Genomic DNA, 144,179 nt, shown 5'->3' on the forward strand with positions numbered 1-144,179 from the left:
AACTACCCTCCAAACCCATCTTATAGACGGTATGGGAGCTCTATCAGATAGAATGGTAGCAATTGAAACTAGTATAAGAACCCTCCCAGGAAAGAGCGCAGAGGCGCCACACAATAATGGAAGGACCCTGCAGGAATGTATGTTTAATACACTCATTAATTTAACAACTATAGATGGCGTGCCCAAAGTTCATTATAATAAATCTTTGGCGCAGGATATGGGTGGAGAGGCGGAACAACGGAAGTGTATGAAGGAACAAAAGGTACCTATAGACAACAATACAGCCACACGTAGGACTCAAGAAAACTATACTAGAGGGCAACCTAGTCTTAATTTACCCCCGGCAGTCGACCCCTATGTGGTCATACTAGCAAATGTGCCAGAGTTGTCCCAACCTGACCAGGAATCCTGAAGGAACTACGTAGTAAGTCGCTGCACTGGCTGGGAAACCGGATCGGCCTGTGTGACCCTTTATTTAAGCACTTTAAAATGGCTAGACGTACTACATGGGTTAGGAATGGCAGAAAAGAACTTAAGGGGGACTGTATAGTTTTGACCTTTAGCGATCCAAGATTGATAAGGGAGATCCTATATAGGGCAGGGATTAACCGCCAGGAACACTCGGAAATTGTTATTTTACCCCTAGGATATTTTTACCCACTAGTTAAGACAGGACTGAATAGAGTAATGACTATTGATAACAACGTCCCCACGGGGAGAAGAGTTACTAGTGATCCCATTATTAATTGGCTACATCCTAACCGTTATGAACCTTTGACAAGGTTGGATGACCAGGATTGACAGTTTGAAATCCTGGAGAGAAAAATAGAAACTAATGCTAGTTATGTGAACTATATATGGGGGGAGATTGGCAGTGCAACAAGGGATCAGTTCATTGGTAATACCCATGTTATTGAAGGGACACCAATGGAGCCAGTCAGTATTTACTGTGATAATGTGGGCATAGATTATCATTCAGCCTTGACTAATAACATAGCTAACACTGACCAGATAGCAATATCTCAAATAGTCTCAAATAAGGAAAATCTGAGACAGATGGAAGAAGTAAGAACTTGTAATATTTTGAGTTGAAACGTAGCAGGCTTACAATCGAAAATAGACGACACCGACTGGTTACTCTTTATTGAAAAGAATGACATTATATGTATAGCTGGAGAGGGAAGTTCATATCCAGGATTATAGCACGTTTCACACTCCAGCAGTCGTCACTAATTCTGGTCGTAACAAGGGGGGGCTGTGTACCTATATTTCAGTTGAGGTAGGGGCAACTAACGTGAAGTTCAGGCATTATTCCGAGTTTTATCAGGTTCTGACTCTGAGGCTAAAATGTGACAAAGAGGTGGTCCTAGTGAATTTTTATAATAATGTCCCAACCGATCGCCAAGAGTTTGTTTTTAGGGAATTAAGTAATATATTAAAAAACATAAATGATAGCATGCTAGGGGACATGCTCCTAATATGGGTTGGGGATTTTAATTGCTCTCTCTGTGCCCACAATGAATCAATCATCTGTGGCCTGGGGGCAGACAAAGAGGACTTCCCCTCGCATTTTCTGCATAATAAAAGTGGGGAAATGTTTAATGAGATATTATTTCAATTTGATTTAGGTTTTGCAAATGAGATATGTTCTAATCCCATACCCTTCTGTGCAACTTTTAATGGGAGAGGTTGTACCTCAACGATTGACTTTGTCGTGCTTTCTAAGCGATATCCCTCTATCATCCTGGACTGCACCACGGAGGAAATTTTTATGAGTGACCATTATCCCATTATTCTAAGGTTGTATGTTCAGACAAACTCCACAAAAAATAAGACTCAGGCACAACATGATCATGGGGTGCGTCTGGCGACAAAAAATGGGTATACCCTAAAATGGGATAGTATAGAACCTGATGCTTTTCTGCACAGCCTAATAACTAAAACTCACGCCGAATGGGACATATGCCTCGCACAGGGGACGCCCGCCACAGACGTCTACTTTGCCTTTTTAAAGATATCTGAAGCAGCCCACAGTCTCCTTAGGAGGGAAAACAATCGAGAGAGAAGAAAAGTAAAGAGCTGGTTCGATGCTGACTGCACCAGAGCTCATACCCACCTTAAAAAGATCTTACATACAGCACCTAAATGTAAAGAGAATATAAGAAAGGCAAGGAATGCTTATCAACTAGCCCGGAAAAAGCGTAAAAGCCGGCTAAAGATAGAAGCCTGGGAAGCATTACATCAGGCTAGTTTAAGAAAGGACAACATTAGCTTCTGGAAGGCCGTAAACGCTCCGTTCTACCAAGACAGAGAGGAAGATGTTATGGACGTGGCAATTTCAGGTGTAAGGTGGGTGGAATACTTTAGAGCCTCTTTTAAATCTTCGGGAGCAGTCCTGGATAACCGTGCTGCTGACACTAATGATGTTTTTCCTCTGGGTCTGAATTTTACACTGAAGGAGGTGATAAGAGCAATTAAGGAGAGTGCGGCAGGGAAGGCCCCAGGCCCGGATGGGGTCCCTGTGGATGTCTACAGATCAAATATTGACCTGTGGGCCCCATTGTTAACGAGGGTTTTGAATAGTCGTTCTAGTTTTAAACTTATTCCCACGTGGTCAGAAGCGATAGTGGTCCCCATTTTCAAGAAGGGCAACAGAAATGAGCCTAGTTGTTATCGGCCCATTTCACTCTTGGATGCCCTACTGAAAATTGCTGGGAGAATAATTCTTAATAGACTCCAAACCTGGGTGATTGAGGCAGGTTTTTTAACAAAAATACAATATGGCTTCCGCTCATGCATGGGAACCATCGAACAGGGATTAAACATAGCTCTGATCATAGATAAATATACTAAAGCAAAGAGGGGGAAACTTTTTCTTACCTTCGTAGACCTGAGTTCAGCTTTCGATGGGGTTGATCATGGCATGCTGTGGAACACTTTGGAAGATCTTAAAGTAGACAGGGTTTTAATATTGTTCATAAAAGAAATGTATAGGAACGCGGGGGCAAGAGTCCGCTACGGAAAAAAGGGGGAGTGTTCGGAAAAATTTCTGATTGAAAAGGGGGTCAGACAGGGGTGTATTCTGGCCCCTTTTCTTTTTACACTCTATATCAATAGTCTTGGACAACACCTTAACAGAGAACAAAACGATTACCCGACTATTGGGGGCAACTCTGTCCCCGCCCTACTCTATGCCGACGACGCGGTGATTATGTCAAGAACACAACTAGGCCTCCAAAGAGCAGTAAACAGCTTTGTTATATACATGAGAGAGAGGGGATTAAGAGTGAATACTACAAAGACATACACCATGGTCTGTGGTTGTAGTAGAGCCACAACATGTAATATTTTTTATCGATGACAGAAAAGTAGAAAATATAGCTTCCTTTTGTTACCTAGGTATAAGCTTTGACAAAAAGGGAACATGGAAATCAGCCATCAAAGCTAGGAAATTGAATTTTAGCAGAGCTCTGGGGGCAGTTATGAACTTTGCTAAAAAAATTGGAGGAAGACCTGTCCCAGAACTCTTGAAAGTCTTTAAGGCCAAATGTGTGTCCACGGGGTTGTACGGGGCTGGATTATGGGGTATAGAAGACCCAGACATTATACAAACGTGCGAAAATGGTTTTATCCGCTATCTTTTGGGAGTACCCATTTCTACTGCCATGTATAGTTGCCATCAGGAATTGGGACTCTCTTATATATCTGATACTATCAAGATAGCGCCACTATTATTGTGGCATAAGGTGTGGGTCACAGATGAAACAGTTTTTAATAGAGAAATAATCCTGGATTGCCTTAAACTGGAGAGAGTCAAAGATATGGCATGGCTTAATTATATAAAAATGACTACTCTGGCTATGGGGCATCCTGCATATTATATAGACCCTAGTACCTTGGTGGATATTTCCAGGAAAGATTTTAAGTCATTATGCCTCAAATATTTTGAAGATCAAAGATGGGCTAAAGAGAGTGTTAAGCACTCTGTTATGGCAAACCACTTGATCTTGAACGGCACGGGTCTTCAACGATATTTGCTGCTAGTACAAGATAGTTTTAGCAGCATGCTCTTGGCCCGCTTTCGACTTGGCTCCTTTTACAGAATGGTTTTATTTCCAGTGACAAATGTCTGGACATCCCAAGTTTCTGTATGTCCCTGTGATGACGTGTCACTACAATCAACAATGCACTGCACTTTATTCTTTAAATACTTTTCTATACCCAGGCAGCGATATCTTAGACCGATCCTTAAAAATTGGAATATTAGATACTGTAGGGTAGCGTTTTTGAGATTACAGATGATGGAAACACCGGACACAATTATCGCGGTTAAAACCTATTTGAAAGCGATTATTAGGTCACGAGCTATAATGTAATTTTGGTAACCGCCTTTTTAACATTTTGTATATTTTAATATTTTATAACTTTTTTAGCGGATATCTGTGAACAGAATATTGCTATGAATTGTTTCCCTTTTTGTAACATATTTTTATGTACTTGATTACTGTGGATATGTTTATGAATATACTGCTATTGTGAACTTTTATGATTTCCATGCGATGAAATCGAATAAAGCGATTGATTGATTGATTATATGCTGAAAATCTCCTCTCCCGATGACCTCATTACCCTCAACACGATCCTACAGAATACTCAGACCTGGCTTATGCTAAACTACCTCAAACTTAATACCACCAAAACTGAATTCCTCCTCGTTACCCCATTCAAACACAATCTAAAGATTGATCAATGGATGAAACATTTAACTGCCCTCAACTGAACTCCTCACTTTGTAGACTCTGCGAAATCTCTGGGAATTATTCTAGACAAACACCTGCACATGCAGAAACATATCAGCAATGCCACCAAGGGAGCGAATTAAGGAAACTGAAACCCTTCCTCCCCCAGAAAGATCTTAAATCGACGGTACAAGCACTAGTCCGCCCGAGGCTGGACTACGGAAGAGCCACACTCAGAGGCCTTCCCCCATTACAAGCTGGCCCCCCTATGGGCCGCCCTTAAGGCGGCGGCCAGACTCGTCACCGAAAAAAAAAGAAATAATCACATCTCCCCTGACCTGAAATCATTAAACTGGCTTCCGTATGAAGCACAAATTCATCTAAAAATCGCTTGCATGACCCACAAAGCTTTACTTTTCAAAACTCCAAGCTACCTTGCTCAAAAATTGGAACCATCGGGCGGCTGTAGGACATCTCGTAGCAACAGCTCCATGCTGCTGAAACCACAGATATTCCGCAAGAAAAAAACTTGCTATAGGGCTTTCTCTGGCATCGCACCGAAAATCTGAAATTCTCTGCCGAAGGAATTCCGTCTGTTCCACTCTTTTGCCTCCTTCAAATCAGAAGTGAAATAATTCCTAATGTCTAAGTGGTTAGACTAAAAGCCGTCTCCACACGAGCTATTGACTGAACTTACTTGTTGAACTCTCCTTTTGCTGTTCACGACCTCCCCGTCTGGTTGCTGAAAGAGTTTAGCGATCCAGATTTGATACTCTCCTATGTTTATTTCTTATGTTCTTAAATGCACTTTATTACTGCCTTTCACCGATATGTCCTCTCCTTCCCTCTCCCCCTTGTAAAGGGCTCTGATACGCTCATGGCTCTAGTTCGCGCTTTAAAAAAACTTTAAAAATAAATATAGGTACAACAATAATGTGTGGAAATCTACTTTCAACAAATATTCATCATTTGCACATAACCAGGTAAAGTATGCTGATATGTTTGGATTCTAAAAAAATCTTTGTTTCCATCTCACTTCAAAATTACAGAAAAGTGTTTTCTCAAATAGGGAAATATATTTAGAAGCGATTTAAATGTTGTGTGCCCAACACAGTTGTCAAAGAGCTAAAGAATGATGATGGATTCAACCCAGATCTGTGACTGTTGGTGAGTGTCTGAAACGTTTCAGCGCTGCGTCCATTATCTATTTGTGTTTGGTTTGTCAGCACAGTTGAAAGACACTTCACCTTATAATATCCTATAAAACAACGCTGCAGAGAAAGAAAAGTACACACCAGTCTCCAGGATAAAATGAGCAGCTATTTGCAAGAAGACATTTGATCTGTATCTTTAGACATGCTTAAAATGTGACAAGATAAAAACAAGATGAAAAGCAATCTTTATAGCCCTTTCACTTTCTAAAGAACGGAACACAATTTCTCTGCCAAATCACCATACAAGGCAAGTAGACCCTAAAAACAGCTCAACCTGATCAAATCTGACTCGCCATAGTGAGTGGGCGAGTAGATTTGTTGAGGCATGATAATGGACATTCTCCAATCAGGAACATTATGAAACGTCTTTGGTACTTACTAATCACTTAACCATCAACCAACACCAACATCCCAAATAACCAACAAATGGAGTTTTGTACAGCCAAAGTCCTTAAATTGACGCTGCGTAAATCAACCAAAGAAGAATCATAATAATGAAAGTGGATAAACCCACAGGATTCTTCACTCGTCGTAGGTGTTCCATCTGAAAATTGAGAAGTAATAAAATCAAGGAATTCTTACCAGAACCTGGAGCAACACTAAAATAGGAGGTTGATCAACTGTAATATTACATTAATAATCTACATCATTCGATGCTCATGTAATAACATCTACGTGAGCTGCACAATCGAACCACTACAGCCCCGGATACAGGCTCACTATTGAAACACACATAAACCTGATGTAGGTCACCCACTTACAGAACACTTTCAAAAAAATCACCCAAAGAGTAAAAACTTTACCGACTTTGGACTAGAACAAACCAAGTCAAACTCACGAGGAGGAAACCGGGAACTAAAAATGAGGAGAGGAGAATGTGAACTGATCATGATGCAGGGCACAACCAAAACCAGGATAAACAAAGATTCACAAAAGCACTACTGGCTAGAGGACCTTTATATAGTCCTTTTTGACACCTCTTCCCCAGTCACTTCGCCAAAACCCAAGCTGTGAACAATGACTGCCATCCTATACTGTCCTTTTAATATGGCTCACCATATGCAACACGAGCCATGCTTGCCAGTGGGATGGTTAAACTGAACAGACAATATGTGAACACAAATATGTACAATTGACAACATATCTATCTTTAGCAAATGTCTTTACTTAATAATCCTTCGCTTCTATCATTGTATGGTTTAAACAGAAACCTTTGTAATTTGGGACTAATGACCAAACTGTAAAAATTGACTGATTTGATTAATGTGTGCCTAGAACTTTCTATATGAAAATGTAAACTATCTGCCTAACTTTCACTTACACAATCAATGCAGACTGCTAGATTGACGATTACAACCACCTTATTGTCTTTTTCAATTTTATAAGTTTATCACTCCACCAACTTACTCATTCTGGCTAGCGCTCCACGTCTTTGGGTATACACCTGTCCCGCACTGGAACGCCCAGTTCAAAAGGCTACAGTATATCATTGTCTCAATTGATTTCAAGCTATAGAAAATACAGTCATGTACCAATCCCAACATGGCTATCATTTCCACATGTGTGTCATTTATGCTTGCTTCTTTTTGTAGACCGAATTAAGCATATTTCCCATAATTTAAACACATTCTAATCCACTACATGTAATTTACCATCCCCTTATTTGACCGTGTTTCTATAGCCTTCACAGAGATTATGCCTATCATCATATATTGTCCTCATTATAACAGAGTCCCCAAGTGAGCATACTTTTTGTTTTACAAATGCAGGACAGGAAAAGCATGTATCATTTTACATTGGCATTCTATAAGGTTCATGGCAACTTGAGTCTCCCCACCCACCACCTCCCCTGCTGCACGTCCACCCCTCAATGACATATCAAAATCATTATTAATCATTTACAGAAGTACGAATTTCGTTGTCCATTGATCAAGAGGTCTATAAATGTGGCTCCAATACAATATGCCTATATAAATTGATCCCAGTTCTTCCAAGTCCTTGTTGTCAAGTGTTTTTGAGAGCATCCACTAGCCATAAAGACTGGTCTCTCATACATTGATCAAGACCCTACAGAGAGGTTGGATTGGATCCTCTCATCATTGTTAGACCTGTTAGCCTTAGGGTGTTTTTTCCCCAAACGTTTTGCCTTACTCCTCCATTTTTGCTGATCCTGATTTTGTTGGCCTTAGGACTCTGTGCACTTTAGCACCGCAGATAAGTCCAAAAGCGAGTGAGCTCACCCCCTAAAACACGGTAAATTTAGCTTACGTCCAATTGGTAGATTTAATTTAGTTATAGGTCGCTAGTAAATTGGTACTACAAGCACCCAGGACCTGTAAATTAAATGTTACTTGTAGACCTGCAACAAATGATGGACGGAATGCTGAATGATTCAAACATTCTCCTGGGGCATTTATTGTGCCACCCACTTAAGTAGCCCTGTAAAATATATCTCTGACCTGCCATTGCAGCTTGTGTGTGCAGTTTTTAACTGCCATTTTGCCTTGTCAAAATAAACCTTTTGCCAGGTCTAAACCTTCATTTTTAAAGCATAGGTCACCACTACAGTAGGCCCTAAACAGCCCATAAGGCAGGGGGCAGTGTATTTAAAAAGGTAGGACAAGCACGTTTTAGTTTTACATGTCCTGGTAGTGAAAAACTCTTACATTTCTTTTCATTACCGCAAGGCCAGACTCCCCATCGGATAACATTGTAACAAATGGGGGTCTCTGGTTGGCAGAGGTAGGTACCTGTGTCCAAATAGGGACCCTTCTACCTAGTCAGGATAAGGGAGTTACACTCCTAAAAGAACCCCTGCTCACCCCGTGGTAGCTTGGCACGAGCAATCAGGCTTATTCTAGAGGCAGTGTATACAGTATTTGCACTTAACCAACAGTAATACAGTGTAAGCACTACAAAAGGACACCACACCAGTTTAGAAAAACATCCAATATTTTTATATACTTAAGCCAAGACCAAAAATGATAAAACTCCATAATACAATACTTAAACATCTTCAGTTATCAAAGTAATCTTGAAAAACAGTTCCTTGAAGTCGATAGCTCCATCTGGGGCTATCCAGGCATCTTGAACAAACAAATCCAAACAGTTCTGGCTGACCGTGGCATCGCAGGCCAGCTACGGTGTCGGAAAGACCTGCAAAACAGTACCTTTAGAAATGCAGGGCGTCGGCGACCTCTCGTTGAGCTTCCGAAAACACAGCATCCGCAGGCGTCGGTTCCGGAGGTCGGTGCAGGAGTCGTCGGGGCCCTTGAAGTCACACGCGTTGCAGATCCAACTCCTCTCTGTTGAAGTCCGAAGCGCTGGCGTCGACAGGCATCGGGTGTTGCGGTGTAAAGTGCAGCGGTGCAGCATGCGGTGCCCTCAGGTTGCGGTGCGACTAGCTTCTCAGTGGCGGCGTCAGATGGCATCATCGGTGAGACCAGGGTCGCGGTGCGAAGTGAATGCGGTGCTCGTCGCAGTGCTGGCAGGTCGCGGTGCAAGCAGCATTGTTGTCGTTGCTGAAGCGCTGTCGTCGGTTGAAGAAATGGAGTCAATGACACCGGCGTCGGTAGGCCAAGGCTGCGGTGTGGGATGAGGGCGGTGCGGCATGTAACGTTACGAGCGGTGCCCATTAACCATGGTGCAAGCAGCAGCACCGATTTCGGCGTGGAGCGGCGGCGTCGGGGATACCAAGGCGTCGCCGTGAAGCGAGGCGGTGCAGAGTACGGTGCCCACAGGTCGCGGTTCGAGCAGCGGCTCGGTGGCGGCGTCAGCAGGCGTCGCCAGTGAGATCAGGGTCGCATTGCGGCGGTGCCCTCTGGGGTGCCTTCAGGAAAAGGATTCGGCAGCGGCATCGTAGACAGCGTCGAGTTGTTTTCTCTTCTGTTGCAGCACATAACACACTGTCCCCAGTGCTGAGGACAGAAGAATCCGAAGTCTTTGCTCTTTCCTGAGATTTCTTGAACAGGGGGCGAGCACTACCTCAAGCCCTTGGTGAAACTCACAAAAGTAGATTGCAGAAAGTTCAGTCCAGTCCTTTCACTGCCCAAGAAAGAAGCAGCCACTGCAGGCCAACACAGCCAAGTACACAGCAAGTGGTAGTTCCTCCTCACAGCTTCTCCAGCTCTTTTTCTTGGCAGTCTTCTTGATCCAAAAGAGTTTTAAATTTCAGGGGCCTGGGCCCCAATATTCATACCACAAAATCCTTTCATCTCTGAAGGCAGAGAGTGCCTGTACCTGGCCAAAACCTGTTCTGCCCTCTCTGGTGTGACTTCCTGGCAAGAGGTGGAGACGACATTGTCAGAGGCAGACTAGGCCCATTTGGGTGCAAGGAAATCTCCTCCCCCTACTCCAAATGCAGCCCAGGTTTATTCAGCCGTAGAATATCTGGAGCCACTCCAGCTCCCCAGCCCTTGTCGTCCAAAACCCAGACAGTCAATCCACAAACCCAGCAGATGCGCATTGGATGGTCAGGGACAAAAATATCTACTTTCTAAAAGTGGTATTTTCAACACAGAATGTAAAAATTCACCTTAACTAAAAGATGCATCTTTAGATTCTGAGTTCAGACGTACTAAACTTAATTTTCCTACCTAGTTACCAGGGCTAGTTATGTTTATAAGATGTTATAAACATACTTCCCATTCTGTCCTATGGGGAACAGGTAGCCTTGCAATAGTGAAAAACACAATGGGCTGTAATTCACTATCAGGATATGCCATACACACTAGGACATGTCTTACCTTTCACATACACCGCACCCTGCCCACAGGGGTACCTTGGGCCTACCTTAGGGGTGACTAACATGTAGAAAAGGGAAGGTTTAGGAACTGGCAAGTGTGTGCTCTTACCAAATGGACATGGCAGACCCAAACTGCACACAGGCTCTGCAATGGCAGGCCAGAGTTACACTTTACGGGCTGTTTGCATAGGTGGCACAATCCAGTGCTGTAGCCCACTGTTGTGTGTCGATTTAGATACCGCATATAGGTTTCCCGACTTGCGCCCTTATATAGGCATAGAAATCCTACCCTTATTTAGGCATTATCCATGCCAACCAAATACAGACATGGTCACCTACATCCGTCCATCCACGTCACAATGAGTTCTTGGAAAACCAGACTCTTAAGCCTTTAGGACTTCCCCGTGCTTGGATTATTAATTTCTCCAAGAACTCATTTATTATGCATGAACATCTGTTCCTTACGGGTTCATTCATGACATTCTTCTACCCGACTTTTACGTCAATACTGGAACTCCTAAACACCTTTAAGGTATAAATATACCTTCACTTACCATGTCAAGCTACGGCTGTATACTTGCACGGCTCGCCACGGCAAGTTCGGAAGGAAGTCGAGTCCCCGCCCGACGCACTGACCAGACGCTGCCATCCTCTTCGCAGAGAATCCAGCTCCAGGGTTTCTGACTCCCCTTGCAGGGTGTTAGTAGATCGAGACCCGGAAAGAGATTCCAACCTCTCTCATTCTAAGGTATGGAGCAGACTAGAACCTAGAGGGACTCTTGGCAACTTTGGCAAAACTAAACTATAGCTAGCTATACTTTAGAGCACCTACTTCTTACCTCGTACTACACTTAGGTTAGGTACACTGGGGTAGAACTATTTAGAAGCACCAGATGAGTATTCACATTTTAGCCTGTGTTATTTATGCATGTATTTTTATGTCATAGCTACAAACCATGCTATCGCAGTATTATCTAATTCTACTGCTAACGCTGTACGTATTATACTTTGCATTCTGTCTTTCGATATTAGCAGTTCATTTCTCTTGCATGAGAAATAAGACTGTTCAATAAACCCTTTTTATTGAAACGCCCGACTACATATTTCTGTGTAAACTCTGTAGAAACGAAGCATGCACGATTGACTGAGTGGAACTGTTATCTATTGTTTCCACGATTCTGAGACTGTTCCGATTCTAAGGGAAACAAAGTTGTTATGTTTATGCGATTGTCAGAAACTAATCCCTTCTTGTAATTTCAAGAAGTTTCTAGTGACCTCTGATTTAGCTGACACACACAAGTATTCAAGTTTAATGTACTCGATAGAGACATACTTACCTCAGTCCTATGTCAAATCTATAGTGTATATTATTCCAATGCGCAGAGCCTATCAGGGATATAGGAACTACACTACACCATCAACAGCATTTGATTTACGGGCCCTGGCACACGCAGTGCACTTTACTGGGGACTGACACATAAACCAAATAGGCCAATCATGGAAACACCAATCCATAACACATTTTACCACAGGAGCACTTGCACTTTACCACTGGTCAGCAGTGAGAAAGGTGCACAGAACCATTACGCCAGCAAAAACAGAGTCAAAACCGGGAGGTCAGAAAGCAAAAACTCAGGGGAAACATGCCAGAAGATGCCAGGTCTAACACATGTCCCCTCCAGCTGAAAGTAGGGAGAAATACCCAACCTCCTGAGAGTTCTCTTTACTAAGGCGGAAGAAACCGGACAGACCATCTGCGTTGGCGTGTTCTGTGCCAGGGTGGTGTTCCACCGTAAAGTCCATTCCCTGTAGGAAGATGGACCACCTCAGCAGTTTTGGATTTTCACCCCTCATTTGCATCAACCATCTGTGGGGCCAGTGGTCTGTCTGAACCCGGAAGTGAGTCCCAAACAGGTATGGTCTTAGCTTCCTCAGTGCCCAGACCACAGCACAAACTTCCCTGTCTATGGCACTCCACCTTTGTTCCCTGGGGAGTAGTTGCCTGCTAAGGAAGACTACAGGCTGGTCTAGGCCCTCTTCATTCAGTTGTGGTAGCACCGCTCCCACACCATGCTCTGAAGCGTCAGTCTGCACGACAAATTCCTTGGAGAAGGCGGGTGACTTGAGCACGGATGCCATGCACATGGCTGCCTTCAGGGCATCAAAAACCTTCTGGCATACTTTAAACGACACTCTCCAGATCAGATATTAATGCACGAAACTCACTTGGTGGGGAATAGTTGTAAGGCTCTCCACAGATGGGGATACAGACTTATGGCACATGCCGGATTTACGTCAGACTCTAGAGGTATGGGCATCCTCATACAGAAAAACCTAGCCCTCACACCCACTCACGTTTGGGCCAACCCCCAGGGAAGATTTGCTGTCCTAGAGGCAACCTGGTAAGGAAAGCAATTGAATATAATTTTGGCATATCTCCCGCCAGTTCTAGGCAAAACAGCTCAATATTAGGCAAAATACTTGTTGATCTTCCCCCGGGCACTCTCATTCTAGTTGGAGACTTTAACATGACTATGAACGATACGCTTGACAGACACCTTCCAGGCGTAGAACTTCCTTGGCAGACTTTGCCCAAACACTGGGACTCACAGATATATGGCGCACGTTGCATCCAGATAGAACTCATTTCACGCACTACTCCAATGCACACAACAGTATGTCCCGCATAGACTATTGTCTTACTTTCCTCCCAGACATAGGGCACTTCCAACACCCCCAGGGACTTCCAAGAGGTATCTCCGACCACTCCCCCCTCAGGGTTGAACTCACCTTTCACCGACGTTTTGCCCGAGGCCCCATAATCATCAATCCATGGCTACTCACCGTCCCAGATATCAAAGAAGACCTTGCTGAACACACAGATCATTACTTCACTGAAAACATAGGCTCCGTAGACTCGGAAAACACCATCTGGGAAGCCTATAAGGCAGTAATCAAGGGCCGTGCCCTAGCTTTAAAAATTGGATACCTCCATAACCATAGCGAACAGCTGACCCGGTTGGAGAGTGACCTGCTCCTACTTGGGACAGAACACAGCACCTCTCCCACTGAGGCCACAGCCCACAAACTCCGGAATAAACAATTAGAATACAAAGCATAAGCAATAGAAAAAGCCCAAGCCAGATTACTTCAAACACGCCATAGAATCTATGAATTTGGGGAACGGGCTGGAAAAATGCTGGCATGGCTAGAAAAACGTGATCAGGAGGCGTGATGGGTTCCTGAAATCCTACTTGAAGATGGGAGGTGGGTAACAGACCCCCAGGCGGTAGCAGAGACATTTGCAGATCATCTGGAGGCCGTATATACCTCTAGGACCACGTCTTCCTCCGAAGACTCTCGTCAGCTTCTGGAGGAAATGACTCTACCAACACTATCAAACACTGACAAGGAAGCCCTAGATGCCGATATTACTGCAGATGAAATCTGCAAAGCTATCTTTGCTATTAACTCTGGAAAAGCAATGGGGCCTAACGGGATTGCCATTGAATTCCTTAAGGGGATGGCTCTCAAGATAGCTCCACACCTTAAAAACATGTATGACGAAAGTTGTGAGAGAGGCATTCTTCCCTTAGACCAATGACTGGCCTCTATAGTCGTCATTCGCAAACCAGGTAAACCAGCAGCGAATTGTGGCTCCTTCTTTGATTAGTTCAGAGGCCAAGGTGCTGGCCAAACTTCTTGCATCCCGGCTCACAACTCTGGTCCATGAGGACCAATTAGGATTTATACCAGGTCGGAATACCACCCTTAATATTAGACGTGTCCACAATGTCCTGGGTAGGCAGCCCTATCTGCGTGAAGAGGCGGTTATTCTGTCCTTAGACTCCACTATGGCGTTCAACTCGATAGAGTGGCCCTATTTCTTCGAGGTTTTGGCGCGGTTGGGCTTAGGCCCGCATTTCAGACAATGGGTGGCATTACTATTCAAGGATCTGTTGGGTCAGGTCAGGGTGAACAATCACACTTCACTCACATTTGCCTTGTGGAGAGGCACCAGACAAGGTTGTCCTCTGTCCCCCTTACTATTTGCATTGACCCTCGAACCGTTAGCCTACTGGATAAGACTGGACGTTTATATAAGGGGACTAAAGTGGAGCGAGGATACAATATGTGCTGCAGCCCTTAGGGGCCGTCTCTGGCCACAAGGCCCTGGGTACCATTTCCCAGGGGGTGACATATGGCCAGAGATGCCAATTGGTTTTAGGCTTCAACACAGTTTCAGGGAAGAAACACAGGCCCTGGGTACCTGATTGGCAGGAGCCCAGGGCACACTCAGTCAAAGTACATCAGCAATTCAGCAAAAAGTGGGGGCATACCATGCGAGAAAGATGGCACTTTCTCACATGAGCTCAACATCCTTTCATAAGGACTGCTCCAGGTCGTTACCTAGCAGACAATCTACAGGCATGGTAGGGCTCACAACCACCCTCAAGGGACCTGAGACCCCCCCCCTCAAAGGGAACCGGCGCCACCATACACTGCCGCTCAGAGTTGTCTACAGCAACTACTTGGAATGCCCCTGGGACTACCTGCTTCTCAGAGACCAGGTGACACCGGACAGAGGTCACACTGGCTCCAGTATCTCTGAGAGCCTCTACCCTTTTCCCATTGATGGTTACCCAGGTGCTGTATTTTTTTGTGTTAGGGGCACCTGGTTTCCTGGCACCATCTCACTGTCCCCTAGTGAGACGAGGGTCATTTCTGCGGGATCCCCATCCTCCTGTGGGTCTACCTCCTCCCCTAGTGCTACACTAGCCAACACCTGGGACTGCCCACCGGTGGGTGGCTGGCCCCCTTTGGGGCACTTGGGGTCCCCCTTCAAGTGACCCACCTGGTCACATGCAAAGCACTTGCGGGGGCCGGTCTCCGCAGACTTTCCTGAAGAGACCACAGCTTTCTTATCTCCTGGGGGATGGGAACATATACCCTGGGTTGCTGGGGACCCTGCCCACCTTTGGCTGAGTCTCCCCCAAATGCTTTCCTGTGGACCTGGGTACTCACCCAGCGGTCCGCCTCCATAGCAAGCTTCCTTGGGTCAGTCAGCTTGCTATCGACTAGGTGCTGGAGCAGATCCGTAAAACATAGACTAGACAAGTGCTCCCATGCAATCAAATTGTAGAGCCCCTGATAATCTGTCACATTACTGCCCCTCACCCAGCCATCCTATGACCTGCAGACAAATCTACACATTCCAACCAAGTGTTGGCATCAGACTTTTTACTGGACCTAAACTGATCCCTCTACTTCTCAGAAGTGAGTCCATATCTGGTAAGGAGAGCATCCTTCAGGTCAGCATAGGTGAGGTTCTGCCCCTTACCCAAAGGTATCAGGGTATCCCTAGCTTCTTCCGGAAAGAGAGGGCACAATCCTGCCCCCCAGTTCTTTTCAGGGACCCCATTCATATGAATAGCCACCTCATACCCTTGAAACCACCTTTGTATGTCATTCCCCTTCGGGTACTCTTTACCTACATTCTTGGGAATGTGCACAATCCTATCTGGTATGAGAGAACAAGGGTACCCCAATATATGAACCTGAGGTTTAGCATATGTGTAGACAAAACAATGGTTCAATGATGGCCACAATGGGTCCAAAGTAAGAGGTGAGATCCCCAAGGGGATACTGAGATTTAAATATAAACAAAGCAATTAGTCATACTGGGAAAGAAATGTAGGGAAACATATGTAGTCTAAAATTCATAATTTATTTTACACAGGTGCTTCTTAGTACTGTAAATAGTTTTCAGGTGCTCACACAAAGTGAAAAGCGGGCGTGTCGTGACAAGGTGATAGTGAATTTAAAAACATAACATCGCATTGACAACATAAAGTGGAACTCCACAAGATTTTTACAATTAGGAGAGTTCCTGTTGTAGGGGTCGACGGCATTTCGATCTTTACACAATTAAGATCATCTTCAGGACATATAGTGAGCAGCCTTAAATATCTATAAGTGGGAAGCTTAACTGGACATGAGGTGGTGATGTCTGCGGGGGTCACTGGATGACGTTAGCATGGATGAGTCTACCATGAGTTGATAGTGGCCGCTGCTCAGATAGGGCCTAAGTTGGAGTGCGGTGGCTGGACTGTATGCCAACAGTACCAGCGGTATGGGCTTCAAGTGTTGCTGATTGCAAGCAAACTTTATTTATATTAACTATTTATTGGGAGTGCCGGCCTGTAGTTCATCAATTCCGGCAGTATAGACTTCACATGTTGCTCAGGGGGACCAAATACAGTTTACTATGCTACTGTGGTCGTACCTGGAAATCATATAGGACCGGAGTTATATTTATTTGCAGATCACGGGTAGAAGTGAAACACCTTCCTGGGGGCCGATCAGCAATCGACGATTTCCAGCTACGACCACAGTAGCATAGTAAACTGTGCATTCATGCGTGTTTGAGCTATTGCCATTGTAAATGACAATGCCTTTTATTTATGTTTTGGGTTATAAAACATAAAAGGCATTGTCATTTACAATACTAATAGCTTAAACTCTTGCAAATGCGAGCCCTATTGCATTGCAATGAAGGGCCTTCTCCGCCCCTTGTTAGATTGTATATATATGAGGAAGAGACCGGCCTACAACATCTCCAAAGTAGTGATAAATAGTGCAGTAAAGATGATGTGTAAGTGTTGTAAATTACACAGGCACAATTGTGAAGTGAGAGTTACATATGATCCAAGCTATAAACACTAACAAAGCGCTCCAACACCTTTTGCTCTGTGATTACACTGTCATGCATCAGGAGGAAGAGCGGGAGGGGAGCTATATCCTGCCCTCTCCATGATTTGAGTGTGCAGTGTGACATTGTGTAATGTCATTGCTATATTTGGCCTAATAAAAAACACTCCAGCTATAGTAGGGCCAAGGCTTCACCTCCTGGTGCAGGGCAGGCTGTGCTTTATGGCAGGCATGGAGGGAGGGAGGGATGGTCTTGGCTGCAGCCTTGGCCTCATACAGTGCCCCTGTTTCTACTAGTGAGCCAGAGGCGCTGAGGTGGTGGTGGTGGTATTGGTGGTGGTGTGGTATTGGTGGTGGTGGTGGGATTTGCGGTTCTGTTATTGGTGGTATTTGTGGTGGCATTGGTGGTATTGGTGGAGGTGGTGGTATTGGTATTGGGTGTATTGGTGGTGGTGGTATTGGTGGTGGTGGTGGTGGTATTGGTGGTATTGGTGGTGGTGATATTGGTGGAGGTGGTGGTATTGGTGGTGGAACTGGTATTGGTGGAATTGGTGGTGATAGTACTGGTGGTGAAATTGGTGGTATTGGTGATGGTGGGGGATTGGTGGTGGTGGCATTGGTGGTGGTATTGTTATTGGTGGTGGTATTTGTATTGGTGGTGGTATTGGTACTGGTGGTGGTGGTGGTGGTATTGGTACTGTGGTGGTGGTGGTATTGATGGTGGTATTGGAGGTGGTATTGGTGGTGGTATTGGTGGTGGTGGTAGTGGTGGTGGTATTGGTGGTGGTGATATTGGTGGTGGTGGTTGTGGAATTGGTGGTGGTGATATTAGTGGTGGTATTGTTGGTGGTGGTGGTATTGGTATTGGTGTTGGCGGTGTTGGTGGTGGTGATATTGGTGGTGGTATTGGCATTGGTGATGGTATTGGTGGTGGTGGTATTGGTTGGTTGTTTTGGTATTGGTGGTGGTATTGGTGGTTGTGTGTGGTATTGGTGGCATTGGTGGTGGTATTGGTGGTGGTGGTGATATTGGTGGTGGTGGTGAAACAGAACTAGGACCTCTGGATGACCTTAACTGGGAGGCGGCATTGATGCACCCTCATGAGGTCACCATCAAATCACGCCTCCGCTTAATACAATTTAAATTACTACATAGGGCATATTATGATAGAGCCCGCCTACACAAAATGAGGAGGGCAGATACACCTGAATGGCGCGGTTGCAATAGGGAGAGGGAAACCTACCTGCATATATTGTGGGAATGCCCAATGATACAGGGGTACTGGAGCATCTTAACGAAAGAACTTAGTGAAATACTCGGGGAGACCATACCTACGGACCCAAAATACGTGCTATTGGGAATACCCACGGAAATAGACCTCCCTAAGGAAGCCTCTTTCACCAGTTGCAGTTGGAGGAGGAGGAGGGGAAAAGCACAGAGCACTTTACCGACATGCCATTTGGACTGGACCGGACTACATTAACCAGCAGCCTTTGCCGGGAGGCGCCAATGCGCTCTGTCAGCGCCAGGCGCTCTTAAGCGGCCGTGGGCTCCCGCAGCGCGGGACATGCCCGGGCATGCCCATGGCCGCGCCTGGCAAAGCCCGGGCCAAGGGCAGGCCCGTCTGCGCCCGTCCGCGTCTGGACACGGCTGGGCTGGGCCAGGTCCGTTGGTTGCCATTTGGGTCCTGAGTGCTTAAGATACGGCTTGGCAAACTTCCTCGTACACATCCGAGAGAGGTAAGCAGATGGGAAAGCGGAAAAACAGGAGCAGGGACCTCAGCATCTAATGGCCCAAATAAATGCAGGAATGCAGCCAACACCACTAATACTAGTAACCCTCGACAGGGAGAGTCATCGGACACCTAATGCCCCCCCACCTAAAAAATCAAAGGCATGTCATAATGCCAAGAGAGATACACAGCCCTTGTCAACCTGCAAAGAAGAGTCTCAAGGGCCCAAGTTCTGGAAACTGCTACTGCCACTGTCAACACTATGGGTTTAAATTACACTGATCATACTTGCAATCCAGCGCTCCTCACACACCCCGCACTGGAAGCCATCATTAAGTCAATCATTGAACCACTTGTTGGGGTCTTAAATAGCATCCATGTGTCTTTAAAAATTTAATCGGCTCCAGCGTCTCGAAGAGGATCTCTGGCCGAGGTCCCCCGCAACCGCCGAGCCAGATCCGGAGGAAGAGCTTTCTCCTACACCGCTGCCACAGCTTGGAACTCTCTCCCATTAGGAATATGGCGCTCTCCTAACCTGCACTCATTCAGACGTGATCTCAAGACCTGGCTCTTTGACTGACCTGGAGCTGTCCTACCCTCCCCTCAGCGCCTTGAGACCCTCACGGGTGAGTAGCGCGCTTCACAAACCCCTGATTGATTGATTGATTGGCCAACTAATTCGAACACTACCACTAATTTGAACCCTGACACATCGCAGGCAGCATCTCTTCCTCTGGTGCCCCCAGCTCATAATCTCCGTAGCGATATCCCTCAGACCTCACAGTCTCCTACACAACAATCGGCACCGCTAACAGGAGACATCACCATGACAGGCGCTGCTAGGACACGTGCAACAACTATGCAAAGGGAGCCTATTAATAACGACCATGACATAAACACCCCTGGCAGTTGTAAAAACGCCCAGAGAATACTCCACCTCCCCCCGGAAGCACCTCCATTCGTCATTGTTCTTAAAAATGTCACCCCATTATCAACAAATAAAGAAGAGAACTGGAGGCAGCTAAAAAATAAAACAGCACTTTGGCTGGCAAAAGCAGTTGACTGAACATGCAGTGATGATTTGTATCACAATATAATTAATGTTGAACGTGTTTCATGGGTGGGTTCACAAGCAAACATTGAACCAGGGGGCTGTATTGTTGTTCAATTCAATTCAAAATAAGCTTTATTCGGTTGGGACGTACAACCATAAAAGCACAATACATAGCACATGACACACTAAAATACCATGACACAGATCCACATACAATATTAAAACACATACAGTTATCATTTTACAGTATCCGACAGACCATGGTTATCTTCTCTTAAAATAAACAGTAAGCACAGAATAGCCTTGCATATTTCCATTAGGGGGCACCATCGGGACTTTTCAATGTCCGGTATATAGTGCATAAGTTAAAGCAAATCTCCAGATGTAAACAATGGACTCATAGCAGCGTAGCCTAATATTAATAGCGATAGCGAAGGATCAACTTGCAAAAGCTTAAGAAGTACAAAAACTAAAGTGCAAAGTGCATAGCAGCATAACAAGTATTGTTGTTAATTTCAGGGACAAATCATTAGTACGCTGGCGTATGGACAGGCTCCCATGGATCAGTACTGCAGCGGGCCCAATTGAAGCAGTACCAGTAGGGGACTTTTATAAACCGCAGACAAATAAACTGTTTGGGCCTGTGCCCCAATCTGTCAAATTGCCGCCTCCATGTGCAATTCCAGCCTTTAACTACTTTTCTCCTTTAGACCAGGTGGACTGACTGAACCCTCGGGTATTGGGTGCAATTGATGTAAATGAATCAAATTTTAAATTCATATCTTCTCAGCCTGAGAAACGTGGGGTGGATATTTCACCGTCTCCTCCCACCAATAGGCTAGGTTGTGTTAATCTTTCTGACACCCAAGTGATTTGTGCTCCATCTGCGAATGAAGAATCGCAAGGCGTGACACTTTTTGTACAAGTATGTGATCAGGATAATTTAACCTTTCCTAATAGGCACAAGACAGTCAGCCCGATTCAGTCTGACCTTCCACACACTCCGTCAGCGCAATGTAAGCATGATTGTCCTGCGGGCTGAGTCCCACTGCAACATCAGTAGTGTTAGAGTCGGGGATCTCTGGTTGGCGCAAGGTTGCCCTTGTGTCAAGCAGGAACCCTCTCCTCTACTTCAGGGCGCAGGATAACCCCTTGTGAATGACCCTTGCTCACCCTCTAGGTGCGTGGCGTGAGCAGCCAAGGCGATTCCTCAGGCGTTGTTGGTTAAGCACTTACAATCACACACACAGTAAATACATCAATCCCCCCAGAAACGGACACCAGCCTTGGATATGTAGAAAAATACGCTTCTTTATGTAAAAATAGGTATATATATCTCAGCAGACTTATCACAAGACCAATAACGTTTTCGCTATGCCACCAGGTTGTAAAGCAGGCAAATGTTCTTTGTTCGTAGTTTCAAATGGATACTTTGTAGTCTCTTGCAAATGTTACTTGTGGTTCCAGTACTTACAGAGATCGGCTCCTGCGAACGGGGAAATAAGGCGTTGCGGGCCCCGAGCCCGATACTGGAACTTCTTCAGTGATGTGGAGAGTCGGCACAGGTCGGTGCGACTCTCAGCTTGGGAAGTGGTCTTGGGTCCTCGATCAGCGGGTGTGGGCAGGTAGGCAGGCGCGGCCAGCGACCCTCAGCACGGCGGTGCAGGGGGGTCTCCACAGCGGGGGCGGCGCGGCCTGAGGTGTCCGGGGATAGCGAAGCGGGGTCACAGGGCACGGTCAGTGCAGCTGGGTGACCCGGCGTAGATCACAGTCGTCGGACGGTTTCCGGCGGGAGGGGTGATAGCGCGTTCAGCGCGCCCCAGTGGCAGGCGGTGACAGGGGCGCAGGCGGCCTAGCCCGGGGACAGAGAGCGGCTCCGGACGGAGCGGGGCTCTCACGGGGTTGCGGCAGGCAAGCTCCTGAGTGTCACGGCCCTAGGAGGGGCGATGAGGGGCGCAGTCTCTTTCCAGCGGGATGCACACACGGCTCGAATCGGAGGACGAGCAAAAGCACAGAGAACCCACTGGTCCTGGGGTTCAGTTCAGGGGGCAAGCTCAGATCAAGCCCTTGGAGAATGTTTAAAGCACAAAGTAGCAAAGTCTTTTCAGTAGTCTCTTCCTCTCCTTTCTCAGCAAGGCAAGCAGCAGGCCAGCTCCTCCAGCGTCTTCTTCTCCTTCTAGTCGGGCAGAGATTCTTTGTGGTAAAACATGATTCTGATTTCTTAGGAGCCAGGCTCCTACTTTTATACCATGATTCTTTTGTTCTTTAGCGCTAGGGGGCCTAGGCCTGGCTCAGTCCAGTTCTGGAGCACTTTGTTATGGTGACTCTGCTCTTTCCTTTCAGCAGCAGGGCAGAGACATCAGCCGCTCCACAGGGGGCGGCGCCGGCTTTGTGGTGGCAGAGCACAGGTCTATTCAAGAGTCAAGGTGTACTCCTCCCACCCATCCTGGTGTCACCTCTCTACCCACCACCTGGCAGCCAACCTGTCTCTGGGGATTCCCCAACCCTGCTCCTTACTGTTGCTAGGCAGAACACACACACACAGCAGAGGCGGACTGAAATGGCCAGGTCAGTAAATACTAACTTTCTAAAAGTAGTATTTACAAACCCAGGATATTAAAATAAACTTGACTACAAGAAGTATTTTATTATTCTGAGTTCAGGCATACTAAACTTGACATTCTACCATGCTCTCATAGCCTTCAATAGTGAAAAACGAAAATGGCTGTAATTCACTACTAAGACATGCCACACACATCAGGGCATGTCCTACCTTAGGCCTACAATGCACCCTGCCCTTGGGCCTACCAGAGGGGTGGCTAATATGTAGGTAAGGGAAGGTTTAGGGACTGGCAAGTGGGGGCACTTGCGCAGTCAGCGCGACGGTCCCAGACCGCGCACAGGGTCTGCGGTGGCAGACCCTAGACACATTTTACAAGGCCGCTTTCTGTGGGTGGCGCAACCAGCGCTGCAAGCCCACCAGCAGCATTGGCATTCACAAGCCCTGGCACCCCTGGTGCACTTTACTGGGGACTGACAGTGAATCCAATAAACCAATCATGAACGTCAATTACAGGTACACTTTACCTAGGGAGCACTTGCACTGCGGCACGGATTAGCCGTGGCGCAGTGCCCTGAGCGGACAACACCAGAAAAACAATCGAGGCACACCATCAAAAAGTGGAAGGGAAACTCACGCCAAGGTGCCAGGTCTAACACGTGTCCCCTCCAGCTGATATGTGGGGAGAACTACCCTTGCCCAGGGGGTTCCTCATCACTAAGGCGGAAATACCTGGACAGACCGTCAGCGTTGGCGTGATCTGTACCAGGACGGTGTTCCACCGTAAAGTCCATACCCTGTAGGGAGATGGACCACCTCAACAGCTTCGGGTTCTCACCCCTCATTTGCATCAACCATCTGAGGGGCCTGTGGTCCGTCTGAACCCGGAAGTGAGACCCAAACAAGTAGGGTCTTAGCTTCTTCAGCGCCCAGACCTCAGCAAATGCTTCTCGCTCAATTGCACTCCACCTACTTTCCCGTGGAAGTAACCTCCTACTGATGAAGGCTACGGGTTGGTCCCAGCCCTCCTCAGTCATCTGTGAGAGAACAGCCCCTACACCATGCTCTGAAGCGTCTGTCTGCACTAGGAATTCCTTGGAGAAGTCAGGGGCCAAGAGCACGGGCGCCGTGCACATGGCAGTCTTCAGGGTGTCGAAAGCTTTCTGACAGGTGTCAGTCCAGATCACGTTCCTGGGCTGCTTCTTGGAAGTCAGCTCTGTCAAGGGGGCAACGATCGTTCCATAGCCCTTGACAAACCTCCTGTAGTACCCAGTGAGCCCCAGGAAGGCCCTCACTGCGGTCTGCGTCTTGGGGGGTTCCCAAGCCAGGATGGTCTCAATTTTGGGTTGCAAGGGTGCCACCTTGCCACTCCCCACTTGGTGTCCCAAGTACACCACGGAACCCTGCCCGATCTGGCACTTGCTTGCCTTGATCGTGAGGCCTGCTCGGCGCAGAGCCATCAACACTTCCCAGAGGTGGCGCAGGTGTTCGGGCCAGGTGGCACTGAACACTGCGATGTCATCCAGGTAGGCGGCACTGAACGCATCCAGCCCAACCAGTACCTGGTTGACCAACCTCTGAAAGGTGGCAGGGGCATTCTTCATTCTAAATGGCATGACTCGGAACTGGAAGTGCCCATCTGGTGTAGAGAATGCTGACCTCTCTTTGGCCCCATCAGTCAAGGCGATCTGCCAGTACCCAGACGTTAAATCAAACGTGCTGAGGAACCGGGCAGCCCCCAGCCGATCAATGAGCTCATCAGCTCTGGGGATGGGGTGCGCGTCAGTCTTAGTTACTGAATTGAGTCCTCTGTAGTCCACACAGAACCGGAGTTCAGGTGTGGCTCCCGGCGCAGCAGCTTTGGGGACCAAGATCACGGGGCTGGACCAAGGACTGCTGGAGGACTCAACCACCCCTAGCGCAAGCATTTTGGAGACCTCCTCCTTGATGCAAGCTCTGACCCTGTCAGTTACCCTGTAAGCCTTGTGCTTCACAGGTAAGCTGTCTCCTGTGTCCACATCATGGACGCACCAATCTGTGACACCAGGCACCAGGGAGAACCTATCGGGAAACTGCCCCAGCAAGTGGCGGCAATCTTCCTGTTGTTCGGGCGTCAGGGTGGGTGAGAGGTTAACTCCATCCACTGACCCATCTTTCTCAGAGGCTACTAAGAGGTCAGGAAGAGGCTCGGTCTCCTCTTCCATTCCATCATCAGTGGCCAGCAGCATGCCCACTTCGGTCCTCTCTAAGTGGGGCTTAAGGCGGTTAACATGTAGGACCCTCAAAGGGTTCCTGGGAGACTGCATGTCCACCAAGTAGGTGATAGGACTTTTGCGCTCCACAACCTCAAATGGTCCTGTCCACTTATCCTGAAGTGCACAAGGCTCCACTGGGGCCAAGACCCACACCTTTTGTCCAGGTTGAAGCTCTACCAGAGTGGCATTCTGGTCGTACCACCGCTTCATCTCCTCCTGGCTGGCTTCCAGATTTGCCTCAGCAAGTTGCCTGAAACGCCTAGTCTGGTTTCGGAAGGCCAGCATGTAACTGTATACATTCTGGGGAGGTTTCCTGGGAGATTGCTCCCAGCCTTCCTTTACCAAACTCAGAGGTCCTCTTACCGGGTGACCATACAGAAGCCCAAAGGGGCTGAACCCTAGAGACTTCTGTGGCACCTCTCGGTAAGCGAAGAGCAGGCATGGCAAGAGGACGTCCCACTTACGCCTCATTGGACCGTCCAGGCCCATGATCATGCCTTTGAGGGTTCGGTTGAATCTTTCAACCAAATGCGAAGTGGGTCGCACACCGCTCATCATACTAGCAAATAGCCCCATAGGATTCTGGAGAATGTAGTGACAGCGGCGGGTACACCTATGCCACGAGTAAAAAGTTTAAAATGCCATCCCTGGACACGTGTTTCGAGGTAATTGCCTCTCGTCCGCAGGGAGCAGGTACGTATGCGGGGTGCTGTAGACTGCCAAAAATTATCAGGTATAGTATCTCTCACGGCGCGCGGGTGCGGGATCCGGGCTCGTCAACCCATAGCTCAGGGAGCTTTAAATACAAAATGCGAAGTGGGTCGCACACCGCTCGTCATACTAGCAAATAGCCCCATAGGATTCTGGAGAATGTAGTGACAGCGGCGGGTACACCTATGCCACGAGTAAAAAGTTTAAAATGCCATCCCTGGACACGTGTTTCGAGGTAATTGCCTCTCGTCAGCAGGGAGCAGGTACGTATGCGGGGTGCTGTAGACTGCCAAAAATTATCAGGTATAGTACCTCTCACGGCGCGCGGGTGCGGGATCCGGGCTCGTCAACCCATAGCTCAGGGAGCTTTAATTACAAAATCTTTCAACCAACCCATTTCCTTGGGGGTGGTAAGGAGTGGTGAACTTGTAAGTTACCCCACACTCCTTCCACAGGGATTTCATATATGTGGATATGAAATTGGTCCCCCTGTCGCTCACCACCTCTAGAGGGAATCCCACTCGGGAGAAAATTCCCATCAGTGCTCGTCCCACCACGGGGGCCGTCACTGTCCTCAGAGGGATGGCTTCAGGGTACCGGGTGGCATGGTCCACCAAGACCAGGATGAACCTATTGCCCAGGGCTGTCTTGGGGTCCAGAGGCCCCACAATATCAATACCCACTTGCTGGAATGGCGTACCGACCACGGGGAAGGGCTGCAGAGGAGCCTTGTGCTTCCCTCCGCTCTTACCACTTGCCTGGCAAGTCTGACAGGTTCTGCAGTAGGAATCTGAATTCTTGTGCATTTGGGGCCAGTAAAAGTGGGTGACAAGCCTGTCATAGGTCTTGTCCATCCCCAAATGTCCTGCTAAAGGCACATCATGAGCCAGCCCCAGTAGGAAGGTTCTGAACTTCTGGGGTACCACCAGCACACGGGCTGACCCAGGTTCAGCAGCCTTAGGCTCGGAATACAGGAGGTCACTCTCCCAGTACACGTAGTGTGTTTTGGCCTGAACACCATTGGCCTGGTCTGTAGCCTGCTGCCGCATACCCACGAGAGAAGGGCATTCTTTCTGCTCCCTGCAGAATTCCTCCCTGGAGGGACCTCCTTCTTGCTGCCAATGGGTCAGCTCAGGCAGGTCTCCCAGTTCGGCAATCTGTTCCCCGGTAGGCTCCAGAGCATCCCCCTCAGGGTCTACTTCCTCCTGGGCCGTGGGAACTTCGGGGGCCGGTTTCCCGCGCCTCCTGCGCCTTCTCCCTAAGGCCGGTTCCTGGACCTCTCCCTCAGGCTCCAGGACCCTCTCAACACCCCTACTAGCTGCCATGGACCGGGTGGTCACGCACGCCCAGTCGGGTAGACCCACCATCCTCTGATGCGTGGTCTTCTCCACCTTTTCCCAAGGGGAGCTCTCCAGGTCGTTCCCTAGCAGACAGTCTACAGGCATGTCAGTTCTCACAGCGACTTGTAGAGTACCAGAGACCTCCCCCCACTCAAAGGGAACTTGAGCCATTGGACAACGACTCTCTATGTTGTCAGCATTGACAACTCTACAGTAGGCATTGGGTACAATCTGCTCTTGAGACACCAGGTGTTGCCTCACCGAGGTCACGCTGGCTCCTGTATCTCTAAGAGCCTCAACCTTCTTTCCATTGATGGTCACTACTTGCCCATATTTCTTAGTGTTAGAGGGTAAGTAGGTTTCAGGGACCATCTCACTGTCTCCTAGCGAGACTAGGGTCATCTGCCCGGGACCCCCACCCTCATGGACTGCTACCTCCTCCCCAAAGTTAATATTAGCTACTTGCTGGGGTGGAGCACCAGTGGGTGCGGTCTTACCAAACAGGCGACACTTAGGATCAGAGGCAATGTGACCCGGGTCACCACACCTATAACAATTGAAGGGCCCCTTTGGAACAGGCCTACCTGTCGGGGCCCCGTTCTGCTGCGGGGGTGGGGGAGGCTGAGAACCCTTCTGCTGGTTCCCTTGGGGATTACTTTGGGGGCCTTTTTGGAACCCTTTCTGTTTACCCCTGTCCCCCCCACTCTTCTGCTGGGGACCCTGCCCACCTTTGGCGGAGTCTCCCACTTGACCCTTGTGGACCCTGGTGCTGAGCCAGCGGTCCGCCTCCTCAGCAAGCTTCCTCGGGTTGGACAGCTTGCTATCAATCAGGTGCTGGCGTAGCTCAGGAAAACATTGACTGGACAAGTGCTCCCATGCAATTAAATCAAGCAGCCCTTGATAATCATTCACTTTGCTACCCTTCACCCAACCATCCAGTGCTCTGCAGAAAAAAGTTACATACTCCACATACGTACTCTCAGGGATCTTCTTAGTCTCCCTGAACCTCTGTCTATATAGCTCAGGAGTTAACCCATACCTGGTCATTAAAGCTTCCTTCATATGGGGGTATGAGTTTTGGAGATCTAAGGGTAAATCTAACAGTGTGTCATGCCCTTCAGCAAGGAACCTTCCCCACAACCCCGCTCCCCAGTCTTTCTCAGGGACCCGGTGTGAAGACATGGCCACCTCATAGGCTCTAAACCACTGCCCTATGTCATCCTTTCTAAAATACTCCTTCACTACATCTTTGGGAATGTACACCTTGGACTCTACCTGCACCGGTGGAGTGCTGCCACCAGAAGGAGCGGTGTCCAAACTTTTCGCCTTCAGCTCCAACTCCTTCAATCTTATATCATGATCCATTTGGCGTTGTTGTGCCTCCAGGGCCAACTTCTGCTTTTCCATTTCCATTTGTCCTGCCAACTTTGCCATCTCCATCGCATGCGCCCTGTCTGCTGCCCTGTCTGCCAGCTCCTCTGGCGACCGGACTCTGCTGGGCTCCTCAAGGTTGTCGGGTGGAACGATGTCCCCCGCATTCCGTGGGTCTCGTGACTCCTTCCAGGCTCTCAACGCCTTGGCGTACTGGACCCTCCTCTTGAATCCAGCATGGGGAACTCGGAATTTTACACTGTAGCCTTTCAATTGCTCTACCGTGTAGCCTTCCAGTCTCTCCCAATCCACCTCATCCATTCCAGAAATCATAGAGAGTGCTCTTCCAGCAGAGAGTGAGCCAGGCATGGTTGCAGTAATGGCAGATGTCTCAACAAAGTTCAGAAAATCAAAACCTGTGGCTGCGTTACTTGGTCTGCTCTCACTATCTGGTGATTAATAATTCACTGTATGCAAATTACAAATGCAAATCCGAAATCCCAGCCGCTGCCAACAATGTTAGAGTCGGGGATCTCTGGTTGGCGCAAGGTTGCCCTAGTGTCAAGCAGGAACCCTCTCCTCTACTTCAGGGCGCAGGATAACCCCTTGTGAATGACCCTTGCTCACCCTCTAGGTGCGTGGCGTGAGCAGCCAAGGCGATTCCTCAGGCGTTGTTGGTTAAGCACTTACAATCACACACACAGTAAATACATCAATCCCCCCAGAAACGGACACCAGCCTTGGATATGTAGAAAAATATGCGTCTTTATGTAAAAATAGGTATATATATCTCAGCAGACTTATCACAAGACCAATAACGTTTTCGCTATGCCACCAGGTTGTAAAGCAGGCAAATGTTCTTTGTTTGTAGTTTCAAATAGATATCTTGCAGTCTCTTGCAAATGTCACTTGTGGTTCCAGTACTTACAGAGATCGACTCCTGTGAACGGGGAAATAAGGCGTTGCGGGCCCCGAGCCCGATACTGGAACCTCTTCCGTGATGTGGAGAGTCGGCACAGGTCGGTGCGACTCTCAGCTTGAGAAGTGGTCTTGGGTCCTCGATCAGCGGGTGTGGGCAGGTAGGCAGGCGCGGCCAGCGACCCTCAGCACGGCGGTGCAGGGGGGGTCTCCACAGCGGGGGCGGCGCGGCCTGAGGTGTCCGGGGATAGCGAAGCGGGGTCACAGGGCACGGTCAGTGCAGCTGGGTGACCCGGCGTAGATCACAGTCGTCGGACGGTTTCCGGCGGGAGGGGTGATAGCGCGTTCAGCGCGCTCCAGTGGCAGGCGGTGACAGGGGCGCAGGCGGCCTAGCCCGGGGACAGAGAGCGGCTCCGGACGGAGCGGGGCTCTCACGGGGTTGCGGCAGGCAAGCTCCTGAGTGTCACGGCCCTAGGAGGGGCGATGAGGGGCGCAGTCTCTTTCCAGCGGGATGCACACACGGCTCGAATCGGAGGACGAGCAAAAGCACAGAGAACCCACTGGTCCTGGGGTTCAGTTCAGGGGGCAAGCTCAGATCAAGCCCTTGGAGAATGTTTAAAGCACAAAGTAGCAAAGTCTTTTCAGTAGTCTCTTCCTCTCCTTTCTCAGCAAGGCAAGCAGCAGGCCAGCTCCTCCAGCGTCTTCTTCTCCTTCTAGTCGGGCAGAGGTTCTTTGTGGTAAAACAGGATTCTGATTTCTTAGGAGCCAGGCTCCTACTTTTATACCATGATTCTTTTGTTCTTTAGCGCCAGGGGGCCTGGGCCTGGCTCAGTCCAGTTCTGGAGCACTTTGTTATGGTGACTCTGCTCTTTCCTTTCAGCAGCAGGGCAGAGACATCAGCCGCTCCACAGGGGGCGGCGCCGGCTTTTGGTGGCAGAGCACAGGTCTATTCAAGAGTCAAGGTGTACTCCTCCCACCCATCCTGGTGTCATCTCTCTACCCACCACCTGGCAGCCAACCTGTCTCTGGGGATTCCCCAACCCTGCTCCTTACTGTTGCTAGGCAGAACACACACACACAGCAGAGGCGGACTGAAATGGCCAGGTCAGTAAATACTAACTTTCTAAAAGTAGTATTTACAAACCCAGGATATTAAAATAAACGACTACAAGAAGTATTTTATTATTCTGAGTTCAGGCATACTAAACTTGACATTCTACCATGCTCTCTGAGTCCACTGGGGTCACAGCGTGTAGTGACTCCAGCAGCCCATTCTGGCCTATGGAGAGCAGGTAGCCTTCAATAGTGAAAAACGAAAATGGCTGTAATTCACTACTAAGACATGCCACACACATCAGGGCATGTCCTACCTTAGGCCTACAATGCACCCTGCCCTTGGGCCTACCAGAGGGGTGGCTAATATGTAGGTAAGGGAAGGTTTAGGGACTGGCAAGTGGGGGCACTTGCGCAGTCAGCGCGACGGTCCCAGACCGCGCACAGGGTCTGCGGTGGCAGACCCTAGACACATTTTACAAGGCCGCTTTCTGTGGGTGGCGCAACCAGCGCTGCAAGCCCACCAGCAGCATTGGCATTCACAAGCCCTGGCACCCCTGGTGCACTTTACTGGGGACTGACAGTGAATCCAATAAACCAATCATGAACGTCAATTACAGGTACACTTTACCTAGGGAGCACTTGCACTGCGGCACGGATTAGCCGTGGCGCAGTGCCCTGAGCGGACAACACCAGAAAAACAATCGAGGCACACCATCAAAAAGTGGAAGGGAAACTCACGCCAAGGTGCCAGGTCTAACAAGTAGTTATGGCTGACACTTGTTGTACAAAAAGAAAGCATGGCAGTCTAAATAATACGCTTGAGTTTGAGTTTGAGTTTTAAAATACTTGTACAGCGCTCGTACACCTGCGGTTTCTTGGCGCTACTGCTAACCAGATCCAGGGCCAAAAGACGGGGGAGACTGCTGGGGATTTAATCAAAGAATTTTGTGAACAGATGGGCTTTGAGATGTTTGCGAAATTGCGGGTACAGGGAAATGGATCGCAGGGCTAGGGGAAAGGAGTTCCAGAGGATCGGGGCAAGGGTAGCAAATTTCGAACCACCCCACTTCTTTGTCCGATAGCGTGGGATAGTGAGGAGGGACTGGGACGAGGAGCGGAGTTCCCTAGTGGGTACATAGGGGGTGATCTCTGAGGAGATGAATGCTGGAGCCAAGTCCAGTCGGGCCAAAAAGGTGATGGAGGCGAGCTTGAATTGGATACGGGCCTGCACAGGAAGCCAGTGCAGGGATTTCAAGTGGGGGGAGGAACGGTGAAATTTGGGAAGGTTGAAGACCAGGCGGGCCGCCTGGTTTTGTATCTGCTGCAAACGCCGTAAGCTATATGCAGGGATACCTGCATATAGGGCGTTGCCGTAGTCCAGGCGGGAGACCACCATGGCTAAAATGATGAGTTTGAGAGCTGAGAAGGTGAAGAAACGGGACACCCTGCGTATAATGCGCAGTGAAAGGAAAGAGGAAGATACCACAGAGCTAACCTGGGAGTGGAGGGTGAGTTGAGAGTTCAGTTTTATGCCGAGGGTTTTAACAGAGGTAGAGGGTTCCGGAGAAGGGCCAAGAGAAGGGGGACAGAAGAGAGGGGACCAGGGGCTGGATGAACCACCCGTCAACACCAGCTCGGTCTTGTCAGGGTTGAGTTTAAGGTGATTGTGGCTCATCCAGTCCCGGATGTGGAGCATGACAGATTGAAAATTAAGGATAGAAGAGGGGGAAGAGGAGAGGTTAAAGACCAGCTGGAGGTCATCCGCATAATTAAATACGGAGACCTCCATTTGTTGGAGAGAAAAGATAAGAGGGGCAATATAGAGATTAAACAGGAGGGGGGAAAGGGAGGAGCCTTGGGGAACCCCGCACTGAACTTTTCGGATGTCCGCTGTAAAATCACCCAGACGAACGGCCTGGGTGCGGTCGCTCAGGAAGGATGAGAGCCAGACCAAGGCGGTCCCTCCGATCCCGGCCGCCCTGACACGGGAAAGCAAGATGGTATGATCCACCGTGTCAAAGGCGGCCGAGAGGTCGAGGAGCACAAGGGCCTGGCGCCGGTTAGTATCCATCCCCTCCCTGAGGTTGTCCAAGACCGAAATAACAACGGACTCCGTGGAGTGTGCGGGGCGGAAGCCAGCCTGGCGGGGAGCAAGAGCTCCATGAGTCTCTACAAAGGAGCTCAAAGCGCCAGTGACATGGCGCTCGAGCACCTTTGCCAGAAAAGGTAAGAGGGAGATGGGGCGGAAATTGGCAGGGACAGAGGGGTCAGCCCCCGGTTTTTTTAGAATCGGAACAATAATCGCAGACTTCAAGGGGGAAGGAACTACACCTTTAGCCAGAGATCTGTTGAGGAGGTGAAGGGGAGGATCCGGGCAGGCAACAAAGATGTGACGGAGAATGTGAGCAGGACAGGGGTCGAGTGGAGAGCCAGATTTAACCAAGGGTACCAAGGAAGACAGGGCTTCCTTAGATATGGGGGGGAGGGCAGTGAGTTGTCCCTTGGGAGGGGGGCATTGGGGATCAGCGAAGGAGGAAGAAGGGGGCGGGATGTTAGCTTTAATAGAAATTTTATGGATGAAATAGTTGTTGAGGGAGTGGCAGAGTTCCTCGGAGGGGGCGGGCTTCAAAGTTGTTCAATCAGAGAGCGCCAGGTTATGGATAATCGTGAAAATCTCCTTAGGCTGGTTTTCTGCAGCGAGGATTTTGGAGGAGAAGTATGCGGTTTTGGCCACCAAGATGTCTTTTTTATACTGGGTAAGGATGTTGGTATACTCCAGTCTTAAAGTGGGGCAATGCATGGTAGCCTTTTCTGGAATGTTGCTGGTCTGCGGACCAAACTGGAGTCTAAAGAATGGCTTGATTTTGTTTGAAAATATAGCATTGTGTGCCTACAGGAAACCTGGATGCTAGATATTGCACACATAAATGGTTTCTATTCCTTCCATACGCCAGCCACAGTTTCCGTGGGTGGCCATGATAAGGGGGGGTCTATTAACCTTGTTTTCCACAAGATTGAACGGCAGACTAGGAAAGGCATTGCTTGACTCGCCCCATTTTCACATAATTACCATCTTGCTGAGGAAAAATCTAACCATGGTTGTTGTAAACTTTTATCACAATAATTTTAATAACACAAACACTGGAATTACACAAGAATTGGGAGTTGCACTTTCTAAACACGTTGAGGAGATAAACACGGAATTTGCGGTATTGTGGGGAGGTGATTTTAACTGTAAACTATGTCCCCTTTCGAAACATTCAGCATGCTGCTTAGTAGGTGGGGATACTGATGAGGGTTGTCATTTTTATCATAACCCCTGTAGGGATATTTTTATTTGACTATTGTCAAAATAGTCTCTTTTTATAGCTATCGGTCTTATTAAAGCGGAAGGCCACTATTTAGTATCCTATGTTGGGAAAGGCAAAAGCACTTTAATTGATTTTATTGCACTGTCTGATTATTTTAATACACAGTCTGTGATTTTTATTATACATAAAAATTGCTTCAGTGATCATTACCCTTTAATTCTGGAGTTTGAGAGCCAATCAGATGACCCAACCACCCCCGAAAGGTTGTCTCCATTAATCTATGATAAAAATAAGGGGTTGTTGCGGAAGTGGTGTACCCTAGATCCCCATCTGGTTCTAAACCAGATTATAAAAACCAATCTAAATCAGGTTTTAACTTGCCTGGAAGACAGCATAAATCCTCAAGTTATGATAAAATCATTTGAGGCCATAACAGAAACAATAAAGGTGGCATTGACCAAGAAACAAAGAGAAGGCCCTCGGCGAAATAAAAGATGGTTTGACAGTCAATGCACACGCCTACACAATAATTTAATTAAGACCTTAAAAGTCAGACCCCGGAATGTCCTTGAGGTTAAAAAGGTGTGATTTGACCACAGGCAGGCAATAGAAAAACCTAAGCAAGAAATCAGGCGAGATGCCTGGGAGCAACTCCGTGGAGCATTCAGGAGTAAGAACGCGAAACTTTTCTGGCTTACTGTAAACCAGGACTATTTGAACGGCACCAGCAATGGAAGAATAGATGCCACAATCATGCCCGACACCTGGGTAAAACATTTTACAGGCCTCTATAAAATCGGCAGTGACCCACACTTCAGTTCTGATCTTCAATATGGGGCATCAACCCTTGTACCACCGTCAATAGATGGAAGTAGACAGGCCCTTATCACAGACTGTAAAGAACAAGGCACCGGGCCCTGACGGTGTCCCCGCGGATTTGTTTATGGCCAATACGTCACTGTGGCTCCCCTTGTTAACAAACATTTTTAAATGTTATGCGGCCCAGGGTCCCCCTGAATCGTGGAGAAGTGACTATTGTTCCCATCTTCAAAAAGGGAGATAGGTCGGACACCAAATGTTACAGGCCAATATCTCTGATCGACTGTACCTGCAAGATCATGGGCCGTGAAATACTGGAGAGACTGGAGGATTGGGTGTCGGAAAGTGGCAGTTTTTCTGACATCCAATAAGGTTTCAGGAGTGGACTAGGTACAGTCGAACAGTACCTCAATCTGCACCTGGTCATAGGCAAATACACCTTAGCCAAGCCTGGATCTTTATACCTTGGATTCAAGGACTTGACGTCTGCCTTTGAATGGATGCAGAGAGGCAGGCTTTGGGAGAAAATGCTGACCATGGGCATTGATCCGCCCATTGTGCACTTCCTGGCAGCTATGCATCAGGAAGTGGTGGGGAGAGTACAATATGGGGCAGGTGGCGATCTTACCTCTCCGCTAAGGATGGACCGTGGGGTACGTCAGGGCTGCATCCTCGCTCCCTTTATATTTTGTTTATATATAATCGACCTAGAGAGCCAAATCAAGAATGGGAACATGGACGCGCCTCTGGGGGGTCGCAGGACATTACCAGCACTACTATACGCGGACGACTGCGTATTGATGTCCAGAACTGGGTGGGGCTGCAGCGACTTTTAAATAGTTTTAACAGCATCATGAATCATCTCGGCCTAAACACAAATGTAGCTAAGTCACAGATTATGGTGGTGGGAAAATCCCCCAAGGTCTTAAAGACATGCTACATAACAAATGAAAAATTGTCCTATGTGTTGACCTTTTCTTATTTAGGGATTCTGTTTGATCAGAAAAGTTCCTGGGGACACCAAGTTGAGGCCAAGATCAGGGGCTCCAACAAAAATGTGGAGGCCATTTTTAGATTTACCAAAAAATTAGGCTCCAGGCCCATCAAAGCCAATATCGGCATCTATAAAGCCCAGTACGAGTGCTGTTACTCTGTATGGCGCTGGGGTTTGGGGCCCCAGTAACACAAGGGCCTACAGAGGGCAGAGAACACGTTTATGAAACGACTTCTGACAGTACCTGCAAGTACAGCTGCCACCATTTGACACAGTGAATTGGGTGTGATCCCCCTTTAATGTTATGGTATAATATTTGGGCAAATGAAGGAACAGTCTTGAATCGTGCCCTTGTTCTAGATTGTTTAAAATGTGATCATTTTAGAAAAATCCCTTGGATTTCTTATATTAGTGATCTTCTCGAGAAACTGCGACTCCCAGACTGCTTCAAAAGCCCTGGTAATAAAACTAAAATACCTAGGGCTAGGTTGGAAAAAGAAATTTCAACCCACCTGTACTCGGCTAGAGATAGCCTGGAGAGGGGTAAAAAAAGGGTTGTTGACCACTCATTATTGATTTGTAAACCAGGCATTGCGCCGCACCTCTCCTTTTATTTCAGTCACACCAAAATGTTTTATCTGATAAGATTTAGGATGGGTACTTCCTACTTATTGGTGTGACGCCCACGTAACGCGCACTGTGATGCCAACTTGGAATTGTGCCCATGCCACTCAAAGTCAGTCCAGTGCACCTTGCATTTGATGTTTTTTTGTAAACTTTATACAGAACCAAGACGTGCTTTTTTGAAACCGCTGTTACGATTTTTAAACATTCGCAAGTGTCGGGCCGCGTTTAACTATCTTCTACTACTGCTAAATGATGAATTCATTTGTTTAATGGTGTATAAGTATCTCTCCACGGCTGTCCGGCAACGGAACAGTGTTGGAAAATGATCATTTTGCATATTGATTATACTGATTACGTCATCATGCCCACGATTCATGACTTTTTGCGCGAAATATAATATGACATTATTTAATATCAGAAAGTGAAGTTAATATTCACATGTAATCTGCATTATCATTGTCATGGATTTATGATTATTTGCTGGCATTTTATTTTATCACAAATTGCCTGATGGAATGGTTTCTCTTTTTTATGATGCTTTCTTTTATGGCTGGTATTCAGCCGAATGAAGATTTTTTGACTGACTGAGACCTCCCTAGAGCTAAGCTACTGTTAGCAAACCCGGGTATGAGAGTGGGTAAACGACATGTGGAAGGCACAGGGGGGCACCTGAACTGCCCTCATTACAGGAGGAAGGCACAGGGGGGCACCTGAGCTGCCCTCATTACAGGAGGAAGGCACAGGGGGCACCTGAACTGCCTTATTACAGGAGGAAGGCACATGGGGGCACCTGAAGTGCCCTCATTACAGGAGGAAGGCACAGGGGGCACCTGAACTGCCCTCATTACAGGAGGAAGGCACAGGGGGGCACCTGAAGTGCCCTCATTACAGGAGGAAGGCACAGGGGGCACCTGAAGTGCCCTCATTACAGGAGGAAGGCACAGGGGGCTCCTGAAGTGCCCTCATTACAGGAGGAAGGCACAGGGGGCACCTGAAGTGCCCTCATTACAGGAGGAAGGCACAGGGGGCACCTGAAGTGCCCTCATTACAGGAGGAAGGCACAGGGGGCACCTGAAGTGCCCTCATTACAGGAGGAAGGCACAGGGGGGCACCTGAAGTGCCCTCATTACAGGAGGAAGGCACAGGGGGCACCTGAACTGCCCTCATTACAGGAGGAAGGCACAGGGGGGCACCTGAACTGCCCTCATTACAGGAGGAAGGCACAGGGGGGCACCTGAGCTGCCCTCATTACAGGAGGAAGGCACAGGGGGGCACCTGAACTGCCCTCATTACAGGAGGAAGGCACATGGGGGCACCTGAAGTGCCCTCATTACAGGAGGAAGGCACAGGGGGCACCTGAACTGCCCTCATTACAGGAGGAAGGCACAGGGGGGCACCTGAAGTGCCCTCATTACAGGAGGAAGGCACAGGGGGCACCTGAAGTGCCCTCATTACAGGAGGAAGGCACAGGGGGCACCTGAAGTGCCCTCATTACAGGAGGAAGGCACAGGGGGGCACCTGAAGTGCCCTCATTACAGGAGGAAGGCACAGGGGGCACCTGAACTGCCCTCATTACAGGAGGAAGGCACAGGGGGGCACCTGAACTGCCCTCATTACAGGAGTAAGGCACAGGGGGCACCTGAACTGCCCTCATTACAGGAGGAAGGCACAGGGGGGCACCTGAACTGCCCTCATTACAGGAGGAAGGCACAGGGGGGCACCTTGGAGGAGAGAGGAGAGATGGACCTATCCATGACTGCTGAGAAGACGACATACAGGGCTCGAGGAAGTTCAATAAAATGTGGGGCCCCTGGATGCGATATTATGGACACCCCACGAGGGAGGAAGTGACGACAGGGCTTATGATACAGTAAGGAGAACAAGAAAGGGTACCCTAGATAACACTGGGGAACAAGCCTAGATATATAAATTGACACGATTTGATGAATGCAGAAAATATCCGAAAGTACTATGAGGATTTCTCTCTGTTGAACTTGCAAATAACCGTGATTCTGTGCGCTATAACTGTACTTTACATTAATAAAAACAGCTTTAAAAGAAGGTCAACAGAATCTGTGACTCTACATCATCTTAACAACCTGTTAAATTCACACAACAAAGACTGTTTTGGCATTACTGGGGGTGATTTTAATGCATCCTGTGAGCCGTCTGGGCTGACTAGCAAAAGAAGAGGATATGTACTGGGGCCTTCTGGAATAAAGGGCTAGCCCTAGGCCACAGCTCACTTGTTGACATCACTTTGTCGAATGGCTTACGAGCATCAAAAGGCCGCCCCCTCAGACAGTGATGCAACACCGACGTCCAAGGAGGGAACATATAGAAACACCCTGGGCATACACGCGCCTTGAGGCGGTCGTTATGCTGGTGATCCCCAGACTTGGAAGTGTTCATGTTCTCCTCGCCCTACACACATCTGAGCATGTGAAACCCGCTTATTACCTAAAGTGAGTGCTAGAGTTAACAATCTATCAATCACAGGTATTAGGGAAAATGTAAAATGGGGGAATGTAATTAAAACTCCATCAGTCAGAAAATCAGTTCATGAAGCTATATTCTCGGTATTGTTTTTTATGCAAGCAACCTAGATCATCCCAGTGGATTGTTTTAAAAAAATATATATTTATTTATCATTGTCTGACATATACACAGTTTGGCTTTAATTCACTGCAATTACATATCAATCATTATTATAATCGCATAATGGCATCGTGCACAATCACTGTCAAGGAATGATAACACGTAATATATACTGTTCTGACTACTTTATGGTATTCCTCACACATCTAACCATGTCTCAAACAACCATGTCTACGATCAGAATGTGTTGTCGGGGGTTTTATTCAATGCTCTTCTTACCCACGCCAGTCGGGACTATCCCTGTTGGTCGAGATGCGGGAGAGGGTGAATCTAAGCTCAGTAGATATTCTTTAAGTGGCCCCCATATGTCTTTAGGACGGGAAGTAGGTGGCAGCAGTGTGGCATAGAGCTCACAATCTGTGTTACAAAAAGTAAGACTAGATAGCCAGGCGTCAATCGTAGGGGGGAGTCTGCTGCCCCACTTAAGAGCAATCTCACGTTTAGCCAATAATAGCGCCAGTGCAGTAATTTACGTAGGTTCTTTGGCATGTTGTATACATAGCCAAGTAGGGCGACCTCAGGCGTGGGATCTATCTCCAAATGCGTCATCTGGGAAATTAACCTGAATCTAGCCCTCCAAAAGTCCCAAATCTTAGGACAATTCCACGTCAAGAGGGAGAAGTCAGCATGCGGGCTGCCACATTTTAGGCACCTGTGAGGGCGATTGGGATTGATGGCGTGAAGCTTAGCAGGCATCATATAGGCCCTCCACAAATATTTGAAGTGTATCAGTTTATGCTTGCTGTTTAGGGAAATCTCTCTAGTCTGGGTGGAACAGAAAGCCCACTGGTCGTCCAAAATGGGGTGTCCTAAATTACGCTACCATGCCTCCTGAATATTTGCATCGTGGCGTAGAACAAGGGCCATGCTGGCCTAATAAAGTTTTGAGAATAATTGGTCCCCACTCGCGTTGGATATTAAAAGTGGCAAAGGAGTGAAGGACTCAAGTTTGAGTGGATATTCCAATATTTTGGCGCGGAGCGCTCTAAGAACTTTACTTCACATGAATTGGTCCGTGAAGGACTACCCACTAAACTTTCCCCCCTCAGTGCTGTTGAATACATGTCCGTCCAGGAACAAATTTCTCCGAACTTAGTCATAGAGTGGGATCTCAATCTACACAGGACTAATTTCTCCTCTCTGATGGGGAGCCTTGGGTTGTTTGCAATGGGAATTTCCGAGGAATAGAGGGCGGTGCTCCCAGTAACTTGCAAAAGTTTACGCTAAGCCCAACTTGTTGTCGATACTGTCTGGATGTCACTGGAGTCCCGTGGGAAACCCTGAGGTAAGATGGCATGTAGGGGGGTCAGGAGCATGAGATCAGCTTCCGGTCTACTGTAGGAGATACGAGTATCTGGGTGATACCATGAGTGAGTGAAGCTGCCTTGTGCAACTAGGTAATAAATTCTAAAATCAGGTGCACCCAACCCTCCCCTCTCATATGGTAGGAGTCATGGAATCCCAGGGTATTCTCGGTCTCTTGCCGGTCCAAGCAAGTCTGATGAGTTGCGATCTGAGGGAGTTCTAAAATCTATCTGGAAGCGGGCTATTATGAAACAAATATAAGAATTTTGGGAGCACAATCATCTTCATTAACGCGATTCTGCCTGTCAGCGATAGCGGGCGCATCAACCAACGCTCAATCTCCATTTCCAGGTTATGTAAAGCAGACCCGTAATTCAGCCGGTCAATCTGTTCAGAGTCCCGGTGAATCTGGATTCCTAAATATCTGACCGAGTCTTTACACCATGACAACGGGAATTCACACACCCATTTTGCAGTGCCAGTCATCAAAGGTAGGATTTTAAACTTGCCCCAATTTATACCCAGTCCCGAGTAGCTCCCGAACCGGATTATCTCTCTGATGAGTGGATCCAAATTCACCTGGGGGCAGCGAACATACATTACAATATCATCTGCGTATAATGAGATCAGGAGCGGGCCTGTGTTAAACTGTATGCCTCTGTGAAGATGTTTCTCCTGGAAGTGTCTAACCAGCGGGTCAAGGGCCAATATGAAAAGCAGCGGGGAAAGTGGACATCCCTGCCTGGTTCCATGCGTGAGAGTGAGCGAGGGGGACAACACACCATTTAAACTGAGTTTTGCAGTGGGAGAGGCGTAAAGCAGAGCAGTGAGATCGATGAAACCCTTGGGGATACCCAGTTTTCTCATCACTGCCCATATAAAAGGCCACTCTAAGGAATCAAACGCCGTTTCCGTGTCCAGCAGGACCGCCGAGGCAGACACATCGGGCACAATCCTGTGTAGTATGGTGAACAATGTACGTAGATTCAGTGCCGTAGATCTATGGGGAATAAATCCTGATTGAGCCGGGCATATGATACGATCCAGGAGCAACACCAGTCTATGGGCAATCATTTTAGCTTGGATGTTATAGTCCAAATTTAAGAGTGATAGTGGTCTATAAGTTCCACAGCTCATTGGGTCCTTACCAGGCTTGGGAAAGAGGACAATTACCGCTTTGCGGAGTGTGGGAGGCAGTAGCTTTTTTTCTAGGGCTTCATTGTACACCTCGAGGAGATACAGAGCAAGTATGTCTTTGTAGTTTTTATAAAATGTGCCTGTGAATCCATCGAGGCCAGGGCCAGTGGAGCCATTCAAGGCCTCTATAGCACTAATTATTTCTTCTCTGGAGAATGGCTTGGCTAAACATCTCTGCATAAAGTCTTCTAACCATACCATTGCTAGCTCGTCCAGATATTCCCTGCAATCATCGTCGCAGTGCGTTGTGCATGTGGAATATAAGTTAGCGTAGTACTTTAGGAATTCATCCCTGATCTCTGGAGTGTCAGTGTGTACTTGGCCGGTCTCAGGTCGGATGGAAGTAAATGTAGGCTTTCCCTACACAAGGATTCAGGAGTTGTGCTAGTGTGCGCCCTGGTCTGTCGCCTTTGCCATATCGCCTGGCAGTGGCGTACTTCCCAAGAAAGTTAGTCTCACTGTCGGCTGCCTACCTGAACTCGGCAAGCAACAACAAACGGCGGGCACGCCCAGAAGGGTCAGGGTGCTTAATCGGCTCATCATCAAGCACCTTCAGTTGTTGATCTATGCGAGAAATAGTGCCTCTCAATGCCTTCAATATCCTGGAGTGTTTGGCAATGCATTCCCCTCTTATGTAGGCCTTAAAGGCTTCCCACAAAGCCGCCTATGTGCTAACCGATCACTCATTGAGCTCGAAATATGTCACTATAGCTTCTCAGATCTCTGCAGAGAACACTGCATCATTTCAAGCCTGCCTCCATTGTATCTCACTACCTTCTGGCCTGGGGACTCGGATTTCCATAACTACCGGGGAGTGGTCCGAGTACGTTCTAGACAAATGGAGAGTTGTAGTGAACTAGGGGGCCATAGTATGCGAGACCAGCCAGAGATCCAGCCATGTCAGGTGTTGTGTGGGGCAGAGTAATGCGTGTATGCCAGATCATTTGGGCTGTACATGCGCCGTATATCTACCAAGCCAAACGAGTTGCAAAGATCTCTCAGCGTGCGGCGAGCCCGGGGCTTGGCGTCAGGGGAGTCTGCTGTGCTGTCCTTCTCTGGAGTAAGCAGGAGATTGAAGTCTCCACCCAAGCAGATATAATCTGCACCCAATGGGAGGAACTGTGCATGTATATTATGGAAAAATTCAGGATCATCCACGTTGGGTGCATATATGCACAATAGAGCAATGCCGTATCCCATTAATCTCCCAGTTACTTGGGTATAGCAGCCTTCCCTATCACCATGTACTTTATGAAGTTGAAATGGAAAACGCTTATGTATTAATATAGCAGTGCTTCTAGAGTATGTACAATAGTTTGCCAAGTAACAATGCACTCCCCAACTAGAGGCAAAAGTGATAGAGGAGGTAGGGGACAGATGTGTTTCTTGCAAAAACACAATAGCAGCCTTCTGACACTGCAAATAATTTAAGACAAGTTTTCCCTTTCTGGTGTCATTCAAGCCCCAAACATTCCAAGTGATGAAATTAACGTCTGAGATAGTAGACAGCCTACCCGCCAGCATCCCATGTAACATGAACTGCGAACTGCAAACATAGAGCTGTATCAGCACATGACGAGCAGTTGCAACCCAACTGTATCCGAAACAAACAAATCCAAACCGCAAAAATGGTCCCCTCCCCCAACCCCCAGCCATTCCTGCATACCCCATGGCAGGGAAATCCCTTAATGTTAACTTTGTAAACTGCATCAAGTGAACTATCCGATAGTACAAAATACCAAAAGTCAAGATACATCCTCATCACAGTAACAATCAAACATGATATACACTGGGGGTGTGGCGATGCCACGCCAGAACCCAAAACGTGCAATATCCATCAAGTTGACTCTTGCACCTCTACATGCTGTAATCATTGTGCCTCACCCTCGTTATTCCAACATAAATGGCCCAACACTATTCATTGGAAAAAAGTTCCACACTGGCCGCTGATTCACTGTGCGGTTGGGAGCTCCCTGATTTATTGTCGAGACTGTGTCCATCGCTCCACTTATAGTCTTTACAAAAATCCTGTACCGATGCGAGACCGACCCTCTATGTCCACACGAAGTCTCGCCGGAAAGATCATGCCGTATCTTAGCCCCAAAATTCGAAGTGTGGCCTTGACCCCAGGATATATGCACCTAGCGTCCTGCACCATAGCCATGAAATCAGGGAATAGAGGCAGCGCGGAGCCCCGCCAGGACAAGGTGCCAAGTTCTCCAGCCAGCCGCAAAGCAGTGTCTCTATCCCTGAAATTTAGTAGGCAGGCTACGATGGGTCTCGGCGGACAGCCTGGATTAGGTCTTGGGCCCAAGGAGCAGTGAGCGCGTTCTACCAGAAAGGTAGTAGTGAAGGCCTCTTTGCTGAGAAGGCCGGAGAGCAGGGCCTTGGCAAACAAGTACATGCTGCCGGTGTTGGTGGACTCCGGAACCCCAAGAATTTGTATGTTGTTTCGCCTACCGCGCCTCTAAATCCTAATTTTTAATGGCAATTTCTTCCAGGATCTGCTCCATTTTGTCCAGGCGTTTGGTGGACTGGGCCGCCCCGTCCACCAAGTCAGAAACCCTGCCCTCAGCATTGTCTAGGTGCTTGTCATGGACATAGTTTGGCTCCCATGGTGTCCAATCTTTTTTCAAGTGTGTCAAAGCAACAGTCTAGCGCCCTGAAGCCAGCACGCAGTTCTTGTAAAAGCTCACCAGATCCAGCAGGAACAGCACCAGGGCTTGCTGCTTCTACTCCGCCTTCCGCCAGGCTGCTGTCAGGATTCGAGAGCAGCTCCGCGGGCTTAGGACATTGTAGCAGTCTTTGTTTCGGATCTTTACGACCCATGCCTTAGATGCTGGCTCTGATGACCGCAAGGTCGCCACTCACGTGTGTGAGCGTCCCAGTAAAGCAGTAGAAGCAATGCTCACCGGGCTCCTAAATGATCATGGACGCTGCACATCAGCCTGGCCTCAAGTCCCTGAAATGGCGCCGGCAGACTGCACCTTTGTTTCCCCGCCACACCGTACAGCACGTTGCTCAAGGAGATGCACTCACGGGAGTGCTAAACTCTGGCACTCTGCCGCTCGCGGGGCAATGTCGCCCAGCGAGTGTGGAGAGTATTCATGAGGCCTCGCTGCCTCGGGGATTAGGGTGTCACACCCCCATAACAGGCTCCCAGCTCTAGTGTTGCAGCCATGCCGTTAAAGCCATCGGCACGGCCGTGCACGGGTGGACCCCGACAACCCCCACAGGAGTCGGCCTGCTCAGCCGGATGGCTGCCTCCCAATCTCGCCCCGCCCGTGGCCCCTGTCGCTGTGGGGCCTCCGGGGGCTAAGCAGGCCGTTGAAGCAGCGCTGAAGTGCAGAAAACATAGTGCCAATATCGGCCACACTCACCAGCCCTCCCGCAGCAACATACAGATAGCATAGATAAGCAGACAAGACAACTTTTTGGTGGAGAAAATTGCTGCAGGTTTATTAGCATACCAAATAATGCCAACATGGTGGGTTATCTTACAGGCGATCTAAAGGCAAGCCACCCCTCGCGGCCTACCACCTGATGGGCCAACTTCCATCGTGGTCTTAGCCAATCGGTGCTTAGCGGTTGTGGTGAGGGGATAGTCTCTTCCACTTCCGGTGAAACATTGGTCCACCATATAACTCACGCCCCCCCCTACAAGGGGCGGAGCGTTCAAGCGACCCCCGGTTGTACAGGTTTCCAACCGCCCGTAGGACAGATGGGGCGCCGTCGCACCCCAGGGTCCACCGCACAGACTTCCTGGGGATATTCGGCCTCAGCACCCTTTGTGCTCCTGAAGAGGGTACCCCTGAGTACCTTTCTGCCTCTGGATCGCCATGTAACTCCGCCTGCAACACAAATAGAAAGATTAAAACATCCTTCCTCCTGTGGTAAATAAAATATTACGCTGTCAGGCTTTTAAAATATAAATAAGATCATGCATAAAGCAAGAGGCTGAGTCTGTGGTATCAGGTTCATAAAGGGATTTATTCCATTAACTCGAGTCAAAGGGAGAATATTTCCATCACCAAAATTGGATCTGGAAAGGGGCTCAAAAGTATTCTCAATATTCTCAAAACATTATTCACAGAGTACAGTATATATACATTTCTCAATTGTACGTAAGCAAAAGAGCAAGAGAGAATGAGATAAGAGCATGTGGGCGTGTAAGTAGGCGTGAAGGTGGGCGTCCATGTGGGCGTCCACTTGATGATAATGGGTAATTTGTCATGTGTGGGTGGATACCTGGAGAATCCTGCAATGTCAGCAGAAATATTTGGCAGAGATGCGTGCGCAGTCGCATGACGTGTGATAGACGTGCAACTAGAGGGAGAAAGGGACTTGACATTTAGCTCTACATGTGGAGACAAAAGTCTGGGGTTATGTCAACCTAATCCCAAATCATATCTAATATCCTATGTTTAAAGAACTGTGTTATCCAAAAAGAAAGGTCTCTCGAACAAAATCTATTCTATACTGACTGTGAGTGCGTGTACAAGCGTCTAAGTGTCTACACTAAATGCGAGGGGGTAGGAATATTCCATGGTAACAGGGCTATGAATTACTTGCATGAAGACAGAGAAGCCGGGCCCTTTGCTCGGTAGCTGGAAGAATGTTTACTTAAACTACTAGACAGGAATGCATTGGGCAGGGAACGGAGCAGATAATTTCGAAGGTGAAATACAGTTTTTGGCAGAGAATAGGCTGATGTCAGGCTTCGTGAGCCGCGCAGAGAATGAGACAAAGTTCATGGTCACAGATGCAGGCTCAGACTGGAGCTTTCAGAGGCAGAAGGCAAGAAGAGTTTGATGACAGAATCAGGGCCTACTTGCCTGGACTGTAAAATGGCATAAGTGAACCATATAAAGCCGGTAGCCTTTCATACTTAGGAATGGAATATCCGGCCTATTCATGGCGGATCTGACAGAGGACATGTTGACGGTGGACGCACATGTGTTTGCGTCTTCATAACTGGAACTGGAGGGAACATACATGTACTTGTGATTCATACATGAAACCGTTGGGGTCCAAGATAGGGGACATAACTGATCAGAAAAATCCATATTTCCACATTCCCTCCTTGTCCCCTACTTGCCCGTTAAGAGATATCAATCTTCATCAATCCATTGATCTGTTCATATAACATCATTTGTTCTTCTTTCTTCTTCCGTGACGAATGAAATCTTGGTGGTGGAATACACGATGTGGCACACAGACCACAGATCGCTGGTCCACATTGTAGACATAGACAGCAACTGAATAGTATGAGAAGGCCAATACCTAGGAAAGATAGGACCTTCCATCCAAAGGTAGATAATACACTCCAAAACCAACCGGACCAAGTCCAGGTGCCTGGATTCTGGTGTATCTGGCTTACAATCTTATGAAGGCGAGTTATGGCTTTATATACAGATGGCGAATTTTCTGGTATGAAAAATGCAACAGCTTGATTTGATGACCCTACAAGCTCCGCCCCTATCGGCCAGGATAACGTCAAGGACAAGACTATTTTGAAGCACAACAATCCGCATAGCAGACTGCTCTTCTGTTAAATTGCCTAAGGCGGAAATAGTTTCGTTCACTACTGCTTCAAGGGTTCTGGTTAATCTACGTATCAGCTTACTATTGGTAACTGTACCTATATAGGGAAAGAAACCTTTATTGAAATCTGTGTATTTTTCCCATGCTGTTTCAGTGTAATCGACAATTGGGAGATCTCTCTGCTGTCTATTGTGTACTAAATGAGTATTTCTATGATAATCAGGAGGAGCTAGGAAAACAGGTGGTAGGAGGAATGCTATGTAACAGGTACCGTCCCAATCTAGAGGTAGGCGTATATATGCGGTCTGGCCACATATAAAGTTGGAATGACGAGAAGCTCTAAATGTAGACTTGCCTTGATCACTGAATTTTATTACAGTGGTGCATTTACTATGGCCCATGTGTATGGAGCCATTCTTTCTTATACATAATTCCCCTTTTACTGGGAATACGGACATGGCGGGCAAGATTGGTGTAGCTTCAGATTCAACGTTCAGGATCATGAGGTTAAGTGTAAAATTACCTAATCCATATACTTCATGTTCTAGATCAGGTCCTGTTCTTTTGGGAAGTCCCTCCTTGTTAGGGTAGCAGACTTTAAGCAAAACTAAGTTCAGGTTTCCCCATACCCAGTTGTCTTGATAAACTGCGGAATTCGAATCTAGGGAATTAATCAAACTAAACCATGCTCCACAGGAGCCATTGTGTGTGAACGGATAGAGAAAGAGGGGCAAAACTCCCTTATAGTTCTGATAGGGGGGGAGTCGGCCACAGACCCAGCAGTCTGTAGCATTGCTAGTCTGATGTGAATGGTGCAGCATCTGAATAAAGGTATTGTTGCGTAAGGCAAGTCGATATGATAGCTCATAGGATGGCAGATCACTAAATGTGTGCTTTATGGTATCATTAGTGGAGGAGTATAAGAGTGAGGCAATAGGAGGAAAAATAGCATGTAGTATTAAGCTGATACATATTATCGTGATGCACATCTTGCTCTTTTTTTATCAATATTATTGTCCAAGATCTTATGCAAGCCAGAATACATGTTCAACCGCTTCACCACCTAGTGGACTTAATTGATCAAACGGGTTCTGACTTCTTAGATCAAAGTTTAGCTTTGTGGAAACTTCTGGGGAGTCTCCTCTAGAAAATGGTGTTCAAAATCCAAAATCCAAGTTTAAAGTCTTTTTCCTTTGTAAAAGAGTGGTGAAGGTGCACTTTGACTTTAACGGCCGTCCCCGTGGTCCAGAGCACTGACTTTGGCGCCTTCCATCCAGGAGCGATGGAGTATTCTTTGACCTGGGTGTTGTCAGGGAAGGCGGCAGCAACCTGCGAACAACAAGAGAGTAGTGCAGACATCAAGGAAGCCAGGTAATCTGTCAGCATCAGTAATCTTTTAGGCATTGGAGTGCCCACATATTTGGTGGTCTACCAAAGACCACTTCATAGGGAGATAAGCCTGTTCTAGAATGAGCTACCATTCGCATGTAAAAGAGGGCAACCGGCAGGGCTACCATCCAATCTATACCTTTGTCTGCGCAAATTTTTAATGTCTGATTATGTCTTTCTACAAGGCCTGCTGCTTCAGGATGTCGCACACAATGGAATTTCCAGGTATACCCTAACAGAAGGGACACCTGCTTCATTAGTACCAGAACATATTTGTAACCTCTACATCTGTTTATTTGGATATAATCCATTTGGAGCACTTCAAAAGGGTGGTCAGGTGGATGGAATCCACCTTGTTCCATCGGAATGCCTTTACCTGGATTGAATTGGCAACAGATCATACATGTTCTGACCTTTTGTTTCGCTGCTGCACGCAGGTGTTTGTTGAACCATATATTCTGTAAGCTATCTATCATTGCTTTCTCTCCTAAGTGTGCAGGACTATGTGCGGTATTTATGATTATTTGTACCATTGAATCAGAAAGAAAACCATATGGATTTGCCCTTATTCATCCAACCCTGATCAGTCAGTACCCCTCCTTGTTCCGATCATTTCTTTAATTCGTCTACAGTAGCATGTGTCTGTATGTCTTGTACATCCTTGGAAGGATCCCTAACTGTCATGGCTTTGGACACTTATTGAACCTGTAACTTTGTCATGTCTAGTGGGGTCTGAGCTGTCTGTTTAGCAGTTCGGTCTGCCAGATCATTGCCTTGGGAAATGGTATCTGTGGCTCTAGTATGTGCTTTACATTTTAGGATAGCTATGGCTGTTGGTAAATGTATTGCTTCCAGTAGGGCTTGAATATGGGGGCCATGCTGTATCTTGGCCCCATGAGAGGTCAAGAAACCTCTTTCTCGCCAGAGAATCGGTGTAAATGTTTACTCTTAGGTGCTTAGCTCTTATGCACGCTTGTGTCAGGGCGATGAGCTCTCCTGCTTGTGCTGACAATATGTCTATTCTTTTAGTCTCTATTATTACAGTATCAGTAGTCACTGCATATGCTGCCACTAATTCTCCCGCCCCTGTCCTCAATCATGAGCCGTCAACATATAGTGTTAGGTCGGGGTCTGGGAGTGCAACGTCTGTCAAGTCTTGTCTTGGTTTAGTCACGGTATGTATTACTTCAACACAGTCGTGTGGTGAAACGCTTTCTGTACTGGAGGGCAAAAGGGTAGCAGGATTCAGTATGTTGCATCGTCTGATCTCTATGTGTGGTTGAAATAACGTTGGCTCATAGCCTGTCAGTCTAGCTACAGTCAGGTGTTGTGTTTGTGTCCGGTTCAAGAGAACCTCTACTGCGCGTGGTACTTGTACTGTCAGAGGGTGGCCCAGCACTATCAAGTCACTTTGTCTTATGGCTAAGGCCGTTGCTGCAACTGATTTTAGGCACGCAGGCAAAGCCTGTGCTACTGGGTCTAATGTACTAGAAAAATAAGCACAGGGCTCGTGTTTTCCTGCATGATCTTGTGTTAGGACAGATAGTGCTGTTCCATCCCGCTCTGTCACAAAAAGCATAAACGATTTGTTGTAATCAGGGTTTGCTAAAACTGGTGCTTGACATAAAGCTCTCTTTAATTCTTCAAATGCCACAGTGTGTTCTTGAGGACTTTAGTCTTTTTGTGTCTTGGGCTGGGAAAAACCAGAAATCAATTGAATACGTTCCGGTGCCCACAACTAATTCCCCTGAAAGATCACAATAAAACATGAGAAAAAGGGGAAAGCACCATACCTATTTCCTCGACTTAATTTCTAAGGGGGCTAATTTCTAAGGGGCTTAATTTCTTAAGGGGCTAGCGGGAAGCGAACCTCCTCAGGGGCCAGCAGAAAGCCAATATTCTCCTCCTTCCCCCCCTTTTTGACAGGAGGAAATCTGAAACAGATTTCACTGCTGTCAAACACTATCAAACCCTGTGACTTGTCAACACTATTAATCCCTGTGTGTAGCTACTGGGCGTAAGCAAAATTATAGGAGATACACAGCGTATTTGAAACGGCGAGAAATCCTTCAAATTAATGTACAAACCTCATTGTGTTAGCTCATAAGCTAGCCAAATGACATCTCATATGCAAATGTCCCTATTACATGAACCTACACCAACCTGAAGTCAATATTAATGCTAGTAGGCCCCAATAGGAATGCTAAATTACCTAAATATTCGGAAAACCAAGTTTAAGAACAGTTGTTAATGTTGATAATTAATAATTTATCTGCTAAAGAAATCAGTCATTTTGCAATAATTTCCACCTATACAATAAATAGCCTAATTTAAAAACAAGTCAACTTTTGGGGCCACCATTTACAAGAATGAGCTTACTAAAGCAAACTTTAAAAAGGAAATCCTGTCAGATATTTTCTCATTACCCTAAATACCGAGCCTCATTTGTCACTCTGTGGTGGCAGTCCTGATTTAAAACAGGCCTTTCAAGAGGTAAGATGCGAGTGCACAGATCATAATGGTTCCTCAATGTCCAATCTGGAAACATATGACCGAGGCTGCCTGTCTATAAGAGAAAGGCAGTTATGTGAAAAATATTTTAGTCTTGCATAGCCTCTTTCTTTTGTTTCATTCATCTCCAACACCAATTAGACATACACTGATAACGTGTTGTCTGCTATTTTGACAGCATGATAAAGGTAATATCACATCTGTGAAATTTAGTAATTGTGAACAAGTTCCAGCCAAGCGCTGTGCAAAGATCGCCGTCGTCACGACTATCTCTGTACTTGCACAGGAGAACTTGGTATTAAACGCTAAACAGACTGGTCAATACAACACAAAAACAAAACATATATAAAATACATATGCCAAGCCATCAGTATACCAAGCACAGAAAGCATAGACAATTGCACTAACATATATAAATGAGCAGCGATGCGCAATTACAGTACCTACAGCTCAGAGGCGAACATTCTGGCCTGCTTAATTTGTCAGGCTTTTAATCAATAATTGAGTTACCTGCCCTATACACCCCCATCTGAAATCACCGTGTCAAGTCTGACACACAGAATCAGCAAGAATAATCAAAAACGAAGAACACACGAACCTGTTTGGTTTCTTTTATAAAAACAGAATCAGCAATAATAATCAAAAACGAAGAACACACGAACCTGTTTGTTTTCTTTTATAAAAATGAGCTATGCATCTTCGTCAACACAATGTACCCTAATGTCCCAGACGAAGACGCACCTCTCATCTCTCCTCACAGACTTTTAACCACTGGATCATTTATCCAATGCAACTGGTGGCAGCTTGTGGCCACAATTCAAAAATGTCTGAATTTGAAAATCGTTTTTATATAGGCACATAGCCCTTAAAATTCCAAGCAAGAGCAACATTTTACTTTCTGGCCAGAAGCAATATAGCATTTGCTAAAAAATAAAACAAATCTTCTCCATAGACATTTCCTCGGGGCACTTGTTTTGCACAGAATAGACCAAGGGAACCTTTCTCGACTTACATTTCTCAGCTGCCCTGTCTTATCAGAGAAGTTAAAAATAGCCCCTCAGCGCGGCCTGAGCCTGGGCTGCCAGCCAACTTTTTTTCGTTGCTCCGGCTGCAGGCATTACACAGATGCGATGTCAGAGAAGCTTTCTAAGCAGTGCCTCTGTTCTGCTCCTCTCACCGGCCCCCACCTACACTGGCTACAAGGTCAGAATCTGTCTCCGATTTCTGTATCACATACTGCTCTACACAGCCCCCACCTTCTCCTCACTCTGAAGCTGTCAAAGACAAAAAGACTACTCAATTCCATAAAAACTGCAATAATTCGCTCAATTGAAAAATTATTTTTATATACAATTTGCTCTCAGGGGGTCATAATCTCACCGACTTGACCCAGCACATTGGCTCACTGGACCACCAAGAACACAACCCTGTATTCTTGAACAATTTGCAAATTCGAAATACCCACAATTCTTTTTTTTTTTTTTTTTTTTCAAGCTAAACTTTTCAAAAATTACTTTTTCGTTAGCACTTTGTACATTAGGGGTGTCATCAAATCACAGGTGTTGCTCTTTCTCTAGCTACACCCCTCCCAATTCCCTTTTAACAACGTGAACAAATGTGGGACCATGAAAACACCAGCCATGCGCTGTTCGTTTGGTGGGAGGCTCAAGAACCTTTGGGCTACTATATCATTATTATATGTATCCAGGTACTTGCGGTGGCACTCTAACTGGTCTTTCTACTGGGGCCACTCTTGCTAGGTCCTCTGAAAGGACGGGATAAATACCAGCAACGTCAATATTTCTTTCTCTGTCAGCCTGCGCTCATTTTACCTACTCCAATTACTCCTGTAACATCTGTTCCTTGGCTTTTCCAGACTCCAGTCTACTCCTCTCTGCTTCGTGAAACACTTACTCTGACCTACTATGTGACTCCTTGCGCCAAAACTCAATGGCATCCTTCCAAGCTGGTCTACATTTTCTCTTCCATAAGAGTGTTTCGTTGTCCATCTACTTGTTCTGCTTTTTCTCGTATACCTTCCTCAACTAACACGTTTTCTCGGGCTTTGTCTGAATCCTCCCTACTTTTCTCTTCTTTTCTGAGCGTTTACTCTGTGCGTCTATGCAATTCTTTACGCCATAATTCAATGTCATATTTCAGTCACTGTCTGGCTGTCTTTTTCCATAACATTTCTTCTACTCTCATGATGCAATCTGCATCCCATGTCCCAACTGCGGGCCACCTCTGACTTTCTGGTAAATCCCTGGTGCAGTCCACCCATAAATCAAGAAATAATACGGCATCTAGGCCATGCTTATGATACATAAAGTACCCTGGAGTGTCCCTAGGTGGAATGGGAACAGCTTCTTCGAGTACCCCTTTTCTAGTTTTGATCTGTCTTAATTTTGAAAATAGCGGCATTTTTAGACCTTATTACTTGAACACACTTAATACAATGAACACAATAATGAACAGTCATTCACACCACAATATGCAGAACGTATTTAAAACATTTAACATCTAACATTTAACTGAGCAACAATGATGATGACGATCTAAGGAAAACTTAATCACTAAACATAATACTCGGCATTATCTGAGTATTCTGAATTTATTACTTGATATACTAGATATACTGCTAAACAGTACAGATACACTGCTGAAACAGTGCAGACCGGATTTGTGTACCCAAACCCGTCTTGACCGGCACAACCTATGTGCACGTCAGAACGCCTCCCCAGTAATGGTACTCACCGGGTAGCTCGGAAACGGAAGGCCTCGGAAACTGAACTGAACTTGAACCGGACTGGACTCGACTCGAAAACTTCGGACACTCTGGACACTTGGTGGGCCTCTGTATACCTCGGACACAGCTCTCTCGCAGGTGGGCTCTGGGTAGGACAATCTGCGTTCCTCACCGCCTCGTATGGATGCCTGGTCGCAGTCTGTCCCCTTCGTTGGCCTGAGGGAGTTGGCGGGAAGACCCGCGACGTGCGCGCTTGAAGTCCATCACGGCTATGGAAGGGGGCAAAACTGGACCTTCATCTCCGGCGTGTGGGGAAAGAGATTAAACTGTTCGGGCGCCATTATGTGGTAAATAAAATATTACGCTGTCAGACTTTTAAAATATAAATAAGATCATGCATAAAGCAAGAGGCTGAGTCTGTGGTATCAGGTTCATAAAGGGATTTATTCCATTAACTCGAGTCAAAGGGAGAATATTTCCATCACCAAAATTGGATCTGGAAAGGGGCTCAAAAGTATTCTCAATATTCTCAAAACATTATTCACAGAGTACAGTATATATACATTTCTCAATTGTACGTAAGCAAAAGAGCAAGAGAGAATGAGATAAGAGCATGTGGGCGTGTAAGTAGGCGTGAAGGTGGGCGTCCATGTGGGCGTCCACTTGATGATAATGGGTAATTTGTCATGTGTGGGTGGATACCTGGAGAATCCTGCAATGTCAGCAGAAATATTTGGCAGAGATGCGTGCGCAGTCGCATGACGTGTGATAGACGTGCAACTAGAGGGAGAAAGGGACTTGACATTTAGCTCTACATGTGGAGACAAAAGTCTGGGGTTATGTCAACCTAATCCCAAATCATATCTAATATCCTATGTTTAAAGAACTGTGTTATCCAAAAAGAAAGGTCTCTCGAACAAAATCTATTCTATACTGACTGTGAGTGCGTGTACAAGCGTCTAAGTGTCTACACTAAATGCGAGGGGGTAGGAATATTCCATGGTAACAGGGCTATGAATTACTTGCATGAAGACAGAGAAGCCGGGCCCTTTGCTCGGTAGCTGGAAGAATGTTTACTTAAACTACTAGACAGGAATGCATTGGGCAGGGAACGGAGCAGATAATTTCGAAGGTGAAATACAGTTTTTGGCAGAGAATAGGCTGATGTCAGGCTTCGTGAGCCGCGCAGAGAATGAGACAAAGTTCATGGTCACAGATGCAGGCTCAGACTGGAGCTTTCAGAGGCAGAAGGCAAGAAGAGTTTGATGACAGAATCAGGGCCTACTTGCCTGGACTGTAAAATGGCATAAGTGAACCATATAAAGCCGGTAGCCTTTCATACTTAGGAATGGAATATCCGGCCTATTCATGGCGGATCTGACAGAGGACATGTTGACGGTGGACGCACATGTGTTTGCGTCTTCATAACTGGAACTGGAGGGAACATACATGTACTTGTGATTCATACATGAAACCGTTGGGGTCCAAGATAGGGGACATAACTGATCAGAAAAATCCATATTTCCACACTCCCCTCACCCTGATACGCCGGGTAAGCGGTAGGGAGGGAGTCGGCGTCAGGGCGAGGGGACAAAGAGGCTGCCAGGGGGGCGGGGGAGGACTATATACCTCTCCCTGACCCCCACCGGCCGGAAGTGATGCGCGGGACCCCAGAGGGTCTCTGGCCAAAACACTAGGCTGCACAGTGTGCCATCTTGTGGCACTAAAGGGGCCACCCTCTTATGAGGGTCCTCTGCGGGGACTGTGTCGGTCGGCCCGCATAGTGTCAATATCGGCCACACTCCAGCCCTCCCACAGCAACATACAGATAGCATAAATAAGCAGACAAGACAACTTTTTGGTGGAGAAAATTGCTGCAGGTTTATTAGCATACCAAATAATGCCAACATGGTGGGTTACCTTACAGGCGATCCAAAGGCAAGCCGCCCCTCGCGGCCTACCACCTGATGGGCCAACTTGCATCGTGGCCTTAGCCAATCGGTGGTTAGCGGTTGTGGTGAGGGGATGGCCCCTCCCACTTCCGGTGAAACATTGGTCCACCATGTAACTCACGCGCCCCCTACGAGGGGCGGAGGGTTCAAGCGACCCCCGGTTGTACAGGTTTTCAACCGCCCGTAAGACAGATGGGGCGCCGTCGCACCCTAGGTTCCACCGCACAGACTTCCTGGGGATATTCGGCCTCAGCACCCTTTGTGCTCCTGAAGAGGGTACCCCTGAGTACCTTTCTGCCTCTGGATCGCCATGTAACTCCGCCACAGCCCTGGGTGTGACGACCGTCGCAGCCAGGGCCCCCCACCAAGGCTGGCGCTCCTACTTACATCCCGCTATTTCCAGGGCCTCCCCTAGGTCCAGGAGGAAAAAGTCCATGCCTATTCTGGAGAGATGTACCCCATCGTCCTCGAAACACCCTGCGGATTTAGCATGAAGCAAACAATGTCTTATAAATCCAAACCCCATTTGTTTGGTGAATTTAAGCATCGCGCAACTGACTCTCCTGCGCGCAGCCTCCATAGCCTCCCCAGATCGGGCTCCCTGCCACAGGAGCCGGGGAGTGATCTCTGACCACCACAGTTCACATGTCCCTAACTGATTGCTTAATTTGCAAAATGTGGCCTTAATGTTTGAAGCAGTATCCTTTTGCCTAAAGTAGCGGCCTTATCTTTAGCTATTTATGGTGCCTCTCCCCCTATCCAGCAAGAACAGGTCCATGCTTAACTGGACAGATGTTCCCCATTGTCCTCAAAGCACCCTGCAAATTTGGCGTGTAGCAACCCATGTCTAAGGAAGCCAAATCCCCTCTGCTCAGTGAATTAACACATAGTGCAGATGACCCTTCTGCGCGCAGGCTCCAACGCCTCCCCCAACCGAGCTCCCTGCCACGGGAGCTGGGGGTGATTACAGACCATAAAAGTTCACTTGTCCCCAACTGGTTGCTAATTTGCACATTGTGGTCTTCGTGGTTTCCTTCTAGGGTGCATTACTTCGCTCCACTGACCAGACAATTTTACAGTTCTTTTGGGTTGCTCCCTGGCGAACATAGTAATGGTGTCAAAACAGGTTTGAGGGAATATGTGAATGGTGCCCGTTATTAGACACTGCACCCTTTCGTGGACTGACAACTTACTCAGCCCACCCTGCTTGCTGAACCTTCACCCGGTCACTGATGCCCAGCCCCTGCTATCCACCTGTGACCCTTGATACTTACACCTGTAGTGGTGTCAGACTACAAGGTTCTGTGTCACGTGCTTCGCTGCAGTCCCTTTGGTGGATCCACTGGGACCCTTCTGCATCCCTGCAAATGCCTGGTCACGAACTAATGCCCTTGCCCATCCCTCAAAGACACCTGACAGCATGATGCCCCTCGCAACTTTGGTGAGGGGTTTATGGGCCCAGCGCACCCCAGTCTGTGTTTCCAACATATATTCTCCCTAGCGGCTCCAGATAGTGTGAGTGGCTATCACTGTCCTGGCAAGGCATGCCAATGGCCTGTCCGCCCCTTGGTGACTATCCTGCCTTGGGATAGGCGACATTACGTACTGGTGTCATCGAGTACCTGACGTATAGGAGGGGGAACAACATGTACGAATACCTGCCCTTTATTGAGCAGTGGGAACACCAAAACAATCATTCTTTAATCATTATAGCCAAATTATGCTATGACCCCATGTTCCCCACAGCTTATTGCACCGCAACCCACTAGTTAGATGGCAACGTCTGCAAATACCTGGCTCACTGGCTATAGTGCACGTGTTTTTGTCTCACATGAGCAACTGGTAGTATGCCCTTGAGTACAGAGTGCACCTGCTCTGCTGCATCGACCAGACATTTGCGCAGGCAATTCCGTTGAATTGTATCGAGCAAATGAATGGTGTCCCTCTGGTATGTGTGACTGTATGTCCATCGTGCATCTTCCCATGTGTGCCCTGCTATGATTTGTGTGTCAAGCCACAACCGCTGTCCGACTACTCTGCCCCTAATCCGTACTAATTTATCAGATCAAGAAGTGTCATCAAATTAAATATACGCCTTCGATGGAAGAGGGCTTCAAAGAATGCCTGCTCTCTTGAGGGAGAATGATGCACAGTTGAGCTGGTGGCCAGTGTCCAGGTGTATCAAAAATTCATATACCTGTAAGCTAGTACTACTGGCTTTGATGCTTCTGGTTACTTGCCTAAGACCACGAAGGCCCCCTATGTTGCCTGGCATCTCGGGTGTAACTTTATCCCCTATTTTGACAGAGTACAAATTAAGAGAGGGATCCTAAAGGAATGGTTGCCTTTCATCCGTTTGTGATAGGGGTGTGGTATGATACCTCTTGGCCTGGGGACCCCTCCAACAATCTACCGTCATCTAAACGGAATAAGGAAACCCTCGCCCTGAAGGGCCACCTGGCAAACATACTGGGGGCCACCTGGTAAACATACCGGGGGAAGTGAAAGAATTGTTACCCCCCCCCCCTTGGGCTGGTAAACTTGAGCAGCATCAATAACCCCCACAATCATGTGTAGTCGCTCTAGTGATACACATCCGCTGGGTAGCTGATATGACAACTTAAGTTAATGTGGGCAAGGATAATCCGTCGGTTCTGAGTTCAAGCACCTGTTACTGACAGGTTCTGAGTATCAAAATTAGAAACCCCTGGCAGCACGAGGTTTGCTGCTGTGGAAAATTCTGAGGCTTTGCCTATGGGTCGCAATGTTTAATGTGTCCGGGTATATTTTCGCACAGCAGGTGAATGGGATTCGACAATAGCTGATTAAAACAACTCTACTGGCTGCACTTAGTAACGTAATACACTCCCACGAGCCCTATTAAAGTGGATACATACACATAGCCTGCTAGTATCATATGCTTGAGTTAATTTGCCACTTGATACATGTAATTAATCACTAGTACATTTATCAAGAGTACTATACCACATAATACTATAGTACGATAGGCTCGCCCCCTTTATTACCAAACTCTGCCGGCTCTATAGTCGCTGAAACGTCACGCATTATTACACTGAAATTAGGAACATGTCCCACATGGCTCTGTAAAACCTTGGCAGCTATGCAAGATTATCGTAACTGCAACTCCCAGTACACTGGTTATCCTGCTATCGTTGTGAGGCTCCCTGGTGCCTCCAGGCCAAATTTGCGCTATCCGGTATGCTACTGTTTCAACGTTGGAACACGGCAGCAGCTCTTAATATTACTGTACCTAAATCTGTGGCACTCACCAAATATTAATAGAAGGCCTGTTTTGGTCTAAGAGATGCTATGGATGTTGCGTGGGACCAGCACAATCTATCCCAGCAAAACCAAATGTCTTCTCACCCATCGCCCACGTGATTGAAAACTTAGATTGCTCTGAAGGTAAAAGCATGAAAGTCATCCATGTCCTCACAAAGTTAATCCATATCAGGCGCAGGAGACCAAGGATAACTTTATACCTTTAATTCCTCTGACATATGGATCTCCACTGCCGTTTACTTCACTACCCAAGTTTGCTCAGACAACACATGATTGAGAAACTCTGTATTTTGGAAACCCGATAAGTTGGCCAACAACCCGTCACCTCTTGGCCTATTTGGTGTGACCATTCACGAATACATAATGTAGTCCGCACAATGGAGCAAACTAAGCTGGGGGGTATGTAGGTACCGCATGACTAAAGTTCCCAGGCTGGTTGTGCTGTTCCTAGCCGCGCACCAGAAAACCACCCGGTCCAATGAGCCAAACTATCTGCTGGGTAAGCAGTAGTAGGTTATTGCAGCCCCGTATAATGTTCGTTGGCAACTTAACCGCTGTGTGGTATGAACCAGAAGCTGTACATATAAAGCCTGGGTTGAATCTGAACTAGTGCATCCCTGTGACTATTTGGGCAGGGTGGAATATATGTTTGTTTCCCTCCCTCTGCAATATTCAAATCCCCATTGTATCTCAGCAAAAGGTATGACGATGACAAATGCGAGTCATCTTTGTACATCTCACTGCATGTAATTAAGGGACAGGCGACCGAGGATGAAGTCATGGCACACCTGTCCTATGTGAACTTAAATGCCCCGGTCCTGCTGGTCGTAATACCTTGAAACGTGCCTTGCTTGCAGACCGAGACACCTCGTGTGTACTTGCACGCCGTGACCACACATGAGTAATGCCCGGTGTCCCCTCTAGTGTACTTGCAACCATAACACTAGGTGTCAACCTGCCCCAGTGACACCCCCGGAGTACCTGGACCCGGGTCCCCCTGTGCCTGAGGGAGCCATTCTGTGCCTGGATGGTGTCCCTCCCGACTGGTATTTGGCTGTTTTTGTCATTGCATCCAAATATATGATCCTGCAGGAACATCAACCTGACAAGTCAGGGAAGTTGGCTTTGTCAATGTTGTTAGTTGCAGAGTTGAGTGAGCAGCAAGTGAGCTTGTAAACAATATTGCACTTTCCCTTGAGCGCGCTGACACAGACCATATTGCTGGTGATGCAGCAAGCACATCATCCTGACGTGAACATTCTGACCCCTGGTGTGATATGTAAACTGCTGTTAACTGTATCAGTCACGGTCATAGTCAGTACTTCACTGTGGATAACGGGATATGGGATCCCACGCCATGAAGATAGCTGCCAAAGTAATGGATTGCCATTTCCATGATTTCCGTGTGACAAGTGTTAATACACCGACTCGAGAGACTCTTTCTCGTGAGCAAAATCGAGCAAAGAAGGCGATGAAATCATGTAGCTATCAGACGATGCCCCAATTGGAGAACAAAACCCTTACGGCGATCGTACCACCGCTGAAAAGCACCATCACGGGAGGGCCCTTTGGCCTGTACGTTTGCAGGGTTCCAAACTCACCTCAGTCTATTTATTAACAACTATTAAACTCAGCCCAATGCTGACCTGAAAGACTTTCAAAACATAACTTTATCGTCCCGGCCTATCACAGACATAAACATTCTGGCCGAATTACAGCTCAACATCTAGTGCAGCCTCAGAGAATAGGCCCACGAGAAGTGACGGACTAAAGAACCAGTGAGATACAAGTACTGGCCATGTGAAGCGAGAAGCGCTACCTCAAAAAGTAACCAGCGCGCCCCTGGCCGAGCTGCCAACCACCTGCAAACACTCACACTCCCCAGCTCCCAGTTCTCTGCGAGCTGCCAAGCACCCTCTGTCCCCCGTGTCTGCCCCACACATGGAAACACAGGAAATGTGTTGTTGTCTGCATTCATCTTAAAAGGACTCAAAACTAAATGTGCAAGGAAAAATCTCCCACTTATTTACTAGACAAAATCCAAATGTGAACAAACACAAAGAGCATAAAATTAATACAGAAACACATGGCAGAAAAGTAAACATCGTGAAATGGTTGCGCACTATTATACTGTAAAATGGCAGATCTCAAAATTATTGGATCCAAGATTTAAATTGGCTTTTATTTAACCTTCTCTTTGCTATTGCAAATCTAAAATAACGCAAGCACACCAACATTCGCATTGCACGAAGTGAGCACCAATGATGGCCATCTCAGACGACACCGTCCTAACTCTAGCCACATGCATAAATAATAACTGGTGAGGTCATCTCACTCACTAGTGCACACTGTAGAAAGGATGAGAAGCTGAGTAGGTCACCGGACTTATGTCCCGCAGTAGTGCCTTAACGCGATGATAAGCCCGTTAGGCGCTCTCTCTACGGTATAACAAGATGACCTAACCTTCCGCAAACCATCAAGTGTAATGGCAGTGTAGTTCTCCCTTACTTCCGGTGTCTGTGCCCAGCGAGGGGCTGCTGTGTTGTGAGTCATGCACAGACGCGCACGTTACACACGTGCACATCTCTGCAGCAGTGCTCAATTTCTGTCTGTAGGAGCGGGACCTGTGTCTCTACTCGCCCCAGTCCTTCTAGTCTCTGTAAGCAACTCTGCGCTGCTTCACAGGTTAGTTCAGGTGCCCTTTGACCTCAACCGTTATTAAAACCTGTGGTTTCAGGTTGTGGCTGGAGACATAGCAGGGAGTGGAGCATCCAAATGCAGAACTTGTTCATTAATATGTAATTTCTCTGGGCGACAATAAAAGCAAAGTTATTTGCGGTACATCACCCTCAAGGGCAGTAGCTTCTACCTTGCCTTATCCAGCTAGTATATACATAGGCATTACAGAGTTGTTTTTAATCAAATAACATTTGTTCTGCCACATAGCAAACGGTCCGAGATAATCACTCTCGGCTACGTTGGGCCTAAACGCTGCCATGCTAGATTCTTTTGGAGGGTTAGGGGGAGGCGGAATTTACACCTTAGAGCCTCCCGTTGTTTACTCGAAGGTAGTGCCCCCACCAGTCCACCATCTATTTAGGTCAGCTTAAAGGTAAGCCTGTGCTGCTGCGCCAAAATCAATAACGTACAAGATCAGCTTGATGTGTACGGCTGCTTGAAGACAAGCCAAGCACTACTTCACCCACAAAAGTCAATACCTACTCTTATAGAAAACGGTTCTATTCGTGCCCGCCGCGTTGAGATGTCATGGGTAACTCAGTGCACTACAGAGACGCTTTCAACGAACAACGCTGGTTCCTCTTACCCACGTCCTACCCACTATGCCTCTCTGCTTTGCCTGGCCTCCTTCCTGCTAACCGGAGCTATACATGATATGCTTACCTCCACTACGTGAGGTCATCAACCGTTTCCGGGGCACCACTACCCCCACCGACCCCAATACAATGGCTGGCCTCCTTAAGCCTAAGCGGAACTCACAGAAAGCAGTTAATGAGCCATTGTGGTTAAAGTGCTCTCTGCCCTCGGAGCCCTCGACACTACCCAAGTCAAACAGGAAGATCATCCTGGAGTCATTCTGAAGCCATCCGATGACTTCAGCCAGGCTATCCCTGCAATTATCTGGGGAAGTCATCAGAAGCCATCCTGAAGTATGCCTATAGGGTGGAATATTTAAATGAGATGATTCCAGATCCAGTCATCACAGTAACTACTTCAGGATGAGCTCCTGATTACTTCCTTGGAAAATGTGTGATTATCTTTATCTACTGCAGGATCACTCCATGACAACAAAAGGATGAGGGCAGATTACTTCACGGTGACTCCATGACAACTAGGGGATGGGAGTAGATTACTTCATGACGACTCCATGGCAACTAGATGATGGGAGCAGACTATTTCACAATTACATCATTACTACTTCAGGTGTTGTTTGCATTACTTCATGTGTGATTCACGGTGTGGTTTTATTACTTCATTACTTCACTATGATCTGATGAGGACTTCTGGATAGTTTTCCCCATTCCAGTAATAATTCAAGAGGATTGCTTTTAAGGCGTTCACTTTGGGTGATGAGTCTTTCTCCCAGGGTCATTCCACTAGACTTTAACAGCACTGGAATGTACTGTTAAATAAAAACATACAGGCCCTTAATCAGTGAATGTCAGATACCTGCCTGACATATTGTTGTTGTAATAGCACAATTTCACTAAGTATATCAACATAATCTCTAATTGCAACAACTGCAAATGTAGATTTCATTGGGGAATAACAGGTGTATACTTCATTTAAAGATGCATAGTGACCATCAGCTTTCAGTGAACTGAAATGGCCTTATTGCATTTTTTAATGAAGCGACAGTGTGTTTCTCTAAATTGAAACAATCACTTTATGGGTAAGGAATTCTTCTCTCTGTGTACTAGACGTTTTTGTGCACTTAAAACATCTGTTACAGAGGACCAGAGAGAACTACCATCATGTCTACAACCCAGCTATCTCAATCTTCCTAACCATCGTCCCTTTTCTGACTTGATGTATTTCCGCAGTGATAGGTAACAACAGTGGGAGAGGAGCAAATTGAGAGGCTATGAGTGAGAGGGTGTTTGTAAATATGGTCAGAGGATGTTATAGGAGTTCTGATAAGTGCCAGTGAGTAATATTATTAGTGTGAGAGGGTAACAGATGTGAGCGTTATTGTAAATAGCTTTGGGTAAGGAGCAGGTCAATTATGACTTAATGGGTTTGCAAGTTTGTGGTGTTATGCAAGTGAGTGGTGTAGTGAAACATGTGAACAGCATAGCAAATGGTTTTGTAAGTGGCTAGTGTGAGTAGGGTAAAGAGAATGTAATGAAAGTGGGGATTTTGAGTGGATGAAATTATATGATGTGAAACACCGATGAGTTGTCAGTGGGTGTCTCGACTGTGGATTTAGGAGACTGATACGAATAGGTGTTGGAGACTGGTTAAGAATAATATTCAGAGCAACTGCAATGCGGGTGATGATGTATGGTTGAGAATATGAACTTTAAGTGGCTGAGAAAAATTGACGTGTTGCAAGTGGCTGTTTGGGGTGAATGGTGCTATGTGGTTGTAGTGAATGAATGGTGTGAAAAATTAGAACTATTGGTTGTCTGTGAGCAGAGGTTGTGAGCAAATGGTACTGTAAGTACCTCTTAGCAAGTGGTGGTAAGAGTGGGCTATTAGGTAGTGCTGCGAGTACCAATGCCTTGGGATGAGTGAGTGGCAAGCAAATGATGTAATTGGCTGTAAGTGAATCCATATTGTACATGGGTGAGCGTTAGTCTGTTGGGTGATGGGTAAGTGGTAAGAGTACTATTAAAGTGGCTGTCGGTGAGTAATGCAGGGAATAATATTCTAAATGGCAGCACAAATTGTACAATTTTTTTTGAACTTCTGAATAATCATGGATCGTAAGTGCAAATGATGGTGTCAAGTGTGGATGTTGCCCTAGACAGCGTATAAGATGAGAAGATATGCTTTGAGAGGTTTAGTGGAAGGAGTAGCTATGACTAGGGGTTGTGGAGTGTGGAACAAAAGTGCAAAGAACTGTTGAGTGTGACGTGGGATGTGTAGGCTGAATATGCAGAGCAGACTCAAACTGGTTGTGAATAGTGAGTGGAGCAGTGCAACATGGAATCGAGACTATGGATATAGTGAAGGAAATGTGGTGTGGCGAGCAGATTTGAAGATGGGGGTAAGTGTCTGAAATGTATCAGCGCTCCGTCCATTTCCTTGTGGTTCCTTTGTTTGCCCTAAGTTGGCAGGGTATGCCCAGACGTGGGTCCCTTGCTCATTTTGTATGTTTTTGGTGTGTAGGGGACTTATGTATGTGGGATTGTGTTAGTTAGTTGTGTAATTGTGTGGCATGGAATTGTGTGGCGTGGACTGGATTTGTGCCGTGGAATTATGTGTTACAACAAACAAATGATGGACGGAATGCTGACAATGCAGACATTCTCCCCCAGTCAAGAGATCTGGGTTAAATCCATCGTTCTTTTGCCCACTACACCACCCCAGTTTAGACATGGCCATATGCAAATCAGTCTTGACCCTGTGCCTCATGGGAACAGTCCAGCCCGAACTGCCAAGCCATGTCTTCCCTGGACCGGAATCAAGCATCCTAGGACCGGTTTCTGGCTATCAGCCGTCATCAGCCAGGATAGCTTGACTCCAGTGGCGTAGTGAGCACGGGTCCCACGTCTGGGAATACCCATCCCACTTAGGGCGAAAAGCGTTACAACAAACAAATGATGGACGGAATGCTGACAATGCAGACATTCTCCCCCAGTCAAGAGATCTGGGTTAAATCCATCGTTCTTTTGCCCACTACACCACCCCAGTTTAGACATGGCCATATGCAAATCAGTCTTGACCCTGTGCCTCATGGGAACAGTCCAGCCCGAACTGCCAAGCCATGTCTTCCCTGGACCGGAATCAAGCATCCTAGGACCGGTTTCTGGCTATCAGCCGTCATCAGCCAGGATAGCTTGACTCCAGTGGCGTAGTGAGCACGGGTCCCACGTCTGGGAATACCCATCCCACTTAGGGCGAAAAGCGTTACAACAAACAAATGATGGACGGAATGCTGACAATGCAGACATTCTCCCCCAGTCAAGAGATCTGGGTTAAATCCATCGTTCTTTTGCCCACTACACCACCCCAGTTTAGACATGGCCATATGCAAATCAGTCTTGACCCTGTGCCTCATGGGAACAGTCCAGCCCGAACTGCCAAGCCATGTCTTCCCTGGACCGGAATCAAGCATCCTAGGACCGGTTTCTGGCTATCAGCCGTCATCAGCCAGGATAGCTTGACTCCAGTGGCGTAGTGAGCACGGGTCCCACGTCTGGGAATACCCATCCCACTTAGGGCGAAAAGCGTTACAACAAACAAATGATGGACGGAATGCTGACAATGCAGACATTCTCCCCCAGTCAAGAGATCTGGGTTAAATCCATCGTTCTTTTGCCCACTACACCACCCCAGTTTAGACATGGCCATATGCAAATCAGTCTTGACCCTGTGCCTCATGGGAACAGTCCAGCCCGAACTGCCAAGCCATGTCTTCCCTGGACCGGAATCAAGCATCCTAGGACCGGTTTCTGGCTATCAGCCGTCATCAGCCAGGATAGCTTGACTCCAGTGGCGTAGTGAGCACGGGTCCCACGTCTGGGAATACCCATCCCACTTAGGGCGAAAAGCGTTACAACAAACAAATGATGGACGGAATGCTGACAATGCAGACATTCTCCCCCAGTCAAGAGATCTGGGTTAAATCCATCGTTCTTTTGCCCACTACACCACCCCAGTTTAGACATGGCCATATGCAAATCAGTCTTGACCCTGTGCCTTAGGTCAAGACTGATTTGCATATGGCCATGTCTGAACTGGGGTGGTGTAGTGGGCAAAAGAACGATGGATTTAACCCAGATCTCTTGACTGGGGGAGAATGTATGCATTGTCAGCATTCCGTCCATCATTTGTTTGGTGGAATTATGTGGCATGGTGTACTGTGGAATTATATGGATAGTAAATATGTGGAATTGAGTGTACTGGAATTATGTGTAGTGGGATTGTGAGTTATGGAGTGTTATATAGTGGAGTTTAATTATATGGTGTGCTGTTAAATATTGTGGCACGATGTGGAATTGTGTGGTGAGGATTAGATGCATGTGGTGTGTTGTGTAATTGTGTTGAGTTGTATTATGTGGTTTGGTGTCGAATTATGTGGTGTAGATTGCAAAAGTGTGGAGTTGAATTGTGTGGTGGGGAAATGTATTGCTAGCTTTACCTGTTTGGTGATGAAAAAGAAGAAATAGATAGGAGCTAAGCTTCAGAGCAGTGTGTTTGGGTGTTAAAATAAAACAGAGTTTGAGCTATTGGCGTTGTGAATGTAAATGGCTCTTACCTATATGTTATGGATTGGAGTGGATGTATGTGGCGTGTAGTGCAATTAAGTGGGTTGGATTGGAATGATTCTTCGTGGCATTGTGTAGTATAATTGTGTGTTGTAGAGTGGATTTGTGCAGTGGAATTATGTGGCATGATGTGCAATTGTATTATGTGGATAGCAATTATATGTTTTTGAGTGTATTGCAGTTATGTGGAGTGGGACTGTGTGTAATGGAGTGTAATTATGATGAATGGTATTTTGTGCAGTGGAGTGTTGTGGAGTTTAATTACGTGGTGTGCTGTTGAATTTATGGCATGATGTTGAATTGTGTGCTGTAAATGTGATATATGTGGTGTGTAGTGGAATTCTGGGGTGGAATAATGGTAGTTTTTTTAATTATGTGGTGTGGAATGGATTTGTGTGGGGTTGAATAGTGTGGCATGGAACAGTGGTATAGAGTCAAATTATGTAGAGTGGAATAATGTGGCATGGTTCGGAGTGTTTTTATGTGGGGTGTATTTATGTGGTATTGAGTAGTGTGTAATTAGGTGGAGTTGAATTATGTGGTGTTCAGTGGTATTAAGTGGATTGTAATTACATTGCCTGGTGTGGTTGTATGGATTGGCGTTGTATTGAGTGGTGTTGCATGGAGTAGAGTGGTGTGGTGTGGCGTAAAGTGGAGTGGAGTGCAGTTGTGGAGCAGAGAAGAGCAGAGCGGAGCAAAGCTGAGCAGATCGGAGTATAGCAGAGCGGAGCATAGTATAGCAGAGCAGAGCAGAGCATAGTATAGCAGAGCAGAGCAGAGCATAGTATAGCAGAGCATAGTATAGCAGAGCAGAGCAGAGCATAGTATAGCAGAGCAGAGCAGAGCATAGTATAGCAGAGCAGAGCATAGTATAGCAGAGCATAGTATAGCAGAGCAGAGCATAGTATAGCAGAGCAGAGCATAGTATAGCAGAGCGGAGCATAGTAGAGCAGAGCGGAGCAGAGTAAAGCGGAGCAGAGTAAAGCGGAGCGGAGCAAAGCGGAGCGGAGCAAAGCGGAGCGGAGCAAAGCGGAGCGGAGCAGAGCGGGGCGGTGCAGAGCGGGGCGGGGCGGTGCAGAGCGGGGCGGTGCAAAGCAGAGCGGGGCGGTGCAAAGCAGAGCGGGGCGGAGCAAAGCAGAGCGGGGCGGTGCAAAGCAGAGCGGGGCGGTGCAAAGCAGAGCGGGGCGGTGCAAAGCAGAGCGGGGCGGAGCAAAGCAGAGCGGGGCGGAGCAAAGCAGAGCGGGGCGGAGCAAAGCAGAGCGGGGCGGAGCAAAGCAGAGCGGGGCGGAGCAAAGCAGAGCGGGGCGGAGCAAAGCAGAGCGGGGCGGGGCAAAGCAGAGCGGGGCGGGGCAAAGCAGAGCGGGGCGGGGCAAAGCAGAGCGGGGCGGGGCAAAGCAGAGCGGGGCGGAGCAAAGCAGAGCGGGGCGGGGCAAAGCAGAGTGGGGCGGAGCAAAGCAGAGTGGGGCGGAGCAAAGCAGAGTGGGGCGGAGCAAAGCAGAGTGGGGCGGAGCAAAGCAGAGTGGGGCGGAGCAAAGCAGAGTGCCACTGTACAGGGTGGACAAAAATTTTTGTTAATGTAGAGTGGATATAAAAGGTGGAGCGTATATGTTGCTGTATAGGGTAGAGAACATGTGTAATCTGCATCATCCATCCATCCACCCTTTCATCCAACCATTCATCTACCCTGCCTTACACTCATTCATCCATTATACTCATTTATTCTTTCACTAGTCTATCCATCCATCCACTGATCCATCCATTTAACTTTTAACTCATCGATCCAATCTTTCACTCTCTCATCCATCCAACCTTCCACTCACCCATCTATCCATTCACCCATTGACTCAGCCATCATCCTTCCTCCCTTTCACTCACCCATCCTTAAATCTATCCTTTCGCTCATTCAGCCATGCATCAATCCACCTTTTTACTCATCCATCCACCATTTCACTCACCTATCCATTTACCTGTTCACTTACTCACCCATCCTTTCTTTTATTCACCATTCAACCCAGCCACCCATTTATCTTTCCTTTCGCTCACTCATTCAGCCATTCTTTCAATCGGTCAACCATCCAGTTGTTCACTCATTCATCCATCAATGTACCCGTTCACCCCACCTATCCGTTCTCTCATCATCCATCCATCCTTTGACACATCAACAGCTATCCATTCATCCATCCTTTTACTCATTCATCAAGGCATCCATCTATCCAACCCTTCACTCACTCACCTTGCAGGCAGAAAAAGCCATCAAAAACCCCATCTCTACTGTTGTTGCTAAAGCAGGAAGTTGACAACGCCTCTGCATCCATGCTTTCACTCACTCATCCATTCACCCTTTCGCTCATTCTTCAATCTTTCCACCCTTTCACTTATCTATCCTCCCTTTCATTCATTCATCCATTCTTTCACCTATCCATCCTTACATTCATCCGTTCGACCCCTTCATCCACCCAGCGTTTCACTCCACCCATCCAACATCTATTTACCCTTTCAATCCATCCATCCAATCACTCATCCAGACATCATTTCTCTCATCCATCCTTTAACACATCCAACCATTCATCCTTCCTCCCTTTCACTCAGCCATCCTTATACTATTTAATTCATCCATGCATCTGTCCATCCCTCCCTTCACTCACTCACCCAGCCACCATTTCACACATCCATCTTTTCACTCCCTCACCTCCCCACCCTCTTGCGTTAATTATGAGACTTGGAGGGCTGCGTCACAGACAACAGAAGATGCCCAGCAAAAACCCCACCGCCACTGCAGCTGCTAAAGTGCAGGGGTGCGGGGTTAACTCCACACCCCTGGGAGTGTGTAAGTGGAAAGTTGAGAGCAGAATGTAGACAAGGAATTGTGGATGATGAAGGATGTAGCGCGCAGATGTGCGGAGTGGGGAGGTGGATGCAGGGTAGAAATTTGATGCAGTCGAGATGAAATGGATAGTGGATCTACAGGGTGAAAAGTGCATGAGGAACATAGAACAGGGTTTAATGTCTAGATATGAGCGTGCTGAAGCGGGATGCAGATCGAAAGAGAAAAATGTACTGATAGGAGAGAAATGAAGCGTAATAAAAGGCCGATAGTGAGGGGCCTTCCTATACCCTCCTATTAAAAAAAATACCAAATTGGTGTATCTCTCACCAAGGGGGTGGGTCGATTCAGTGCCTGCACTCACCTCGGTCATCTCCTCTTTCCTTACTATCTCTCCTACAACCTCTTCCCTCCTGCCAGAACGCTGTACTTGGTTTAAAATCCTAGATTTCCTCTTTTGTATCTCTAAAGAGCCAGAGAGAGCAGCCGATGCAATTCCTTCGGTTTTAGCTCCGTGCTTGCAGCTCCAAACTTCCCTCCTTTTCAGCTCCATGTAGGACAAAGGGCGGCCTGCACGCTGTAGTGTCGTCGTGTAAGAGCGTGCTTGTTTCGACACCGCAACTGCCTTCACTGATTGGCCGAAAGAGCCTAGGGGGGCGGGGACAGGTCGGCAAGGTTGGTTGCAGGACAGCCCTTATACATTTCATTCCAAATAACTTTATTGAACACATAAGCGTAACAACAAGACGGCAAACTGATTCAGTTCCTAACGGATTGCCAATGTGCCATTTTATTGCCTTATGTGTGACACTTTAAGTGACACTATGGCAAGCTGAAGCAAGAAGTTAACTCTCGCACTGTCTGCAAACAAACCTAACGTGAGCTGTCTGGAAGTTCATGTGAGCGCTAGCATTCCTTACATAGGGGTTTAGCTCTGCGCTCAAAGGACTGCGCTGTGTTATCAAAGTCCCGTGTCACTGCAAAGAGGAAATGGCTTTCATGTCTCCAGTGACACTTTCTGTTCTGGATATCTGCAAAGTACTCCAAGCCGAGTTAGTGTGCCTCCTGGGACTTGCCTCTTCTGATGTAGGGCTCTTTTTCCTGTGAGGTCACTCGGGTCAGATAGCGACAGTGTGCTTTCTACTCAGATTTTCGGAGGTTGCTTAGATTTTATAATTGAATGACCGGTATAGTGTATCTACCCTTTTCAGAGCAGCAGCAAATCTAAAGAATGCAAAAAACAAAACACAGCAACAAGTGAACTATTAAGAACTACTCAATCTCTATATGATTCTGCTGTCTAAATTGTAATAAAAAAACGGCAAACTAGATGTCATTTATTTTACACATTTTATTAGTTTAGCAACATCCTGTCCATTGGCAGTAGTTGGCAAAATAAACAAATAGGGCTGAATCTCAAAACATATTTGAGTGGCACTAAAACATGTTACTGGCAGTAATTAAAGCAGTGTTTGTTAGACATCTTTCATCATCTTTTATATTATAAAAAGCAGACTTATTTTCCAAGGTCATGTGTAACAATGAGGTTTGTACATATCTGTTGTGTTGCATTTTTTAGGAGTGGTGCGCTAGATGGACCGGGACTAGACTATTTTTAAGGGGGAACCCAGAGGAAGGAACTGCTTGACAAATAAATACACTTTTCAGCGTCATGGAGCTTTGTCACACTCCCACGCGCTACATACATCAACTTTTCAATACGAGGAGGAAAAGCCTGCACACAAAGGTCTCAATTTAGCGGGGCATTTGGATGCAATTTGACCGCTGTCCAGCGCTGACCGATGAGGAAACATCTGGGTTCAGCCAGCCATTTTCAGAAATTTCATTTACGAACCATGTTTTTCAATTAATAAGAAGGCACACATTTCCCACATGAATGCCTTTGTGTAAAAGATGTTACTGCGCAAAGGTGCTGTCCGCACAACAAGCGCGTGATGTATTGGCTTTAAATGCCAGCAATTATAGCCCTTCCAGGTGTCTCCTATTGTATTCATAGGCGCCCTTCCCCGAGGAGGACATGGTGGCTTGAGAGTGAAAAGATTTTTATTTATCAACCCTTCCAGAGAGGCTAGCACAGTGTTTGGGTTTCTTTACAAGCATGGAAACCTATAAATACTATAAATAGTATTGTGGGCGGGGGGGGGCGCAGTGCTTGCAAGATTCCTGGGATTTTCTAAGGCTTATCTATTGCTCCCAGGAGCCTGAAGACCTTGCAAACCAGGGTAGGTGCAGCACCCCCGCCTGCAGCACCTTGGGGGCCAGGGTAGGTGCAGCACCCCCACCTGCAGCACCTTGGGTGCCAGGGTAGGTGCAGCACCCCCGCCTCCAGCGCCTTGGGTGCCAGGGTAGGAGCTGCAGAGCAGTGATGGACGGATTGGGGCATGCTGTGGGAGGTCCGGTGTCCCTGGGGAGAGAGAGGCTGATTGTATCGCTAGGCACCGTGCCAGAATTGCCTATAGAGACCAGCTCTGGCCCGAGGCCGCACATTCTACCACTGGGTGTCCGGGAAAGTCTAGAAGAGACCAACTCTGCACCCAATCTGTCCGGCTTGTCCTTGAACAGTTAGAACTTTTTTGTGAGGTGGGTAGGGTCTGCGTTGGTACGTGCCACCCTCCTCAGATTGTGGCACCAGTTAGTTGATCAACATGGCTGAAGCACACACGCCCCCTCGGAAAGCCCAGCAAACAACAGGACTGTCAATGCATTTTAAAAGTCCCACGAGATAGGACACTGTCACGCCCCCACCAGCAAACTTACATACTCATTCGGTTGCTCACTCCTGTCGTCATTACAAGAACCCCTCCACTCACCAGCTGCTGGTTCATCTCAGCTGATATGTGATCCGTCAGTCTCACCGCCCCCACTAGCAGGAAGAAGACTCCCACCAGCACCCTGATTACAGTGTAGAGAAGGGCCATGGCGGCCGGCTGCAGGGAGGGAACCGCTGTCGACGGCTGGGGAGGGGCTTTGGCTGGTGCCTGCAGCAGGGAGGTTAGAGCAGCAGCTACTGCCTGGGAGCGGCCGCCCCCTAATTAAACCCTCAACAGGAAAGCCTGAAACTGACACACAAAAAAAACCACGCCCGCGAGTGGTGCGCGCGCGCCACAGCGAGCCATATGTTTTCAATTATCGCGCCTGTGTCTGGGCACGATAATTGAAACCACATGGGTTTTGGTGCGCGTAACAGACACCAATAGGCCATGGGCAGAGCAATGAACCCGCCTTTGGCCTATTGCGTGCTCTGTTTAAAAAAAACACGCAATCAAAGCCCAATAGCAGAACCCAAAAGGAAAAGCACAAGCACGAGCGTGTGCGATTCCAGGGTCCGTTTTCATACCCCTGACAAAAGGGCTCTCGCCTGCGTGAGCAGAACTGCGCTCTGCAACGCAGGGCGCAAGCCCTAAAAGTGATGTAATATAAAAAAGACTCTAAAATATTTACCTGTGATTGTTATTACATATCTAATGTTTGCTAATTTACATTTAAAGAAAACTCATTTAATACCTAAATAGTGTTTACTGAGTAGTAATCAGCAAATAATTCTAAATCACACAGCAGGTTGGACCTTTCTGACAAAAAATTAAACCAAAATAGTGGGTGCATTCTGGGGGTAAACAGCAAATCATTCTCAATACATCAGGATGAATTTCAATATGTTAAAAAGAAATGATGCTTGTTGAGTTTTGGATATTTATTTTCAAATCATCCTCTAATCATCAACAACCATTGGATCTTATGAAGTAATCAGATACTCATTCTTAAATCCTCCTGAAGTCATCGCGAATAGTCACACCTTTTGAAGTCATCAGATACTCATTCTTAAATCTTCCTGAAGTCATCAGGAATAGTCACACCTTGTGAAGTCATCAGCTGCTCATTCTTAAATCCTCCTGAAGTCATCGCGAATAGTCACACCTTGTGAAGTCATCAGCTGCTCATTCTTAAATCCTCCTGAAGTCATCGCGAATAGTCACACCTTGTGAAGTCGTCAGATACTCATTTTCAAGTCATCCTGCAATCATCAGGCTCAAGTTTCTAAGCTCTGCTGATGACTTCAAGAGCTTGATGATGTCTGATGACATGAAAATGACTTCTACAGTAGTTGGATGATCAGCCAATGACTCTGGGATGGCTTCTAAAGTAATCCTGTTTGACCTGGGTAATGCCGTGGGTCGGGTGCTCTCTCCACCATCGGGGGAAACCCGCCGAGGGATCTTGCTCGCCTGCTAGGCAGGCCCCTTCACATGACCGTCCACGAGTGGAGTGGCCGTGCTGGGGATGGGGGTTAGCCCCCCGCCACGGAGGCCGAGACCTCAGCGACTGCCGGGCCGCACGGCTCGGGCCTCTGGGACATACACCCCTCCCATCCAGACCCCCGGCCTAATCCTTAGCCACACTCGTACAGACAGGCTCGGGTGGAGCTTGCAGGGGCGGGTGGCAAGTGCGTGCGATGGGGTCCCTCCGGGCATGGCCCGTACTTGGGACCCCAACAGGGGGCAGAGGGGGTAACAGATTAACCTCGTGGACCCGCACAGAGGGCCGCGACATAGACGCGTGGAGAGGTGACAAGGCCATGAAATAAACCGCATTTTTAAAGCGCAACCCTTACGTGTCCAAGGCCCTGTAAATGAAAGGCCCATACACCGCGAGCGAGGCCGTGGCCTTGCCAACTAGGCCTGAGGCAGCTGCTGCCAGCGGGACCCCGACCCTTCCTGCCCTGACCCCCGTCCCGCTCCCTAACCCCCGAACACCCACGGTCACAAAACAGTTGACTGAGTGGGGCATGGCCAGGGCTGGAGCTGGGACAGAGCCCCTCACGGGCAATGCCTGCATGGTGGGGCCCCTACTTGGGCCGGGGAGGAGGGGGGGGGGAGGGTAACAAGGCCCGCATTGAACTAACCTGTAAACCGATGCGACCTCAATGCAACAGCTGCAGTCGGCGTCAGGGCAAGGGGACAAGTAGGCCACCAGGGGGGCGGGGGAGGACTATATACCTCTCCCTGACCCCCCACCGGCCGGAAGTGACGCGCAGGACCCCAGAGGGGTCTCTGGCCAAAACACTAGGCTGTCCAGTGTGCCATCTTGTGGCACTAAAGGGGCCGCCCTCTTATGAGGGTCCCCTGCGGGGACTGTGTCGGTCAGCCCGCAGGTCGTGCTGAGGGGGGGCGTTGATCTTGGGACCCACTCACCTTGGGGTGCACAGAGCCCACTGGTTCTCTTGATGCTGGTGGGGTGGCCGTGGCAGGGAAAATCGTAGAGGCCACGAAGTCCACTCAGGCCGCGCTGGCCTAATGCGCGACATCGTCCCCAGCGTTCAATCTTTACCAATCCTGTCGGTAGAGGGTGCCGGGCTGCCCTGCAAGTCGTCTCCGGCTTAGCGCATTGCAGGAGGATGTTGGGCTGTAAATTTGAGCAAGAGGGTAAGCAGATGAGGTAGGATTTCGGGTGTGCCTGGCAGAGCTTCAGTGCCGCACGGCCAGTTTGGTCAGCTTCCTAACCGCACCCCCATCCCAGTGAATTGTTGGAAAAAATACGAAAATGTGTTCAACACCCATAGTGGCTTTTTTGTGAACAACACCATGCTGTGAGATAGATTCCAGGGAGGTCATGAATGGTGAAACCTTGACTGTGGACACAAGAAGCACACCTTATAAATGGTCCATCCGTCCAGCTGGGGCTAAAGAGCCTCGACGGCGCGATAGCAACATCGACTAGAACGCTGACTGCTTGACTCTTGGTACCGCCTGGGTCCTTTTCATGCTGCACCTCATGAGAGGCCGCAGACTCGTTACAGTCAGACTGAGCAGGAGCACTTCAAGAAGGGTTCTCTGAGTGGACTACATTAAAACCTGGTTATATAGCATTGCAGCAGTCATCCCACGGCTTAGTTGGCCAATGTAGTCAATGGAAGATGAAGTGAGGAAGGAACCTTTCCCACTTCATCTTCCATTGACTACACTTGCCCGCCAAAAGGAATGTCAAACTATTAGCTTCTTGCTGACTGCCACTGCCCAGGGTTGTAGATAATGGGTGTCAGCAGGGAGCATCTGTAAGGTATTTAGGTGGGAAGTTGGATCTGGCAGGACAATAGATAACATGCCTGGCCTATCAGGATCATGCCTAGGACCAACCAATGAAGCAACTGCTCCCCTTTATATTTCCAGTAGACCGCTGAATCAAGTACACAACCCCCCCACAATCTCTACAATGGCAACCCAGAATATATAACCACCCTCCTCCCTCGCAGTCACTCACCCATCATAAATTCACAGAGCAGCCTTCAGGAGAAGGGCACACTCACTGACCCCAGGGCGGTCCCTCGAGCAGGGACCTCCACATCCAGAGGTGCCCTAAGCTGCACTCTGCTTCTTCCAAGTGACACTCCACATTGAATGGCCCCAATACACCATCCCACGGTCAACTAAAGGGAAACGAGAAGGATATAAAAAAACAGTCAACTGCGGTACCAAGGAGAAGATCTCTGCAATAGGTCGGCCTTAACCTCTCCCCAAAGCAGCCCTATGCTTCCACCCCACCTTGATCCCCTCTACTCCCAACTTTACTCTAGACACGCCCTCATCCAACTCATTGTCCACATCCACCTTTAACTTCGGTGCCTAAAGGGACTGCAAACACCATGCAACTGAGACACAAAGTCTAACATCACGAGCAAAGTAAAGAACCACAGTGAACGCCCAAGAAGAGATTGACTCCAAACTCTACCATACAAAGATGATTCCAGTGAGGCTTGAAATAGCAAACACACTGACGGTCCCAGAGATCTGTGATTTTGGCCTGCGAAAACACCGGAATAGATAATGCACTGAAATCGTGGAAGACCAAGCAGATGTGGAGACTAGTACAGATAGACACCCAGACAGTTTAAATCAATGACGTTTGGACAGCTACCTGAAAAACACTGGGACAAGGGTCCACACTGGCAGACAGAGCCGAAGCCAAGAGACAGTGGTTCGGAAAGTACCCCAGGCTTAGGACAAAGAAGATACTGGTCCTGGAGCGTCGACACACAAACCAGATACCAGAAAAGGACCATGTTGGGACTAAATTTCAAAAGGAAAAGACACACACTCAAGGCACACTTTGGCACAAAAGGTGGAAAGTGGTACAAGAGGGCAGGCAGGGCCACACAATGAGACCAGGAGTGCATAGATATTAGCTGGAGGGACATCATTCATGTTTAAGACGGAACAACGCACAGGGAAAGCCATTCCAGCTGAATGAACCACGATTGGTGAGTAGAGTGGAGGCTGACGGGGATCACACACACGAAAGGAGCAAACATCACCAGGCACTCAGCCAGGGAGCGTACTGCTAATGAGCACCACAGATTTGGACCCCACTAATGATGGGGTCTGGGCGACCCTCTCACTGTGACAGGTTGACACAAATACTGATACACAGACTGTAAACCAAGACAGGGGTTGCCTGATAGAATATCGCTGCTAAAAATATCTTGTGGACAGAACATTGTGTCAAAAAGATCAAGGACCAAAATATCGAGATGGTAAGTGCAAATAGGTAAGTATAGATGTACTATTCTTAACTCCACACCTTAAAGATATATATGTCGTCAAGGTACATATACTTGGAGTTAAGTATAGTAACCCATAGAAACGTAACTTTGCTATATTTCCGTCCTCAATATTCTTCACACAACATTCTTAACTCAATATTTTGTCCAAACACCAGAACAAGAGAACTCATACACTGACTGGATTCCCTTCAAAGGGTACCAAGATAGATGCATCGAAGCCGGAAAGCACACACGGGCAGACACTCATGTGGAGCAGGAAAGGGAAGATAGATGCATCGATGAAGGAAAGCACACACGGGCAGACAATCATGTGGAGCAGGAAAGGTAAGATGGATGCATCGATGAAGGAAAGCACACATGGACAGACAATCATGTGGAGCAGGAAAGGGAAGATAGATGCAGGAAAGCACACACAGGCTGACAATCGTGTGGAGCAGGAAAGGGAAGATAGATGCATCAAAGCAAGAAAAGCACACACGGGCAGACAATCATGTGGAGCACGAAAGGGAAGATAGATGCATCTAAGCAGGAAAGCACCCATGGGCAGACAATCATGTGGAGCAGGAAAGGAAAGATAGATGCATCGATGAAGGAAAGCACACACGGGCAGACAATCATGTGGAGCAGGAAAGGGAAGATAGATGCATCGAAGCAAGAAAAGCACACAGGGGCAGACAATAATGTGGAGCATGAAAGGGAATATAGATGCATCGAAGCAAGAAAGCACACAGGGGCAGACAATCATGTGGAGCAGGAAAGGGAAGATAGATGCATCGAAGCAAGAAAGCACACACGGGCAGACAATCATGTGGAGCAGGAAAGGGAAGATAGATGCAGGAAAGCACACACGGGCAGACAATCATGTGGAGCAGGAAAGGGAAGATAGATGCATCGAAGCAAGAAAGCACACACGGGCAGACAATCATGTGGAGCAGGAAAGGGAAGATAGATGCATCAAAGCAAGAAAGCACACACGGGCAGACAATCATGTTGAGCAGGAAAAGGAAGATAGATGCATCGAAGCAAGAAAGCACACACGGGCAGACAATCATGTGGAGCAGGAAAGGGAAGATAGATGCATCGAAGCAAGAAAGCACACACGGGCAGACAATCATGTGGAGCAGGAAAGGGAAGATAGATGCATCGAAGCAAGAAAGCACACACGGGCAGATAATCATGTGGAGCAGGAAAGGGAAGATAGATGCATCGAAGCAAGAAAGCACACACGGGCAGACAATCATGTTGAGCAGGAAAAGGAAGATAGATGCATCGAAGCAAGAAAGCACACACGGGCAGACAATCATGTGGAGCAGGAAAGGGAAGATAGATGCATCGAAGCAAGAAAGCACACACGGGCAGACAATCATGTGGAGCAGGAAAGGGAAGATAGATGCATCAAAGCAAGAAAGCACACACGGGCAGACAATCATGTGGCGCAGGAAAGAAAAGATAGATGCAGGAAAGCACACACGGGCAGACAATCATGTGGAGCAGGAAAGGGAAGATAGATGCATCGAAGCAAGAAAGCACACACGGGCAGACAATCATGTGGAGCAGGAAAGGGAAGATAGATGCATCAAAGCAAGAAAGCATACACGGGCAGACAATCATGTGGCGCAGGAAAGAAAAGATAGATGCAGGAAAGCACACACGGGCAGACAAAGTGGAGCAGGAAAGGGAAGATAGATGCATCTAAGCAGGAAAGCACACACGGGCAGAAATCATGTGGAGCAGGAAAGGGAAGATAGATGCATCAAAGCAAGAAAGTACACAGGGGCAGACAATAATGTGGAGCATGAAAGGGAAGGTAGATGCATCTAAGCAGGAAAGTACACACGGGCAGACAATCATGTGGAGCAGGAAAGAGAAGATAGATGCACCGAAGCAGTAAAGCACACACGGGCAGACAATAATGTGGAGCAGGAAAGAGAAGATAAATGCATCTAAGCAGGAAAGCACACACGGGCAGACAATCATGTGGAGCAGGAAAGGGAAGATAGATGCATCGAAGCAAGAAAGCACACACGGGCAGACAATCATGTGGAGCTGGTAAGGGAAGATAGATACATTGAAGCAGGAAAGCACACATGGGCAGACAATCATGTGGAGCAGGAAAGGGAAGGTACAGAGACTGTAAGATGGGGCACACAGTGGGATCCTGAGGCTGGGACTGATACCAGAACAGAAAATACTTTAACACAGTAACACATAGTGGAACAGAGGAGATCTAACAATGGATGCAGGAGGTGACATGGGGAAAGGAACCATAATGACACTGGGAACAGGAGACACCAATCCTGTGATAGGAAAACACACACACATGTGTCAATGGAAACACACGTGCTTGAAAATAATGAGTGCATTTTAAGGAGAATCTAACATTGGGAAAGAAAAGGCAGAGGCATGGGAACAGAGAACACAATCAATCAATCAATCAATCATGGCATTTGTAAAGCGCACTACATACCCGCGAGGGTCTCAAGGCGCTAGGGTGGGGGAAGCTGCTACTGTTTGAAGAGCCAGGTCTTGAGGAGTCTTCTGATGGCCAGAAAGTCTTCGGTCTGCCGCAGGCGAATGGGGAGGGTGTTCATGTCTTGACGGTGAGGTGGGAGAATGATCTGCCGCCGCCGGTCACTCTTCGGATGTGGAGGATGGTGGCGAGGGCGCGGTCTGCGGAGTAGAGCTGGCAGATGGGGGTGTAGAGGCTGAGTCGGCTGCTGATGTACGTTGGTCCGGTGTTGTTGAGTGCCTTGTGTGCGTGGGTGAGGAGTTTGAAGGTTATCCTCTTGTTGACAGGGAGCCAGTGCAGGTTTCTCAGGTGGGGTGTGATGTGGCTGCGGCGAGGGATGTCGAGGATAAGGCGTGTGGAGGCGTTCGGGATGCGTTGAAGCTGTTTCAGGAGTTTGGCCAGGGCTCCTGTGTAGAGTGCTTTTCCGTAGTCCAGTCTACTGCTGACGAGGGCCTGGTGACTGTCCTTCTCATTTCGGTGGGGATCCACTTGAAGATCCTGCCAAGCATGCGGAGGTTGTTGAAGCAGGAGGAGGAGACAGCGTTGACCTGCTTTGTCATGGAGAGGGTGGAGTCGAGGAAGACCCCTAGGCTGCGTGCGTGGTCGGTGGGTGTTGGGGGTGTTCCTAGTGCAGTCGGCCACCAGGAGTTGTCCCAGGCCGAGGGGGTGGGTCCGAGGATGATTAACTCTGTTTTGTCCGAGTTCAGCTTCAGTCGGCTGTTCCTCATCCAGTCGGCCACAGCCTTCATTCCTTCGTGGAGGTTGGTTTTGGCGGTGTGGGGGTCCTTGGTGAGGGAGAGGATCAGCTGGGTGTCGTCGGCATAGGAGATGATGTTGAGGTTGTGCCGTCGTGCGATGGGGGCGAGTGGTGCCATGTAGATGTTGAAAAACGTTGGGCTGAGGGATGAGCCTTGGGGTACGCCACAGATGATCTCGGTGGCTTCGGAGCGGGAGGGGGGGAGGCAGACGCTCTGTGTTCTGCCGGAGAGGTAGATGGAGGTCCAGTCCAGGGCCTTCTCTTGGATTCCGGCATCGTAGAGGCGTGTTCGCAGTGTGTGGTGGCAGACCGTGTTGAAGGTGGCTGACAGGTCCAGGAGGATGAGGGCCACGGTTTCTCCGTTGTCTAGCAGGGTCCTGATGTCATCGGTGGCGGCGATGATGGAAGTTTTGGTGCTGTGGTTGCTGCGGAACCCGGACTGGGAAGGGTCCAGGATGCTTTTCTCCTCGAGGAAGCTGGTCAGTTGTTTGTTGACGTCCTTTTCGATGATCTTCGCCGGGAGCAGGGAGATGGGTCGGAAGTTCTTGAGGTCCTTGGGGTCCGCCTTGCACTGGGACTGAAAAACACTTAAAGTTAGATGGCAAAATAGTCCAGCTGTTATTAGTCACGAGATACCAGACAAGGATACTTATGACTGCTACTAAAACACAAGACACACTCATTACATTCACATAGTCTTTGATCTGAAGATGCAAGATCTGGCCTGCTGAATCCTCTCTAATACCCTCTGGGGAAAAAGGCCACAACCTGCACACCAAGTATCAACAGATGTTGTTTGGCACACAGCAACTGTAAATAAGACTCCCTTCAAAAATGTATGCAAGGTCCAAAGAATGACTAAAATCCCTCCCCAAATCCCCTTTTTCTAGGAAAATACAAACTCTACCAGACAATGGTCTGCATACTTAAGTCTGGAAGGGTTTGGAACAGGTTATCAGGCCAGCACCGAGTCAGGAGACACACTGATGTTGGACAGGAAGACACTGTCACGCCTCCACTGAAACCAGTGACTTACTGATCAACTTCACAGTGATAGGTCACTAGAAAGGATGCCCCTATGGCACCTGCTGATGAACATCATCTATCACCAGGCATGGCATGCCCTAAACAAGCATTGGCAAAACCAATAGGTTTAGCCTATGCAAGATCTATTGGCTTTGTCAATGTTTTTAGAAAAGAAAAATGCAATGACCCGGCCAGCATTGACCAAATCATGGAGCTTTTTTTCCCTTTAAGCCATGTTGCACCGCAGCCCGTGTAATATGTGTAAAAACAGCATGTGGTGAGTTCAAGCAACACAAGGGAGGAGGGTGGGGAATGAAACGGAGGGTGGAGAGGTTCAAGCAAACTGAAGGAGGGGGTGAGCAATCACATGGACAGCGGCAGTAGGAGTGCGGAGGGGTGGGGGGTGAATAACAAAACAGACAGTAGGAGGATGGCTGGGGTGGGGAATGAAATGGACAGCGGGAGGAGGGCAGAGTGGTGGGGAATGAAATGGACAGCGGGAGGAGGGCAGAGGGGCCAAGGGGTGGGAAACAAAACAAATGGCAGGAAGGAGGGCAGGGGGAAGCAACACAAGTGTGTCATGGGAGAGGGCGGGGGTAGGGAAACCGTACAGTGCCATGCACTCTTACAGAGTGCATTGCATAAGGTAATTAACCCGGAGCAGTGCGCGGCCAGTGGAAGGGCAATGGCCACAAACAGGAAGCAGTGACGGGACCATGCTCCATGGTAGGGACAGCAGCCCTGGGAAGAATGCAGGAGGAGGTGAGCAGTCAGCAGGAAGCTGGAGGTGTGACCAGTAAGACGCAAGGAAACAAGAGTGATGTGAAGCCGACCAATGGTAAGCATTGGAAAGTAATGGGAGTCTCTAAGCCCACTTTTAAACTTTTATTTAATAACTTTACTGAGAGCTCATGCACCCTGTAGGAGAAACTAAGGGACAGCACTGATTATAAAATTCATTGATCACAAGCATCAGGGTGAGGAGGAAGAGCAGAAGAACTCTCACCCTGCTCCCTGGAGCTCCCTTCCCCCTGCCCTGGGAAAATCCCACAAAACAAAGTCTGAATCCCTAGACTGGAAGACAGTGACTGGCAGCTGTGACTGAACTCAGAGGACACCCATCACACTGAGGGAAGAATGAGGAGAGTGGCAACAACTCACCTGCACAGCAAAGCCCCATAATGGATACATCACACAACCTGGACAGAAGATGGACCCCAGAGAGGCAGCAGCCGGCCCCAAGAGGCCATGCCAGAAGTGGCTCAAACTGTGATGTACAAGACGTGTATGATGGCCTCACACACTTAACAGATTAGATTTTAAAACCCTCCAAAATATACTTTTTTGTTTTTTTTCATAGTCCTCATATGAAGATAACATGCTCCAAAAAAAAAAAGAATCAAGAAAAGGATTCTCTAACCCCATTAAAAGTCTGAAGGAGTACTCCTGTAATTACCGATTTGAGGTCACCCCTTGAAGCGGGGAGGATACAATGTATCTTCCAAAAACCGTACCTTCGACTCCTTGTATGGGTTTTCACCTTTGTCTTGAATATACATTGGCCCCCAATAACACGTCATCCAAAAAAAAGGCCTTCTCAGCCCATATACCTGGGCTTTACCTTGGGCATGTTAAATAATCATAGGACCCCAAAAAAAAAAAAAGGCAACAAGATATTTTAATTTCTAAACATTTTAGTTTCTTTTACCTATCAAGTCTCCTCTCCCCCTTCCCTCTATGTATAACTAGTCCCTGACTCAACCCAATTTTCCCAGATTTCCCAAAATCTAGCTTTTTTCTTGTGATTCCCTACTTGGTCTAACATAGCTATCCTTTGGATGGAATATACCCATTCTACTTCCGTAGGGGGAGATGGCAATATCCACTTAATGCAAATTTCCCTCCGGGCTAAAAGGATCAAGACAAAAAACAGCGCTTTGTGGTTTCTAGTTAGTCTTTGTTCTTCAATTTCACTAGGAAGTAACCCAAAAAGGACCGCTACTATTGTAAGCTTTATTTCTAAACCCATAATATAAGAAAGAGTCTTACCAACTTTGTCCCAGAAGGGAGTTAAGACCGGGCACCTCCAAAACATATGTACCTCATTGGCCGTTTCATCTCCACATTTAGGGCACTTCTTGATGCATCGACTTCCCATCTTTGTGATTTTCTGGGGAGTCCAGTATGCCTTGTGCGCTGTAAAGATGTGATTCTTTTTTAAAGAAGCAGCATTTACATAGGACCACAGATAGAACATAGATACTTGCCCAATGTTTTCAAGATCTTCATCCGGAAGGTCTTTTTTCCAAATTTCCATAAATGCGGCCTGGTCCTCTACTCCACCTTGGGCAAGTAACCAGTACCAGTCAGCCACTTCTTTTTCTTTGCCACTACGAGTGGATATCTTATACGCTAAATTTGAGTTCCCTTACACGTCTTTCCCGGCAGATCTAATCCAACTTGTCAGCTGATAGTATTTAAACTTAGAGATCGAACCTCCAGTTATAGATGATAAGTGAGGCCAAGAAATGATTTCATCTTCATGTAAAATTTGTCCCCAGGTGTTGATCCCAGATCTTCTCAACGGTGCTGCCAGGCTGTCCATTAAGCATTCCGGAGTACCAGGGGAGTCCCAAATTGGCGCGGTTTCGTTATAATATGGGATTTTTAAAAATCGTTTTACTTGTGTCCAAATTTTTATTGCCGCACTCAGTATCTTGAGTTTTACTTTTTTTTTTAATTTGGGGTTCCCGAATTTTAATAGAAACTTCCCAGCTTGTTTAGAGAAATTTTTTGTGAGGGCTTTGAAGAGAGGTGAGAACATACAATCCTCTAACATTAATTGTCGAAAGTTTTTTAATTGGAATGCACACATGTAGAGGTATAGGTCGGGGCTTGCAATTCCTCCATATTCCTTTTTTTCCCTAAGTTTATTTTGTGCAATCCTCGGGCATTTATTACCCCATATAAACCTTGAGAGGAGCCCCTGCACTTACCCAAACCACATTTTTGGGAACTCCAGGGGGATAACATTAAATAGAAAGGTAAATTTTGGGATAATGGACATTTTCACAATATTAGATTTACCCAGAAAAGAGCGAGAAAGCGCTCCCCATGATTGTAATTGAGAGGCTATTTCTTTAGTTGTTTTGTCAAAGTTGACTTGCGCGATTTTGTTAATATCTTGCACAATCTGGATTCCTAAATATCTTATCTCCTTCTTTTCATAGGGGCTCTCAAAGTCCATATGCCACTTCATTAGTTCTGTTTTTTGTTGGTTAAGAAGGTAGCCCGAAACCTTTCCAAAGTTCTCTATTTCCTGCCATATCCCCAAATATGATTTTTCCAAATTACCAGTAAATATAACTAAGTCGTCCGCGTAAAGGCCTATTCTTTTCTCCCATCCATTACAGTTAAAGGGAATGATTTTCTGAGATGATCTTAGATTGTGTGCTAACGGTTCAATGTACATATTAAAGAGTATCGGTGACAGGGGACAACCCTGTCTCGTTCCTCTCCCAATATGTATTGCTCTAGTTAGATTCCCATTAATCAGTATTTTAGCTGAAGGGTTCTTATATATTGCCTTTATTGCTGTTATACATCTATCCCCAAGATCAAAGCATTGTAAAGTTTTAAATAAGAATGACCACTCGACCCGGTCAAAAGCCTTGGCGTCATCGAATGTCATAACCGCCAAGGGAATCTTATTTGTCTGAGCCAGGTCTATTGCCCCAATAAGGTCGTAAGTTAATTCGCTCAACTGCCTCCCTTTCATAAAACCCTTTTGGTCCTGATGGATAAGTGGATCTATCACTTTGTTTAATCCTTTTGTAATAATCTGTGAATAGATTTTATGATCACAGTTTAAAAGTGATATTGGGCGATAAGATTCGCACTCACGTTGGTTTTTATTCGGTTTTAAGAGGACTATGATTGTTGCTTCATCCCATGAAGAGGGAGTATTATCTCCATTTAAAAAAGATGCGTTAAATAACTGAAGGAGAACGGGGGCTAATTCATCTCTGAGTGTATTATAGATCTCATTGGAGATAGAGTCAGGGCCAGCAGCCTTTCCTTTTTTTAGGGAGTTTATTGCTTGGTTTATCTCTTCTATTTTTACTGGAGCGTTGAGATATTCTTTATCTTCTTGTCGAAGCGATGGTAGGTCTAGACCCCTCAAGTATTCCTCCATTCCTCCCATGTCCAGGTTTTCCTCCCCCAGATATAGACTTTCAAAAAAATGGACAAAGGAATCCTCAATTTCTGATTCTTCTGTGACTATGAGCCCGTTTTTGTAGGAACGTATATCTTTTATCATATTTCTCGTCTGATCCGTTTTTGTTTTCCAGGCGAGAAGCTTGCCGCACCCTTCTCCATATTCATGATGAGCCAATTTACTGGCATCCCATTTCTTTTTTATTATAGCTTCTAAATGATTATTCAATTTACACTTGACTGATTTTATGCTATTTAGGATGTTCTCATTATCTTCGTCCATTTCAAGATTTTCATATAGTTTCTGTAGCTGCATTTCTAACTTTTCAGCTTCCTCTTTTTGCTTCTTAGATTGGATTCGATTTATGCTTAATAGTATCCCCCTCAAAAAAGCTTTATATGTATCCCAAACTGATTGAATTGTTGCAGAATCTAAGTTATTTTCGAAAAATTCTTTAGTATCTATTTTTAGTTTTTGAATAATAGATTGTTCCAACAATAATGTTCTATTAATAGTGCACCTTCGGGATGATTGAGTCTTACATATAGCTGCTTTTAGAATAACTGTGGAATGATCTGACATATGTTGGGGGGCATGAGCTACTAGGACCGTATTGCGACAAAGTGTTGTACTTACTAAAAAAAAGTCAATCCTTGATCTATGGCCGCATTTTTTGTTATGAAAAGTGAACTTACTGCCTTTCGTTTTAGATTTAGCCAGCATCTCACTCCATATATCTATTAAATTTATATCCACCATTAACTGTCTTAAGGCTCTTCTCATTTTTACTGTGTTAGATACAGCTCTGGAAGAAGTCGAATCTCTACCTGGATTTAAGACCAAGTTAAAATCTCCTCCTAAGATTATATCATTGTCGACTTCTAATAAATGGGGTATTAATGTATATAGGGGATTCGGATCGTCCCAATTGGGGCCATAATAGCTTGCAAGCGAAATTCCATACCATTTATTTTTATTTTTGCCACCGCCCATCTACCTGCTGGATCCACAATACCTTCTTTCAGCACCGCTAATGCTGATTTTTTTATTAATATTGCGGAGCCTTTAGAAGTGTAGGGTTGGTTTGTGCATATGCAGTGTTCAATCCACCTATGCTGCTTTGTAATTAGCTCCCATTCTTCCCTCAATAGGTGAGATTCTTGTATAAGAAAGATCTTACACTCGGACAATCTTAAAAGTTCCAATATCTTGTTTCTCCTTCTGAGTACCCTCCATCCGTTTACATTCCACGTCATTATTTCTAAATCAAATTTCCTCATTTTCGACATCACTCTATATTAAATTTTTAAGTGTTTTGTTTAGGATAGAGATAAACTAAATGATTTTTTGGAGTTTGCAACTTCAACTGAGGACATTTTTTTTTTTTTTCCCATATGCTCCCCCACCCTGTGCAAGTTAAAAATAAACATTATTTCCAATTTATAGGTGGGCTCCATCCCCCCACCCCATTGGGAAACCTCCCTTTCAACTACTAGAGGAATTCCTCTAATTTTCAGGCTCAGTCTCGGCTCAAGACATACAAGTATTTATTTTATTTCGCTGAGGAGCTCTTAATTCGATTTATAAAGGCATTTGCTTCTTCGGGATCTTTAAAAATATACATCTTGTTATCCCACATAACCTTCAGAGATGCTGGGAACCGTAAAGACGCTGTAGCACCCATGGTTTTCAGTTCCTGCATTGATTTCCCCAGCTCCCATTGTTTTTCCTGGGTAAAGTGGGATATATCCGATCTAATTCGAAGGGACCAATCAGATCTCTTGTATTCTCCTGCTTTCAGTCCTCCTGTTAAGATCTTCTCCTTTAAGGTATATGATTTAAAATTAACCAGGATCTTTCTGGGATTTTTCTTCCCGTTTTTTTTAAAGTAAGGGTCTCTATGGACTCTTTGTATGTCTTCCTCCAAGATATTTTTATCTAAATCGGGGTGAATATCGCATAAAATATTGATAGCAAATGATTTTATATCGCTACCTTCTAAAACTTCTAGTTTTTCTTTTAGAACTCTATCTTCTCCTCTTAATGCTTGTATCTCATAAGTGTTTTTCTCAACTTGTTTCGTTAGATTTTCCACTGCTCCCTCCACAGCTCCCACCCTATCAGAGATTGCATTCAATTTAATTTCAAAATTCTCACAGACTGCTTGTATTTTTAATTGATTGTTTTCTGAAACCGCAAATTTTTCTCTGATTTCCGTGAGTAAAGTTGTACAGACCTTCTGTAAGGGAGGGCACCCCTCTAACGTTTACTGCATCTGTACCATTTATAGAGTTTAAATCGTCCGGGGGGATTCTCTCCTCTCCCCCAAGATTAAGGTGGTCCTGTTTGGGCGACATGGAAGGCCACACTTCTACAGTAGCACTATTCTCCAGCTCTAAAAGCTCATACCTGTTTTCAAGTACCAATGGCTCCATTCTTTCCTTATTATTTGTATTATTTTTTGGGGGGGATCTGTACGGTGCAGCCTTCAGTTGTAAGTAATTTAGCTTCTCCTTTTTTTTAAAGCTATATCAGTCTCTGGTTGATCGATTTTACCCCCGACAACGAGTTGCGCAGTCTGAGCTTTAAAAAAGGATCTTAGTGAGGGGGTAACTCTAATTGTTTTTGCTTTGCCTGGATTTTTCCTTTCTTTCTTGTCAGCCGTGATGGTATTTGGGGCTTTTACTTTCTTGGTAGCGCTATCTATTTTGGCGCTTTGCTTTTTACCTGTTGTAGCCGTGGTCATGGGAGCTATGGGTTCTAATTCAGGGGAAGCTCTCCTCCTCCCCAAATCTCTCTACTTCTGAGGGTATACCTGTTAGGTTTACTTTTGTTGTTATCTAGCTGTGGGCTCTGATTTACTTGAACCCCCGTTTCCCTTTCAAAATGGAGTTTGGGCCCCCAGTCTCCCCCCTTCTCCTTACCGGAGTCATTGAAGTTCGCCATATATTGGATTCAGCCTCCTTCTGTCCTTTTTTGCCCCCGGCGTTTTTGTGTCTGAGAAATCCTGCGAGTGATCGAGTCCAGTATTGCTCCCGCGATGCAAGAGGCTAGCGGGCTCTATAAACAGCCTCGCCAATTTAAGCCCAACTCTCGCTGTGACCCCTCTCCTCACCGCGAGTCCGGCGGCGGCTTCATACCATCGCCCTCCACGAGCCTCCAGCTCCCCCGCCACCGCCGCTGCCTAATATCAGGCGCTAAGCGCCATACATTAGAGCCGAAGGAAAGAAAAAATGCCACCTAACTGCGTCGAGGCTTTTTCTCTGCTGCCTCCAAGACGCCCTCACTCCTGTGCGCCGTAGTGCTGCAACTCCCAATCCAAACGACTTCACCCGCTCATCGAGCCCCTAAAGATTACTACTGTGGAGAAAGATGCCCATTTTGAATAATACTTCGCTACCTTCCCGTTTTTTAGTCGTTCTAGCCTCCTTCAGCGATTTCGCATGTTGCCGAGAGACGCGAGCCTGCGGCTGCCTCTAACCAGCTGCCGCCATTTTCCCCTGTCCCTCCAAAATATACTGCTTGTTCAAAGAATTCCTGCAAACGTGAATTAAAGTTAAGGAATATGGGCCCTCCGTCAGGATTGTGACGTGTCTAAAGCACGAACATTCTGGGTCTCATCCGGGGTAACAGAATAGCTGAGGCTGTTACAAGCAGAACGTCCTTTACCTCAAGACAAGTCATCATGGACTCTCCATGAAATCTTCTGAGAAACGATAGCCCCCTATTCATACCGAAATGCCCCTGCTCATAAAGAAAGTGTAAGAGGGGGCACAGTCTCCATTCCTAGGCCTGTACCCCATGGGACAGACAGAAGGTTCAGTCACAGAAGCCTGGTCCTGCTTTCCAAGAAGGGGAAGCTAGACAGGCCTCTGCCTCACCTCCATCAGCAGGCCACGGTGTGGGAGCACAGGTCGCCCCCCTAGCCCTAGCTGAAAGACAGATGTCTGCAGGGCACTGCGCTTGGGCGCAACAAGATGACAAAACAAAATGACATGTGTAAGGCCGGTAGCACTTTGTAAGAACAAGCCGAAACGTGTAATTCATCAGTCCTCTATGGAGGGAAATGATGAGAATCAGGAGGAAGCCCTGCTTTAATAATCTCATGAAAGGAAGTTTAGATGGTTTAATGTACACATGGGTAGTAGTGTACACAAATGACTATCACTCTGTAAGACTACACTGAAGGGTGAGAAGCTTGTGCTTGTTCTGTGAGAGTAGCTGAGATGGTTCTTTTACCCTGCTGAGCAGGGATTATTTAACATGCCAGCATTGCCATGCCTTCATGGGGTGCATGTCCAGGCAATCAGAGAGCCCGCAGTTGGCCTAGAAGTACACAGTGAGTGTGAGCAAGCATGCATGCATGATTGCCTTGTGACACTGTGCGTATGCAACAGAGCATCTGTGCATCGCTTGTGAGTGTCTGGTTATGTGCACTGCTGCACTGGGGTTTTATGGGTCGCTGAATAAGTTGTGGTTCTTGCAGGTCAGTAATCCGAGGTGGTACTCTGGTGCAACTGTGCACCTCCTGCTCACTGTGTGGTGTATTACATTCACAACGTCTCAGCATGATATTGGGAGGTGGTGTTAACTCTCTGTGTTGTTTGCAGTGGGGAATATTATCACAGTGGACTGACTTTAAATAAGCGTACATATTTGCAATTAATGTAGATAATGTACATTTATCACCAATGGCTCGGTTCCCCTTGAGAGCCCTCAGTATATGAAATGTCAGTGCCCGGATGTAAGCATTGCTTGTAAAAAGGGAGGCACCTAGGCGAGTGTCAGCCTGGTTTGGCAGTTAAGTAAAGCCAGGCAGGGGAAACCAAGTGATTTTTGGCAGGAAATGTCCATTTGGTCCAGTGGTGAAAGCAGATTTAGAGCTGAGGGTTCATGGTTCACTGTATCACTTTGCCTACTTGGGGGGCAGCTCAGATGAGCCCCACCCCGACAGAAGAGAGCAGTGCCCGGATGCTCTGTCTTGAGTTTCTTGACCTGACCATGTTTCTTGGCGTTGAACCTATAGCGCTTGGATATGAGGTTGGCGCCTACATTAATTGTAGGTGACTAGTTCACTATTCAATAACGGAGATGTTGCTAACCTGTGCAGAAAAAATCAACATATTATTAAAAAAACACAAAGCAACCTCAGATGTTATTAAAGAGAAAGAGACCTTCAATGCTGTCCACGCAGCAGGGACAGTGTCTGCTCCAGAAATGACCCAAAGGCTCCGACCTGGAAACAGAGCGAGGTCCGGCTCGATGTTAATCGACATGTTTCTACCTCAAACACGAGAACAGGCGCTGATGTCAAAGCACCAATCTTCTGTGTTTGCTGAATTATAAAAAAGACAAAAAAGAAGTCGACAAGGCTCTGGAAAATAACCAGAAACGAAGACTAGCAACAAAGAGAGCGCTCGTATTCATATGCTAAGGGCATCTCACCTATGGCATCTCCCCTATGGAGGGTCCCTTAGCTGGAGCGGGGTTTCGGTTCACAGTGTTCACAGGCATCTTGAATGCTGTACAATTTATATACCTTCTTTTTTTGTTGTAGACTTGTATAGCGTGAAATCGACCTAACGGTATTGGGGCGCTTCACATGAGCACCGGTGACGTTATACAAGGACACACTCATGCTTTGGTAGGCATGGGGCGATTAAGTGATTTGCCCATAATCAAAGGATGCTGAGCCTCGAAGCTGGCTCCCCAGGGTCAAGGTTGGCAGCTCTGCCCGACAGGCCACATCCTCTCCCGGCCCTGCCAAGAAGCACGCATCAGGCGTTAGACAGATGCATTTTGGTGTGGTGGTCCGCATCACTGCACCAAAATGTGAAGTCACGCATTTATAGTGCCGCCTGAAGTTGGCTGGGAAAGGAGACAGAGCGTCGCAATCAGCGCTCATTAAGCAAAGCACAGACTGCTCAGCTGCTCTGGCAGCCTGAGCCCACAGTGTGTGACAGACTGCACCACACTGTGCAGTGCAACTGCACTGCTCTGGTCCTGTGTTGGATTAGTATGTGTGTACAATCTCGCTCATCTGCCAGCCAGGAGGTGGTTCTAGTCACGCCCACCAGGCTGCGCTCAGATGCGTGTGCTATAATTGGTTCCAGCACCGAACCAGCATCACAACATTGTCCAATCCTCGCCTGATTCAACTAAGTGGGCAGCGCGAGTGGCGGAAGTTTGTAAGTTTGTTTGCAGTCCGCCGCTGGCTGCTCTCACCCCCGCCTGTGCCTCTCCTCATGAGATCATGCGACCACAGCAGACTGATGGAGAGACCTCCTGGTGGCCGTGAGTCTCAGTCACTCTCGTCCTGGCCACTGAGGTTAATGTGAGTATAAATAAACATTGATACCATAGCCCCATGCGACCTAACCACACTGATGGAGAATCCTCATGGCGGCTGTGGGTCTCAGTCACTCTCAGCCTTGTCCTGGACACTGAGGTTAGTGTGAGTGTAAATAAACATTGATATCATAGCCCTGTGTGACTGGATCAGACTGATGGAGAGTCCTCGTGGTGGCCCTGGGACTCAGTCACTCTCGTCCTGGCCACTGAGGCTAGTGTGAGTATAAATAAACATTGATATCATAGCCCCATTGTGGAAATATGGATTTTTATGATCAGTTATGTCCCCTATCTTGGACCCCAACGGTTTTATGTATAAGTCACAAGTACATGTATGTTCCCTCCAGTTCCAGTTATGAAGACGCAAACACATGTGCGTCCACCGTCAATATGTCCTCTTTCAGACCCGCCATGAATGGGCCGGATATCCTATTCCTAAGTATGAAAGGCCACCGGCTTTATATGGTTCATTTATCCCATTTTACAGTCCAGGTGAGTAGGCCCTGATTCTGCCATTAAGCCTTTTCCTGCCTTCTGCCTCTGAAAGCTCCAGTCTGAGCTCGCATCTGTATCCATGAACTTTGTCCTACTCCCTGCGCGGCTAACGGTGCCTGACTCGGCCTGTCTGCTTGCCAAGAACTGTATTTCACCTTCGAGATTATCTGCTCCGCTCCCCATCCAATGCATTCCTGTCTAGTAGTTTAAGTAAACATTCTTCCAGCTACCGAGCAAAGGGCCTGGTTTCTCTGTCTTTATGCAAGTAATTCATAGCCCTGTTACTATGAAAGATTTCTGCCCTTGCATCTCATGTAGACACTTAGACGCTTGTACACGCACTCACAGTCAGTATAGAATAGATTTTATTCGAGAGACCTTTCCTTTTGGATAACATAGTTCTTTAAACATAGGATGTTAGATATGATTTGGGATTAGGTTGACTTGACCCCCCAGACTTCTGTCTCCACATGTAGAGCTAAATGTCAAGTCCCCTTCACCCCCTAGTTGCACGTCAATCACACGTCATGCTGCTGCGCGCGCATCTCTGCCAAGTATTTTTTGCTGACATTGCGAAATTCTTTCATGGAACCACCCATTTGTGACATCATATCTAATGACGTTCTTTAGTTACGCCTAGTTACACCCATTTTAGTTACGCATGTATGTTTTTATCTCTGTTATCAACTGTTACGCCTCCTGCATCTGTTTCACTGTAATGCCTCTTCTATAAAAATGATTACCTGTCAATAAAGTATTGTCCTTCACTTCCTGAACCTTCGTGGTGATGGAATATGGAGTCCACAATTCGAATCGATTTTGGAATAAAGCCCGTTCCGAACCTCTAATACCACGGATTCTGCCTCTTATTTTATTGAGCTATTCTTATTAATTTTCAGCATCAAATTAAGTACCGGTAATTAAATTATTTACCACATATATGGCGCCCGAACAGGGACACTTTCTCATCTCACGCGCCGGAGGTGCGTTGCAGGCCCGGTCTCCTGCCACAGCTGGACGGACAACAACGCGTACCCACAGGATTTCCTGTATCTCCCTCCTGCCGAGCGGGGGTAACTGAGGCTGCGATCAACACCCAGACGAGGCGGTGAGAAGTGCGAAGTATCCCGACCAGAGCCTAGCTGAGAGAGCAAGATCCGAGGTATACAGAGGCCCACCAGGTTCCGAAGTTCCGAAGTTTCGAGTCGAGTCCAGTCCGGTCCAAGTCCAGTTCAGTTCAGTTCCGAGGCCTTCCGTTCCGAGCTACCCGGTGAGTACCATTGCCGGGGAGGCGTTCTGACGTGCACATAGGTTGTGCCGGTCAAGACGGGTTTGGGTACACAAATCCGGTCTGCACTGTTTCAGCAGTGTATCTGTACTGTTTAGCAGTATATCAAGTATGTCTAGTATATAATTCAGAATTACCTAGTTAGTGCCGAGTATTATGCTTAGTGACTAGTTCCCTAAATGGCCATCATTGTTGTTCATTAAATGTTAAATGTTAAAATGTTTTAAATACGTTCTGCATATTGTGGTGTGAATGACTGTTCATTATTGTGTTTTGTTGTATTAACGTGTTCAATATTAGGTATCAGATCAGTTCTCAATATGCCGTTCTTCTCGAAATTAAGACAGATCAAAACTAGAAAAGGGGTACTCGAAGAAGCTGTTCCCATTCCTCCTAGGGACACTCCAGGGTACTTCATGTATCATAAACATGGCCTAGACGCCATATTATTTCTTGATTTATGGGTAGACTACACCAAGGAATTACCCGAAAGTCAGAGGTGGCCCGCAGCTGGGACCTGGGATGCAGATTGCATCATGAAAGTAGAGGAAGAATTATGGAAAAAGAAAGCTAGACAATCACAGAAAGATGCCATTGAATTATGGCGTAAAGAATCATATAGACGTACAGAAAAAGCACTCAGACAGGAAGAGAAAAGTAAGGAGAATTCAAATAAAGTCCGAGAAAATCTATTAATTGAAGAAGGTACCCGAGCGAAATCAGAACAAGTAGACAGACAAAGAAATGCCCTTATGAATGGTATGTATCCTCTTCTGGCCGAAGGGTTACCTAAGGCTACTCCGGAGATACCAAAAGACTTGCCACCTCCATTGTTTCCGATAAAAGCACATCCCAAAGGGCATCCCAGAACCGCAGAAGATGTTTTCCTTTTCTCTTATTTAGACGACGCAGCTCCCGAGTATGCTAATACTGCACCACATAGACCGCCTGACGAGGGGGTTCAACGCCAAGACCCTCCGTCTGTACCTCCGCAACAACAAACTCCGACACAAGTTCCGGCAAGCACATCTGTTTCTACAGCTGTACCCACACCTATGGTTGCTATATCACGTTCAACGAATCCTTTCACATCCAGCACCCCAGGCGGTGCTACAGGAGGTACAGCAAACATTTTTTCCACGCCACCCAGAGTAAATAAACTTTCCTTTCAAGAATTAGCCCACCAACGTACGCCCAAACTAGTAACTCCTGACATGCTTAAGGAACTTCTAGTAGATTGTAGATATGACCCTGTGCCCGGCAAAGAGGACGAAATGCTGCTGGCATCATTACGTATCCGACGAGCTGCTATATATTTAGGGAGGCTACCAGGAATGACTACACATTTAGAAAACATATATCACTTTGTCCAGTCAGGACGAGATTCTGAAAGTATTAATAGAGCCATGGAGTACCAGAAAGTGGAAATACAGGGGGAACTGTTACGTTTCCTCATAAATTGTGTGATCAGAAATCAAGACCGACCAGGGGTAAATCCGGAAGAAATGCGAATTCTTACCACATGGAGTCGGAATATATCAGAGGGGAGACATAATAAACTATTAAGTATAGTAGCTATGTGTCGAAAGATCCGCAAAGAAGTAGAACGAATACACGAAGAAAGATTAGCGGTAGACCAGCCTGAACAACACGAGGAGGAGGAGGAGGAAGAATTAGAACTGCCCACAGGACAGTTAGAAACCATGGCCTATGTAGGTAGAGGGAGATCTTGTAATAATACTAGATGCTTTACTGATCCGATACGTCCGATACGTCCAGATAATAACAGAAATTTCCAAACACCTATAATAAATATAAGGTCCCCCGAACATTCGTTCCAAGCCGCTGACAAATTACTCCGAGAACGAAGGGGTTATCATATACTCGATTCTATGGACGAACAAGAATTAGCCAGGTCAGCCGTTCACTGGGTTGACAGTCCCGGAAAATATAGTGATGATACACTAGCACATACGTTTTTGAACCTCACCCCAGATGAACAGCGTTTAGCTGGTATCTATATGATTCAACAACTCCTTATATTATATAAAAGCCAACACTCCGATCCTGGTCCCTTACCTGATATATTGACTGAATTACTCACGAATAAATGGAGAGGTTCAGGTACTGAGTTAATTAGAGAAATACTAGAATCCAGAAAGCAGTACATTCTTTTTGTATGTCCCGAACATGTCTCACTGCCCATCAAGGAAAGAACGACGTATTATATGGATAGACAGAATCCCTTACGCGAAGTCCACCCGATAAAAGGTGATGACAATCAGTTTAAACGTGTGTTTGTATACACACCCATATCTAAAATGGAACTATTAGAAATGAAGAAAGTGGTACCCAGTCATGACAAAGACCCAGCGGGTTTCCACCGTGAAATTAAAGACATGTTGCTCATGGGAGAGTATACCTATCCCGACATTATGAAAATATTGAAGGTATTAATGCCTGCGGGCATTTACGAAAAACTCAAGGAAAAGGATTGGGAGGTGGGAGACCAAAAGATAGATTGGACAGCATTAGAAAACGAAGAAACAGCTCGAGGTCCAGGTTTAGGGCTCGGGGAAAAGACCAGAATACTACCAGGTTTATTAGTACAGGTACTGCCACGTTTATTAACTACGAAAAAGGAAGACTGGGGTGCAATATCAGCCTGTAAACAAAAGCAAGATGAAGACACTAGTGATTTCTATGCCCGATTCGAAAAATGTTTTGGTATAAATAGTGGAATAAAAGCAAGTAGCGAATCGTATCCACATCTGTTTGTGACAAAATTAGTTGAAAATGCCTTGCCCCAAGTTAAGAATAGAGTATTGAAATTCGAGAGTGCCTGGCAAGGTAACACTCCGTCACAAATGTTACAAATGCTACAGTACCATCACAATAGAATTAGAGAGGAACAAGAACATGAACAAAGACGCATGAAAGACACGAAAATGAAAATGCTAGTTTCCCAGACAGTTCCAGCCGACGGTCATAAAAAGGGTATGACACAGTCCAGTGTTTCAGCAGGTCCTGTAAAAGGGACATGCAACTATTGTAAACAGCCAGGTCATTATGTACACGATTGTCCAGTTTTAAAACATAATATCGCCATAGGTAATACAAAAGAAAGACCAAGGCCACTTAGACAGGATCAGAACCAACAAGGAGCCCCGCAGCATGCACAGTCCATGCCGGCTCCGCAACAATCTATGCCAGCTCCACCACCGCAGCCTATTGCTGCCACACAAACAACGACACAACAGATGTACCAGACCGCACAGTATGACTATCCTGATTATCAACGATACTCATGAAACAGCCTAGAGAGGGAAGTTGGCTTACCCCTTATCGAGGTCCCTGTAGATCAAGAAGGACCTTATGTACACAGTGAACTATTAGGCCAAGATAGAAAATTTTTACTTGATACAGGGGCAAGCCGAACGACCATAAAACGTAGTGAAGTTCCAGGGGCACCCCTCTCAGGCTCACAGAATATTTCCCTTGGCTTTTCAGGAAAACCTATCATTAACGAAGTATCACAGCCTCTTCCCCTTACGATTGGTCCCTTGACACGAACTACAGATTTATTGCTTACTAAATCATGTCCAGAAAACCTGTTAGGTATAAAAACATTGAAAGCTCTAGGAGCTATAATATGTTGTTCTCCGGAAGGAGTAAGATTGTTTTTACGTGATTTCAAAGGGCACTACGTGTCCCGAGACATGGATCACCGACTGCAGACTTTACCCACACATTTATGGGCACAAGGCCCTACAGATGTTGGTTGCATGAACATTACACCATATCGAGTCACACTAAAGACAGGAGTGGTACTACCACGAATGCGACAATACAAGTTACCCCCAGATGCTATAGTGGCTTTACTGCAAATCATTGACGAGCTTATTACCCAAGGAGTGGTTGTGGAAACCGACTCCAATGTATGTAATTCCCCGATAATTCCGATTCTTAAACGAACTGATCCAAAAGCCCCGCCAGTATATCGATTGGTTATTAATCTGCGCGAATTAAATAAATGTATTGTACCACAATACCCCGTAGTCCCAGACATTTCTTCATTACTGACAGCCATTGATTCCGAAGCAACATTCTTTACTGTAATTGATCTCAAGAATGCCTTTTTCAGCGTCCCAATAGATCCGGAAAGCCAATACTTGTTCGGATTTAGTTTAAATGGACGAAGCTTTAAATTCACACGCGCACCTCAAGGATTCACAGAAAGCCCCAGCATCTATAGCCAAGCACTGAAACGATAACTTGACAGTATCCACATGCCAGTCAACACTGCCCTGCTTCAATATGTCGATGATCTGCTGATCACCGCTAGAAGCGAACCTGAATGTGAAAAAGCCTCACTGACGGTTTTACAATTTTTGGCTGAAAAGGGGCACAAGGTGTCCCCTTCTAAGCTGCAATTCTGTGTCCAGCGAGTTGTTTACCTTGGGCACTCGCTGTCCAAGGAGGGAAGGCAGCTTACGTCAGATCGCATCCAGTTAATTGTTAACATGTCAATACCCAAGACACAAAAGGAGGTACGGGCTTTTATAGGCCTCACTTCATATTGTAGGCAGTGGATCCCTCAGTATGCATTTCTAGCAAAACCACTCATTCAGTTGACAACACAGGAGGCAGCCACATCGACTGTCCTCCCTTGGACTCAGGAACATACACAAGCTTTTGAAAGCCTAAAGAAAGCTTTATGTCAAGCACCTGTTTTAGCAACACCATGTTACAATAAACAGTTTACACTCTTTGTTACAGAACGCGAAGGTACTGCCTTGTCAGTACTCACACAGGAACAAGCAGGATCACACAAACCATGTGCTTATTTTTCTAGTACATTAGATCCCGTAGCTCAGGCTCTGCCTGCGTGCCTGAAATCAGTGGCAGCAACAGCTTTAGCAATCCGACAAAGCGATGCCATAGTGTTAGGACATCAATTGACAGTACAAGTACCACATGCAGTAGAGGTTCTCTTGAACCGCACACAAACACAACACTTGACTATAGCAAGACTCACCGGTTACGAATTAACATTGTTTCAGCCACACATAGAAATCAGACGTTGTAGTACATTGAATCCTGCCACACTGTTACCAGTAAACGGAACAGACCCACTAGCACATGATTGTATTGAAGTTATCACTATCACGACGAAACCTAGACAAGACTTGACAGACGTCCCATTGTCAGACCCAGACCTGACGTTGTATGTAGATGGTTCATGTATGAGAACAAGTACAGGAGAGCTAGTGGCCGCGTATGCAGTCACAACAGACACTGAAGTCATTGAAACAAATTGTATTAACACTTTGTCAGCTCAAGCAGCAGAGCTCACCGCTCTGACACAAGCCTGTATCCAAGCCACAAATAAAAAAGTCAACATATACACAGATTCACGTTATGCATTCGGAGTCGTCCATGACTTCGGCGTACTGTGGCGAGAGAGAGGTTACTTAACTTCTCACGGTGCCCACATTCAGCACGGACCCCTCATTCATGCCTTATTAGATGCAATACATCTACCCACTGCAATATCAATTATGAAATGTAAAGCTCATACGAAAGTTACTGATATCATTTCCCAAGGCAATGATCTAGCTGACAGAACAGCTAAACAGACTGCTCAAACTCACACATCTGACATGACAAAGACAATAGTTCCGACACCAACACATTGCATGATGGTTAAGGATCCCGCTCTTGATGTAATTGACATACAGACACATGCTACACCAGATGAAATAAAGAAATGGACTGAATTAGGAGGGATCCAAACGGATCAAGGATGGATGACGAAGGAAAAATCTGTATGGTTCCTTCCTGATTCTATGGTTCAAGTTATCATTAATACAATACATAGTCCAGCACACTTAGGAGAAAAAGCTATGCTAGACAGCATTCAACACATTTGGTTCAACAAACATTTACGAGCAGCAGCTAAACAAAAAGTTCGTACCTGTATGATCTGTTGTCAGTTCAACCCAGGTAAAGGCATTCCCGTAGAACAGGGTGGATTTCAGCCTCCTGAGCACCCTTTTGAAGTCCTCCAGATGGATTCTATCCAGATGGAACGATGTCGAGGATTCAAATATGTTCTTGTAGTTGTCTGTGCTCTTTCCCGTTGGACAGAAGCATACCCGGTTTTAGATTACACTGCCCCGACTACTGCCAAACAGTTGGTTCGAGAATTCTTCCCACGGTATGGTTTACCACGTGTTGTCTACTCAGATAACGGCCAGCCGTTCTCATCCGAACTAATGAAACACGTTTCACTTTTGTTAGGCTATCAATGGAGATTTCACTGTGTCCGACACCCCGAGGCAGCAGGTCTCGTGGAACGACATAATCAAACTCTGAAAATTAGATTGTCCAAAGTATGTAGAGAAAAAGGTGTCGACTGGGTAGTAGCCTTACCAGTTGCACTCTTTTACATGAGAATGGTAGCGCACTCTCGAACAGGGCTATCCCCTTATGAGGTGATCTTTGGCAGACCACCAAATATGTGGGGGACGCCTATACCACGCAAAATAACTGATGTTGACTGTAATATGCTGACAGATTACTTGGCTTCCTTGATGTCTGCACTACAATCTTGTCGTTCACAGGTAGCTGCAGCCTTTCCCGACAACACCGAGGTGAAACCCCATGACGTAGTTCCCGGGGACCTGGTGTTAGTGCGAAATTTTGACCGGAAGACTCAGCTGGATCCTAGGTGGAAATCGCCTCAACTTGTACTGCTCACCACGAGGACAGCCGTGAAGATCGAAGGTCGCAAAGGTTGGATACATTCAAGTCATATCAAGAAATTTCATGGACTACCGTCTGATGTAAACGACACACCTCGCGTGTCTTCACCGATTGACTCAAAGCTTCCTTTGGTTGAACAGAGTGATAAGGAACTATACAAACTAAAACTACGGTCTAATAGGTCAGACAATTTGATTGTTTAAGTCCTCTCCAAGGTGAATCGGTCGAATTTGTCTCTGACATGTATCCCCTAGACCTGAATAGAGAAAGAAACCGAAAGATGCAGTTGAAACAACATGCGTACTGTAAATCACTGCGTAGTCATTGCACAGTGACGTTATTAATTTTGTTTTTCTTAAGTCTTTTAATAATCGTTGCAAGTATACTGTTGCACGTATATTATCCTATTTCTAAACATGTTTACAATGTTACTGCTGAACATTCTTTTAGTGAATTACCCCCGCATGAGTTGTCCTATAGATTTGCGCTGCGCAATAACACTTTTATTAGTATGTTACATCATTCCCATCAGACTAGCAATGCTACAAATTGTTGGATATGTGGCCGACTCCCTCCCTATCAGAACTATAAGGGAATTCTGCCTCTCTTTCCATATCCGTTCACACACAATGGCTCCTGTGGAGCATGGTTTAGTTTAATTAATTCCCTAGATTCGAATTCCGCAGTTTATCAAGACAACTGGGTATGGGGAAACCTGAACTTAGTTTTGCTTAAAGTCTGCTACCCTAACAAGGAGGGACTTCCCAAAAGAACAGGAACTGATCTAGAAAATGAAGTATACGGATTAGGTAATTTCACGCTTAATCTCATGATCCTGAATGTTGAATCCGAAGCTGCACCAATTTTGCCCGCTATGTCAGTATTTCCAGTTAAAGGTGAATTGTGTGTAAGAAAGAATGGTTCCATACATATGGGCCATAGTAGATGCACCATTGTAATAGAATTCAGTGATCAAGGCAAGTCTACATTTAGAGCTTCTCGCCATTCCTACTTCGTATGTGGTCAGACTGCATATATACGTTTGCCTCTAGATTGGGATGGTACCTGCTACATCGGATTCCTTTTGCCACCTGTTTTCCTAGCTCCTCCTGATTATCATAGAAATACTCATTTAGTACACAATAGACAGCAGAGAGATCTCCCAATCGTCGATTACACTGAAACAGCATGGGAAAAATACACAGATTTCAATAAAGGTTTCTTTCCTTATATAGGTACAGTTACTAATAGTAAGCTGATACGTAGATTAACCAGAACCCTTGAAGCAGTAGTGAACGAAACTATTTCCGCCTTAGGCAATTTAACAGAAGAGCAGTCTGCTATGCGGATTGTTGTGCTTCAAAATCGTCTTGTCCTTGACGTCATCCTGGCCGATAGGGGCGGAGCTTGTAGGGTCATCGGATCAAGTTGTTGCATTTTCATACCAGAAAATTCGCCGTCTGTATATAAAGCCATAACTCGCCTTCATAAGATTGTAAGCCAGATACACCAGAATCCAGGCACCTGGACTTGGTCCGGTTGGTTTTGGAGTGTACTGTCAGCCTGGGGATGGAGGGTCCTATCCTTCCTAGGTATTGGCTTTCTCATATTATTCAGTTGCTGCTTATGCCTACAATGTGGACCAGCGATTTGTGGTCTGTGTGCCACATCGTGTATTCCACCACCAAGATTTCATTCATCCCAGAAGAAAAAAGAAGAACAAATGATGCTATATGAACAGATCAACGGATTGATGAAGATTGATATCTCTTAAGGGCAAGTAGGGGACAAGGAGGGAATGTGGAAATATGGATTTTTATGATCAGTTATGTCCCCTATCTTGGACCCCAACGGTTTTAGGTATAAGTCACAAGTACATGTATGTTCCCTCCAGTTCCAGTTATGAAGACGCAAACACATGTGCGTCCACCGTCAATATGTCCTCTTTCAGACCCGCCATGAATGGGCCGGATATCCTATTCCTAAGTATGAAAGGCCACCGGCTTTATATGGTTCATTTATCCCATTTTACAGTCCAGGCGAGTAGGCCCTGATTCTGCCATTAAGCCTTTTCCTGCCTTCTGCCTCTGAAAGCTCCAGTCTGAGCTCGCATCTGTATCCATGAACTTTGTCCTACTCCCTGCGCGGCTAACGGTGCCTGACTCGGCCTGTCTGCTTGCCAAGAACTGTATTTCACCTTCGAGATGATCTGCTCCGCTCCCCATCCAATGCATTCCTGTCTAGTAGTTTAAGTAAACATTCTTCCAGCTACCGAGCAAAGGGCCTGGTTTCTCTGTCTTTATGCAAGTAATTCATAGGCCTGTTACTATGAAAGATTTCTGCCCTTGCATCTCATGTAGACACTTAGACGCTTGTACACGCACTCACAGTCAGTATAGAATAGATTTTATTCGAGAGACCTTTCCTTTTGGATAACATAGTTCTTTAAACATAGGATGTTAGATATGATTTGGGATTAGGTTGACTTGACCCCCCAGACTTCTGTCTCCACATGTAGAGCTAAATGTCAAGTCCCCTTCACCCCCTAGTTGCACGTCAATCACACGTCATGCTGCAGCGCGCGCATCTCTGCCAAGTATTTTTTGCTGACATTGCGAAATTCTTTCATGGAACCACCCATTTGTGACATCATATCTAATGACGTTCTTTAGTTACGCCTAGTTACACCCATTTTAGTTACGCATGTATGTTTTTATCTCTGTTATCAACTGTTACGCCTCCTGCATCTGTTTCACTGTAATGCCTCTTCTATAAAAATGATTACCTGTCAATAAAGTATTGTCCTTCACTTCCTGAACCTTCGTGGTGATGGAATATGGAGTCCACAATTCGAATCGATTTTGGAATAAAGCCCGTTCCGAACCTCTAATACCACGGATTCTGCCTCTTATTTTATTGAGCTATTCTTATTAATTTTCCGCATCAAATTAAGTACCGGTAATTAAATTATTTACCACATCAGATCAGACTGATGGAGAGGTAACTCAGGTACCTTGGTATCCATGGGTGGGTTTGCCTTAGAAACTCTTAAGTTCCAAAGGGTTTGCTTGAAGTCCTCCTCGAAGTGTCCTTAACTTGTAAAACTCTAACCGCGACTTTTGCATAGAGTTTTAAGGAGCCTGCGCTCGTGTTCACACACTGCACCCGTCCTCCGTGGGGTCCCGATCTACTCACCTGGGGTGGTTCCTTGGGGTTCCAGAGATTCTACGTGCTCTAGGCACTGTGTCTTTTGAAGTCGTGACAGTTATAACATTTTTTTAGTATATGGTTGGGTCTCCCCCTGGAGCCCGCTGTGTACTGTGCTACTTACAACTGTTCTATTGATATCGTATTGTGTGCTTTGTGTTCTATTCTCGTGTAGAGAATAGTAGAGAGTGTTATATTAATAATACATATTTTTCTATAAACACTTTGTGGTTCTCCTTTCATTTAGTCATTCAGGAGGTAATGTTCTGGTAAAACAAGCTGCTTTACAGTCCTTCAAGATTAAGCCTGAAGGCTGCTCTTCACAGCTACCACTAGGATAGCTTTCTAAAGGTTATCTTTGACCTCAACTTCATAAGGGTCGTTTGGACTGGTGCACGGTGCACACTTTAATTAGTGGAAAGCGTATACCAGGCCAACTTCACACACTGCCCACTGAGGTTAGTGTGAGTATAAAAAAACATTGATATCATAGCCACATTTGACTGGACCAGACTAATGGACGAGTCCTCGTGGTGGCCGTGGGTCTCAGTCACTCTCAGCCTCGTCCTGGCCACTGAAGTTAGTGTGAGAATATATTAAACATTGATATCAAAGCCCCAAGCGACCGGACCAGACTGATAGAGAGTCCTCGTGGCGGTCGTGGGTCTCAGTTACTCTCAGCCTCGTCCTGGCCACTGAAGTTAGTGTGAGAACATATAAACATTGATAGCAAAGCCCCATGCGACCGGACCAGACTGATGGAGAGTCCTCGTGGCTGCCGTGGGACTCAGACACTGAGGTTAGTGTGAGTATAAATAAACATTGATGTCATAGCCCCATGTGATCGGACCAGAATAATGGACGAGTCCTTGTGGCGGCCGTGGGTCTAAGTCACTCTATGCCTCGTCCTGACCATTGAGGTTAGTGTTAGTATAAATAAACATTGATATCATAGCTCCAATGCGACAGGACCAGACAGATGGACGAGTCCTCGTGGCGCCCCTGGGTCTCAGTTACTCTCGTCCTGGCCACTGAGCTTAGTGTGAGTATAAATAAACATTGATATCATAGCCCCATGCGACTGGAGAAGACTGATGGAGAGTCCTCGTCACAGCCGTGGATCTCAGTCACTCTCAGCCTCATCCTGGCCACTGATGTTAGTGTGAGTGTAAATAAACATTGATATCATAGCCCCATGTGACCTGACCAGACTGATGGAGTGTCTTCTTGGAGGCCGTGGGTCTCAGCCACTCTCGTCCTGGCCACTGAGGTTAGTTTGAGCATAAATAAACATTGATACCATAGCCCCATGTGACCGAACCAGACTGATGGAGAGTTCTCGTGGCGGCAGTGGGTCTCAGTCACTCTCAGCCTCATCCTGGCCACTGAGGCTAGTGTGAGTGTAAATAAACATTGATATCATAGCCCCTAGCGTCCAGACCAGACTGATGGACGAGTCCTTGTGGCGGTCCTGGCTACTGAGGTTAGTGTGAGTATAAATAAACATTGATAACATAGCCCCATGCGACTGGACCAGACTGACGGAGAGTCCACGTGGTGGCTGTGGGCCTCATTCACTCTCAGCCTCGTCCTGGCCACTGAGGTTTGTGTGAGTATAAATAAACATTGATATCATAGCCCCATGCGACCGGACCAAACTGATGGAATGCCCTTGTCGAGACTGTGCGTCTCAGTCACTCTAAGCATTGTCCTGGCCACTGAGGTAAGTCTGAGTATGAAAAAACATTGATATCATAGCCCCAGGCAACGGAACCAGACTGATGGATGAGATCTCGTGGTGGCCGTGGGTCTCAGTCACTCTCAGCCTCATACTGGCCACTGAGGTTAGTGTGAGTGTAAATAAACATTGATATCATAGCCCCTAGCGTCCAGACCAGACTGATGGACGAGTCCTTGTGGCGGCCGTGGGTCTCAGTCATTCTCATCCTGCCCACTGAGGTTACCTTGAGTATAAATAAACATTGATAACATAGCCCCATGCGACGGGACAAGACTGATGGAGAGTCCTCGTCGTGGCCGTGGGCCTCAGTCACTCTCAGCCTCATCCTGGCCACTGAGGTTAGTGTGAGTATAAATAAACATTGATATCATAGCCCCATGCGACCAGACCAGACTGATGGAGAGTCCTCGTCGCGGCCGTGGGTCTCAGTCACTCTAAGCCTCGTCCTGGCCACTGAGGTTAGGGTGAGTATAAATAAACATTGATAACATAGCCCCATGCAACTGGACCAGACTGATGGAGAGTCCATGTGGTGGCTGTGGGCCTCATTTACTCTCAGCCTCGTCCTGGCCACTGAGGTTAGTGTGAGTATAAATAAACATTTATATCATAGCAACATTCGACCAGACCAGACTGATGTGAAATTTTTGTGTTTGGTGTCAAACGCTTTGGAATACTACCCCCCACCCCCCCACCCCCAGCCAGGTCTGGCAGCGGGGATAGCATTCCACCCATCTAGAGGGAGAGACAGAAACATTGTGTCTTGAAAAAGATGGTATGATTAATTTGAAGCCATCGAAGCGCATCGAAGCTGTTGAAAGCACAATCTAAGGACTGACACAAACGGGTTAAATACTGATTGGGTCAATGTATTAACTGGAGTGTTTTTTTAGTACAATTTGATGTGCACCTGTATTTGACAAGAGCTGTGTCTTACATTTGTGTTTGTCTCTATTATGCTGGTCATAATTGTAAATTGTTGATAAATTAATTTCCCCGTGATTGATATGTACTGTATGCTTTTTTAACAAAGGAAGAATTTGTTTTATTGTGTTGTAATTGTGAAGCTTTATGCGGTTTTAATTTTTGTGTAATGGAATGTGAATTTGAATTTTTTTAAATAATAAAATACCTTTATAACGTATTGGATATTGCATTCAATATTCTAATGCATTGTCAACTACTGTATTGAAACATTTGAACTGCTGGGTCAAGGGACATTTTCTTGCTTTGGTTATAAGTACCTCAATTCCCTTGAGAGCTTTAAGGGGTCCCTCTCTGTTTTTTACCATCAATTGTACAACCTGTTGGTTGGAGAGGCTTTCTGTCTCGTATTGGGATACCCAGTAGATACACCATTTAATTACATAAAGGGGACGCTTAAGGGTATCACCATGGATAAATTGAAAACGTTCGGATTTACGGAAGATCAGTTTAACAGATTAATAAACCAGAATCCACGCAGTGGGAATTCTAAGGGGCTAAATAATACGAGCCATGAGCAACTAGTGAAAATACTAAATCTCAAAAAGAAGCAGATTCGGACAGAATTATACGCCGAGTTCTTGATAGACTATCTGAAAGCGGGCGTGATCCCAATGGGCCTGCAAGTAAGAAATGAACCCGGGTTATTCGTAGAAAATCCGAAGTTTATTGAAACATGGACCCATATAGCCAACAGGTGCAGCCGTGACTGGCTCATTCTCATTATAGAGACAGCTCAGGAATTAATAGAAAGAGAAAAACAAGAAATAGAGGAGCAAGAAACACAGTTAAAATAAAATCCGGCACTTGAGGAGGCTAAGAAAAAAATAGAGTAGTTGGAGGTTGAGACACAGAGTTACAGGGAATATTTAACGAATAAAAAAATGAAGAAATTCAGGAAGGACGTAGAAAGATATAGTGTGGAGGGAGCCTATCCATATGTTAACAAGGATTACTTAGAAAATAAAAAAGAACAGAGGTGGGAGAAACCCCAGTTTCCGAGACCCCTTTATTCCAGAGGAGGAAATAAACGCATAACCTTTACTGAAACCTCTGGCTCTAGCAGTGATGAGGATCAGGGAGGGATACAGGGGAATAGGGGAGTACCTTCATTCGAGCGTGAGCCTTTTTTAGGGAGACTCCTAAAATCGAGGACAGAGGGGTTTCAGAGGGTACAATCGACAGGAATCCCTGAGGAACCATCAACCTCAGAATGGAGGACAGGAATACTTGGCTACGAGGAACAAACAATACTGGAGGTAAATGAACTCCCTATCATAAATCTTTCCCAAAAAACTTTAAATAAGGAAGAACAAGAGGTGTAACAGAGAGGGTTTAGCTTTGCCCCCACAGCTTTACACAATATGTTCGAATTAGAAAGTGACCTTAGAAATTTCTTTAGAAAAATAAGATTAAATAAGTTTTTGGAGGACAAAACATATGTACCCCTGCCAAATGTATCAGGCTTTAAACCCAGGTCGACTTTTACGCCTAATTTGGCCCAAGTTGACAAAAATGTAGAAATTTTTGAGAAGGTAGTTGAGATAGAAATTAAAATTATGAGGAAGGCAGTGCATCAGAATCACAACAATAACTTGCCAATAGATCAGAGAAAGGCACTAAAAACTCTACAAAATTGTGACCTACTCACCATTAAACCGGTCGATAAGGGCGGGGGGGTGGTGATATTTGATTCATCCAATTATGAGGAGAGGATGAGAGAACTCCTTAATGTAAAAGAACACTATCAGCGTATCAAGTTCTCAAAAATAGGGGACCTAAAGAAAGAAGTAGCAGCCCTTCTGAGCACAGGAAAAGAGGAAGGCTGGATTTGTGAAAATGAATACAAATTTTTATTGAATTCACATCCAGTCATTCCAGTGATTTACGGATTACCGAAAATCCATAAAAATGTGTCCAATCCACCAATGCGGCCTATAGTGAGTAGCATCGGATCAAAATTGGAGCCACTGAGTAGATATGTGGATTTCTTCTTAAAACCTATAGTACAGAGGCAAAGGTCATATTCAAAAGATACTGCCCATGCAATATCGATTTTCGAGGGACAGGGTTTCAATGGGGTGACCCAGATTTTGGTCACCCTACACATTGAAGCCCTGTACACTAATATCTCCCAAGATGACACCATAGAGGTAATCTCTACTATTCTAGAAGGGGAAGATTTAAATGCTGGCAACAAAGATTTGATCATGTCCTGTATAAGAATGGTATTAAAAAACAACATATTCTTGTTCAAAGAGGAACAAAATTTGCAGACAGAGAGGACCAGTATGGGGGTCACTTGTGCCCCCAGTCTGGCCTGCCTTTACGTGGGAGACTTTGAGCAACGGCACATATTTAATGAGATTGCCCCATATTTTGAGAATGTCACTTGCTGGCACCGTTTCATAGATGATATCATCTTCATATGGAACGGTGCCAGCACGGTATTGACAGAATTTCTGGAGTGGATTAATTTGGGAGACCCCCAATTTGAAATTTACGGCCCACTATAGTGATTCCAGTGTGGAGTTCCTAGACATCAAAATTAACAAGCATTTACAATGCAATGGTCTCGGCAATATTATAGGTAGAGCTATTGGTATTGCTCATTATTTTTTTATCATTTTTGTATCCCTAAATAAATGGCATTGTCATTTCTATTGGCATTAGCTTTTTTTGTGGTCTGGCTGTAAAAAAAAAAATGAAAACGTGCAGTTAAATGCAATCTTAGAAAAGTACAAATAATACACAATATAGCTTACCTTGAACATTTTGCTGCACAGACATGACACGATATGGCCTATCTGTACAAAGAAAACATAAAAATAATATAAAGTAGGAAAATACACAAGATGTTTTACCTGACTTTAACAAACAGCATCCGCTGAACCCAGGAAACACGAGATGGGCACGAGCCTGTAAGAGGTGACAAACGCGACACAATCTGAACACAAGCCTGAGAAGAAGGGCAAAAACAACATACAGGCGGGGATAACATTTAAAAAAAAAAAATATGACAATACTATTTAAAACTTAAAATACATTATAACAAGCCTAAAAATAAGCTGCCTTACATGACTAGAGCAAACAGCATCCGCTGTACCTAAGAAGTACGAGATGCAATCTATCTGTAAAAGAAACGGAAAAGTACATAAAGAAAGCATTGAACATACCATGTTTTCAAAGGAGATATTAGGACACGAGATGAACGGGCAGGAAAAAATTACTATAGGCACAAAAACAGATGGCTTACCTTACTCGTGCAAACTAACTGCATGATGGTAACGAGTCTGTGAAGTTCTGGAAAAAAAAGTGGCCCAAAAACAAAGCAATACATTACAAAACGACAAGCCTAAAAATAAGCTGCCTTACATGACTAGAGCAAACAGCATCCGCTGTACCTAAGAAGTACGATCTGCAATCTATCTGTAAAAGAAACGGAAAAGTACATAAAGAAAGCATTGAACATACCATGTTTTCAAAGGAGATGTTACGACACGAAATGAACGAGCAGGAAAAAAGTACTAGAGGCACAAAAACAAGATGGCTTACCTTACTTTTGCAAACTGCATGATGGACACGAGCCTGTGAAGATCTGAAAAATAAAGTGGCCCAAAAACAAAGCAATACATTACAAAACGAGTAAACACAAAATGTCTTACCAGACTATCCAGCAAACAGCATCTACTGTACCAAGGACACACGGGCTGTGATAGATCTGTAAAACAAACGCAAAAGTACATTGAAAAAAACATTTAACAGATGATGTTTCCTATGGAGAGGCCACGACCCGAGATGGACCTTTAGAAGCCAAAAAAAAATATCAATGAAAGAAATGCAAAGTACAGACCCTGTGATAACCTGTAAAACAAACATAAAAGTATATGTTAATAGTATTAAGAACCAAATTCATATTACAAGAGATCTAAACACAAAATTGGTAAACTAATTTGAGCAAACAGCATCCGCTGTACCTAGTAAACACGAGCTGCGAGCACTCAGAAATGTAAAAGTACATTTTAAAAGCATGTAACCAACTTTGTTTTCCTTGGAGAGGGCACAATCCGAGATAAACATGCAAAATACATTAGTAGAGGCTAAAAGTCAAGATGGCTTACCTATTTTGGACGCACTGCATACGCTGCACGGAGAAGACATTGGATGGCCACCAGGCTGTAAAGATCTGAAAAAGAAAGCGGCAAAAAAACAAATCAATACATTAAAAGATTAATAAACATTACATGTCTTAGTACACTATACACAAGATGGCTTAATTGAGTGGAGAAAACAGCATCCGCTGTACACAGGAGACACGAGTTGCGAACAATCTGTAAAAAAAAACAAAGAAGCCATTTTTAAATGCATTTCACATACGATGTTTTTCATGGAGTGTCACATCTCGAGATAAATCCTGAAAAGCAACCAAAAAAAGTAGATTAAAGAACTATTACCGAGATGGGAAGACGCGGGGAAAAATCTAGAAAGCAAACACAAGGTGCATTAGATTGGAAGCTTAAATGACAAAATGGCGAACTTGTTAAATGCATAAGTCCATGCTCAACAATAAAACAGAACTTACCGGGCAAAACAGTCCATGGCAGACGGGATAGTGAAGTTGGGAAATAACACGGAAGGTACACAAACACGAAGCAAACAGTAAAGACAAAAAAACATTCTAAAAAGAAAACAAAAAGTTGAACTTACCTGTATACTTTCCGTGAAGATATCACCAACTGCCGAGGTAAACAGATACATGCACTATGGTAAACGGAGATGGGAAGACACGGGGCAACAAACCAAATTCAAAAGATATGTTAGATTGTAAGCTAAGTCTACAAAATGGCTAACATGTACAACGCATAAGTCCTTGCACAACAATCAAAGTAAAGTTACCGGGCAAAGCAATCTATGGCCGACGGGACGGTGAAGTTTGGAAATAACACGGAAGGTACACAAAAACGAAGAAAACAGTTAAAAACTAAAAATAAATGACATTGCCAAGACACAGGACCCACCTACAAAGTCTAAAAAAATACACATTAGTACGAAATCAGACAAAATGGCTTACCTAGACGATTGTTTCCTAATGTCCTTGACGCACAAGAGCAAGACGATCCTCAGGAGCACACGATACGAACACAGAAATGGCGGACACAGAAAACAAACAAAAAAAGGTTACCTGCATTACCAATAAGATTGTGTACTAATGTCCGCGACGCACAAGAGCAAGACGATCATCAGGGGCAGACGAGACGAACAAACAGACAAAATGGCTTACCTGGAGCATAGTTTCGTCATGCCCTCGACGCACAACAGCAAGACGATCCTCAGGAGCAGAACGTAGACACCAGGACACGGGGCACACCTACAAAGTCAATCAAAAAACAGACACAAGACAAAATGCCTTACCTATAAGATTGTTTCCTCATGTCCTCGACGCACAACAGCAAGAAGATCCTCACGGCCAGACGATAGCTAAAAAATGGCGGATGGAAGCTTCAAAACTTTTTCGGCTTAGAGGGCGTGTTCCTGCTGTTCTAAAAAGGGCGTGGCTAAAAAGTGGAAAGAACAGCACGGAACACGCCCCCGAATCTGAAAAAGACGGAGCCTATTTGGAGGGACGGCTCTCTCCTCCAATGGCTGGCCTCCATTTAGGAAGCCAGCCAATGGAGGAGAGCCAAAAAGAGAGGCGGGCTAAATAGCCACTCTAAGCATCATAAGATCTCCGGACTTCCGGTTCTGCCTTCGGCAGACCGGACGGTGCCTCGACCTAAAAATGTGGATGATGAGTTACAAGTTGAACTTTACACCAAGCCCACAGATAAGAACACTCTCTTACAATATGCCAGCAATCATCCTCACTCGCAGAAAAATAATATTCCCTTTGGGGAATTTTTACGACTGCGAAGAAAATGCACAACTGTGACGGATTTTTAACATCATGCTGAATGCCTCTAAAAGAAATTAAGAGCTAGAGGCTATCCCAACAAATTCATGAAAAATTCTATCAAAAAAGCAAGATTTTACGATCGGGACAGCTTACTGGACCCTAAAAAAGAAATGCAGCCACAGGAAGAGTAGTATTCGTTACACAGTACTCCCAAATAAGTAATCAAATCAAGAATATAGTCATGGGAATTGGAAAATCCTTAACTATGGCACTAATACACAATTACAGAAACCTCTCTTTTCGTTTAGACGTAATAAAACCATTAGAAACTCATTAGTGAGAACCTACAAAACAACAGTGGAGAAGCAAAGTACTATAAGGGGGGACGTAGCAAAAGGTAATAACAAATGTGGAACATGTTCAATATGCCCACAACGTTTAGAAGGTAAGAGTGTCACTTTTGCTGGGAAAAATCTGACTGCTACAACAACTGCCGCAGAAAAACGTGGTTTATCTCTTGATCAGTCCATGTGGACTAGGGTACGTGGGGTAGACAAGTAGAGAGCTCCGTACACGTTTACTAGAGCACAAATCTGCAATTAGAACAATGCCCCTTTAACAGATCACTTTCGAAGAACGAACCATGATTGCAGCGACTTCAAATGGTTTATTCTTGAAAAGATTGTGATAGATAGAAGAGGAGGTGATCTAGACCAAAGAAGGAAGAAAATGGAACAATGGTTCATGTGTTACCTTAACACAGTGGAAAAAGGTCTAAATTCCAGAGAAGATTGGATGAGGATTATACAAATATAGACCAAGAAATGATCACTTTTTAGGGATATTGAGGGCTATTCAGTAATAAGAACAATAATATGCTGAGAACTAGGAGGTAACATAGTACGATGCACTATTCAGCAAAAATATTGCCAGGTCTCACACAACCAAGAAGTCAGACATGAGAGTATTTAGAATGATGTTTTTTTGCAATAGTTGTAAAACACCCATATAAAGATCGATATATAGGACAGAGTTAGCACTAGTCCACAGTAAGAACAGACACGGCGGGGAGAATAGGAATATGAGGATACACCCCATCAGTTTACCCCTGTTCATATGAGAGAAGAACACACACAATTAACAAGAGATCAACAGCGAGGAAACTGTAAATAGAGTAATCCCCCAGATGCCGTTACAGAGCTAGATGTCAACTACAGGAGTGGTGGGTAGAGTTGGTAGAAGTCCGCCACGGTAAAGATAATGAATGTAGGAACAAACATATATATCGTGCGCTTCCGTGTATATGAAAACTTTTTTTAAAACAAATAACAATTAGGATACCTTCCGTCGCGCAGGATGACCCCGGAGATGTATAGAATCCCACCGCTCTTGTTGCTCTGAATGCTGGGAGAGAGAAGCGGAGGCCGCAGCTCCGGGACGTGGAATGCATACGGTACGCACAGTGTTGACCGGTAGTTAGAGGGGTAGGGGGGGGGGGGAGTTTGATTGTTCCACACCTTTATGCCTGTTGAGGCACCATGCCTTTGCTGTATAGTTGTTTTAAGAGAAATTGAGACCTGCAATATCCTTCTTTAAAACTTGGTACAATTGCATCCATTAACGCCGCCGTACCCCCGGGTTGACGGCACAGGGCTGTGTGATTTAGCGACATATAAAGTATATCCTCCGCGGCCGGCCCGCAGGGTTGTAGGCTGTCAGCTGTGTACTTGTATCTCTGAATAAAGGTCTTTCAAAAAAAAAAAAAAACCAATTAGGATACCAGGAACAGATTAGTTCAAGAGTCGTCTTAATATCACAAAGGGGTTACCATGGGAACCGGAGTAATAAAGTTGGAACAAGAAAAAAATATAAGCCCGACCAGGTGACTCCTGAAACCAATGAAAATTGAGCACTCAGAAACAGCATTGAGGACGCGATCACGTGATATGAAGAATCAATTAGAAAACGTAGAACAAGAGTTAAATAGAAGCGATTTAGAGAAGCGTTTGGTGGACATTACTGAACCCGACACTCGTATTCTTGAGACGACCTCATTACTTTCAAGGTGAGACGTGAAACGCCAGCCAGCTGGGTGGGGGCTTATGAGCTAGAAGTCCAGATATAGTGTAAACACAGGACAACTTCTTAATATTTTAATGTTCTTATTTTTGAAGCTGCTCGCTGAAGAAGAAGAACTGTTGGCCTCACAGCATAGCGGCATCAACATACAAACTCCACTAATTTTAACACGTGGGATACGAGCAAAGTGTAAGATAAGGTAAAATATAGTGAGTCAGCTATTGTAATTATTAAAATTACGATATAGAGCATTTGGACAAAATAGATGACGATAAGATGCTGTACATTTTCCTTAGACTCGTGAGGTGCAGAGCTCACTAAATAAATAGGAGCGCCACATCCGCAAATGGGCAGAAGATTCACTGTTGTAACAAGAAATCTGAGCCACGGGCATGCATTGAACTCATTTAACAACAAGGTGAGAAAGCGATACTTGTGTTCAGAGGGGAAGGGATAATGTGCGATCATACCAAGACACATCAAGGGCACATAGAGTTGCATAGAAGCAATAGTAGCAACACAGCCTGACAATAGGTCTGTTTTATGTATTTTGTACTTCTGCATTAGTGAAAGTGGAACAAAAACAGGAACTAGAACGATTTGACATAGAAGATTTTATCGAACTAGTAGAAGTTCCAAAAAATTAAGCAAAAGTCCCAAGAAACAAGGTACTTTTTATAAACAGCTAGACCTAGGGAAATTATGTGTCATGAAATATAGAGCTAACATGTGAGGGGTCCTCCTTATGACTATACAATGAGTGTTTGTTAAATTTAGGGAGGAGGGTTAAACCCACATACAGCTGGTTAGTAAAAGGGGCAATCGCAAATACTTCTGCCCAAAGTCGAAAAGGGCTTACCATTGCTTGTAGAGATCGTAGAGATCATAGACATTGCCAATAAATCATGAGACAGAGGATGTTTCAGAATTGTTGTGATAAATTTAAAATGTATAAATCTGTTCACTGATTATATACATTTGTTTTACTTAGGGGAGAAAAAAAGTAATTGACATAAGACAGAGACAGAAACATTGTGTCTTGATAAAGATGGTATGATTAATTTGAAGCCATCGAAATGCGTTGATGCTGTTGAAAGCACAATCTAAGGACTGACACAAACGGGTTAAATACTGATTGGATCAATGTATTAACTGGAGTGTTTTTTGAGTCCAATTTGATGTGCACCTGTATTTGACAAGAGCTGTGTCTTACATTTGTGTTTGTCTCTATTATGCTGGTCATAATTGTAAATTGTTGATAAATTAATTTCCCCGTGATTGATATGTACTGTATGCTTTTTTAACAAAGGAAGAATTTGTTTTATTGTGTTGTAATTGTGAAGCTTTATGCGGTTTAATCTTTGTGTAATGGAATGTGAATTTAAAAAGACATTTCTATAATAAAATACCTTTATAACATATTGGATATTGCATTCAATATTCGAATGCATTGTCAACTACTGTATTGAAACATTTGAACTGCTGGGTCAAGGGAATTTTTCTTGCTTTGGTTATAAGTACCTAATTTCCCTTGAGTGCTTTAAGGGGTCCCTCTCTGTTTTTTACCATCACAAAATGGATGCCACTGCCACAGACACGGGTCTGGCCTCCTGCTGCTGACTGAAACTCCAGCAGGGGAGACCTGGACAATAGGTTTCTTGTCCCAGACAGGGAGATGTGTATTGGGGCTGGGCGGGAGCACTCTCTGGTGCTTTAAAGTCCTGCACTGGGGGCACATTTGGTGTCCCTGTGCATAGTCCAGTTCAAACCGGTTGCAGGGGCTACCTGCCCCTGCTCTGGCGTGAAACAGGACAAAGGAAATGGGTGTAACCACCCCTTTTTCCAAACCCTGCCATAGGTGGATCCCTGGAGTATGTCCAACCCATAAACTTAGTATAAGTATGGGAACCCAGTTCTTGAGACTTTCGATTACCCTGGACGAAACTCTGCAACATATATCCTGGACCTTCGACGTTCTATTTCAACTAGAAGACTGAAGAAATCTCCCTTGGGGTCAAGGAGTGACTCCCCTGCTTGGCAGGCACCAAAGAAGCAACTGTTCGGTCTGCAACTCTGAAGCTCCCGCTGGACACTGAAGTCTTTGCATCACCAGAGGTAGATTTCCAGACTTCCCCGAGGCTACCCAGAGTCCACAGGAAAGCTGAGGCCCGTGGCTATCGTGGGTGACGTGGAACCGTGACCCCCGGACACAGTGATCTTTTGCCGGTCCATCATCTTCCTGTTATTCCTTGAAGTTGTGCTTTGGGCTCTGAGTAGCCCCTGCCTTAGGCATCTACAGCACTAAAGGTCTCTGTCCTCCACTCCACGAGTGACCCGTGGGCCAGTTTACCAGTGCGACTGCTTGAGGCTCCTTCGCGATCGCTAGCCCATTGGCTAGTGGGTCCCCACGAAGGCAACTCCTCTTCTGATTGGGCTTTCCTGGTTGCTCCAGATGTGCCCCGACTTACCCTCACTGGGTGAGTCCCCCAGACCTTGTTGGTCTGCACCGACGTCTTTCTTCTATTTCCACTTGGCTTGCCGTTGCCAAGGCTTGTTGGGTCCATTCTGGTCGCCGACGCCGCAGCACCCGACAGACTTTGTGGGACAGCTCGAATCCAGCTCCTGGTCATCATTGATACCTCCTGGACCTCGTGGCTGAAGAGTCAAGACACCCATCAACTCACCTGAAGCACCCGGCATCTGTGGGCATTGGACTATCGTGCCCTTGGTCACTGGTAAGTGACCCAGACTCAATCCCCTCTGCTTTCAAGTTCCTTCCATCCTCGATCCAGGCTTGGATCTCTTCGGACACTTCTCCTCTTCGCGGCAGCAGCACTTCTTTGCCAGCTTCCATTGAAAACAACGCCACGACCCGACACCATTTGACACCTATGCACCCGGCTTCCCTGGGTGAGGTAACTCGAGTACTCCGGTGCTCCCGTGGGTGTTGGCCCTAGACACCTCTAAGTCCAAAAGGGTTTGCTTCTAGTCGTCCTCTAAGTGTCCATAAACTCTTAATTTCCAACGTGACTTTTCCCATAGAAGTTAACGGCGAATCGCAGCTGTGTTCTCACACTGCGCACGTCCCCCGTGGGTCCCCTGTGTCACTACCTTGGGTGGTTCCTTGTGGTCCAAGCACTTCTACAGGCTCTAGGCCTTGTGTCTAGTTCAGTCGTGGTTCTTATACCACTTTATTGGTATATGGTTTGGTACGCTCCTAGGGCCCAAACGTGTATTTGTGCTTTTACTTTTGAATACTGACTTGTGACTTAAGTACTTCGAACTCTAGCCTCATAAAGAGACTAGAGGGGTGTGTTTTGTCTTAAATACATATATTTTAAATATATACCTGGTGTGGTTGTCCTTTCATTTGGTCATTCAAGAGATTATAGACTGGTAAAACAAGCTGCTTTACATTCCTTCAAGACTTAGCCTGAAGGCTGCTCTCCATAGCTACCACTAGGATAGCTTTCAATAAAGGTTGTCTTTAACCTATCACCATAAGGGGTTGTTTGGACTGATACAAGGTGCCCCACTAGAACTAGTGAACAGCATATATCAGGCCACCTTCTCACATTGGTGTGCAGCGTGTGGGATTCCACCTTGCTATTGTTTTACCAGACAATCTCAATTGAATTGATCAACTGAAAACCACTAAAGGTACCTTAGGTACATATAATATCAAGCTTAGTATACAGTAAGTTCTACTGAACTTAGAGTTGTGTGTCAAGGGCTTAGCACACCCTTTCTACAACTCAAGAGAGTTTAGTAGGCCACACTAGTGTAGGTAGTGCAATACACCACACCACATTAGTAATGTCTAATCAGCCAGGAACCAGTGGGTCTCTGCCAGACGCCAGTGGGCTTCTCCCCTATAAATATGAGGATTTCACCTTTGCTCAGCTTAGGGCCTTATGTTTCATTAGGAAGCTGAAGACAGGCAAAAGCCCAACCACCCAGCATCTCATAAAGATACTTAAGCTGGATGATCTCTCAGGGCCTAGTGGGTCTGAAGGGGTAGGCAGAGTGGGTGGGGTAGCAGGTGAGGGTGGGCCTAGGGGTGGAAGATCCCCTGACCCCACCTCTTCTGCTGACCAGACTGATGACAATGATCAGGATCTGGGAAACACAGCTCCCCTGGATGAGGATGATGAGAATGAGAACAATGCTCCCCTCTTTGTCCCTCCAGGAAGAGTTGAAAGTAGGCCTGGACTAAAATTCCGTTCCGCTTGCGGAAATTGCGATAATTTGACATTTTCGCGTTCCGCGAAGAGTGCGAAAATGTCACAATTTCCGCAATCCACATTTTACCGGAAATTTTTTGCTTGTTCGCGTTGTAAAATAATACATTCTCGCGTGCGCGTGATCGCCTTACCTGAATCCCCGCGTTCGCCGACAAGTTTTCCCAATCCGGTCGCGTTCTCCACGAGATGTTGGATTGTTGGTAGCCATTTGCGCTGTCTCACGACAGTTCGCGCCCGCAGTAACGTCATTCGTCGCGCGATCACGTCTTTCTTCTCGCTATCATGCACCGCGAGAAAAGTGAAAACAAGATAGCCGCACCCGCGAGCAACCGTATGGGTAAGTTGGCGAGCCGCGACCACGCAGAAAATACCACGAATGGGCGGGAAAAAAACGTCGGCATCTTCGCGATATTTCCGCGTGTTTGCGGAGATTTTTAACATTTTCGCGATAATTTGCTAAAGTGAATTTCGCAAATTCCGTCCACCCCTAGTTGAAAGTAGGGTTAGAAGGGATAGATCTCTCTCAAGGGAGTCTGTCCAGTCAACCTCATCTGTAGGGACCTCTATTTCTTCTCACAGAGTGAGGGAAACCTCCCAGGAGAGGAGAGAGAGACTGCTGAAGTATGAACAAGCTCAGCTTCACCTCAGAAAGCAGCTGATGGCCCTAGATAAGGAAGCCCTGGAACTCTACAGGGCTAGAAAAAAGGAGGGACTAGAGTACCTTGGTAGCAGCAACTTCCCTAGAGATAGGGTGTGGTCTTATGATCATAGAAACGTACTAAGATTGTCCCTCCCTAGCAGAGTGGAGATGACATCCACAAATGGATAACTGCCTTGGAGAGGGCCTGTAAAGTACAGAGGGTCCCCCAAGGTCAGTGGGCAGCAATCTTATGGCTCTCCTTTGCAGACAAAGGTAGAGATAAGCGCCTCACTGTAAGAGAAGAGGATGCTGATGATTACCAGGTCTTGAAAAGTGCTCTGATAGATGGGTTTGGCCTAACCACTGAACAATACAGGTTAATGTTCAGGGATACCAAAAAGGCACAAAATCAAGACTAGGTGGACTTTGTTGACTGTGCTGCTAAGGCTCTGGAAGGTTGGTTATTGGGCAGTAAAGTGTGTGACTTCATAGGATTGTACAATCTGATAATGAGGGAGCAGATTCTTAATACCTGTCAAAATCAGCTGTTGCACCAGTACCCAGTAGACTCTGATCTGACCTCTCCCCAAGAATTGGGAAAGAAGGCAGACAAATGGGTCAGAACCAGGGTGAGGCAGAAGGTACAGAACCAAGGTGGTGACCCTAAGAAGCAAGATTCTAAGAACTCTGACAAGGGTGGGGAGAAGGGAAAAGACCAGAAGTCTTCACAAGGGCGGCAAAAAAAATTCGGGGGGGATTCACAGTCCAACAAATGGAAAGACCAAAAGAAACCATGGTGCAAAGTCTGTAAGCAAAAGACACACTGGACCAGCGATTGCACCAAGTCCAAAGAGAATACTCCAGCCCCCACCAATGCCCCTAAGGCACCTGCTCCCCCTAGTGCAGTTACAATTGGTGGTGGGAATACACAAGCAAAGGGTTTAGTAGGGTTGACCCTGGGTACTGAGTTGGGCTCTGGCCTAGTCAGAGAAACCACTCAGGCTGTTCTTGTCTGTGATGGGGGCATGGATATGACCCCCTCTGTGAGTCCCAATACCTTGGGCAAGTACAGGCAACAGCCTTTAATCAATGGAGTACAAGCTTTGGCATTTAGGGACACAGGAGCAAGTGTCACTATGGTGACAAAAGATCTTGTGGATCCTGGGCAGATTATACTTGGTGAAATGTACCAAGTGACCAATGCTAGCAATGTCAGAACAGACCATTCTCTGGCAGTTGTTAACTTCTCCTGGGGAGGGGTAACTGGCCTTAAGAAGGTTGTGGTGAGTGCAGACCTACCAGTCGGATGCTTGCTTGGCAATGATCTAGAGACTTCAGCTTGGGCAGAAGTAGAGCTCAGGACTCATGCAGAAATGCTGGGCATCCCTGCAGATGTGTTTGCTGTGACCAGGTCACAGGCCAAAATGTCTGAAACTGAACAGGCCTTGGATTCTGGAATAATGGACCAAAAGCCATCCAAGAGGAGGAGCAGAAGGGTTAATGCAGAGCCTTCCCCACTGACTCAGAAGGAGGATCAGTCTCTTGAGGGAGATGATCACAGTCCTGAAGAAGGAACTGTCCCAGAGGAGCTTGAGCCTGATCAGGTTGAGTTCTTGGGGACAGGGGGCCCTTCCAGGGCAGATCTGAGCCAGGAGCAGCAGGGCTGCCCTCTCTTGAACCCCTCAGACAGCAAGCTGCTGCTGAGGCTGCTGGGAGTGCTAGTGGTCCCCATAAGGTGTATTGGAATGATGGACTCCTGTACTCAGAGTGTAGAGACCCTAGCCTGGTCTCACCAGGAGGTTGGTTATACCTCTGAAGTTCAGGGGCTTCCTACTAACCCTAGCCCATGATATCCCTTTGGCAGGTCACCTGGGCCAGAACAAGACTTGGGACAGACTTGTCCCTCACTTTCACTGGCCACACATGTCTGAAGACACAAAGGAGTTTTGTCGCTCCTGTTTAACCTGCCAAGCCAGTGGCAAAGCAGGTGGCACTACAAAGGCCCCCCTGATACCACTACCTGTGGTGGGGGTACCCTTTGAAAGGGTATGGATTGACATTGTTGGTCCCATGGATCCCCAAGCAGCATCTGGGCACAGATTTATCCTGGTGGTAGTGGATCATGCTACCAGGTACCCAGAAGCTATTCCCCTTAGGACCACTACAGCACCTGTGGTGGCAAGGGTACTGTTGGGAATTTTCTCAAGAGTGGGTTTTCCTAAGGAGGCGGTATCAGACAGAGGTACCAACTTCATGCCTAGTCACTTAAGGGCAATGTGGAAGGACTGTGGGGTGACTTACAAATTCACCACACCCTATCACCCACAATGCAATGGTTTGGTTGAAATGTTCAACAAAACCTTACAGGGCATGATTAAAGGGCTCCCAGAAAAGCTTAGGCGAAGATGGGACATTCTCTTGCCCTGCCTTTTGTTTGCATACAGGGAGGTGCCACAAAAGGGGGCTGGCTACAGCCCCTTTGAACTTTTTTTTTGGTCACCCTGTCAGGGTCCATTGTGTTTGGTGAAGGGAGGATGGGAGTTACCTCTCAAACCCCCAAAGCAAGACATAGTGGACTATGTACTTGGTCTCTGCTCCAGGATGGCTGAGTACATGAAAAAGGCAACTAAAACCCTTGAGGCTAATCAGGAACTGCAAAAAGCCTGGCATGACCAAAAGGCTGTACCTACTGTTTACCAGTCGGGACAGAAAGTGTGGGTGTTGGAGCCTGTGGCCCCAGCAGCTCTCCAAGACAAGTGTAGTGGACCCCACACTATTGTTGAACAGAAGGGAGAGGTTACTTACTTAGTAGACCTATGAACTCCCAGGAGTCCCCACAGGGTTCCCCATGTCAACAGGCTAAAGCCATATGTAGACAGGGCTGACATGGGCTTGCTCATGGCTACTGATAAGGGTCAGGAGGAAGAGAGTGACCCACTCCCTGACCGCCTCTCACAGAACCCTGATGATGGGTCAGTTGATGGTGTGGCCTTGGCAGGCAGCCTCACTGCCCAACAGCAAACTGATTGCAGACAGGTGCTCAATCAGTTCAGAAACATGTTTCCTCTGACTCCAAGTCAGACTACCTGGTGCACTCATGAAATGGACACTGGGGACAGTCTGCCTATTAAAGATAAGATTTATAGGCAACCTGACCATGTCAGAGACTGTATCAGGACAGAAGTCCAGAAAAGTTTGGATTTGGGAGTTATTGAACCCTCAGATAGCCCTTGGGCTAGTCCAGTGGTCCTTGTGCCAAAATGAGGTTTTGTGTGGACTACAGGGGTCTCAATGCAGTCACTAGTACTGATGTCCTTCAATTCCAAGGGTAGATGAGCTTATTGATACTTTGGCCTGAGCCAAGTACCTTAGCACATTTGACTTGACAGCTGGCTACTGGCAGATCAGACTAGCTGATGATGCAAAGCCAAAAACAGCATTTTCAACCCCATGTGGGCACTACCAATTTGTGGTGATGCCCTTTGGTTTGAAGAATGCACCTGCCACTTTCCAAAGGTTGGTGAATACAGTTCTCACGGGTCTGGAAGCCTACAGTGCAGCTTATCTAGATGATATTGCTGTCTTTAGCTCCACCTGGGAGGATCACCTGGTCCACCTAAGGAATGTTTTGAAGGCCTTGCAAAAGGCAGGCCTCACTATCAAGGCCACTAAGTGCCAGATAGGGCAGAGACAGGTTGTGTGCCTGGGCCACCTTGTAGGTGGAGGCCAGGTTCAACCACTACAGAGCAAAATCCAGACCATCATGGACTGGGTTGCTCCAACCACCCAGACTCAGATGAGAGCCTTCTTAGGCCTGACTGGGTACTATAGGAGATTTGTCAAGGGGTATGGATCAATAGTGACACCCCTGAATGACTTAACTTCTAAGAAAATGCCCAAAAAGGTTCAGTGGACAGCTAGCTGTCAAAAGGCATTTGATGACCTGAAGCAGGCCATGTGCACTGCTCTCATTCTACAGAGTCCTGATTACTCCAAGAAGTTCATTGTCCAAACAGATGCATCTGAATTGGGGGTAGGGGCTGTACTGTCACAATTCAATGATGAAGGTCAGGATCAGCCAGTAGCTTTCATAAGCAGAAGGCTGACCCCTAGAGAGAAACATTGGTCAGGCATTGAGAGAGAGGCCTTTGCTGTGGTTTGGGCTCTGAAGAAGTTGAGGCCATACTTGTTTGGTACTCACTTCCTTGTTCAGACAGACCATAAGCCCATCTTATGGCTAAAACAAATGAAGGGTGAAAACCCCAAACTGCTTAGGTGCTCCATTTTCCTACAAGGGATGGACTTTACAGTGGAACATAGACCTGGGAGTAACCATGCCAATGCAGATGGACTCTCTAGGCATTAGAACATGGAGACTCAACTGGTCAAGGTTAGTTTAATGTCTCTGCGTTTGTGGGGGGTTGTGTAGGAGAGTAGGATCTGCTTCACATGGATACCCCCACTTTTTGCTGGTGTTTCACTGTTTTTCGACCTTAGTATGGCTGTGCCCTGCTAATCAGGACCCCAGCCTAGCTGCTTCCTCTCTAAAATGGTTTCCATGTAAATTAGGTACATCTTTAATTGGATTCTGGAGTGCCTTATCAGTCCCTAGTATATGGTATACTATGTACCCAGAGCATAGGCACCACAGGTCTGCTACTGCAGCCTGGGTAAGGTGGTGCATGCACCCCTTACTGTGGTATAGGCTACCTATATCACTACCATTGCACACACATATAAAACCTATAAGTCACTCCTATGGCAGGCCTTAACAATCCTGAAGGCAGAGTGCTGGTTTTTTTTGTGAGAGGGTGCCCCTGCATGAGCAGAGCCCCTCTGCAGCATTTGTAGTACCTCCTCTAATGCTGTTTATGGTGCACCCTGACCATATACTCTTAAGTGCATTATATCCTTGCGGTAAATGCTAACTTTGGACTGGCTGCACGGAAACATGTTGTGTTTGGTGTCAAACGATTTGGAATACTACCCCCCCCCCAACCAGTTGTGGTGGCAGGGGTAGCTTTCTACCCTTCTAGAGGGAGAGACATGTTCACACTGGTCTACCCGGTAAAGACTTTCTAAAGCCCTGGCATCACAAAATGGATGCCACTGCCACAGACACTGGTCTGGCCTCCTGCTGCTGACTGAAACTCCAGCAGGGGAGACCTGGACAATAGGTTTCTTGTCCCAGGGAGTTGTAACCGCCTTCCCAGACAGGGAGATGTGTATTGGGGCTGGGCGGGAGCACTCTCTGGTGCTTTGAAGTCCTGCAATGGGGGCACACTTGGTGTCCGTGTGCATAGTCCAGTTCAAACCGGTTGCAGGGGCTACCTGCCCCTGCTCTGGCGTGAAACTGGACAAAGGAAATGGGTGTAACCACCCCTGTTTCCAAACCCTCCAATAGGTGGGTCCCTAGAGTATGTCCAACCCCCAAACTTAGTATAAGTATGGGAACCCAGTCCTTGAGACTTTAGATTATCCTGGACGAAACTCTGCAACATATATCCTGGAACTTCGACGTTCTATTTTAACTAGAAGACTGAAGAAATCTCCCTTGGGGTCAAGGAGTGACTCCCCTGCCTGGCAGGCACCAAAGAAGCAACTGTCCAGTCTGCAACTCTGAAGCTCCCGCCGAATGCCGAAGTCTTTGCATCACCACAGGTAGATTTCCAGACTTCCTCAAGGCTACCGTGAGTCCACAGCAAAGCTGAGGCCCGTGGCTATCGTGGGTGACCCATGGACACAGTGATCTTTTGCCGGTCCATCATCTTCCTAGTCTTCCTCGAAGTTGTGCTTTGGGCTCAAAGTAGCCCCAGCCTTGGGCATCTACAGCACCGAAGATCTCTGGCCTCCACTCCACGAGTGACCCGTGGACCAGTTTCCAGTGTGACTGCTTGAGGCTCCTTTGCGATCGATAGCCCGTTGGCTAGTGGGTTTCCACGAAGGCAACTCCTCTTCTGATTGGGCTTTCCTGGTTGCTCCAGATGTGCCCAGGCTTACCCTCACTGGGCGAGTCCCCCAGACCTTGCTAGTCTGCACCAACGTCTTTCTTCTATTTCCACTTGACTTGCCGTTGCCAAGGCTTGTTGGGTCCATTCTGGTTGCCGATGACGCAGCACCCGACAGACTTCGTGGGATAGCTCGAATCCAGCTCCTGGTCATCGTCGACGCTTCCTGGACCTCGTGGCTGAAGAGTCAAGACACCCGTCAACTCACCTGAAGCACCCGACATCTGAGGGCATTGGACTATCGTGCCCTTGGTCACTGGTAAGTGCCCCAGACTCTGTCCCCTCTGCTTTCTGGTTCCTTCCATTCTCGATCCAGCCTTGGATCTCTTCGGACACTTCTCCTCTTCACGGCAGCAGCACTTCTTTGCCAGTTTCCAATGAAAACGACGCTGTGACCCGACACCATTTGACACCAATGCACCCGGCTTCCCGACTTTTCCCATAGAAGTTAACGGCGATTCGCAGCTGTGTTCTCACACTGCACGCGTTCCCCGTGGGCCCCCTGTGTCACTAGCTTGGGTGGTTCATTGTGGTCCAAGCACTTCTACAGGCTATAGGCCTTGTGTCTAGTTCAGTCGTAGTTCTTATACCACTTTATTGGTATATGGTTTGATACGCCCCTAGGGCCCAAACGTGTATTTGTGCTTTTACTGTTGAACACTGACTTGTAACTTAAGTACTTCGAACTCTAGCCTCATAAAGAGACAAGGTGTGTTTTATCTTAAATACATATATTTTAAATATATACCTGGTGTGGTTGTCCTTTCATTTGGTCATTCAAGAGAATATAGACTGGTAAAACAAGCTGCTTTACATTCCTTCAAGACTTAGCCTGAAGGCTGCTCTCCATAGCTACCACGAGGATAGCTTTCAATAAAGGTTGTCTTTAACCTATCACCATTTGTTTTTTTTTTGTTTTTTTTCAGTGTTAGTTGTGTTTTACCGGTCATGCGCCAGGACGCCCCTTAGCTGGGGCAGCTGTGCGCAATACAAAAGCTCCTAACATAACATAACATAAGGGGTTGTTTGGACTGATACATGGTGCCCACTATAACTAGTGGACAGCATATATCAGGCCAACTTCTCACAGAGTATAAATAAGCATTGATTTGATAGCCCCATGCGACCGGACCAGACTGAGTAACAAGTCCTTGTGGCGGCCTTGGGTCTCTGTTACTCTCACCCTGGCCACTGAGGATAGGGTAAGTATAAATAAACATTGATATCATAGCCCCATGAGACTGGACCAAACTGATGGAATGACCTTGTTGAGACCATGGGTCTCAGTCACTCTAAGCATTGTCCTGGCCACTGAGGTAAGTCTGAGTATAAAAAAACATTGATATCATAGCCCCAGGTGACGGAACCAGACTGATGGAGAGTCCTCGTGGCGGCCATGGGTCTCAGTCACTCTCAGCCTCGTCCTGGCCACTGAGGTTAGTGTGAGTATAAATAAACATTGTTATCATAGCCCCAAGTGACCTGACCAGACTGATGGGGAGTCCTCGTGGAGGCTGTGGCTCTCAGTCTTTCTCATCCTGGCCACCGAGGTTAGTTTGAGTATAAATAAACATTGATATTATAGCCCAATGTGACCGGACCAGACTGATGGAGAGTCCTCGTCGCGACCATGGGACTCAGTCACTCTAAGCCTCGTCCAGGCCACTGAAGTAAGTGTGAGTGTAAATAAACATTGATATCATAGTCCCATGCGACCGGACCAGACTGATGGAGAGTCCTCGTGGGGGCCATTGGTCTCAGTCACTTTCAGACTCGTCCTGGTCACTGAGGTAAATGTGAGTATAAATAAACATTGATATAGCCCAATGTGACCGGACTAAACTGATGGACGAGTCCTCGTCGCGTCCGTGGGTCTTAGTCACTCTCAGCCTCGTCCTGGCTGCTGAGCTTAGTATGAGTATAAATAAACATTGATATCATAGCCCCATGCTACCAGACCAGACTGATGGATGAGTGTTCGTCACGGCCAAGGGTCTTAGTCCCTCTCATGCTCCTCCTGGCCACTGAGGTTAGTGTGAGTATAAATAAACATTGATATTATAGCCTCAAGCGACCGGACTGATGGAGAGTCCTCGTGGCCGCCGAGGATCTCAGTCACGCTCAGCCTCGTCCTGGCCAATGAGGGTCGTGTGAGTATAAATAAACATTCATATCATAGCCCCATGCGACTGGACCAGACTGATGGGGAGTCCTTGTGGCGGTTGTGGGTCTCAGTGACTCTCAGCCTCGTCCTGGCCACTGAGGGTAGTGTGTGTATAAAAAAACATAGATATCATAGCCCAATGCGACCGGACCAGACTGATGGAGAGTCCTCGTCGAGACCGTGGGTCTCAGTCACTCTAAGCCTCGTTCTTGCCACTGAAGTGAGTGTGAGTATAAATAAAAATGTATATCAAAGCCCAATGCAAAGGGACCAGACTGATGGACGAGTCCTCGTGGAGGCCGTGGGTCTCACTCACTCTCGTCCTGGCCACTGAGGTTAGTGTGAGTATAGATAAACATTGATATCATAGCCCCATGCGACTGGACCAAATTGATGGAGAGTCCTTGTGGCGGCCGTGGGACTCAGTCACTCTGAGCCTCGTCCTGGCCACTAAGGTTAGTGTGAGTATAAATAAACATTGATATCATAGCCCCATACGACCGAACCAGACTGATGGAGAGTGCTCCTGTTGGCCGTGGGTCTCAATCAGTCTCAGCCTAGTCCTGGACACTGGGTTTAGTGTGAGTCTAAATAAACATTGATATCATAGCCCCATGCTACCAGACCAGACTGATGGATGAGTGTTCGTCACGGCCATGGGTCTTAGTCACTCTCATGCTCCTCCTGGCCATTGAGGTTAGTGTGAGTATAAATAAAAATGTATAGCATAGCCTCATGCGACCGGACTGATGGAGAGTCCTCGTGGCTGCAGTGGATCTCAGTTACTCTCATCCTAGTCCTGGCCAATGAAGTTAGTTTGAGTATAAATAAACATTGATATCAGCCCCATGCTACCGGACCAGTCCTCGTCATGGCCGTGGGTCTCAGTCACTCTCAGCCTCGTCCTGACCACTGAGGTAAGTGTGAGTATAAATAAAAATGTATATCAAAGCCCAATGCAACGGGACCAGACTAATAGACGAGTCCTTGTGGGTCCGTGGATCTCAGTCACTCTGAGCCTCATCCTGGCCACTGAGGTAAGTGTGAGTGTAAATAAACATTGATATCATAGCCCCAAGTGTCCAGACCAGAATGATGGACGAGTCCTCGTGGAGGCCGTGGGTCTCAGTCACTCTCATCCTGGCCACTGACGTTAGTGTGAGTATAGATAAAGATTGATATCATAGTCCCATGCGACCGAACCAGACTCATGGAGAGTCCTCGTGGCGGCTGTGGGTCTCAGTCAGTCTCAGCCTAGTCCTTGACACTGGGGTTAGTGTGAGTGTAAATAAACATTGATATCACGGCCCGTGTGACCCGATCAGACTGACGGAGAGTCCTCGTGGCAGCCCTGGGTCTAAGTCACTCTCATCCTGGCCACTGAGGTTGGTGTGAGTATGAATAAACATTGACATGGTAGCCCCATGTGACCGGACCAGACTGACGGAGAGTTCTCCTGGTGGCCGTGGGTCTCAGTCACTCTCAAACTTGTCCTGGCCACTGGGGTTAGTGTGAGTATAAATAAACATTGATATCATAGCCACATTTGACCGGACCAGACTGATGGAGCGTCCTTGTCGTGGCCATGGGTCTCAGTCACTCTCAACCTTGTCCTGGTCACTGAGGTTATTTTGTGTATAAATAAACATTGATACCATAGCCCCAAGCGGCCGGACCAGACTGATAGAGAGTCCTCATGGCGGCCGTGGGTCTCAGTCACTCTTTGCTTCATCCCGGCCAATGAAGTTTGTGTGAGTGTAAATAAACATTGATATCATTGCCCATGTGACCGGACCAGACTGATGGAGAGTCCTCGTGGCTGCCGTGGATCTCAGTTACTCTCATCCTCGTCCTGGCCAATGAAGTTAGTTTGAGTATAAATAAACATTCATATCATAGCCCCATGCGACCGGACCAGACTGATGGAGAGTCCTCGTCGTGGTTGTGGGTCTCAGTCACTCTCAGCCTCGTCCTGGCCCCTGAGGCAAGTGTAAGTATAAATAAACATTGATATCATAGCCCCAAACGACCTGACCGGAATGATGGAGAGTCCTCGCGGTAACCATGAGTCTCAGTCACTCTCAGCCTCATCCTGGCAACTGAGTTTAGTGTGAGTATAAATAAACATTGATATCAAAGCCCCATGTGACCGGACCAGATTGAGTGACTGGTCCTCGTGGTGGCCGTGGGTCTCTGTTACTCTTGTCCTGGCCACTGAGGTTAGTGTGAGTATAAATAAACATTTATATCATAGCCCAATGCAATGGGACCAGACTGATGGACGAGTCCTTGTGGGTCCGTGGATCTCAGTCATTCTCAGCCTCATCCTGACCACTGAGGTAAGTGTGAGTGTAAATAAACATTGATATCATAGCCCCAAGCGTCCAGACCAGACTGATGGACGAGTTCTCGTGGAGGCCGTGGATCTCAGTCACTCGCGTCCTGGCCACTGAGGTTAGTGTGAGTATAGATAAACATTGAAATCATAGCCCCACAACAGGACCAGACCGATGGACGATTCCTCGTGGCGGCCGTGTGTCGTAGTCACTCTCAGCTTCATCCTGGCCACTGGGGTTAGTGTGAGTATGAATAAACATTGATATCATAGCTCCATGCGACAGGACCAGACAGATGGACGAGTCCTCGTGGCGCCCCTGGGTCTCAGTTACTCAGGTCCTGGCCACTGAGCTTAGTGTGAGTATAAATAAACATTGATATCAGCCCCATGTGACCGGACCAGACTGATGGACTCGTCCTCGTGGTGGCGGTGGGCCTCAGTCACAATCTTAGCCTCGTCCCAGCCACTGAGGTTAGTGTGACTATAAATAAATATTGATTTCATAGCCCCACAACATGTTGTCCCTGTGCAGGCTGCCCTTGTGTCTCTTCCAGTGCTTGTGCTGTGAGGGTGATGTGCATGGTACACTCTCTCCCTTCTGAGGTTCCATTCAGGACCTGAGATAGCACGGCCACTGTCCTTTTTCTGTGTTCATGGTGCACAGGCATCGTGCACTGCACGCCCACTTGCTGTGCTCCATAGACGACGCGAGAGCGCACATCCCCTTCCTTCGTGTTTGCGCATGTGGTGTGTCAGTTCTGTGCATTGCACACCTGCATGTGGGCTGCATTCACAGCCTTCGGGTCTGAGTCAGCATGGCTTCTGTTTGTAGGGTGTGAGTGACATGCAGTTCACAATCACATGCTGTGGTTCCATTCACGGTCTGAGACAGCACGACCTCTTATTTTGGGGTGTGAGTGCCAGGCAGTTCACAATCACATGCTGTGGTTCCATTCACGATCCGGGACAGCATGATTTCTTATTGTGGGGTGTGAGTGCCATGCAGTTCACACACACGTGCTGTGGCTCCATTCACGGTCTCAGACAGCATGACGTCTATTTGTGGGGTGTGAGTGCCATGCAGTTCACATGCACGTGCTGTGGCTTCATTCACAGCCAGAGACAGCATGACTTCTGTTTGTGGGGTGTGAGTGCCATGTAGTTAACACGCACATGTTGTGGCTCTATTCACGGTCTGAGATAGCATGACTTCAGTTTGTGGGATGTAAGTGCCATGCAGTTCTCAATCACGTGCTGTGGCTCCATTCACCACTCGAGACAGCATGACTTCTGTTTGTGGGTTGTGAGTGTCATGCAGTTCACAGGCACGTGCTGTGGCTCCATTCACGGTCTGAGACAGCATGACTTCTGTTTGTGGGTTGTGAGTGTCATGCAGTTCACAGGCACATGCTGTGGCTCCATTCACGGTCTGAGACAGCATGACGTCTGTTTGTGGGGTGTGTGTGTGAAGTAAGTAGAAATGACAGCAGGCACTGCAGGTAAAGGTAGGCGTTGATTTATTCAAGAGACAAGGTGGGTAGCATCCAACTCCCGGCTGACCGAACTCGCAACTGCCAGGTTCAAACCCCCCCAGGTTCCAGCCACACGCATAGAACATTCTATCCTTCTAGAAGGCTACCAGGAAAGGACACAAAGGAAGGGTTCAATAATGGACATACATTTAAGTGTAAACATTACAACACATCTTACCCCTTACAAATAGATAAAGAAAATCACACAAGAAGTATGTGTGATAGGAACATCTAAAACTAACACAAATAGTCATTCAAATAAGTAGGGGGTCTACGAATTCTACCCAGGCGGACTCCAACACCGGGCAGAGACTCTTGAGACGCCACACTAGTAGAAGCTTGTGAAACCTGCTCACAAGAACCACTTTGCAAGGCATCACCACCCCCTTCCTTAGAACGAGAAATTGAAGAAGGAACAGCATTTCCCTGAACTGAAGCAGAAAGCATATACCCCGTGTTGGCCTCAGATTGCACAACAGGATGCATAGAGAAGTTAGGAGAAGAGGACTTTTGATATACAGCGATCCTCCTAAGATTCCACTTCTGCCCATCCTCCAACACAACATAATCTTGAAAGACCTCCTTAACTCTGTATGGCCCCTTGAATTTTGCAAGGCCCTTAGTAATCCTGCCCGGTTTAACTTTGATTAAATCACCACAAGATATAGAGCTTGTCAAATCTCGCTTACCACACAGGCCAGTACCACCATTATTAACATCAGAAACTCTATTCTTAATCCAAGAGGGAGTCAACTTAGTACCAGGGCGTCTCCCTCGCATTAACTCGAATGGAGACTTCCCTGTATGCTCATGCGAAGTAGTACGGTAAGCCCAAACCATGTCTTGGACCATCACATCAGTAAACCCCCAGAAGAAAGAGACATTTGTATAATCCCCTTCACCACTCTATTAGCCCTTTCACAAACACCATTCCCTTGAGGATTATACAACGAAGTACGATGGTGTGTTATGCCACAACCAGATAAAAAGGAACGCATTTTCTGTGAAGTAAGCTGTGTACCATTGTCCGTTATCATGACTGAAGGACAACCTTCTTCCAAAAATAAATCCTTCAAGAACTTAATAGAGCATTCAGTAGTTATGTCCTTGACAAATTTGACTGTTAACCATTTAGAAAACATATCCACTACCACAATGGCAAACCTTTGATTTACTGGCAACTCATCCATGGGACCAATAAAATCCAGGCATATGCTATGCCAAGCTTGCTCAGGAGCAAAAATACTACCCATGGTCTGAGTAGAAACCAGTTTGAGTCTTTTCTCACTGTCTTTGCAAACTGGACAGTTTACAACCCAAGCTGAAACCTGTGCATCCAAACCCGGCCACCAAAAATCTGCTCTGATTGATACGTTGGGTGAAGGTCTGTCCCAAATGACCCTCGTGGGCTAATTTAATTAATTTGGGTCTTAAGATACATGGTGGAATGAACTTGTCACCTCTCATAAGGATATATTCACCACACACTGAAAGTTCATCCAAGACCTTAATGAAGGGACGAACAGAGGGTTGGACACAACTCTCACGTCTTGCTCCTAATTTGACCAATTCCATGACATTCAACAAAACACTATCACCTGACATGGCAGAACACCACTCCTCTTTACCAAACGTACCATTGCTCAATGCCTCAATATCACGGACAAACGCAATGGCACCATCATCTAGAAGATCAGCAGAATCATCACTGGAATCTTCACCCGGGATAGCCAACCTAGACAAACAATCCGCCTGTATGTTTCGCCATCCTTGGATATAATTAACATCATATTGGTATTCCTGTAGTCTGGATGCGAGTCTAGCTAACCTAGGAGAACCTTTCCCCGCACCCCCGGGTGACAATACCTTAATCAATGGTTTATGGTCAGTCCAGAGTTGAAACCTGGTACCCCAGAGATACGTCCTAAAATATTGTATGCCCCAAGCAGCAGCCAAAGCTTCTTTCTCAATTACAGAGTAATTCTTCTCAGAAGTAGAGAGGGTGCGTGATGCAAAAGCAATAGTTTTATAACCCTCACCCGACTTCTGGAGAAGAACAGCCCCTAAACCAGTTGCACTCGCATCTACCATGAGCGCTGAGGGACATTTGATGTTGAATGAAGGTAGGCGTTGATTTATTCAAGAGACAAGGTGGGTAGCATCCAACTCCCGGCTGACCGAACTCGCAACTGCCAGGTTCAAACCCCCCCCAGGTTCCAGCCACACGCATAGAACATTCTATCCTTCTAGAAGGCTACCAGGAAAGGACACAAAGGAAGGGTTCAATAATGGACATACATTTAAGTGTAAACATTACAACAGTGTGCCCGGCAGTTCACATGCACGTGCTGTGGGTCCATTCACGGCCAGAGACAGCATGACTTCAGTTTGTGGGATGTGAGTGCCATGCAGTTCATACGCATGTGCTGTGCCTCTATTCATGGGCTGAGACAGCATGACTTCTGTTTGTGGGGTGTGAGTACCATGCAGTTCATACGCATGTGCTGTGCCTCTATTCATGGGCTGAGACAGCATGACTTCTGTTTGTGGGGTGTGAGTACCATGCAGTTCATACGCATGTGCTGTGCCTCTATTCATGGGCTGAGACAGCATGACTTCTGTTTGTGGGGTGTGAGTGCCATGTAGCTCGCACGCACGTGCTGTGGCTCCATTCACGGTCTGAGACAGCATGACTTCTGTTTGTGGGGTGTGTGTGCCAGGCAGTTCACATGCACGTGCTGTGGCTCCATTCACGGTCTGAGACAGCATGACTTCTGTTTGTGGGGTGTGTGTGCCAGGCAGTTCACATGCACGTGCTGTGGCTCCATTCACGGTCTGAGACAGCATGACTTCAGTTTGTGGGATGTGAGTGCCATGCAGTTCATACGCATGTGCTGTGCCTCTATTCATGGGCTGAGACAGCATGACTTCTGTTTGTGGGGTGTGAGTGCCATGCAGTTCATACGCATGTGCTGTGCCTCTATTCATGGGCTGAGACAGCATGACTTCTGTTTGTGGGGTGTGAGTGCCATGTAGTTCGCACGCACGTGCTGTGGCTCCATTCACGGTCTGAGACAGCATGACTTCTGTTTGTGGGGTGTGTGTGCCAGGCAGTTCACATGCACGTGCTGTGGCTCCATTCACGGTCTGAGACAGCATGACTTCAGTTTGTGGGGTGTGAGTGCCATGCAGTTCGCAGGCGCGTGCTGTGACCCCATTCACGCCCTGAGACAGCATGACTTCTGTTTGTGGGGTGTGAGTGCCATGCAGTTCGCAGGCGCGTGCTGTGACCCCATTCACGCCCTGAGATAGCATGACTTCTGTTTGTGGGGTGTGAGTGCCATGCAGTTCGCAGGCGCGTGCTGTGACCCCATTCACGCCCTGAGATAGCTGGCCCTAAGATGATAGCAGCATCTTGGAACAGTAGCTCTATATTGCGAGTGCACTAGGAGAATGTTGATCATAGGGACCAGGATACATTTGTCAGCTCTGACAGAATGTCCCCTAGAAATTACCCACAGGGGCAACTGTACATATCAATGGGGATGGATGGATGCTGGGTTAGAGGTGGATGGAGTGGGGTGGATGGATATGTGAGAGGTGGATGGATGCTGGGTTGGAGATGGATGGATGCTGGGTTGGAGATGGATGGATGCTGGTTTGGGGATGGATGGATGCTGGGTTGGAGATGGATGGATGCTGGGTTGGAAATGGATGGATGCTGGGTTGGGAATGGATGGAGTGGGGTGGATGGATGCTGGGTTGAGCATGGAATGGATGCTGGGTTGGGGATGGATGGATGCTGGGTTGGAGATGGATGGAGTGGGGTGGATGGATGCTGGTTTGCAGATGGATGGATGCTGGGTTGTGGATGGATGGATGCTGGGTTGGGCATGTATTGATGCTGGGTTGGAGACGGATGGATGCTGGGTTGGGGATGGATGGATGCTGGGTTGGAGATGGATGGAGTGGGGTGGACGGATGCTGGTTTGCAGATGGATGGATGCTGGGTTGGGGATGGATGGATGCTGGGTTGTGGATGGATGGATGCTGGGTTGGGCATGTATTGATGCTGGGTTGGAGATGGATGGATGCTGGGTTGGAAATGGATGGATGCTGGGTTGGGAATGGATGGAGTGGGGTGGATGGATGCTGGGTTGAGCATGGAATGGATGCTGGGTTGGGGATGGATGGATGCTGGGTTGGAGATGGATGGAGTGGGGTGGATTGATGCTGGTTTGCAGATGGATGGATGCTGGGTTGGGGATGGATGGATGCTGGGTTGTGGATGGATGGATGCTGGGTTGGGCATGTATTGATGCTGGGTTGGAGATGGATGGATGGATGCTGGTTTGGAAATGGATGGAGATGGATGGATGGATGCTGGGTTGGAGATGGATGGATGCTGGGTTAGGGATGGATGGAGTGGGGTGGATGGATGCTGGGTTGAGCATGGAATGGATGCTGTATTGGAGATGGATGGATGCTGGGTTGGAGATGGATGGATGCTGGGTTGGGGATGGATGGATGCTGGGTTGTGGATGGATGGATGCTGGGTTGGGCATGTATTGATGCTGGGTTGGAGATGGATGGATGCTGGGTTGGAGATGGATGGACGCTGGGTTTGAGATGTATAAATGCTGGGTTGGAGATGGATGAATGCCCTTTCACCGCCTGCCTCTCCATTCAGATCCTCACAGATATCAAGCCAGATAGACATCCACCCATTCATCCACCAACACTCCACTCATCCTTTCATCTACACAACCACCTTTCCACTCACCACGCAAACAATCACCAACCGCCACTCCAACCATTTCAAATATTCTGTCACTTTTAACTGGAGGACCCTCCACCCATGCACCCATCGACTCAAGGATGCACCCACCGCCCACCCAGCCTCTTCTGTGCCCTCATGGGTCCCTCAACAGGATCATCTTCAAACCATCTCCAAATCCATGCATCCATTGACTCAAGGAAGCACCCACCGCCAACCCAGCCTCTTCTGCGTCTTCATTCCTTTACAAACTCATTGATTGCTTTAACTATCTGCTCATGCACCCATTCCTTAATCCACCACAGTTCCATTGACTCGCCCCCACACCTATCTATCCAACTCCCCATGTCTCTGCCTGTTCATTCATCTGCTCATATACACACGCAGACATGCCTACAGTTTCTATTTCTTCTCACATGCATCCACCTTTTCAGCTACCCGCCCACCTGCCCAGGTATCACATTCCCCACCCAGGTGGCATTTATCCCAGGAGTGTGAGAAGTTGGCCTGGAATATGCTGGTCACTAGTTATAGTGGCCACCTTGCACCAGTCCAATTCGACTTTTATGGTAGATAGGTTTAAGACAACCTTTTAAAGAAAGCTATGCTAGTGGTAGCTGTGGAGAGCAGCCTTCAGGCTAAGTCTCTGAGGAATGTAAAGCAGCTTGTTTTACCTTATAATCTCTTGAATTACCAAATGAAAAGGACACCACACAGGTATATATATCAAATATATATGTATTTATTCTTAGATACACTCTACTAATCTCTTTATAAGATTAGAACCCAGATACACATTCAAATGTCAACACTTCTCAATAAATTAAGCACAAATATGGCTGTAGCCCTAGGGGCGTACCAGACCATATACTAAGAAAATGGTTTAACAAACTCGACTTGCAAAATGAAAAGGCCTAGGGCCTTGGGAATCGCTGGGGCTTCACTTCTGCAGTGTTAGCAGGTAAGTAATCAACCCACGGGAGACGCGTGCAGTGTCTAAACACAGCCGCGGGTTTCCTATTGGTTTCAATGGCACAAGTCGCGGTTTGTAATTTAAAGTTTTAGGGCACTTCGGAGAAGTCAACAAGCAAGCCACTTACAGGGTAAGTATTTCGAGGGCCAACACACACTTGGGCACCGGAGTGCACGAGTTACCTCACCCACGGAAGCCGGGTGCATAGGTGTCTTTTGATGTCGGGTCGCGATGCTGTTTTCAATGGAGATCACTGAAGACTTGCTGCTTGTGACGACTGGAGAGGTGTCCGCTGGAATCCGAAGATGGATTGGAGTTGAAGAGGACCTGAAAATTGAGGGGACAGAGTTCAAAGTCACTTGCCACTGACCGGTGGCCAGCAGGATGGATGACCACTGATGTCGCGTTGCTTCAGGTCGTCGATGGTGATTTGTCTCTTCGCTCACGAGGTCCAGGAGAGATCGACGATGACCAGCAGCTGGATTCGGAGGGTCCCACGATGTATGCAGCTGATGACGGTATCGGCAACCGGATTGGAGCCAACAAACCTTGGCACCTGCAAGTCTTGTGTGGAGTGAAGATTGACAGTGATGCAGACCAGCAAGGTCTGATGGACTTACCCAGCAAGGATAAGTGAGGGCAGGCCCGGAGCAACCAGAAGAGTCCTTGAAGTCGATGAGAAAGTCTTCGGGTGAGTCACTAGCTAACGGGCAAGCAACCGCAAAGATGCCTTTGCAGGAAAAGTTCCACAGGAGCCCACGGTCACTCGGGACGGGGTAGGATGCTGATTTTCGGTACCAGACATGCTAGCGCCTTGTACTACAGATGGTCTAAAGCACAAGTTCGTAGAACGTTGTTTAGGGTTTGCACTCAAAATCAGTGCACGGTTCCCTGGTATTGCTGTTCCTCGTCACTCGTGGGGTCCAGACGCCACAGCTTCACTGGGGACTCAAAATGGCCGTCGAGAGGTCAGGAAATCTGCTTCAGGGGATGCAAGGACTTCGGACTACGGCGGGAGCGGTGAAGTTTGCAACCGTTGATCAAAGTTACTGGTGCCTGCCAAGCAGGGGAGTCACTCCTTGACTCCAAGGGAGATTCTTCAGTCTTCCAGAGATAGTGGAACGTCGAAGGGCCAGGATTCTTCTTTGTAGAGCGCCATCCAGGGTTAATCTGAATTGCATTGGCAATGCTTGGTATCTTATAGTGAAGATAGGGGAGGGACTAGCTCTATGACCACTCCTCTAGGAGGGTCAGGGTAGTGGGTGGTTACACCCACTTCACTTTGTCCAGTTTCTCGCCAGAGCAGGGGCAGGTAGTCCCTGAACCGGTTTGAGCTGGCATATGCACAGAGGAGCCTACTGCTCCCCCAGTGCAGGACTTCAAAGGCACTCTAAGAGTGCACCCACCCAACTCCAATACACTAAATCCTGTCTGGGAGGTGGTGACACCTCCCTGTGACAGGATACCCTTTGTTGGGCTTCCAACACTGCGAGTTTCGGTCAGCAGCAGGAGGGCAGCCCAGTGTCTGTGCTGGTGGCATCCATTTTGTGATGCCAGGGCTCTAGAAGATTTCTACCGTTTAATACAGTGGGTACATGTTGTCCCCTCTAGAAGGGTGGGATCATACTCCCACACCAGTTACTGGTGTGGGGGTATGATTCAAAGTTGTTTGACACCAAACACGACATGTTTTGATGCAGTCATTCCAAAGTTAGCATTTACCGCGAGGTTATAATGCACTTAAGAGTATATGGTTTAACCGCATCCACAAACAGCAGCAGAGAATAGACTCTGCCAGCTGCAGAGGGGTTCTGCTCATGCAGAAGCACCCCTTCACATAGTAAACCAAGCACCCTGCCCTCAGGATTGATAGGGCCTGCAATAGGGGTGGCTGATAGGTTTATATGTGTGTGTATGGTGAGATATAGGAACCTATACCTCAGTGAGGAGTGCAAACACTACCTCACACAGGCTGCAGTAGCAGGCCTGTGGTGTCAGATTGTGAATGCTTCCCAGGGGTGGCATAATACATGCTGCAGCCCCTGGTAGGCCTGTGAAGTACCAATGCCCTAAGTACCTAAGGTACCATATACTAGGGGCTCATAAGGTACCACAGTATCCAATCACTAGTGCATCTAATATGCACACCAATCATTTAAGGGAGTAAGCAGATAGGCTGGGGTCCTGGATAGCAGGATCCCAGCCAGACTAGTCACAAACCATTCAAATACCAGGAAAAAAGTGGGGGCAACCATATAGTCAGATTCCACCTTCCTACAAGGAGTCCATTGCAAATCCAGCTATTCATCCTTCTAGCGCCATCGTTGTGCAGAATGACTGCACTATTAGCACTAGGACTAGCGTGACCAACTGGCATGGGTGCAAATTCAGGACAGTGAGTGTAAAAATTCAGGACAAAGGGTCAAAATTCAGAACAAAAATTCAGGACAGGAGGTCAAAATTCAGGACAAAAGGTAAGTTTTACAGATACATCAGAGGAGGTTGCACAATAGTATATAAGTAAGTAAATAGACAACCACTTAAGTACAAGTGAAATTAGGTTGAGACAATTGTGCACTTCATGGTTTTTCAGTATGCGTGCAGCTTTAAGCAAATGTGCAGGTCTTTTTGTGGTAACAAAACCGCCCCCACCCCACCTTTCCAGCTCCCAGAGAAAACGCCTGATGCCCGGTCCGGCCAGTCTGGCTTTGCTACCACCCTCCAATGGCCCCCCTCATCTTCACATAGACCCTCTCTCATGTGTATTTTTAATTTCTTCTATAGTCCTACTCATCCCAAGTATGTGGGGCAGAGTGTTGGAGTGTGTTACAACACACACATAGTATATAGAGACAATCACTCATGTAAAAGTCAAGGTATAGGAAATGTTGCTTAAGATAATGGGGCTTACAATGTGTAATCATACTTTCATCCATCATTCAGTCTTTCACCATTCATTCTGTCCTTCCATCTGTGTGCCCATCCATGTCCATGTTCAACCATTTACAAACCTATCCATCACGTATCCTTCCATCCATCATTTCACTCTTCAATCCATCCATCCACCCTTTTACTCATCCATCCATTATCCATCCATCCATCCTTTCACCCTGTCCATCCGTACACTCATCCATCCACTCTTCAACCCATCCATCCATTCACTCATCGATCCAGCCATTTACCTATCCAGCCATCCTTTCACTTACTCATTCATCCACCCAGTCACTCATCCTTCCACCCATTCAGTCATCTATTTACCCATCCTCCCCTTCTCTCTCAATTCCCCTTTCACTTAGCCATCCATCCTTCCATCCACCCACCCACCCACCCATCCATCTACTCATTCACTGATGAATCCATCCATTGAACTTATAAGTCATCCATCCTTTCACTCATCCATCCATCCTTTCTCTCACCCATCCACCCTTTCACTCCTTCACTCATCTATCCATCCTTTTGTCCATCTACCTGCCCTTTCACTCACTCATCCAGCCTTACATCCACCCTTTCACTCATCCGTCCATCCATTCACCCTTTCACTTATCAATTCATCAATCCGCCCTTTCACTTATCGATTCATCAATCCATCCATCATTTCACTCATCCATCCATCTATTCAATCGCCCATCATGCACCCTTTCACTCATCCATCATTTCACTCATCCATCCACCCATCCCTTCACTTACTTTCTCACTCGCCTTTTCACATTAATTATGAGCTGAGCCTTTGTCTGCAGAGTTGAAGACAGAAGAGACCCATCAAGAACTCCACCCTCGCTGTGGTTCCTAAAGCAAGGGGTGGGGCGGGGCAGGGTTCACTATGCCCCTGCACATAGGCAATCTGAAAAAGTGGAAGGCATGAGTCATGCATGATGCACAGTGGACGTGGGGCGACTGTGACACGGTGTTGTTACCAGACCTTTAAGTGGGATGAAAAAACAAGGATTCTCTCCAAAACGGAGTTTGATGTAACTAAGGGCGTGGCTTAAAACACATAAGCTAAAAATCTGTGCTTAGTATAATGTGCCGCCCAACTGGTATTTTTGATGCTTCGGTCATTGCCTCCAGATATATAATACAACAAGTAAAGTTACACCTAGAACAAGTAATATTACACCTACAACAAGCCAGAACTATTGGCTTTGTCAATAGTTGTTAGTTGCATAAAATAAAACAGCAGCAACCATTGCTTCCTTGAATATAATATTGAAAATGCGTCTGTTCTAAAAGGACAGACTCTGAAAGAACTATAATCCTTTCCTTTGAACTTCTTTCACTGCCTTCCTTTGGTTAACTGGATTCTCACCTGGCAGCAGCATGGGCGTTTTGGCACATCCATGGGACAGAATGCCCTGCCCTGGACGGAGGCTGGGGGAGGCCACCACATGCTGTGCCAGCCCAGACTGACCCATTGTCATTCTGCTTGTGGCAATCAGCCCCACTCAGAATGACAATGGGCGGGTGGGGCTGCTCTTGTGCTCAGAGGAGTGCGAGGCGGCCCCATCAGGGGGCTGAGGCCTCTTGCAGGGGAACAGCTCTGCTCCGGAGTCCCTAGAAGGCCCAAAATTAAGGACAAAAGGCGTCACCCTAACTAGGACGAGGATGGCGTGGCCAGGAGGCACACAAGGAAGCCCGATGGGCGGGGGGCAGGTATAATTACTTTGCCCCCACCCACCAATGTAGTGTCGCGATATCACCCCTGACGTGACACGCGTTGGCGTGCACGTCAGGGCACGTCACTTTAGCCCCAATAAATATTACGTCACGCAGGCACGTAGGCAGAAGCGCCACGGCTGCGGAGACGGAGAGTACACTACACCTGTGTCCCGTGTCTTCATTCCCACGCACGCGCTGCACACATCCAGTGGGGGCCGACTCCATATGCCCCCAGCGACACCACAAACTGGCGACGAGGGTGGGCATGCCCCCGCTCCAGCTCTGCGCGTCCGGTAGGTGTGGCGGCCGTCAGCGCTCCTCGCTCGCGGTGCTCGTGCCCCGCCGGAGCGCGCTACTGTCCCTGCCTCCCGGGTCTGCCTGGAACGTGCGCGGAAGCGCCGGAGTGCTCCGTGGTGTCTGCTGAGTCACGCTGGGGCCGTCTCTGGCATCGGCGCCCCAGCGCGCTTCATTGACCTCAAGTGCCCTGCCCCCCCCCTGGCCTGGAGAGCGTGCAGCGCCTGTCGTGCCCTGCCTCCGGTGACTAATAGTGCCGCCTGGGCCTGCAGCAGCTGCCTGGAAGGTGAACCACGTGCCCTGAGCCTGTCTGGACCAGTGATCACGGTCCCTGCTGTCCTGGAGCCCCCCTCCTGGGGAATCTGACACTGTGGAAGGGGGAAAGGTCCCGCAGCCCACGTGGAGGCCCTCATTGTCCTGGGGTGGAGAAGGTCTCGCCCAGCGCTAGAGCGCACGTGCCCGAAGGTCTCGCCCAGCGCTGGAAGGTCTCGCCCAGCGCTAGAGCGCACGTGCCCGAAGGTCTCGCCCAGCGCTAGCACGCACGTGAGAAGGAGGTTCTGCTCAACGCAAGCCGCGCGCGTGCAACATGGCGACGATTCCACCAATAGAGCCATTCTCTGTCGAGGGGCCCCCGTCGACGGTTGCGGCCCGATGGAGAGACTGGGAGGACAGAGTGCGCATATTCTTCGAAGCCACGAAGGTCCACAGGGATCAAAAGCGCGCAATGATAATTCACCTAGGTGGGAAGGAGATCCACAATATAGTGAAGACGCTTGCGGAAGCCACCCCCAAGACGCACACGACGCTAATAGCGGCGCTCAACGAACACTTCGAGCCAATGGCAAACCGCGACTATGAACGCTTCATATTTCGCCAGGCGCGCCAATTGCCGGAGGAGTCCCTCGACAAATTCTATGCTCGTCTAAAGAACTTGGCGGCCACCTGCGGGTTTCGAGACGAGACGGAGGAGATAAGAGGCCAGATAATACAGGGCTGTGCGTCCGTCAAGCTGAGGGAGAGGATCTTGGAGGAGTCCGGTAAGCCCCTAGCTGATATCCTGACGATGGGCCGAACGAAGGAACTGTCCAAGGCGCGCGCTGCGCACATGGAGGCGGCCCTGCAAGTGCCAGTAAAGACCGAGCCGGTCAACGCGGTGGCAGTCAAGCCTAAACAGAGGTGGCCCCGACGAAAGCCAGGCCCGGCTACTCAAGAACAACCAAAGTCCTGTGGGTACTGCGGTGGCTCGCCCCACACCCCGTCGGAGTGCCCAGCGCGAGGGACCAAGTGCAGAGGGTGTGGACGTTTTAACCACTTTGAGAAAGTGTGCCGTTCGAAGGGCTTCCGAAGGCCCCGCCAAGCCGTGAACACGGTCGAGGAAGAAGGTCCGGGGGCCAGCGACATGGACGACGATGAAGAGGAGGAAAAAGTCATACACCGGGTACACATGATAGGCACGGCGGCCCGCCGGACCAGGAGACTGCCGCAATGCAGCATCCGAGTAGGGTCACAAGAAGTCACGACCGTGGTAGACACAGGGGCCAGCATCAATATCATGGCTGCCGCAATGCACAAATCCATGCGCCCACAGCCCACGCTCCAGCCCTCGACCATCACTGTGTTCGCCTATGGACAGGAAGAACCGTTAAAGGTACGAGGAAAGTTCAGAACGGTGATATCCCATGGGACGAGGTCCATCACGTCGAATGTCTACGTCACCGAAGACGGACAAGGCATGCTCCTGGGCTGTCGGGCGGCAGAAGATCTGGGAGTGGTGACGTTCGCGTTCGGAGTACACCAAGAGTCAGTACACCACACCCTGGAGGAGTTCGAGGAAATCTTTCAAGGGATAGGCAAGTTCCGGGGAAAAGAAGTCCACCTACACATCGATCCCACTGTCCAGCCGGTAGCCCTCCGGCACCGCCGCATAGCGTTCCACCTCAGGCCACTGGTGGAAGCGGAATTGAAGAAGCTAGAGGCAGCGGGGATCATCGAGAAGGTATCCGGACCGACCCCGTGGGTGTCGCCAATTGTCGTGGCGAAGAAACCCAAGCAGCCAGGCGCGGTCAGAATATGCGTGGACATGAGGCTCCCCAACGCTGCCATCAAAAGGGAGCGACACA

The sequence above is a fragment of the Triturus cristatus genome, chromosome 5_1 (assembly GCF_964204655.1).
Source record: "Triturus cristatus chromosome 5_1, aTriCri1.1, whole genome shotgun sequence".
Classification (NCBI taxonomy): domain Eukaryota; kingdom Metazoa; phylum Chordata; class Amphibia; order Caudata; family Salamandridae; genus Triturus; species Triturus cristatus.